At 42.6% G+C, this 144,179-nt stretch overlaps 4 protein-coding genes across 11 annotated transcripts in view; all 4 read right to left on the bottom strand.

Annotated features, from left to right (window-relative positions):
* The window catches only part of LOC110537210 (capping protein inhibiting regulator of actin dynamics), a 37,949-nt gene extending 6,832 nt beyond the window's left edge, over positions 1-31,117 (bottom strand). The window contains exons 1-6 of the mRNA XM_036937210.1: positions 30,553-31,117; positions 19,975-20,405; positions 19,400-19,855; positions 17,842-19,024; positions 3,703-5,100; positions 2,518-2,632 (exon numbers count right to left, since the gene is read on the bottom strand). Of these exons, the coding sequence (XP_036793105.1) occupies positions 2,518-2,632; positions 3,703-5,100; positions 17,842-19,024; positions 19,400-19,855; positions 19,975-20,405; positions 30,553-30,902 (3,933 nt within the window). The 5' untranslated portion in view covers positions 30,903-31,117. The remainder of the gene's footprint in view (positions 1-2,517; positions 2,633-3,702; positions 5,101-17,841; positions 19,025-19,399; positions 19,856-19,974; positions 20,406-30,552) is intronic.
* A 7,559-nt stretch (positions 31,118-38,676) lies between these two features.
* Positions 38,677-44,952, bottom strand: LOC110537209 (E3 ubiquitin-protein ligase NEURL3-like). The gene is made up of 4 exons (XM_021623076.2): positions 44,828-44,952; positions 40,251-40,754; positions 39,961-40,134; positions 38,677-39,718 (listed from the first exon to the last, which is right to left on the bottom strand). The coding sequence occupies exons 1-4, from the start codon at positions 44,847-44,849 to the stop codon at positions 39,567-39,569; spliced, it is 852 nt and encodes a 283-aa protein (XP_021478751.2). The 5' UTR covers positions 44,850-44,952; the 3' UTR covers positions 38,677-39,566.
* A 17,991-nt stretch (positions 44,953-62,943) lies between these two features.
* On the bottom strand, positions 62,944-73,836 carry LOC110537208 (glycerol-3-phosphate acyltransferase 4). The gene is made up of 13 exons (XM_021623075.2): positions 73,678-73,836; positions 72,342-72,898; positions 69,168-69,237; positions 68,759-69,053; positions 68,465-68,539; positions 68,267-68,356; positions 66,555-66,648; positions 66,237-66,352; positions 65,799-65,854; positions 65,553-65,638; positions 65,337-65,465; positions 65,067-65,146; positions 62,944-64,910 (listed from the first exon to the last, which is right to left on the bottom strand). Exons 2-13 carry the CDS (start codon positions 72,504-72,506, stop codon positions 64,640-64,642), a joined length of 1,527 nt encoding a protein of 508 aa, XP_021478750.1. The 5' UTR covers positions 72,507-72,898; positions 73,678-73,836; the 3' UTR covers positions 62,944-64,639.
* Positions 73,837-80,822: 6,986 nt separating this feature from the next.
* LOC110537207 (calcium-binding protein 1) lies at positions 80,823-124,586 on the bottom strand. Of its 8 annotated transcripts, none has more exons than XM_021623068.2 (9): positions 123,510-124,586; positions 96,127-96,291; positions 95,936-95,941; positions 95,174-95,204; positions 89,140-89,283; positions 88,497-88,606; positions 88,088-88,162; positions 87,883-87,955; positions 80,823-82,205 (listed from the first exon to the last, which is right to left on the bottom strand). In XM_021623068.2, the coding sequence occupies exons 1-9, from the start codon at positions 124,200-124,202 to the stop codon at positions 82,180-82,182; spliced, it is 1,323 nt and encodes a 440-aa protein (XP_021478743.2). In that variant the 5' UTR covers positions 124,203-124,586; the 3' UTR covers positions 80,823-82,179. The 8 variants fall into 8 exon arrangements, with proteins under 8 accessions (XP_021478743.2, XP_021478744.2, XP_021478746.2 ...); XM_021623071.2 differs by lacking the exon at positions 123,510-124,586 and adding an exon at positions 101,863-102,103 and having other exon boundaries at positions 80,824-82,205; XM_021623072.2 differs by having other exon boundaries at positions 80,825-82,205; positions 96,123-96,291; positions 123,510-123,626.
* Positions 124,587-144,179: the final 19,593 nt, after the last annotated feature.

Below are 144,179 nucleotides of genomic sequence, written 5' to 3'. Positions count from 1 at the left end.
GCTCTGCATCTGTCCTCGTGCTCCTAGACCTTAGTGCTGCTTTTGACACCATCGATCACCACATTCTTATGGAGAGATTGGAAACCCAAATTGGTCTACACAGACAACTTCTTGACTGTTTTAGATCGTATCTGTCGGAAAGATATCAGTTCATCTCTGTGGGTGGTTTGTTCTCTGACAAATCAACTAAGTTTTGGTGTTCCTCAAGGTTTCGTTTCAGGACCACTATTGTTTTCACTATATATTCAAACTCTTGGTGATGTCATTCGGAAACAAAATGTAAACTTTCACTGCTATGCGGACGACAGCTGTACACTTCGATAAAACATGGTGATACCCCAAAATTGCATACCCTGGAAGCCTGTGTTTCAGACATAAGGAAATGGATGGCTCCAGTGCTAGCCTCTACACTGGCTTCCTGTTAAGGCTAGGGCTGATTTCAAGGTTTTACCTACAAAGCATTACATGGGCTTGCTCCTATCCATCTCTCCGATTTAGTCCTTCCGTACATACCTACACATACGCTACGGTCTCAAGACGCAGGCCTCATTATTGTCCCTAGAATTTCTAAGCAAACAGTTGGAGGCAGGGCTTTGTCCTATAGAGATGCATTTTTATGGAATGGTCTGCCGATCCATGTGAGAGACACAGACTCGGTCACGACCTTTAAGTCTTTACTGAAGACCCAGTAGGTCCTACGATTGAGTGAAGTCTGGCCCAGGGGTGCGAAGGTGAATGGCAAGGCACTGGAGCGACCAACAGCCCTTGCTGTCTCTGCCTGGAAAACTCCCCTCTCTCCACTGGGATTATCCGCCTCTGACCCTGTTATGGGGTCTGAGTCACTGGCTTACTAGAACTCTTCCATGCCGTCCCTAGGAGGGTTGCGTCACAGGCTTGATCTTCCGGTCTGGTTTTGCGTCCCCCGGGCTCATGCAGTGGAGGAGATCTTTGTGGGCTATACTCAGCCTTGTCTCAGGGTAGTAAATTGGTGGTCTGTTGAGATCCTTCTAGTGGTGTGGGGGCAGTGCTTTGGAAAAGTGGGTGGGGTTATATCCTGCCTGGTTGGCTCTGTCCGGGGACATTGTCGGACGCGGCCACAGTGTCCCCCGACCCCCCGTCTCAGTCTCCAGTATCTATGCTCCAATAGTCTGTGTGCCGGGTGGCTAGCGTCAGTCTGTTATATCTGGTGTAATTCCCCTGTCTTATCTGGAGTCCTGTGCGAATTTAAGTATCCTCCCTCTAATCCTCTCTCCCTCCCCTCCCAGAGGAGCTGAACCCTAGGACCATGCCTCAGGACTACCTGGCCTTATGACTCCTGGCTGTCCCCAGTCCTGGTCGTGCTGCTGCTCCAGTTTCAACTGTTCTGCCAGCGGCTATGGAACTCTGACCTGTTCACCGGACGTGCTATCTTGTCCCAGACCTGCTGATTTTGACTCTCTCTACCGCACCTGCTGTCTCGACCTCTGAATGACCCTGCTGGTCATCTATGAACGTTTGAACATCTTGAAGAACAACCTGGCCTTAATGGCCATGTACTGTACTATCTCCACCCGGCACAGCCAGAAGAGGACTGTCCACCCCTCAGAGCTTGGTTCCTCTCTACGTTACTTCCTAGGGTCCTGCCTTTCTAGGGAGTTTTTCCTAGACACTGTGCTTCTACATCTGCATTGCTTAACGTTTGGGGTTTTAGGCTGGGTTTCTGTATGACTTTGCGAAATCTGCTGATGTAAAAAGGGCTTTATAAATACATTAAATTGATTGTGTCCATATCATCAATCAGAGACTCCGAGAGAAGTTTGTGAAGTGTGAGCTCTGACTGCTTTGTGAGAACTCATTCAGAGCTCTGATCTGTCAGATCCCAACACCATAGGCAAATGCCAGTGTTCACAGTGAGTTTAAGGTGAGTCACTGTCAAGATAAATATTGTTTGTGGGAATTGTTTACAGTGAGCATTTGGTGGGAGGGCTCATTGAGACTGTGTGTGTGTGTGTGTGTGTGTGTGTGTGTGTGTGTGTGTGTGTGTGTGTGTGTGTGTGTGTGTGTGTGTGTGTGTGTGTGTGTGTGTCGGCGTGCGCGCAGCAAGAATGGGAATGTTGCACTGAGGTTTTAATAAAAACCAACTGTGCATGCATCAAGGAACTGGTTGGATAAATTGAAACAGCAGCAGAGGGCATTTTCATGAGTTGCCTGGGGGAATGGTTTCAAAGATATCCTGGTACCTTAATTGCATAAGATTATTATGATAATATTATCAAGAAGAGCCCCTGCTGTGCATATTACAGGGCATAAGGCTAAGCATGTACTGTATGTGCATATTAACATGCACACACTTTCCCAAAATAGACTGTAGACACAATGAGGTCTGATTATTTAGTACACATACCTCCTGCCTAAAGCAGATCTACGTTGACAGGTGATTGGTGAGAGAACCTGTAGGTAGCTCTTTCATCTGCTGCTGGTGTTTATCAGTTCACTCAATACTGTTTCCATTGCCCTCATGGCATATTGCATTAGTACCTTTATCTTCTCTTGATGGACACCGAGGATTCCTGTAGATATGCCAGCCTGCCTCTCCTGGATGTTGGAGGCTGGCTGGTTTTCCAGGGAGCTCAAGGGCTTTACTGGATGGGGCCTGAATAGAGATAGACGGAGACAGAGACAGTCAAAATGAGAGCGGCTCAAACTTTGCTGAAGTGTTGTGTTATTTGAGGAGATGCAGCAGGTGGATATGGGGGATATGCGGATAATGACATTTTCTCAGAAAGCAAGTGTAATTGCTGCCATCAGCTTGAAATAATTTGTTCAAATCAGGTGGACCTTATCAGTTTATTAACAAAAATGTATTTAACTAGTCAAGTCAACTAAAAACAAATTCTTATTTACAATGATGGCCTGGCAAGAGGAGGCAAAAGGCCTCCTGTGAGGATGGGGGCTGGGATTTAAAAATAAATCAAATCAATGCAAAACAAAACAGACAGAGTTAGACATGACAAGCGAGCATGGGTTCTTCTTCCCTCTTGACTGATTCCCATCATACGTGACACAGTGGCAAGCGTATCTCTTCTTTCCCTCTCATATAAGGTTAGACTGCAGAGGAGCCACAGTGTACACACACTCTGAGCAATGGCATTTTACAGGCGCCACTGAGATTTGTCTGAGATTCTACAGGGAGAATAACTTGACAAAAAGCAATGAAAGCTGCAAAGGCTGGCATTTCTATAGCCATGATTCATACTGTGCCGAGGGGATTGTGTGAATGACATCGCAATTAAATAACTTGCAGAGCAAAATTAAATGTGCAGTAATTAGTAAGTGCTCTTTTGATGACTTAATATAGTGTTAATTTCTCTGGGGAGCTATGTTCATGTTGCTTTACGTTAAACTATGTTAATAATAACTACAGAATGATATAGTCATTATTAAAAAGTAGAACTAGCTATGATGTCCTGTACAACTTTTGAAAGTATTGCAAAAACAACTTGGTCAGAAGTTCCATTGATTCAATTCAGGAAAGTGAAATTAAACATTTTATAAGAGAGTAAAATTATTTTACAAGGGTCACATTCATGAAGTGTTCTCCAACAACGCATCCACCAAAGCGATTGGAAAGGTTTAGTGAATCTGACTACAGTACAGGAGAGGTTTCGTAGAGAGCACAAAGCTGCTACACACTACAGGAAAAGGCTGCAATCTCTCTCTCACCTGCGTGTGCTTGAGGTAGGCCTGTCCCCTCTCCCTCCCGCCTCCTCTCCACTGCAATGCTCTGCAACGGAGGACATAGCTCTAGCCTGAAGCAGGGTCCTCTGACCAGGGAGAGAGCTTGTCTGGGGAGGACAGTTACTCCTGCCCCCTGATCCCTTCAGGGGCTTGGGTTGGGGTAGGATGGCGGGGGCAGGTGAGGGTACACATGGGGGCTGGGCAATGGTAACACAAGTTAGTGCCATACCCACACCTCGATTCTGCAGTTTTTCTGAGATACTTGAGGAAAGCTTACTCAAAGAGGAAGCCCCTGGGGTTTGTAGTTTTACAGAACTCTGTTTACCAGTATCCTCCTCTCTAGAGATGGATGTTTTCTTCAATGGAAGCAAGGGAACACAGACCAGCTCTGCTAATGAGTTTTTGATGGGACGGAAGCCATCCTCAGCTAGCAGAACATCTGGCGTTGGAAGCTCCATTGAGTCCCTAACCACACTATTCTGCATTGAACCTGGATTTGCTTCTATAGAGGTACAACTCTGATGATTGGGAGAGTCTAGGCTCTCCTGATATTCACCAGTTAGTCTCTGTTCTTCACCATGTCCAGAGGACTTCTCCATTCTGCAGTCTTCTGCAAAGGGATTATTTGGATCAAACTCAACCAAAGAGTCATGTTCCTCAGTATTCAATTGCTTATCTATTACATCAACTTTTGGCATTGTCTTCCCTGGAGGGTACTGGGGCCTAGAAGGTGCTGGACCTTTATTGTGTTTAGCCACCCTCAACCCCCCAGTGGCAGATGGCATTTCTTGTTCTGGTTGGTTCCCATGGTGGGTAGAGCTCTGCCCTCCACTTGTGTGTTCTGTTGTAGCTGTGGAGGAAAATCTCAGTGGTGTGATAATCTGTACTACACGTTGAGAGACCTTGGACATGGAGGCACCTATGTCCTTATGTCCCAGGTTCACTCTAGTCATACTCTGGTCCCTCTGTGTCTGGCTTGGAGCCTGGCTTGGTCTATCTGGAGCAGGACCCTTGTCCATCCTGATACTGGAATGGTCCTGACCACTAACACTCTCCTGGTTATCCCCGCATCCCACCAGTGACATGGAAGATTGGCGTATTGGAGGAGGTGGCTGTTTTGTTGGCTTTGTTCGGGCGAGATTCACGGTGACAGATTGAGCGTTGCCCTTGCTAGGCCAGTTGTCCATACGAGCCCAGCGCTGGTTGAGGGGCAGAGGGGCAGGGTCTTTCTTCTCCATTAGTTCAGTAGACGGGTCCTGGGTGCCTCTGGTTTCCCCATCGCCTCTAGGGGAGTCCATAGAAATCTCAATTTCAGGAGACAAGAACGATAAGAAGGGATTGGAAGACACACTAGGCTGAGAAGGGTTCACACATGAAGAGGGTCTGGAAGAAGAGGGATAGGGAGGATGCAGTAAGAGAAAACAAATCTGCACTTTACAGCTGTATAAGATGGTTGGCTTCACACATTTGAACTTGATGACAATGTCTAACTACCACACATAAACAAATATATATACAGTACCAGTCCAAAGTTTGGACAGACCTACTCATTCAAGGGTTTTTCTATATTTTTTACTATTTTCTACATTGTAGAATAATAGTGAAGACATCAAAACTGTGAAATAACACATACGGAATCATCTATTAACCAAAAAAGTTGATGACAGCTTTGCACACTCTTGACATACTCTCAACCAGCTTCATGAATAAGTCACCTGGAATGCATTTCAATTAACAGGTGTGTCTTGTTAAAATACAAATGTTGGAATTTATTTCCTTCTTAATGCGTTTGAGCCAATCAGTTGTGTTGTGACAAGGTAGGGGTGGTATACAGAAGATAGCCCTGTTTGGTAAAAGACCAAGTTCATATTATGGCAAGAACAGCTCAAATAATCAAACGGAAATTACAGTCCATCATTACTTTAAGACATGAGGGTCAGTCAATGCGGAACATTTCAAGAACTTTTAAAGTTTCTTCAAGTGCAGTCGCAAAAACCATCAAGTGCCATAGGTGCATGTTCATTAATTGTTTATGGTTCATTGAACACGCATGGGAAACAGTAGAAATGTTGTCAAATAGCAGTTAAAAATTGAAATCGAACTGGATGGACATCAGAAATAGAGGAAGAACAGGACTAAATACAAACTAATTATAACTATTGTAAAATAGATTGTGCATGTAAAACGTCTATGGTATGTATAAACTGAAGATAGAAGCCTGGGTGTTATTGTTTATTAGTTTACTCAAATTGGGGGAGGGGTGGTAGGGTTTGCAGGGAATAATAAAGGTACATTCTAAAAATAAAAGTGTATGCATGTAAACTCAGCAAAAAAAGAAACGTCCATTCTTCTTTCAAAGAAAATTTGTAAAAATCCAAATAACTTCACAGATCTTCATTGTAAAGGGTTTACAGACCTATATACATATACATTTTACAGACCTCGTATGTTTTACATTTGTTTACTTGTTGTTACTAGTCCCACCCTTCAGCTCCATTCAACCCCTCCCATCTATCTCTTATCACCATTCAGTTTTGATTTCTATTTGTATTGAACCTTTCTACTCGCATAGCTTCTACAGATTGTAAATTAAAGATAAACATTTTTGCTAAAATAATTATATTATTGATCGATTGACTATGACTTATCAAATCACCCAGTATTGCTCTCTGCAGCTTTAGTTCTAGGTAAATGTTGCAATACTTCAGCCATTCCTGGGCCTGTGACCAAAAATTAGCTACATATGGACAGTACCAAAATAAATTATCTAATAACTCTGCCTCTTCACAGCAAAATCTGCAGAGCTGGGAAGATTGTATCCCCCATATTAATAATATTCTATTGGTTGCAAGAATTATGTAAATTTTAAAAAAATCACATCTTTGAATCCGGCGTCGTTTTGCGTGTCAATTCATAGACCATGGAATCGGTTCATCGAAAATCTCTTCCCAACTATTTTGCAATTTATATGGCACAGCTGTCAATTGCTTGGTCTGTAAATGAAACTGGCATATAGCAGTGTTATATATACACACACACACACACAGCTCAAAAAAATAAAGGCAACACTAAAATAACACATCCTAGATCTGAATGAATGAAATATTCTTATTAAATCCTTTTTTTTTTTTTTTTTTACATAGTTGAAAGTGCTGACAACAAAATCACACAAAAATTATCAATGGAAATCAAATTTATCAACCCATGGAGGTCTAGATTTGGAGTCACACTCAAAATTAAAAGTGGAAAACCACACTACAGGCTGATCCAACTTTGATGTAATGTCCTTAAAACAAGTCAAAATGAGGCTCAATAGTGTGTGTGGCCTCCACGTGCCTGTATGACCTCCCTACAACACCTGGGCATGCTCCTGATGAGGTGGCCAACTCCTGGACAGTCTGTGGTGCAATGTGGCGTTGGTGGATGGAATGAGACATGATGTCCCAGATGTGCTCAATTGGATTCAGGTCTGGGGAACGGGCGGGCCAGTCCATAGCATCAATGCCTTCCTCTTGCAGGAACTGCTGACACACTCCAGCCACATGAGGTCTAGCATTGTCTTGAATTAGGAGGAACCCAGTGCCAACCGCACCAGCATATGGTCTCACAAGGGGTCTGAGGAGCTCATCTCGGTACCTAATGGTAGTCAGGCTACCTCTGGCGAACACATGGAGGGCTGTGCGGCCCCCCAAAGAAATGCCACCCCACACCATGACTGACCCACAGCCAAACCGGTCATGCTGGAGGATGTTGCAGGCAGCAGAACGTTCTCCACGGCGTCTCCAGACTGTCACATGTGCTCAGTGTGAACCTGCTTTCATCTGTGAAGAGCACAGGGCGCCAGTGACGAATTTGCCTATCTTGGTGTTCTCTGGAAAATGCCAAACGTCCTGCACGGTGTTGGGCTGTAAGCACAACCCCCACCTGTGGATGTCGGGCCCTCATACCACCCTCATGGAGACTGTTTCTGACCGTTTGAGCAGACACATGCACATTTGTGGCCTGCTAGAGGTAATTTTGCAGGGATCTGGCAGTGCTCCTCCTGCTCCTCCTTGCACAAAGGCGGAGGTAGCGGTCCTGCTGCTGGGTTGTTGCCCTCCTACGGCCTCCTCCACGTCTTCTGATGTACTGGCCTGTCTCCTGGTAGCGCCTCCATGCTCTGGACACTACGCTGACAGACACAGCAAACCTTCTTGCCACAGCTCGCATTGATGTGTCATCCTGGATGAGCTGCACTACCTGAGCCACTTGTGTGGGTTGTAGACTCCGTCTCAAGCTACCACTAGAGTGAAAGCACCGCCAGCATTCAAAAGTGACCAAAACATCAGCCAGGAAGCATAGGAACTGAGAAGTGGTCTGTGGTCACCACCTGCAGAACCACTCCTTTATTGGGAGTGTCTTGCTAATTGCCTATAATTTCCACACGTTGTCTATTCCATTTGCACAACAGCATGTGAAATGTATTGTCAAATCAGTGTTGCTTCCTAAGTGGACAGTTTGATTTCACAGAAGTGTGATTGACTTGGAGTTACGTTGCGTTGTTTAAGTGTCCCCTTAATTTTTTTGAGCAGTGCATGCATACATACATGTTTATTTATCACAATTGTCTTTAACCATTTTTTGGTCTTTAATGCAGAGCCGCCAGACAAGTTCTTTACTTTTCCCGCCTTCCACATGCCTCTTCCATTTTTGTGGCAATGCTGCAATTAGTCTGTTGTAATTTTGGGTAGAGCAGACATTTCCATGTCTGTGTTAGGAGCATGTGTGATATAACTCCACCAGTCATATGTATGATATAATTTACAAAGATAACATTTTTTAAAATAAAGAAAGGTATTATCAAAACATTTTTTTTTTTTATCGATTAATATATTTGATTTTAACCACAATATTTGTTGTATTATTTGTTCTGTCTTTTCAGGTGGATTAAACAAACTGCAACCAACTTTTTAAAGCTTGTTTAAAAAATAACGATATTTTGGAGATTATTTCGTTTTCAAATAACCAAAAATTACCAGTTGTAATCTGAATAAAGGGAAAAGGGACTTTCTTGAACATGGGGTGAGACAGTCTTACTAATTTACTAGACAACCATTTCAGATGTAAGCATAACCTTTGTATGACTGATGCCTTTAATGAGAGGTTTAATGCTTTAATAATTTCTGCCCTCCGAATTCATATTCATTATATAAATAGGCCCTTTTAATTGTCTGGCTTGTCATTCCAAATAAAATGTAATATTTTGTGTTCATATAATTTAAAAAGCATGTCACTACGTGTAGGCAAAACCATAAGCAAATAGGTAAACTGTGATATGATTAAAGAGTTAAATAAGGGTGATTTTTCCACAAATAGACAGGTATTTTCCTTTCCACCATTCGATTTTATTAGTAAACTACGCGGTAATGTAAAAGTTGATTTTTTTAGTACGCGGTAATGTAAAAGATGATTTTTTTAGTGATCCGATACGTGATCCAACACTTATCATAATTTGGTTTTAATCCAAGTATCTACAACCTCTATGAGTCTGTGGAGGGATTCTAATTGTGGTTTTAAAAGAAAACATGAATCAGCGTACAAAGGCACCTTTTGATTTCAAGCCTTGGATTTCTAATCCTTTAATATTATTGTTGGATCTAATTTTAACAGCTAACATTTCGATGGCGATAATAAATAAATATGCCGATAGTGGACAACCTTGTTTTAACACTCATGACAGTTTAAACTTTGAGATGTAGCCATTATTTATTATTTTACACCTGGGGTTACTATCTATATAGATACAGTGCCTTGCGAAAGTATTCGGCCCCCTTGAACTTTGCGACCTTTTGCCACATTTCAGGCTTCAAACATAAAGATATAAAACTGTATTTTTTTGTGAAGAATCAACAACAAGTGGGACACAATCATGAAGTGGAACGACATTTATTGGATATTTCAAACTTTTTTAACAAATCAAAAACTGAAAAATTGGGCGTGCAAAATTATTCAGCCCCCTTAAGTTAATACTTTGTAGCGCCACCTTTTGCTGCGATTACAGCTGTAAGTCGCTTGGGGTATGTCTATCAGTTTTGCACATCGAGAGACTGACATTTTTTCCCATGCCTCCTTGCAAAACAGCTCGAGCTCAGTGAGGTTGGATGGAGAGCATTTGTGAACAGCAGTTTTCAGTTCTTTCCACAGATTCTCGATTGGATTCAGGTCTGGACCTTGACTTGGCCATTCTAACACCTGGATATGTTTATTTTTGAACCATTCCATTGTAGATTTTGCTTTATGTTTTGGATCATTGTCTTGTTGGAAGACAAATCTCCGTCCCAGTCTCAGGTCTTTTGCAGACTCCATCAGGTTTTCCATTCTTCCAGAATGGTCCTGTATTTGGCTCCATCCATCTTCCCATCAATTTTAACCATCTTCCCTGTCCCTGCTGAAGAAAAGCAGGCCCAAACCATGATGCTGCCACCACCATGTTTGACAGTGGGGATGGTGTGTTCAGGGTGTGAGCTGTGTTGCTTTTACGCCAAACATAACGTTTTGCATTGTTGCCAAAAAGTTCAATTTTGGTTTCATCTGACCAGAGCACCTTCTTCCACATGTTTGGTGTGTCTCCCAGGTGGCTTGTGGCAAACTTTAAACGACACTTTTTATGGATATCTTTAAGAAATGGCTTTCTTCTTGCCACTCTTCCATAAAGGCCAGATTTGTGCAATATACGACTGATTGTTGTCCTATGGACAGAGTCTCCCACCTCAGCTGTAGATCTCTGCAGTTCATCCAGAGTGATCATGGGCTTCTTGGCTGCATCTCTGATCAGTCTTCTCCTTGTATGAGCTGAAAGTTTAGAGGGACGGCCAGGTCTTGGTAGATTTGCAGTGGTCTGATACTCCTTCCATTTCAATATTATCGCTTGCACAGTGCTCCTTGGGATGTTTAAAGCTTGGGAAATCTTTTTGTATCCAAATCCGGCTTTAAACTTCTTCACAACAGTATCTCGGACCTGCCTGGTGTGTTCCTTGTTCTTCATGATGCTCTCTGCGCTTTTAACGGACCTCTGAGACTATCACAGTGCAGGTGCATTTATACGGAGACTTGATTACACACAGGTGGATTGTATTTATCATCATTAGTCATTTAGGTCAACATTGGATCATTCAGAGATCCTCACTGAACTTCTGGAGAGAGTTTGCAGCACTGAAAGTAAAGGGGCTGAATAATTTTGCACGCCCAATTTTTCAGTTTTTGATTTGTTAAAAAAAGTTTGAAATATCCAATAAATGTCGTTCCACTTCATGATTGTGTCCCACTTGTTGTTGATTCTTCACAAAAAAAATACAGTTTTATATCTTTATGTTTGAAGCCTGAAATGTGGCAAAAGGTCGGAAAGTTCAAGGGGGCCGAATACTTTCGCAAGGCACTGTATGTATCTATTTATCGAGAGAGAGAAAAGAGATTCTCCAAAATTGAAATATTCTAGGCATTTTATACAGTTGAAGTCGGAAGTTTACATACATTAAAACTCAGTTTTTCACAATTCCTGATATTTTATCCTAGTAATAAGTCTGGTTCATCCTTGGGAGCAATTTCCAAATGCCTGAAGGTACCACGTTCATCTGTACAAACAATAGTACGCAAGTATAAAAACCATGGGACCACGCAGCCATCATACATCTCAGGAAGGAGACGCGTTCTGTCTCCTAGAGATGAACGTACTTTGGTGCGAAAAGTGCAAATCAATCCCAGAACAACAGCAAAGGATCATCAGATGCTGGAGGAAACGATTACAAAAGTATCTATATCCACAGTAAGACAAGTCCTATATCGACATAACCTGAAAGGCCGCTCAGCAAGGAGGAAGCAACTGCTCCAAAACCACCATAAAAAAGCCAGATTACGGTTTGCAACTGCACATGTGGACAAAGATCATACTTTTTGGAGAAATGTCCTCGTCTGATGAAAAAAAATATAACTGTTTGGCCATAATGACCATCCTCGTTTGGAGGAAAAAGGGGAGACTCGCAAGCCGAAGAACACCATCCCAACCATGAAGCATGGGGGTGGCAGCATCATGTTGTGGGGGTGAATTGCTGCAGGAGGGACTAGTGCACTTCATCATGAGGTAGGAAAATTATGTGAATATATTGAAGCAACATCTCAAGACATCAGTCAGGAAGATAAAGCTTGATCGCAAATGGGTCTTCCAAAATGGACAATGACCCCAAGCATGCTTCCAAAGTTGTGGCAAAATGGCTTAAGGACAACAAAGTAAAGGTATTGAAGTTAGGTATTCAATCCTATAGAAAATGTGTGGGCAGAACTGAAAATGCATGTGCGAGCAAGGAGGCCTACAAACCTGACTCAGTTATGCCAGCTCTGTCAGGAGGAATGGACCAATATTCACCCAAATTATTGTGGGAAGCTTGTGGAAGGCTACCCAAAACGTTTGACCAAAGTTAAACAATTTAATGGCAATGCTACTAAATACTAATTAAGTGTATGCAAACTTCCAACTTCAACTGTATCTGTACTGTTAGTCCTTCAATTTCCTTTGTTAATATGTTAATATGTTTCCTTTCTCAACACTAACTTTTTGTGCCAGAGAGAATGACACCAAGTAATAAAGACAACTAGCTTGATTAAGCCTCCGCCATGTATATCTCACTAGGTCAGGGTATTTAAGCCTCCATACCTCCACGAATTTCAATATATCCATGACTACAGTTTGTAGTGCGATTTCGTTTACTGTCCATAGAGGCATGTAAAACCGTACTAAAATCTCCCACCATAATAATAGAGTCTAGTGTTACTTGTAGAGTGGAATTCTTGAGGTGGAGTACCTCTGAAGATCATTTTTGAACCAGGGGGTGAACCTGTTTTTAATTCTCATTTTCTTTATGGGGGCGTATTTTTTTACCAATATCACTGGAAATATCCAAAAAGAAGGTCCAAGCGTCTTCGACAGATCAAACTCATTCTGTACCAATTTACAGAGGCCAGGTCATGAAGAAAGGCTTGCTCATTAAAGTCTTTTAGCACTATTGAACATGACACTCAACGTGTTCATTACCTCGATATGTGGATTGAGAAATCAAAAATGGAACCCAGTTTACAACTCTGTATAGAAAAGACACGGACAAAAACACTCTATTACAGGGGGACAGCTTCCATCCTGAGCCATTAAAAAGAGGACTTCCAAGAAGCCAATTTTTCAGACTGTGCCGTGTAAACCACTCCACAGAGGATTATCTAGAAAAAGCAGCGGAGATGCGCTTTAGGTTTCTAAGAGGCTATTCGCCACAATGTGTGGATGAAGCTCTTAATTTGGCATTGGGAAAAACACGAGATGAACGGTTACAAAAAAGACCTGCTAAAGCTAAAGAACACTCCGTAAGGTTCACAACCACATATACTTTGAATTCACGAAAAGTGGGAGGTGTGCTCAAGAAACACTGGCATATTTTATCATCGGACCCAGCTCTGCCGGCTGAATTTAAAAATCCACCACTTATTGTGTATAGGAGAGGTCGCAATTTACGCAATAAATTGGTTCATGCCAACTGCCAGCCACAAAAGAAAATCAGCCAGGCTCTTTTACGCCCTCTAACAAATGGTAGCTATAAATGCAGATGCGCACAGTGCAACAATATGATGAAGTGTGAATATTTCTGCCACCCACACACAGGAAAACGGTTCCAAATAAATTACATTATTACGTGTTCCACCACCCATGTTATTTACATTATTAAATGTCCATGTGGGCTCTGCTATGTCGGTAAAACCTCCGCTCTCTCAAACAGAGAATTAGTGAACATAAAAGTTAAATCAGGAGAAACGACAGGGATTATCCAGTCGCAGTACATCTTAAAGCATGACATTTCTACCTTTAGATTTTGTGGCATAGAGAAAGTTAAGATACCAGACAGGGGAGGTGATATTGATGATACTCTGAATAAAAGAGAATGTTTTTGGATTTTCACCCTCCAGACATTATTTCCTAAGGGACTTAATGATGAAATGCCTATGTATGTTATGTTGTGAATTTGAACATTAATTATATGCCTATTTAAGATTATTCTGATGTTTTTCGCACCATGTACCCAATGACTAATGAAAACTTGCTATGTCCTCATTGTGGTTTTACAGACGTGTTTAATATGTCTTGTTTATACACTTTTGCAATATTTGTGAAACGCATATTGTTCTATTTGGTAGCACTTATTTGTTTTTCCTTTGCCTCCAACCCCCTTCGATGTGTGGAATGGATGTGGGTGGGGCTAGGTCTACATAAGGGTGCAAATTTCAAATTCACAAAAGCTCTGACGAAGGCCGTGAGGCCGATACGTAAGCTTATTAAATATCAGTGATACTATCAGGTGCAGTGTGCGGTTTCCTTTTTCCTTCAACAATATCACTGGAAATATCCAAAAAGAAGGTCCAAGAGTCTTCGACAAGCTCATTCTGTACCAATTTACAGAGGCCAGGTCATGAAGGAAGGCTTGCTCATTAAAGTTTTTTAGCAAGTGTCCATGACAAATCAGGACGAACACAGGCTGTAAAACAGTGATCAATTAGGTAATTACAGAAAACACCAGACTGATACCTATCAGGATTATTTCTGAGGATAACATCAAGGAGAGTAGCCTTTTCTGGGTGTTTGGAGTCATACTTTGTGGGACTGGTAATAATCTGAGAAAGATTTATTCCCATTGCTTTATGACTTGGTCAGGTGGTTTAAGCATGACCCAGTTTAGGTCACCTAGCAGGATAAATTCAGACTTTGTGTTAGGGGCCAGGAGAGAGCTTAGGGCAGGTAGGGTACAGTCCAGTGCTGATTGAGGACAATAAACACCCAGCAACAGTCAACAAAGAGCTATTTGAAAGTGTAATGCTTAAAACCAGCAAATAAAATTGTTTGGGGACAGACTTTGTGGAGACAACCGAGCACCGAAGGTGATCCTTGGTAAAGATTGCCACTCCCCACCTTTGGAAGATCGGTCTTGCCGAAAAAGGTTATAACCAGAAAGGTTAACATCAGTGTTCAAAACATTTCTTAACCACGTCTCAGTAATGACCAACACATCTGGATTGTAGCTGTGAACCCCACCTTCAATTGGTCCATTTTAGGTAATAAGCTTCTAGTGTTAACGTGCAGAAAAGTCAGACTTTTACGAGAGCAGAAATCAGTGAAACAGATATCAGAGCACAAGTCAGAATTGGGGCTAGCAACAGTAGATTGGCCAGGGTGTACATGCACATTTCCAGATATCATCAACAGTAATACAATCAAGGCATGTTAGAGGACATGGAGAGCTCTGCAGTGTTGATTTATGACATTTGAATGTGTATTAGATGGCAACAAGATCATATTATACAGCAATTTCATTAGGTAACATGAATACAAAGCCGGCAAGAGGTGGTTAGAATAGAATGGGATGCCAAAAGTCTGTGTAACCAATAGAGAGTCCCGAGTGTGGGAACAAACAGTCTACTTATCCTCTGCAGCAGAGCTTAGCATATGTGGGAACTCCTTCAAGATTGTTGGAAAAGCATTCCTCATGAAGCTTGTTGAGAGAATGTCAAGAGTGTGCAAAGCTGTCCTCAAGGCAAAGGGTGGCTATTTGAAGAATCTCAAATAGATTTGGATTTGTTTAATACTTTTTTGGTTACTACATGATTCCATATGTGTTCTTTCATAGTTTTGATGTCTTCACTATTGTTCTACAATGTAGAAAATAGTACAAATAAAAACCTTGAAAATGAGTAGGTGTCCAAACTTTTGACTGGTACTGTATAGAAGAAAAAAATGATTTATTTATAAAACTAAATAATGCAATGTCATGAAATAAACTAATGTTGAATTAAATTGAAAGTGTTATTTTTTACTTTTATCAAAAACAAAAGTCTTGTTGGAATCCACACACACAAACATTTAGCAGAGAGGTAGACAACACAAACTACAGAGGACGTGTTACATCATAACAAAGTTGTTACTAGGGTGGGACTAATTCACCAGACAAGACAATGGGAGAAAGGATGCCATTTCATTTTATTAGGTCTTTATGGAGGGACATGAAGGTTAGTTATAATGGTTAGGTTAGTTACACAAACACACTAGGGAACAGAAAGGTTATACATGTAGATTTTAAATAATAAAACAAATGTAAATGATCAATTTAAAAGGTAATGCTTGTAGCCTCTGAACCATTCCCTGTTCACATGACCAAACAGACTAGCCTTGACTATACTGAGTCATGTCATCCTATTGGATGGTTTCTTTGGTCCAGCCTCATCAGTATACTGATTCGCATGAGTCATTCAACATCAACGCCCTAGTTAAAAACTTGAGCAATCACCTAATGCTTTATGTCTCTCTGTAACACCTTTAATATGACACCTGTAGATTCTTTATAACAAGGTACAATTGATTCATGGGAAGCGCAGCCAATCTCAGTTTAGCCAAAGGTTTCCAATACGAAGACACAAGGGATGTGTTTACACAGCAGCCAAGTTTTGATATTTACTCCACTAATTTGTCTTTTGAAGAATCATATCAGATCTTTTCAGCTCAGAAAAATATCAGATGTGATCTGATTGGTCAAAAGATCAATTAGTGAAAAAAATATCAGAATTGGGCTGCCTGCGTAAACACAGCCACAGCACTGCAATTTTCATGAAGGTATTAGATTACTTGAGGGCAGGGATGGGCAACTGGTGGCCTGCGGCCCACCTTTTGAAGACCCTGGGATCAATTTCCCAATTATTAATTTTTTGGAACTTAGTCAGGGTCTCAACTTACTGTTGCGAGTTAGAATAGTAGACTACATAAGGTGCAATTTTTAAATTTGATTGTGGATCAGCAGTTTTACTGATAGTCAGTCAATTTTTTTAGATTGCTAAGTTAGTTTAGTAGCCGGCTATCTAAATATCATGGTCGAATTACTGGCTGGGGGGCCCCAATTGATTTTGTCACTTTCACTCAGATATAATTTTGAAAATTGAAAACATTTCTCTCCACCCTATGGAAAAATGTTTAGAATTGCAGGAAATGTAGCTGTAAAACAGCTTATTTTCCTCTCCGCCCCATGACAAAATGATATGTTTGTGGGTACGCAGAACCGCAAACAACTGCAGCACCTCATGATGAGTTTAGATTTTTTTGTGGCCCCCACCCCCATCAAAGTTGCCCATGTTTGCTTTAGGGGATTGTGCTTTAATGAGATGTGCATGTTGGAGTAGTGTCATGCGCCACACAGACAAACATACCATGACATCTAGCTTACACACTCCCTTCACACCAAATGCCTACGACACCAACACACTGAGATCTAACTCTTACCAAGCGTTTCAATTGACTTAATATATTAGACAGAACACTTTCCTGTACTAAAGTCTTTGATAAAGCGACAGGTTTTCTGCTCAAATCTGTATTTTGTGCCACAGCTGTACAGATCCAATAAAATCCTCCCAATTGCATCCTGCTGAGTTTCTACAAGCAGCTTTACTGACTGTCCCACATCCATAAATCAGGCTTGTTGCCTGGCCTGATTAACTGGTTGTATAAAAGTATTCTCAGACAAATTGGCAGGTTTTCCACTCTAATCAGACTTGTGCCACCCTTCACTGACAGCACAGGAAAAGAGAATGTTAGCATAATTTACACAGTTCTGTTGGAAGATGAAAGAGGATATCTGAATGAGAGTTCAGTGAGGATACGAGACAGGGACGTTAGTAGGTGTGTGTGGATGAGGAGACAGAGCAAGAGAAACTTGTGTGTTGCTTTTGGAGACCACCTACTGCTTTTGCAGGCTAAATAACTAGTGCATCCATAATTTATGACACCCAAGGGGTAACACAATTCTGGGGAACCGAGACAGTGATGGAGCGTGCATGTGTGAGAGTGTGAGAGTGCGTGTGTGTTCGTGTGTGTGTGTGTGTGTGTGTGTGTGCGCGTGCGTGTGTGTTCGTGTGTGTGTTCGTGTGTGTGTGTGTGTGTTCGTGTGTGTGTGTGTTCGTGTGTGTGTGTGTGTGTGTTCGTGTGTGTGTGTGTGTGTGTGTGTGTGTGTGTGTGTGTGTGTGTGTGTGTGTGTGTGTGTGTGTGTGTGTGTGTGGTTTGGGAGTGGGACTGACCTCTGCTTGACTGCTGATACTTTATTTGTTCGGCAGCTGATGGGACCAGTAGGAGAGGTTGTGGGGGTCTCCACAAACAGGATATTTGAAGAGTTGTCATCACATGAAGTGGTAGGAGAGACTTCCTCAAAAGGATTATTGCACACGATGGACTCTGCCTCTCTATTCTGCTTCATCGGTTGTTCAACTTTGTCCAACTTTACTCTCACCTCCTCATGCCTTCGCTTTTTCTCCATCTGTGCATTCCTCTTTTTCTCCTTCTCTGTCATCTCTTCTTCCTGTCCTCTCAAATCCTCTTTTTTCATATTTTCTACATCCACCCTAAACCTCTTTTTCGACTCCATCAGTTTTCCCTGCTCCTCATCTCTTCTTCTATCCTCTTCCCTTTCCTCTTCAAGCCTCGTTCTTTCTGCTTCTTCCTTTCTCAACATCTCCTGCTCTATTCTCCTTTCCTCCATCTTCCTCTGCTCTTCTTCATTTCTACGCATATCATCCTCCTCCTCCCTCCTTAGCCTTTCTTCCTTTTCCCTAATCTTCCTCAGCTCTTCCTCCTTTCTCAGCCTATCCTCCTCTTCTCTCTTAATTATTTTGTCCTCCTCCATCCTCTTTATCCCCATTTCCTCTCTCAGCCAATCTTCCTCTGCGGTCTTCCTCACTCTTTCTTCCTCCTCAATCCTCCTCCTCCTTTCTTCCTCCTCCTCCTTCCTCAGCCTATCCTCCTCTCTCTTCATTCTTTCTTCTTCAGCCTCTCTCTTCATTCTTCCTTCTTCCTCCTCAATCCTCCTCCTCCTTTCTTCCTCCTCCTCCTCCCTCCTCACTCTGTCCTCCTCTCTCTTCATTCTTCCTTCTTCCTCCTCAAACCTCCGCCTCCTTTCTTCCTCCTCCTCCTCCTTCCTTACTCTGTCCTCCTCTCTCTTCATTCTCTCTTCTTCCTCCTCCTCCTCAAACCTCCTCCTTTCTTCCTCCTCCTCCTCCTTCCTCACTCTGTCCTCCTCTCTCTTCATTCTTTCTTCTTCCGCCTCAATCCTCCTCTTTTCTTCTTCCTCCTCCTTCAGCCTATCATCCTCTCTCTTCATTCTTCCTTCTTCAGCCTCTCTCTTCATTCTTCCTTCTTCCTCCTCCTCAAACCTCCTCCTTTCTTCCTCCTCCTCCTTCACTCTGTTTTCCTCTCTCTTAATTTTTTCTTCAGCCTCTCTCTTTATTCTTTCTTCACCCCTCCTTTCCTCCTCCCTTATTTTTCTCAGTATATCCTCCTGTTCCCTCCTTAGTATTTCTTCCTCCTCCCTCATCTTCCTCTCCTCTTGCTCTCTTATTTGCATACACTCCTCCTGTTCTCCCCTAATCCTTTCATCTTTCTCCCTCTTTAATCTTTCCTCCACCTCCCTCATTTTCCTCTCGTCCTCCTTTCTCAGTATATCCTCCCTCCTCATTATTTCATGTTCTTCTCTCCTAATTCTTTCCTCTTCTTCCCACCTCTCTTGTTCCTCCATTTCTCTCCTTTTCTCCTCTAACCTCCACTTTTCCTTCCAAATGCTGTTCTCTCCCTCCACCTTCAGACTCCTCTCCTCCTGTTCCTCTTCTAGCCTCATTTCTTCCCCCTCCTCCTCCGTAATCCTGCTTTTCTCTTGTTCCTCCTTCCTTATCCTCTCTTCCTCGTCTAACTTCTTCCTCTCCTGCTCTTCCTTTTTCTTCCTCTCCTCATCCAACATAGCCCTCTCTTCTTCCTCTGCCCAGGTCGAAGGCTGCTTCAAGGCCCTGAAGGAGTCCATGGAGGTGCCGGAGCTCTTACGACCCTGGGCCTTGCGCAGGTCTTCCATGGAGCCATGGCCTGAGCTGGCCAGGCTAAAGTTGGAGCCGGTGCGGGTTTTCCGGGGCTGGGGCTCCTCTGTGTACATGTGAGGGCCGTTGATGCACAGGTTACTCTGCTCTGCAAGCGGGGCAGGAATCTTAGAGCGTCCTAGGGACAGAGAACTGCTTGAGCGCTTATGGGTCTGAAACTTGAATTTATTTTTACCTTTGGATGAGAAAGAAAGAAACAGGGAAAGGTTAGATCTGCAAAGACATACTGTATAACATAAACATGTTCTAATAGACAATGCTGCTATATTATCTACAGCCTATGATGATCCTCACCTTCAGAGGAGTCCACATTGAGGCCTGTGGAGCGGCTGCCACTCAATGAGGAGTTCTTCTCAGGCAGAGGGCCCAGGACAGACATAGACTGAGAAAGTCCGTGACGCTGCAGGTTAGACTTGGGAGAAAACAGAGACTTCAGCTTGTTTTTCTTCTTTTTCTCTCCTTTGTCTGTACCCCCCTCTCCCTCCCCCTCGCTGTCCGTCAGAACCTGGGTGAAGGACGGTACCACGGCAGACGCAGTGTCCGACAGACCCTCCTTTTTGCCTCGCACCTTGTCCTTGAACCTTCCCAGGCGGGAGTGCGGCTTTTCTGTAGCAGAGAGGTCAAACATGCTGGCTGTCATGTTATTCTTCATAAACTGGATGTCCACCTGCACCTCTCCCCGGTCTTTGTCTGGCTTGCCTGCCTTGTCCAGCAGTTTATGCCATCTGTCGAGAGAAAATCTGTATTATTTTTCAAAACACTTCAACCATATATAACTGGTATAAAACAAATGCTGTTCTTGTCCAAGAGATGTCACAAGAACTAAAGGTGTAAATGAATGTGAGACAGTGAAAAAAATAATCAACATCATATTTTATTTTTCAGATGCCTGCCGTCTCCTCCACGGGTTCATGGCCATTGAAAATAACTTGTAAGTGAGCTCAGAAATAACTTGACATATGTAGGCATTAACCACTTCTTTTCAGAAAACACACACTGTTCAGACTGATCTGTCTGAACAATCCCAGTCTGCATAAGCAGAGGAAGGCTGAGGATCCAATAACGTATATTCACTTGCCTCTGGGCCTCCCCTCCAGCTTTAAAAAAAGACAGTGTCTACATGGTGATAGCTTTTCACAAATAAAGAATGCTTTCACCCCTAGCATAGCTTTATTTAAGGATGCTATTTTATCCCCTTTTTGTTACAGGGTTCCAAGGGGGTTCCAAGCGTTTATCATAACCAAGTTAATAATTCCAGTAAGTAGGGGCTGATGCCATTTTTCCTTTTACTGTTTAGAGTTTCTCCATGGAAACGGTGATCAGTACAGTAAATAATAAATTGTTGTCACTACTCTGTTAAGACTGAATACCATGCCTTAAAACACTAATGTACCATAAAAGGCAACTTAAGGGGGAACCGGGTTCCAGGAGTGAAATAATTTTTCAATGTAAAATTTAATTGATAGATTACATTGGAGGGTTCTGAGAGTGATTTCTTTTCCACCCCATGTCCCCCCTGCTACAGGGTATGCATGCTAAATATTGTCGCTGTCAATTCCAATCAATTTAGGTTCATGTTTAAATAATGACTTTAGAAATCTCTAGGCACTTGTCTATTTATGAATGTAGTTCACAAAATATAAAATCAGAATACCAGAAATATAATTCCTCTATGCCTAAAATCTGTTTCATTTAGAGGTTAGAATTCTTCATGTTGACTGGTTCAATGACCCTCAACAAATCACTATTGTATAAAACATCAAACAAGAGGGGTTAGTTTGTCTGTTTGTATTCTACATGTCATTATTATGTTATTCTAGAAGGTACACACATCTGTCAAAACAATCACTGATTTATAGTTTGGAACTGAACAATTAAGAGCTGAGGCAGCAGTAAAAGTCTCTGTCAAGCAAAACCCATAAGGCCTGAGGTTGTCTGTTCCTCAAAAACTCTTTCCTGAAAAAACAACCCAGTTGAAGTCTGGAGGGAAATGAAAAAGGACAGGAAGAGACAGCTAGGGGCCTTAGATCTGCAAGGTTAGGATGTGTGTGTGTGTGTGTGTGTGTGTGTGTGTGTGTGTGTGTGTGTGTGTGTGTGTGTGTGTGTGTGTGAATGAGTACCCTCTTGGAGGTTACAAAAACAAAATGGACAATGAACATGCGATGGAGACTGTATGAGAGAAATGTGAAAGGTGTCACACACACACACACCTCCTCAGTCCTCACTTAAAGTGGGTGTCCATGAGTAAACAAGTCATTTGTTTATGTAACGCCTCTCCCATTGAGTCTAAAATACTGATCCAGCATGGAATATTAGGCAGCTTCACACACCCTCCTTTCATGTTACTTAGTGACTGAATTCCCCCCAAATACTCGTCCTGTCCTTCTACTCCTCCCTGCTAGTGTGCGGAATACTGAGCCAGAACGTCAGGGAAAGACATGCCTGCTCCTGGAATTTACTTAGGGGTCACATCGCTTACAGAAAAACAACATGACGTGGAAAATCACAACTTCACATTAAATTTAACATGAGAAATCATGTGAAAATGTGTTTTTGGAACACTTCACATGACAACATTTTTCACATGTAGTTTCATGATGTCACATGTTGCTTACATGTTGCCACATTAACTTCACATGTGATCATATGAAAACATGTGTTTTTGGAACACTTCACAAAAGGGATAGCAGTCAACTGTTCTATTGTAGTAGCTGAGTAGTTACAGTACCAGTCAAAAGTTTGGACACACCTACTCATTCAAGGGATTTTCTTTATTTTACTATTTTCTACATTGTAGAATAATAGTGAATATATCAAAAACTATGAAATAACACATATGGAATCATGTAGTAACCAAAAAAGTTAAAATATATTTTTTATTTATTTATGTTTGAGATTCTTCAAAGTAGCCACACAAAGCTGCCTTGATGACAGCTTTGCGCACTCTTGGCATTCTCTTAACTTCTTGCGACTAGCAATCCCGTATCCGGGAGCGTAATCATAGCCTCAAGTGCATTACCATAACGCAACTTTCCTATTCATGAAAATCGCAAATGAAATTAAATAAATATATTCAAACACAAGCTTAGCCTTTTGTTAACAACACTGTCATCTCAGATTTTCAAAATATGCATTACAGCCAACGCTAGACAAGCATTTGTGTAAGTTTATCATGGCATAATGCTATGCTAGGCTCTGCTGGCAGCAGGTAACATGTTCACGAAAATAAGAAAAGCAACCAAATTAAATCATTTACCTTTGAAGAACTTCCGATGCTTTCACTCAGGAGACTCCCAGTTAGATAGCAAATGTTCTTTTTTTCCAAAAATAATATTTTTGTAGGCGAAAAAGATCCCGTTTGTTCATCAGTTTTGGCTGAGAAATCGACCGAAAAATACTTAAACTATAACGCCAAACTTTTTTCTAATTTTTTTCCATAATATCGACAGAAACACGGCAAACGTTGTTTAGGATCCATCCTCAAGGTGTTTTTAACATATGTATTCGATAATATATCCGTCGAGGCAATTGGTTTCTCATAAGAAGCGATTGGAAAAATGGCTACCTCAGTATTTTACGCAAGATTTCTCCGGGAGACACCATGTGACCACTCGCTATATATGGTCCCTTACAGCCATTCTCCAATGGAAATGCCTAAAAAGACGTCACAATGCTGTAGACACCTTGGGGAATGCGTGGAAAACGTAAGCTCATTCGTAGCTCATTCACAGCCATATAAGGAGTCATTGGCATGAGGCGGTTTCAAAAAATGTTGCACTTCCTGATTGGATTTTTATCTGGGTTTCGCCTGTAACATCAGTTCTGTGGCACTCACAGACAATATCTTTGCAGTTTTGGAAACGTCAGTGTTTTCTTTCCAAAGCTGTCAATTATATGCATAGTCGAGCATCTATTCGTGACAAAATATCTTGTTTAAAACGGGAACGTTTTTCATCCAAAAATAAAAATAGCGCCCCCTATATCCAGCATCTTTAGGTAGTCACCTAGAATGCATTTCAATTAACAGGTGTGCCTTCTTAAAAGTTAATTTGCGTAATTTCTTTCCTTCTTAACTTCTCTAGGATAGGGGGCAGCATTTGGAATTTTGGATGAAAAGCATGCCCAAATTCAACTGCCTGCTACTCATCCCCGGAAGATAAGATATGCATATCATTAGTAGATTTGGATAGTAAACACTCTGAAGTTTCTAAAACTGTTTGAATCATGTCTGTGAGTATAACAGAACGTATGTACCAGGCGAAACCCCGAGGACAAACCATTCAGATATTATTATTTTTTTGGGGTCACCCTCTTTTCAATGGGTTTTCATTGGGAATACAGTTTTCTAAAGGACTTGCTTGCAGTTCCTACCGCTTCCACTGGATGTCACCAGTCTTTAGAAATTGGTTGAGGTTCTTCCTTTGTGTAATGAAGAAGTACGGCCATCTTGAACGAGGGTCACTTGATGTGTACCGTTTGATAGAGGCGCATGACCAGAAAGCATGCTTCAGTTTCTTTTCTTCCTGTATTGAACACAGATCATCCCGTCTTCAATTTTATTGATTATTTACTTTAAAAAATACCTAAAGTTGTATTACAAAATTAGTTTGAAATGTTTTGGCAAAGTTAACAGGTAACTTTTGAGATACTTTGTAGTCAAGTTGCGCAAGTTGGAACCGGTGTTTTTCTGGATCAAACGCGCCAAATAAATGGACATTTTGGATATATATGGACGGAATTAATCGAACAAAAAGGACCATTTGTGATGTTTATGGGACATATTGGAGTGCAAACAGAAGAAGCTCGTCAAAGGTAAGGCATGATTTATATTTTTATTTCTGCATTTTGTGTCGCGCCTGCAGGGTTGAAATGTTCTCTCTTGTTTATGGAGGTGCTATCCTCAGATAATAGCTTTCGCCGAAAAGCCTTTTTGAAATCTGACATGTTGGCTTGATTCACAACACGTGTGGCTTTAATTTGGTAACTTACATGTGTGATTTCATGAAAGTTAGATTTTTATAGGAATATATTTGAATTTGGCGCTCTGCATTTTCTCTGGCTTTTGGCCAAGTGGGAAGCTACCGTCCCACATATCCCAGAGAGGTTAATGTGTTTGAGCCAATCAGTTGTGTTGTGACAAGGTAGGGGTGGTATACAAAAGATGGTCTTTTACCAAATAGGGCTAAGTCCATATTATGGCAAGAACAGCTCAAGTAAGCAAAGAGAAATGACAGGCCATCATTACTTTAGGACATGAAGGTCAGTCAATGAGGAACTTTTTAAAAATACATTTAAAAAAAACCTTCAAATGCAATCGCAAAAACAATCAAGCGCTATGATGAAACTGGCTCTCATGAGTTACCTCTGCTGCAGATGATAAGTTCATTAGAGTTACCAGCCACAGAAATTGCATCCCAAATAAGTTCAAGTAATAGACATCTCAACATCAACTTTTCAGAGGAGCCTGCGTGAATCAGGCATTCATGGTCAAATTGCTGCAAAGAAACAACTCCTAAAGATGCCAATGAGAAGAGACTTGCTTGAGCCAAGAAACACAAGCAATGGACATGAGACCAGTGGGAACCTGTCCTTTGGTCTGATGAGTCCAAATTTGAGACCGGTGTGTCTTTGTGAGACGCAGAGTAGGTGATCGGATGATCTCCGCATGGGTGGTTCCCACCCTGAAGCATGGAGGAGGGGGTGTGATGGTGTGTGGGTGCTTTGCTGATGACACTGTCAGGGATTTATTTAGAATTCAAGGCACACTTAACCAGCATGGCTACAACAGCATTCTGCAGCGTTATGCCATCCCAACTGGTTTGTGCTTAGTGGGACTATAATTTGGTTTTCAACAGGACAATGACCCAACACACCTCCAGGCTGTGTAAGGGCTATTTCACCAAGAAAGAGAGTGTTGTAGTGCTGCATCTGAAGAACTGACCTCCACAGTCACCCAACCTCAACCCAATTGAGATGGTTTGGGATGAGTAAAACCACAGAGTGAAGGAAAAGCAGCCAACAAGTGCTCAGCATATTTGGAAACTCCTTCATGACTGTTGGTAAAGCATTCCAGATGAAGCTGGTTGAGAGAATATAGTGTGCAAAGCTGTCATCAAGGCAAAGGGTGGCTACTTTGAAGAATTGCAAATATATACACTTCCGTTCAAAAGTTTGGTGTCACTTAGAAATGTCCTAGTTTTTGTGTCCATTAAAATAACATCAAAATGATCAGAAATACAGTGCAGACATTGTTAATGTTGTAAATGACTATTGTAGCTGGAAACATATGATTTTTTATGGAATATCTACATAGGCGTGTTATCCCATCCAATTTGATCATTTTAATAAGGCTAACTGATCATTAGAAAATAATTTTGCAATTATGTTAGCACTGCTGAAAACTGTGGTTCTGATTAAAGAAGCAATAAAACAGGCCTTCTTTAGACTAGTTGAGTATCTGGAGCATCAGAATTTGTGGGTTCGATAACAGGCTCAAAATGGCCCGAAACAAAGACCTTTCTTCTGAAACTCGTCAGTCTATTCTTGTTCTGAAAAACAAAGGCTATTCCATGAGAGAAATTGCCAAGAAACTGAAGAGCTCGTACAATGCTGTGTACTACTCCCTTCACAGAACAGCGCAAACTGGCTCTAGCTAGAATATAAAGAGGAGTGGGAGGCCCCGGTACACAACTGAGCAAGAGGACAAGTACATTAGAGTGTCTGGTTTGAGAAGCAGACGCCTCACAAGTCCTCAACTGGCAGCTTCATTAAATAGTACCCGCAAAACACCAGTCTCAACGTCAACAGTGAAGAGGCGACTCCGGGATGCTGGCCTTCAGAGGCCGACATCTCCATGGTCCATGTTCCCCCTTTAGAAAATAGTTAAGGGAGGGCTTGCAGGTATACACAAACACAGTTCAGAGTTAGTAAGAAATTATTTCCAGCAGCTAGTGAGAATTGGCAGTGAGGCTGTTTAAACATTACCAGTTATCTGCTTTAAGTCAAACATAATACCGTCTGTGTGGGAGCTGGTAAAGCCACAGTCAAGTCCCTACCCCCTGAGAGGGAGGGAGAGCACAGAGGCAAAAATGTGTTTGTTTTTCACCAAAAAACACTCCAGAATGTGAGGCTAAGTCTGGATTTGGGCCCCGCAGAAATCAGGTACACCACAGTCAACAATGAGAAATCAGAGCAGAACAAACCATGAGAAAACTTCCTCAATATGGCTCAAAGTGTGTGTATATTGGTTTTATATAATATTTTATGAAGCACTCAAAACGATAATCCTGTGGGATGCTGCAAACGTTGATAGCCATTGTATACCATGGATAAGGTGTATGAACCAGGTTGTATGAGTTGGCATGGATATCCTTTGACCAGAAAAATAAAAACATTTTTGAGAGGCTTTGAGGAGTGCATATGAAAGTAGGTCTGGGAAGAATTCAGGTCTGAGAAAACATGTTCTGCTGAAGTTTGGCATTTGAGCTAAAGGGCAACGATAACAATAATGTCAGATGAACCTATCACTGTCACACAGCAAAAAGGACTATCAGCCGTGGAGATCCTCAGCCCTGTCTCCAGACTGACTCCTACTCAGATTGCATGAGACCAATTACTATCATGGAGAATGCACTTTCAAGTGGAACTGACAGCATTTTAGCACCAGGAAGAATATGACAAAATGTAAAAAGAATCTGACAAGCGAGCATTAGATATGGTCATTTTTAAGTTTTCATAAATTCTTAGAACGTTTGGGAATTACATATACTAAAATAATTTGTGGAAATTCTATAGCAAAATAGAGTGGGAAAGTGGCCATGCGTTTGGACAATTAATAGACACCACAGTAAATAAAACATCTGTCTCATCCAGGACTGGAGTATACGCAGACCGGTGCACCATAGCCAATCAGAACTACAGTAGGCCTTATGCAAACAAGCCATTTGCACACAGGCCTGCCATCATTCACTTTGAATTGGACTGTGTGTTTACAGACAGTTGCAACAGCGCGACATTAGATCATTAAGACTCATTCGCCAAAAGCCACAAAAATACACCTTGAATGGATTTCTGTAAATATGTCAATACCACTTACATTTGCAAACTTTACATTCCTATTGATCAAACAACCATGAAAAAAATAAGCTCTCTCTCCCTTAGTTATGCACATCAACAACAAAAATATCAACTAATGTTAGCCAGAGAAAGATGAGCTAACATCTAACAAAGGAACATTAGATAAACCCTCAAACATTTTCAGCTAGTTGGCCTTCAAAATTGCACTGATAACAATTGGGAATTGTAGCCTACTTGTCCTTCTGCAGCTTGCCTGCCAACAATGCATGCTTGTCTCAACCAAGCACCCAAAGCTAACTGGCTAAAGTTGGCTAGCTAGCTACTTCCAGACAAATGAGAGAACACCTCACTCTGACCATTTTACTCACCCTACCAGAGTTGGTTAGGCTGTTTACATGTTATCTAGAGCGTTTGTGCCTAACTATTACTTTCATTGCCTACATTTATTGACACCGGCCATAATCAGCGGATGTTGCGCATATGTAAATTCATCAGTTATTCTGTGCTCTGGCACACTCAGATGAGAGTGCTCTGAAATTGGAATAGATAGATAGCCAGAGTGAATTTGCGAATGCAAGAGATATGCTAACTGAATAACAGTTGTTCAAGTTCTTGCTAGCTATTCCAAATGACACCTGCATCTCTAGCTGTGTATAGCCATAGAAAAACAACGAGGGGCAAAATGTCAGTCACTCACCCCCTCCTCGAATGACATGACATCCTCCTAGCAGCTAGCTAACGTTAGGCTCCATGTTTTTAGCTTGCTATATCAATAGATGCGCTAACCTATTAGCCACATTATGACTGACTTGTGATCATTGCCCTTGCTTGTTTGATTGTCATTCCCAGTCTTAGTTACATTCGTCCATTTCTGTCAAAAAATATTGAGCCATAAAGGTAATCAGAAAGATGCAATAACCAAAGTAGACATACTCTAATACAGTCTAACCAAGAAGCGCTCTCCTTACACATACAAAAGACCCAGCAATATTCACTTTCAAGAGTGCCCCCTTCCCAGACATCAGTGTGTGGGCGTGCACATCACCTGCTGTTGTGTATAGCAGCTAAATAAGCTATTGACGTAGAGACAGCTTAGTGGGATGTATACTGAACAACAATATAAATGCAGCATGCAACAATTTTAATGATTTTACTGAGTTACAGTTCATATAAGGAAATCAGTCAATTGAAATAAATTAATTAGGCCTTAATCTATGAATTTCACATGACTGGGCAAGGGCCCTGTCATGGGTGGGCCTGGTAGGGCCTGGCTCCCCAACAGATTGAGTTTTTCCTCACAAAAGGGCTTCATTACAGACAGAAATATGCCTCAGCACCCCCTCAGACAATCTCGCAAGTAAAGAATCCGGATGTGGAGGTCCTGGGCTGACGTGGTTACACGTACACGTGGTCTGCAGTTGTGAGGCCGGTTGGACATACTGCCAAATTCTCTAAAGTGACGTTGGAGGCGGCTAATGATAGAGAAATTAACATTCAATTATCTGGCAACAGCTCCTGGACATTCCTGCAGTCAGCATGCCAATTCCACACTCCCTCAAAACTTGAGGCATCTGTTGTATTGTATTGTGTGACAAAGCTACATATTTTAGTGGCCTTTTATTGTCCACAGCACAAGGTGTACCTGTTTAATCAGCTTCTTGATATGCCACCCCTGTCAGGTGGCTTGATTATCTTGGCAAAGGAGAAATGCTCACTAACAGGTATGTAAACAAATTTGAGCTCAAAATGAGATAAATATATTTGTGTGTATGAAAAATGTCTGGGGTATTTTATTTCAGCTCATGAAAGATGTGGCCTACACATTACATGTTGCATTTATATTTTTGTTAGTTAGACTGTGTCAGCAATAAACTGTCCAGCAAATCCTTCCCAGTCATTCTACCATTGAGCAAGGAGCAATCATGAGGAAGGCCAGCCAGAGGCTTCAGTAATGCAAACCCATTGGTTAATTGGTTAGGAGAGGAGGCCTGTAATAAAATCAATGAGTTCCTTTACAGACATTCAGAAAGGGAGAAAACACTGATATGTACTAAAGACTCATAGGAGAGGCAATTAGTGAGGTATTGACTTTGGGGACTCCCTAAAAACACGCAACTTCGATACATCTACGTCCAGAAGTCACTTTTCATAGCAGGTTAGGAACATTTTTCTTAACCCTTTTCCTAACCTTAAACTAATTCTCATAACCTGCTACGACAAAGTCACTTCCAGTCATAGCTGTATCGAAGTGTATATTTGGTAATCTCCCTCATAATGGGATGTTGTGCTCATCACAAGCTCCACTGTTATGATTGGGCTAAATCAGTAGACTTGCCCAGGCTGCTAAAACAAACAGTGTCACCCAATGGGAGGTGAAGGCAAGAGGAGCGAAGTAAAAAGCAACGGGAGAAAGCACTTATTCCATAGGCTTGTTTCACTCTAACAACTGGTTGTTGCACCTCTGCTGGGTGAATTAACTGACAGTAAAACTGTAGGACAACATTTTTAGGCCTATGTCCTGCTCTTATAACTTACTACATTATAACATTTTGGTTACATGTTGAGTCAGATGATTATTACTCAATTGGAATATGGTGCAGTCCCTGTTCTTGTATAATTACAACCCCTATTGATGACAAATATTGGTGACATTGTGGCGCTCCATTATTGCCTTAGGCTATTTCAACAACTACAGTGATTCATTTTAAAGGGAATTGTGGAACTCAAAGCCCTTTCTGGAGCAATCTAGAAATAGTAAGGCTGTGACTATTACTGGACAGAGACGAGAACACTCACTCAGTCTTATTACGGGATTTAACCTCGCTGAGCTCCAACAGGTTGATGACTGCTTGGCCGAGCAACTTGTCAGGTCCCACGAGAGCCCGGTGCATTACGTGGACGTGCAACGTACACTTTTCTGTGTTACCGTTGTGGAAGAGCGGCAGCTCGAACGTGGCCTCTTCTTTCCACACCGGTGCCACGCTCTTCTCTGCCACCGATGTAGCGAATTTATCCTTGGCCACCTGCATGATGGCGTATGCGTCGTTGGTGCCATTTTTCCCCTTTATCCTCAGGCTTCTTGACTGAACCACAGTTACCTGTACAATGGTTGGATAACACTGTCGGCTCTGGTCTGATAGAGCCATGGCTGACAGTTACGGAGGTTTAGCCCGAGGAAAACCAATACCGTCTAGAAACGTTTCGGTGTGCTAAGTAGATACATTAGAGTACCTCGCCAGAGAAAAACCTTTTACTTATGGAAAGTTGCGGAAACAGCTGAGTGGGCGTGGTATGTTGTACAGGATGTACGGCAGACTTTTGCAAGACAGGTCATTTGCTGAGCCAAGGTACTCCCCCAGATTAACGGAGCTCGATTTTGGATCGAATGCCTGAGCTGAGAAATATACCTCCCATATTATGAGGAAACGTTATCCACTAGAAGAATATAGTATAAACGTCATATTAAAGTAGTAAGCTATTAATAAAAAGTTGGTTTTAATTTACATTTCCTGCTGAACACTGAAATTGGTTGAAATCATGGTACAGTAAAAAAAAAAAATAATAATAATAATAAAAAAGAGTGGTGGTATTCAAAATAGTGTTCGGAAAAAAATATATTATGAACGTCCCTTTTTCAGGACCATGTCTTTCAAAGAAATTTCGTAAAAATACAAACAACTTCACAGATCTTCACTGTAAATGGTTTAAACACTGTTTCCCATGCTTGTTCAATGAACCATTAACAATTCATGAACATGCCCTTAAAGAATTGTCGTAAAGACACTAACAGCTTAAGCAATTAAGATCACAGTTATGAAAACTTAGGACACTAAAGAGGCCTTTCTACTGACTCTGAAAAACACCAACAGAAAGATGCCCAGGGTCCCTGCTCATCTGCATGAATGTGCCTTAGGCATGCTGCACGGAGGCATGAGGCCTGCAGAAGTGGCCAGGGAAATAAATTGCAATGTCCGTACTGTGAGACGCCTAAGACCTAAGACATCGCTACAGGGAGACAGGACGGACAGCTGATCGTCCTCGCAGTGGCAGACCACGTGTAACAACACCTGCACAGGATCGGTAAATCCGAACATCACACCTGCGGGACAGGTACAGGATGGCAACAGCAACTGCCCGAGTTTCACTAGGAACGCACAATCCGTCCATCAGTGCTCAGACTGTCCGCAATAGGCTGAGAGAGGCTGGACTGTGGGCTTGTAGGCCTGTTGTAAGGCAGGTCCTCACCAGACATCACCGGCAACAACGTCGCCTATGGGCACAAACCCACTGTCGCTGGACCAGACAGGACTGGCAAAAAGTGCTCTTCACTGACGAGTTGCAGTATTGTCTCACCAGGGGTGATGGTCGGATTTGCGTTTATCGTCGAAGGAATGAGCATTACACCGAGGCCTGTACTCTGGAGCGGGATCGATTTGGAGGTGGAGGGTCCTTCATGGTCTCGGGCAGTGTGTCACAGCATCATTGGACTGAGCTTGTTGTCATTGCAGGAAATCTCAATGCTGTGCGCTACAGGGAAGTCATCCTCCTCAATCATGTGGTACCCTTCCTGTAGGCTCATCCTGCCATGACCCTCCAGCATGACAATGCCACCAGCCATACTGCTCGCTCTGTGCATGATTTCCTGCAAGACAGGAATGTCAGTGTTCTGCCATGGCCAGCGAAGAGCCCGGATCTCAATCCCATTGAGCAGGTCTGGGACCTGTTGGATCGGAGGGTGAGGGCTAGAGCCATTCCATTGGCTAGAGCCAATGTCCGGGATCTTGCAGGTGCCTTGGTGGAAGAGTGGGTTAACATCTCACAGCAAGAACTGGCAAATCTGGTGCAGTCCATGAGGAAGAGATGCACTGCAGTACTTAAAGCAGCTGGTGACCACACCAGATACTGACTGTTACTTTTGATTTGACTCCCCTTTGTTCAGGGACACATTATTCCATTTCTGTTAGTCACATGTCTGTGGAACTTGTTCAGTGTATGTCTCAGTTGTTGAATCTTGCTATGTTCATACAAAAAAATAAAATAAACGCAGTTGACAGTGAGAGGACATTTCTTTTTTTGCTGAGTTTACATGCACATATTTTATCAGACCCACTAATGAAAACACTATATAATCCAAGACAGGACAGTATATGTTTACACATGTGAGAATTAGTATCTCCTACCAACCTGTTCCTGATAGCTAACCTATGTACAGTTGAAGTTTGAAGTTTACATACACCTTAGCCAAATACATTTAAACTCAGTTTTTCACAATTCCTGACACTTAATCCTAGTAAAAAGGTAAGTTAGGATCACCACTTTATTTTAAGAATGTGAAATTTTGAGAATGTGAAATGTAAGAATAATAGTAGAGAGAATGATTTATTTCAGCTTTTATTTATTTTGTCACATTCCCAGTGGGTCAGAAGTTTACATACGCTCAATTAGGATTTGGTAGCATTGCCTTTAAATTGTTTAACTTGGGTCAAACGTCTCAGGTAGCCTTCCACAAGCTTCCCACAATAAGATGGGTGACTTTTGGTCCATTCCTCCTGACAGAGCTGGTGTAACTGAGTCAGGTTTGTAGGCCTCCTTGCTCACATACACTTTTTCAGTTCTGCCCACAGATTTTCTATAGGGTTGAGGTCAGGGCTTTGTGATGGCCACTCCAATACCTTGACTTTGTTGTCCTTAAGCCATTTTGCCACAACTTTGGAAGTATGCTTGGGGTCATTGTCCATTTTGGAAGACCCATTTGCGACCAAGCTTTAACTTCCTGACTGATGCCTTGAGATGTTGCTTCAATATATTCACATAATCTTCCAACCCCATGATGCCATCTATTTTGTGAAGTACACCAGTCCCTCCTGCATCAATGCACCCCCACAACATGATGCTGCCACCCCCATGCTTCACAGTTGGGATGGTGTTCTTTGGCTTGCAAGCCTCCCCCTTTCCCCTCTAAACATAATGATGGTCATTATGGCCAAACAGTTATATTTTTGTTTCATCAGACCAGAGGACATTTCTCCAAAAAGTATGATCTTTGTCCCCATGTGCAGTTGCAAACCGTAGTCTGGCTTTTTATGGCAGTTTTGGAGCAGTGGCTTCTTCCTTGCTTAGCAGCCTTTCAGATTATGTCGTTATAGGACTCGTTTTACTGTGGATATAGATACTTCTGTACCTGTTTCCTCCAGCATCTTCACAAGGTCCTTTGCTGTTGTTCTGGGATTGATTTACACTTTTCGCACCAAAGTACGTTCATCTCTAGGTGACAGAACGCGTCTCCTTCCTGTGCGGTATGAGGGCTGCGTGGTCCCATGGTGTTCATACTTGCGTACTATTGTTTGTAAATATGAACATGGTACCTTCAGGCATTTGTAAATTGCTCCCAAGGATGAACCAGACTTGTGGAGGTCTACAATTTTTTTCCTGATGTCTTGGCTAATTTCTTTAGGTTTTCCCATGTCAAGCAAAGAGGCACTGAGTTTGAAGGTAGGTCTTGAAATACATCCACAGGTACACCTCCAAATGACTCAAATGATGTCAATTAGCCTATCAGAAGCTTCTAAAGCCATGACATCATTTTCTGGAATTTTCCAAGCTATTTAAAGGCACAGTCAACTTAGTGTATGTTAACTTCTGACCCACTGGAATTGTGATTGAGTGAATTATAAGGGAAATAATCTGTCTGAAAGCAATTGTTGGAAAAATTACTTGTGTCATGCACAAAGTAGATGTCCTAACCGACTTGCCAAAACTATAGTTTGTTAACAAGAAATTTGTGGAGTGGTTAAAAACTAGTTTTAATGACTCCAACCTAAGTGTATGTAAACTTCCGACTTCATCTGTATGTCAGTCAAATCATCATGGCTGTAATGTCAAATCCAGCTTCACCAGGACAGGTCTAGTGAACCATGAGCCTGCAGGCAATATCTATCCAGTCACTCAAGGTCAATTATTTTTAGGGAGCATTGAGGAGATAAAATGTATCTCTGCACAGCCACCATAATGTGGCTCCAATGTACCTTACCCATCTCTATTTACATCAGAACAATTATTTTTCTAGTAGAAATTGACTCAAGACACTGCTGGACCAGTTTAAAAGTCTGTATCAGAGAAGGTTCATTTTGACTGTTGGAAGAGAACTGAATTGCCTCTTGGGGAAAAAACTAAACATCCAATCATGGTTTAAGTTCTAAAACTATCTCACAGTACAATAAATATCTTCTCAGTGTTATCCTGGAAACCCATTTGCCAGTTAAGATTGATTCTTGAGGCATTCTGTATTGAAAGAGGTGGTTTATAATCATTCTGGATTTCTGCCCCCTGCTGAATGTTGAATGTCCATCTTTCACATATACCTTCAGGGCTTTCTTATATATCTTATGCAAATGTCTCACTTTAATGTTGATTTACATAATAACATTCTATCTCAACTTATCACCACTTACGTAACAATGTGATATAACAGCCCAATATCTACAATAAATGCATAGTATGGTTACACATAATTAAATTATGTAGTTTGATCATAATAAGATCTTACATACACACTTTGAGTAAACTAACTCAGGCAGCACATGTGTAGAGGTTGCCCCCTACTGCACACAAATATAATACACCAATAAAGGCATTTGACAAGGTTGTCCCCTCTCAAGCACAAGTAAAGCACATCATGTGTCCTGGGTTTGGTCCGACAACAAGCAGCCTATGAGTTATCATTGTAAAAATGTGTCTATTCTCTGGAGAGATGGTGGTGGTAGTAGTATGTTAGATTTCTCTTAAGGTTAGAACCATGGTTGCTGTGTTGTAGTTCTGATAGAAAGATCTGGGTCTTGGTAAGGCTTATCCAGTCCTGTGATGCCCCTCTTTGATCTTGACGTCTTGAGTGTTACAGAGAAAGGAACTCCATTACCATCACAGTCAATGGCACAGAGGATCAAACATTTACCCAGCTGCATGGATCTCAGAATGATACAGTACAGCAATGTTACATTGACTTTGGACAGTTTGTACGTTGACTATTAACTCTGTGTGAAGGCATCCGCTGGAATAGCTCAACAAGTTGTTTAAAAAAAATAAGTGTGACACAATAATTGCTGACTATATCATGGCACACCCTGAGAAGAAAGTTAATATTTTACTTGAGACCAATAGCAGAGTCTTATTATTACAAAATGAGAGTTCCACAGCTTTGATATCTGTGGAACATCTGCACTCTCAACAGGAGGGGTTGCTGGGCGGCCGTGTCTATGGATTTTCTTGGGTATGCAGGGTCGCATCTGAACACACACACAGGCCACTGCCTGTTCCCCCCGCTATCACACACACATAGGCCACTGCCTGTTCCCCCCGCTATCATCCAGAGGCAAAGGCAGCACAGGTGCATCACAGCTGGAACAGAGAGACTGAAAAACAGCTTCTATCTCAAGGCCATCAGACTGTTAAACAACCATCACTAGCACATTAGAGGCTGCTGCCTGTAGGTATGGACTATAAATCACTGGCCACTTTATGGAATGGAACACTAGTCACTTTAATAATGTTTACATATCTGGCATTACTTATCTCATATGTATATACTGTTTTCTATACTGCTACGGTATCGTAGTCACTTAATAATGTTTACATATCTTGCATAACTCATCTCATATGTATATACTGTATTCTATACTATTCTACTGTATCTAAGTCTGTTCCGCTCTGGCATTGCTCATCCATATATCTGTTCTTAAAGATAACCTGGCTCTCAGTATGTCCAAAAGGGTAAAATAAGTTTTCTATAAATTGTAACATGGAAATACTCACTTCTACAGTCTTCCTCCAGCACCTCCTGTGGTTGTTTCTCTCCTGCCCTGGATTCTCTGGTAGACCTCAGAGTCCAGAAGAAGATGCCTCTGCCTGGGGACATCACAACTGTGACAAATATCTAAGAGCGGAGAATAATTATGCAATTATTACATTTGTCATACACTACATACGTAGTTAGTACAAATGCAACTGTAATTGGAAGAGTCACCTGTCCCTGCATGGGGCAGCATACAGAGTAGCCACATGGGGGCAGAAAACTACTTTAATCACAATATATTGGCTATGACCTTAAAATCAATTTACTCTCCTGAGTCAGTCACCTCATGTTGTTTTTGGGGATATGATCAGTCTTCCTTACCACAAGATTCATGGGAGACATGTCTAGGTATGGAAGTCAAGTTAGGCAGAATGTTCTGTACAGGCGCTGTACTGGAATATTGCTGTTTGCTGTAGTTCTCATTACTCTCTCAACTGGCTTTTAAACCTTGCGTTACAACAATCTAGAGACAATATTAAATAATTAAAAACTTCCTATAGCTGATTCATTCTGTATTGAGTATAGTCACATAGTCATATATTTATATAAATTAATATCAGAAATATATATCAATAGATCTCTATACAGTAAAGAGAAGACTAACTCCTGAAGAAGAGCTTCACCTCTGGTCAGTCCAAAGACTGATTTAGGTCTGGGATGGAGGGACAGGGAGAAACCATTTGAACAGAACCCAATTTGAAATAGTCATGTGAAGTGAATATAAAACTCTTCTCTATTAGTGTGGTAGCCTACCTCCCTGAGAGGCTCCAACCTACCTACCTGTGTATGAGCAGTTTTAGCTGTGGTCTGGAGCTCTTGATGTTGTTCTGAGCCTGCACATGCAGCATCCCTGCAGTAGTCTCTCTATTATGACATCACCCACTCACCAGTCAGGGTCACCACTGTCATCAGAGCCACAGGTCAGAGGTCACTGTGGCACCTGGAGAGATGAAGCTAAGTAAATCCAGTGACCTGACAAATGCAGATACAGCAAGAGAGGTGGTACGGCAGCTGAGCGCCCTTGCACTTGTGAGATAGGGAGCCTCCACCCAAGAACATCTGTACATGAAGAGATTGTATCTCTGTCAGTAAGTAGACTTACTGGTACACACTAGAGTAATATATAACATACTGTACAGTTAAAACCTTATGCCTGTAGTATTTTACAATAATGTAGACCTATGATATTACTTTTCCAATGTCTGTCTAATAAACTATTGTTATTATTGAACTGCTGCCCTCTCCCACATGATTTACAAATGCTTTTGCTTATTGTTTATAGCACAATACTCAAAAGGACAAAACTAATGTAGTCAAAACAACATTAGAGACATGTCAAAGGAATAGACAACAATTATTTATTTGCCAAATATGAATAGTGCATTTAAATTAAACCGAAAATTAAACTCACCTGCATTGCCATGCCCAGACAAAAAAAGCTTGCATACAGTTTAAGACAAATATAAAGAACCTCGACCTGTATCCGGGTCTAATCCCTTAGTTGGGAGACTGCCCTGAGGCAATTAGGAAATTGATGACGTGCGGGATCACTTACAAAGCGTGATTATGCCGTATTCATGTACCAGTCGGAATTGGGATACTTGGAAATGTCCTACTTGTTGATTCGTTAAACACGGCACGAGTATAACTACAGTCCGTTAGCAAGTTGGACATTTCCGAGTTTCCTAGTTCTGACTAGCACATGAACGTGACAGGCCGCTACTCCGTCCCATGCGCGTCTCCAGTTTAGGTCTAAAGCATCGGGATGTGTGAATGAATGAAGCTAAAACAATCCAAAGGGGAAAAGAAGATACCGTAATGGGAAAGGCCTATCTGTTAACATAAATGTTTGTATTTGTTTTGAAATGAGCGAGTTACTTTCGTCGTCACTAATTGGCCTGAGAGGGGAGAATCATTCGTGGTGGACGACATGTTTACTGTTGCTTTGTTACATTTTGACAAGATGAACTTGCTGCTTTTTCCAGACTATGAATATAATGTCCTTAGGCCCATTGAGTGACCTTGCTGATAGCTACTTTATTGAGGAAAAATGTACTTACTATGACTGTGATATGTTGTTTTCCCACCTAGCTATCTTAAAATGTAAATCACTTTGGACAAGAGCGACTGCTAAATAACTACAATGTAAAAATACAAACAAAAAGAACGGTGTACCTTTGAGGATAAATGCACTTTTATTTACATGTGGATTTATATCGTGAAACTATTAACACATCTGTACATTGACAAAGTCTAGGCCTACAGTACATCAAGTAGTAGGCTAAAGCCTATTCATCTAACACAGCATAGCCTGGGCCTGTTATTTAAGTGATAGTGCCCTTGAAGCTGGTGTTTGGAGGATATATTGGCACGGGTGTTGTTAGGCCCGAGAAGAAGTCAAGGGCCTGCAAATAGTGACAATATATCCTCCAAACACCGGCTTCGAGGGTATTATCACTTTTATACAAGGGGTTACCAACATATTCAAATTATTTACATATTTTCATTGAAAATGTTATTTTTATGAATTTATTCACACTATTTCATCCTTCCACAACATATTGCCCCGAAACATATAGTCCCGACACAAACCTAGGGTTGCTACCCAAGCCGGCAGGTCATTCTTTCTATCGGTTCGTTGCCAGAGACGTGACCCAGTCATTAAGTATTTTTGTTCAGTATCTATGGACGTGACCCAGTCGTTCTATCTAAATGTTCTACTGCCATACTGGCTGGCAACGTTCTTATCCCTTGCTTGCTAGCTAGCCAACTATGGCGAACTTAAGGTCACGTCAAACAGTGCAGCCAGAGTAATAACAAAGTAACTGCATTTGTCTAAGGTGTTTTCTAGTGACATTTATTTGGCACATCCATAACAATGAACTAATGATGTGCGATTTCACCTGGTATAGAAAATGTGCTTTCAATTTTTGTCAGTCAACTTTCTTTCCACCTGTCCTCGCTATCTGATTGACTGGCGACACAGCGGGCAGATTCCGAACTCCGCGGTGACGCGCACTGCGCAGCATTGGCACAGGCAGCGGTGCCCACAGGATAGGACCACAGAAGCTCTCAAGGATAGACACACAGCGCAATCTTCAACCAAGTCCCGCTCTACAGTGTGGGATAGATAAACAGCAACAACAACAAAAACATTATGATCACCAAGCCAAGACAGAAGTTGCAAAGAGAACTACATGGTAAATAGACAACAGTACCTTTAAAGAACACGATCAACAGCAATCCATATTATTCTAAACATTGAAATTAAACTGTTTTGTAACCATATCAATTTTATTGCTTTTACACTCCCCAGCCTGAATGACTAGACTTTAATAATGCAGTTGGTTACTAACCTGCAGAGGAGTCCATCTGTGTGGTAGTGATAGGGTCAGTGGGGAGGTGGTTGCCCCGAGGGGTGCATCTGGGATGACCCTTGTTCACATACATGCAGCTGTCCTCATAAGACACAGAGGGAGGAGGAGGGACAGGGCAGGACCTCCGCGTATTGCATCCTTTTTGTTTTGATCCTGAGGAATGGAAGAATAATATAAAGAACAGATCAGTTAAGTAGTATTTTGATATAATCTGGAACAAAATAGATTTTTACATTATGATTAAACAAGAAATTCACCAAATGCCTCACCCAATAAGAGCACAGCTCTGGTCTGCCCGTAGACATCTATAATAGCCCAGAGGGGGCTTCTCACATCCACCCCCTTCAGGAGCAGGTACCTCACACGATTTGGCCCCTCGTACACCAGCACCCCTTTAGGGGTCACCCAGAAGCGGAGCTCTGCCCCTGGCATGTTGAGGCTGGAGGGCACGGGGGATGCCCAGTACCGGTCGGTGGTGGTGAGGTCAGGGATGGCCATGGCAGGGGGGAAGAGTGGCCCACAGGAGGAGGGGGGTATGGAGGTGAATCCCAGCCGCAAAGCTCCATTCCAGTGCTGGTCACAAAGCTCCACCCGCAGATGTATCTTCTCCTGGACCCTGACTGGACGACTGCTGAAGGTCAGACCATTCCGGAAGGTCTCCCTGTTCCTCTCCACACGCCTACCTCCCAGACTCAAACACACCTGGGTCCCCAATACCCCTTTATGGAAGAACAGGGGCCCCAGACAGTGACGCCCATGTTTTGGACAAAATTCTAAAGAGAGGGAGGAAGATTATTTTTAATGGTGGTCTAATGGCAAGTCTACTTTCCTTCAGAAAACTTTAAGATAAGTGTAAACATTCTCGCAGTTTGCAGACAAGTCAAGACAAGTGTGAAGATGAAGTTTATGGGTTTCCTGTGCTTAATACCTTCGTCACATTTCATGTACCATAAAAAAATATTAGTGAACTTTGTTATTCATATTATGGTCTTGACTACACTTAAGCCTCAATGTCCTTGAGTTTATGGTTTTATAGCAAAGATCTCACTGATCCTTTAGTTTCATTATCTCTTGCTAAAGTCCAAATGACATATTAATTATTAACATATTTAGTAAAAGGGGTAAATTGGTCATCAAAAATGAAGGACCAAGGCAGACGCGTTTTGGCTGCATGGCCTTAGTCAGGGAGTACAAAGATACGATAATACGATGTCCTCTTTTTGACAGCATTTTCCAATCAACCCTGATTTGAAGGGGAGATTAGTTACAGAAATCAGAGAACAACACCTAGTAAGCAATGCTATACACATCAAAAAGTTAAATATACTGAACAAAACTATAAACACAAAATGTAAAGTGTTGGTCCCATGTTTCATGAGCTGAAATAAAAGATCCCAGAAATGTTCCATATGCATTAAAAGCTTGTTTCTCTAACAAATGTGTTTACATCCCTGTTAGTGAGCATTTCTCCTTTGCCAAGATAATCCTGACAGGTGATGCAAATCAAAAAGCTGATTAAACAGCATGATCAGTACACAGGTGCACGTTGTGCTGGGAACAATAAAAGGTCACTCTACAATGTGCAGTTTTGTCAACACACAATGCCACAGATGTCTCAAGTGTTGAGGAAGTGTGCAATTGGCATGTTGACTGCATGAATGTCCACCAGAGCTGTTTGAGAATTGAATGTTAATTTCTCTACTATAAGCCGCCTCCAACGCCATTTTAGAAAATTTGGAGGTACACCCTAATGGCCTCACAACCACAGAACATGTGTAAACACGCCAGCCCGGGACCTCCACATCCATCTTCTTCACCTGCGGGATCGTCTGAGGCCAGCCACCTGGACAGTTGATGAAACTGCACTTTTGTGGGGAAAAATTAATTCTGATTGGCTGGGCCTGGCTCCCCATTGGGTGCGCCTGGCTCCTAAGTCGGTGGACATATGCCCTCCAAAGCCTACCGATTGCTGTTCCGTTGCATGTTGCGTTTATATTTTTGTTCAGTATAGATACAGTATTTTATCAAAATGCAAATCAAAGCTAGAAGCATCAGAATCCTTAGAAAATTAGTTCTAACCTTGAATGACTGGGAAAAATCTATTTTACAGTACACTAGATCACAGCAAACATGGAGGCAGGAGACTAAACACAGCAGAGGGCAAAAAAAACAATAGGTCTACTACTAGATGACAGCAAAGGGACTTCTTAAGACTCTACAGGAAAGGTGAGAAATCCATATCTTCATTTAAACCAGGGTACTTAGTGGCCTGTAGTTTGTAAATCCAAAAACGTTCCCTTTGGTTTAACTGTTTAAGATGATTTCCTTTTCTATGTCAGGCCGGAACACGATCAACACCCATAGCTTGTAGGGAGGCAGGGTTGCCATGGTGTAGGGACTTGTAGTGCCTTGCCATGGTGTAAGGACTTGTAGTGCCTTGCCATGGTGTAAGGACTTGTAGTGCCTTGCCTAGTCTTCATTGCCTACCTCTGACATACTTGTGTTCCGCTAAGCGGTCTTGAAGGCATCTCTTTGTGATTATTGACATTGTTGTATGCAAACCATTTCTAGGAAACATCCTCCTGGTACCCTGCTGCACATGATTAAGAAGATCCCGTGGGAAGAAAGTTTTCTATAGGCCTACAGAAATGGATGTTAAACTCCTATAATTAGTGTACGGCATTTTATGACTCCACAAACATTCCAATGTCTGTGCTTGTATGGTATTACCTGGGTGCATTTCACATGGGCTTTCATTAAATAATTTGTTAGATACTTGCTGATAATTGGTCTCTTTATATATTTGCAGATTTAGAATTGGATGTTCATTTTCTTACCTGCACCAACTATATACAAACAACAATGGAAATCTATGTCTTGTTATCAGGGTTGGGTAGGTTACTTTTTACATGTAATCCATTACAGTTACTAGTTACCTGTCCAGAATTGTAATCAGTAACGTAACTTTTGGATTAGCCAAACTCAGTAATGTAACCTGATTACATTCCGTTACTTTTAGATTACTTTCCCCATTAGAAGAAGACAAAAATGTATGTTACCAATTGAATGACAGCTATTGCAGGATAAATTAATGTTAAAGTTGGCCATATATAATTGTAAAATGTTACTTTATGGGTTGGTTATGTAGGCTTCTTCTAACCCATCGCTTTCTACTACATATAATAATATGATTAAAATATACATTTACATTAGAAACCAAAGTCTATCAGAATTCCAGTCATTCCAATACATGTTATACCCCTTGATCTTCAATAATAGGACTTGGAAATATAGATTAGCCAAATTGTTTTACCTGAGCATGACCCCAAAACTAAGGACTTAATAGCCAGCCCTAATCTGTTGTTTATGATTTTGTTGTCATGGAGGACTGATTGGGCTCATTGATTCCAGTTGAAAAATAAATGCTGCGCTCATAGAATGGCAAGCTTTGAGCACTACTGAAAAGTGCTATTTACATGTTAAAAATGATGCCATATGCTGCATTTGCTATAGGCCAATTGTTTACCTTTTTGTTGGTGACACTTTGATATCTTGATAATATGCAGCTGTTTAAAGGGCAAATCCATTGATGAAACAATAACAAAACAGCCGCCCAGCCTCTGTTTTGGTAAAAAGCTGAGGAATGGCCCTGGAACAATTTAACCACTCTCAGATTAATAGACAGAGCTATGGATGCAAAGACTGACCAGAATCAATGGATACATATATGTATATATGTATATAATTTATAAATCCAGAAATGGATGTAGCAACTACAGATGGCCTCTTTTTAAGTCTATCAAAAGTGTGCAAGTTTGCGCATGTGTCCATTAGGCCTATGGATTAAAAAAATATATATCAGCATGAATTAGACTGAACAATAAAAAAAAACACTTATTCCATAGGCTTGGATCCGCACTATGCAGCTGTTACAAGAGCGCATTTTTCACAGGCTGTCCACTGGTTTCAAAAATAATGATTGATTGGCAGTTTTAAACTTCTTGAGTTCAACCATTATTGGGTTCAAATACACATTTAGATTTGTGAACAGACATCCATAACAACCACAATCCGTAAACCGAAAATAGCTAAATGAGAGAGCAACATTGTGCTTCACATCAATGCGCGGTGTAGATTTAAAAAATAAATATCGTATCGCCGTAGACTACACCACTGCTGTCATCCTTACCTCCAAGCGTTTATTCAAATTGTATAATCTTTGGATACCGACAGCAGTCGCACATTTGGAAGACATAGCTTGGACTGTAGCCTACGAAAGCCTATTCCTGCTCTTTTCCCGCGATCCAGTTGTAAACGCCTTTTTTCAATGCTGAATTGAATGTCATTGAAAAAAACAGAGAAGTGTAAAAAAAAAAAAAACGCAAACATGAATTTAAAAGTAATCCTCGAAGTAATCGCTAGTTTTTCAAAAGTATCTGTAATCTGATAACAATAGTTTTGCTGGTAACGGATTACAGTTTTTTTATCCCTTCATGTAATCCGTTACTCCCCAACCTTGCTTGTTATTAATAGATTACCATTTCATTTTAGAATAGCAATTTTTGCTATGTTTTTACCAATAATGTGTATGCCCCCTAGATGACAGACAGGGGGCTTTTGAAGCCACCGAGCAATTTAGCAAGCCATTGTAAAAAAAAATTGGGAAGCTATAAAAATGGATTTAATAATGTGTTCACACGTTTTTCACAAGTATATTCTATTACAGACACCTTAATGCTTATGTTTAAATTATATTATATTTAATTTATGTACATGTGTTATATCTGTCTACACATCTGTTGTTGAACACATCAGAATGTGAATAATATTAATATTGTATTCTTACCAATGCTCTTACTGTTCCCCATTCTCTTCAGGTTTGCCTGTCTTGAAGTGTGGTTATTATCTATGGAGTCTACAGACTGGACTGATACAGTAGCAGGGCAGCAGTGACATTGGCTTGTGTTAGTGTGACAGGTGTCTAGTTTTGTTTTGAGACAGAACAACCTCTTCAGTTTAAGGTTGGGGGAGTGGTATGAAAACAAAGCCTCACCTACCCACTCTTCTCTGCTCAGCAAAATTACTTTGCAAAATGTATGCTGTTAATTTGTTTATTATTTATTCAGTAAAGAAGAGGAGTTGTATCATGGATTAATGTTTATGAATACCACAATAATTGTTTTGTTTTTTAAACAATTTTTTACATAATTTTTTCATTCACTAGTTTTATTTTAATGCATACATTATTTAGATAAAATGGGGCGATACATAATGTAAATGGAGCTGTGAATGGCCATTATGATGTGTTTACTGTGTTCTGTTCTCTAACCTGAGACAGAAGCAATACAGACAGAAAAGTTCAACACACCAGACCAACCTTCAGTGGCTATCAAATCTTGAACCCTGAGACAACCGTTCAACAGAATAAGTACCTGTCTTCAGATGAAAGAGCCAAGCTTGCCCCCTCACTGAACATGACACAAAGCCAGGTGAAGGTATTGTACTGTAGATGGCATCAACACTTACAGAGTCATTAATGAATGATAATCAAACATCCCACTGGGCACAGAAGTAATTTCAATGTCTAGTTTTGATTTACATTTAACGTGAATTCAAAGTGAAAAAAAGTATAGTTTCACCATGTCATTGGAATTAAAAGTTGGGTAAAAAAAATGTTGATGACTTTTTGCAAATCCAATCAGTTTCCACGTTTATTCAACAATCCTTACATATATTTTTAGGTTGAAATGACCTTGATACAACGTTGATTCAACCTTTCATTTTCATTTTCGAATTCACTCAGCATGACGAAAGCAACAGTGCCAATAGATAGATCCATAAAACATCAGTTGGCTTTAGTGATATAAAAGCCTAAGTACTTCAGTTCAAGTAAATCTGTTTGCTGCATGGCCTAACATCATTTAGTCTTGTCACACTTACAATCATTTTATCCCCAGAAATAGGTTCAGAGCCTATGGAACAGGTTTGTTGCATGGCCCCTTGAGAAACTGTAGAAAAAAAACAAAAATAAGAGGAGGGAAGGAAACAGTGTCGGGGTGAGAGCTACTAGCTATACTGGCTGGGTGTTGGGACGTGCAGGCAGCTCGTGCTGGCTGAGTGGTCTGGCCAATCTACTGGTCACTCTGTATACAAAACAAAGGATCTTCGTTGCGGGTGGATGGGTTGGGCAACTCAGATGGCTCAGGCCAGCCATTTTTTTCCAGTGTCATATGGATGCATTGGGATATGCGTCCACATGGACATGTGTCTAGGTGTTCTACCTCATGTTCAGATCCTCAGAGCTCCCATCCTCATCAGACTGTGAGGCTGTCCGAGACTTCGGCCCATTCATCATCCAAGATGGATACTACAGCTGTCTCGGGTCCATCGGCCCCACTCCCTTAAGCCCTCAAGGTGTTTGCGAAACCACTCAAGGTGTAAGAACGGTAAGGACCTCCTCAGCCATTGCACCAGCTGTCGTCATCGGCAGTTCTATGTTAAGAAACATCAGGGTTCCCGGTGCAAAAAAAACATTTGCTTTTCTAGAGCACGAGTACAGGACATTACAAGGCTGCTTCCGACCATTCTATGACAGCTGCCAGGAACTGACGCTGTCGTAGTCCATGTGGGGTCAAATGACATTAGGAGGGCTAGCTGGGAACTTCTGAAAATGTATTTTAAAGAACTGATTCTAGCATTGAAAGATTCCAAAAAGCTGCCAATTATTTCAGGTCCAGTACCATCGTTCGGCCCCGGGTGTGAAAGATTCAGCAGGTTACTGGCATTACAAACCTAGCTAAAAGATTACTGTAGCTCTGATGGAATCACTTTTATAGATAACCTTGTCACCTTCTGGAAACAGAAGATGCTCTACAGGAATGACAGAGTCCATCCAAATCATCTTGGCCTCTGGACTCTGTCCACACATTTCAAGGCTGCATTGAGACAATGACTTATCAATGACCCAAGCCCAGCTGCAAATGTACATTGTCCCAGGGGTGTTAGCAGACACAATGTAAGTAACTTAATTTATGTCCCTCTAACTGCCCTGAATGCCTCTATTGATCCTACAGCTATTGTATGCAGTAATCATGTGCCTATGAACCAGAGTTATACGGTTAGCACTGAGGCGGTGTGCCCTAGTAGGAAGTCCACTGTGTGCAGCTAACCCTGCACTATCAGCTCAAACATAAATAACATGAGCATGTCTACGTCTGCTAAGCTTCCCAATAAAGCAATGAAAACAATCAAGCATCCCAGAAAAGTCCTAAAAAGGGCCCACATTAACATATGTAGCTTAAATAACAAGGTTAATGAAATCAATAACTTGCTAGTAACAGATGACATTCACATTCTGACAATCTCTGAAACTCACTTAGATAATACCTTTGATGATACAGTGGCAGCAATACATGGTTATAACATCTACAGAAAAGACAGAAATGCTAACAGTGCTTTGCTGTTTATGTTCAGAACCACATTCCTGTAAAGATTGCTGAATATTGTTGAAGTAATATGGCTACAGATTAATATGCCTCACCTAAAGTCCATTCTTCTGGGAAGCTGCTATAGACCACCAAGTGCTAACAGTCATTATCTGAATAATATGTGTGAAATGCTTGGTAATGTATGTGATACCAACAGAGAGGTATATTTTTCTGGGTGATTTCAATATTGACTGGCTTTCATTAAGCTGCCCACTCAAGAAAAAGCTTCAAACTGTAACCAGTGCCTGCAACCAGGTTATCAGTCAACCTACCATGGTAGTTAGAAACAGCACAGGAATGAAATCATCAACATGCACTGATCACATCTTTACTAATGCTGCTGGTTTTTGATTAAAAGCCGTATCCAAATCCATCGGATGTAGTGATCACAATGACAGTAGCCATGTGTAGGAAAACCAAATTCCAAAGGTGGTCCTAATATAGTGTATAAGAGGTAATACAATAAGTTTTGTAGTGATTTCCATGTTGATTATGAAAATACTATGTGCTAGTCTGTGGTGTGTAATGAGGAGAAACCAGACACTGCACTTGACATATTTATGAAATTGCTTATTCCAGTTACAAATAAGCATGCACCCATTAAGAAAATGACTGTACTTTTTAAAAATCCCCTTAGATTGATGAGAAATTTAAAAAAATGGCTGGTTGAGAGGGATCAGGCAAAAGGAAATAAGTCTGGCTGCACAACTGGTTGGAAAACATACTGCAAATTGAGAAATCATGTGACTAAGCTGAATAAAAAGAAGTAGAATCTATAGTATGACACAAATATAAATTATATAAAGAATGATAGCACCTTTAAATTAAATTTTGGGCAAAAAGGCAAACTCAGCTCCATCATTCATTGAATCAGATGGCTCATTCATCACAAAACACATTGATAATTCTTCCTACTAATGATTTTTTCATTGGCAAGATTAGCAAACTTAGGCATGACATGCCAGCAACAAATGCAGACACTACACATACAAGTTTATCTCACTAAATTATGAATTCTGTAAAGTATATGTGGAAGAGGTGAAAAAATTGTTGTCTATCATCAATGACAAGCCACTGGGGTCTAACAACTTGGAAGGAAAATTACTGAGTATAATAGCAGATGATATTGCCACTCCTATTTGCCATATCTTCAATTGAAGCCTACTAAAACCTGTGTGCCCTCAGGCCTGGAGTGAAGCAAAAGTTTTCCCCCTACCTAAGAATAGTAAAGCCCCCTTTATTGGCTTAATAGCCAACCAATCTGGCTGTTACCAAGCCATAGTATACTTTTGGAAAACTTGTGCTTGACCAGATACAATGCCATTTTACAGTAAACAAATTGACAACAAACTTTCAGCACGCTTATAGGGAAGGACATTCAACAAGCACAGCACTTCGAAAATGATTGATTGGCTGAGAGAAATTGATGATAAAAAGATTGTGGGGGCTGTTTTATTAGACTTCGGTATGGCTTTTGACATTATAGTTCATAGTCTGTTGCTGGAAAAACATTTGTCATGGCTTTACACCCCCTGCTATATTGTGGATACATAGTTTCCTGTCTAACAGAACACAGAGGGTGTTCTTTAATGGAAGCCTCTCCAACAAAGTCCAGGTAGAATCAGGAATTCCTCAGGGCAACTGTCTAGGCCCCTTACTTTTTTCAATCTTTACTAACGACATGCCACTGGCTTTGAGTAAAGCCAGTGTGTCCATATATGCCCATGTATGCAGATGACTCAACACTAACATACAAACTAACATACACATCAGCTTCCACAGCAACTGAAATGACAACAACACTTAACAAAGAGCTGCTGTTCTTTCTGAATGGGTGGCAAGGAACATGTTAGTCCTAAATATTTCAAAAACTAAAAGCATTGATTTTGGACAAATCCTTCACTAAACCCTAAACTTCAACTAAATATTGTAATGAATAATGTGGAAATTGAGCAAGTTGAGGAGACTACATATGGTCATGGTCAAAACATATTGATACAACAGTAGCTAGGATGGGGAGAAATCTGTATATAATAAAGCGCTCCTCTGCATTCTTAACAGCAGTATAAACCAGGCAGGTCCTACAGGCCCTACTTTTGTCCCACCTGAACTAGTGTTCAGTCGTGTGGTCAGGTGCCACAAAGAGGGACTTGGGAAAATTGCAATTGGCTCAGAACAGGGCAGTAAGGCTGGCCCTTGGGTGTACACAGAGAGCTAACATTAATGCTATGCATGTCAATCTCTCCTGGCTCAAAGTGGAGGACACACATGCATACCCCACAAGACATGCCACCAGAGGTCTCTTCACAGTCCCGAAATCCAAAATAAACTCTGGGAGACAGTACTAGATAGAGCCATGACTACATGGAACTTTATTCCACATCAAGTAACTCATGCCAGCAGAAAAAAAGTATTTAAAAAAAACAGATAAAAATACACCTTATGGAATTGAGGGGACTGTGAAGCAACACAAACATTGGCACAGGCATATGCATTCACACACACGCACGATAACATATGCACTGTACATACACATGGATCCAATACTGTATATATGTGGTAGTGATGGAGTAGGGTCCTGAGGGAACACAGTGTGTTTCGAAATATGTGAATGTATTGTAATGTTTTTAAAATTGTATATACTGCCTTAATTTTGCTGGACCCGAGGAAGAGTACCTGCTGCCTTGGCAGCTAATGGGGATCCATAATAAATACAAATAATAAGAAGAGACTTGCTTGGGCCAAGAAACACGACTATAGTTTGTTTTTCAACAGGACAATGACCCAACACACCTCCAGGCTGTGAAGCAACACAAACATAGACACATGCATACAAACACATGATAACATACGCACTATACACACATGTACACATGGATTTTGTATTATAGATACGCTTTAGTAAAGTAGAGGCCTGAGGGCACACACTTAATATGTTGTGAAATCTGTTATGAATGTATTGTATTTTATTGTAAAATGTATAAATGTATTGGAAAATGTGTAACTTCCTTAATTTTGCAGGACCCCGGGAAGAGTATCTGCTGCCTTGGCAGGAGCTAATGGGGATCAATAACGAATACAAATACGAATGCAAAAGTATTTATTCAAGATTAAAATGGGTAACACATCCATGGTCACATGTTTAGGTTAGCCTACTGTAACTATTAATGTATTACTATGTAATCATAGAAAGTGTGCATGTTCAAGATATCATGAAAATGTTGCAGGTCTGTGAAGATGTTCACAATTGCTGTAATAATCTGCACAGAATATTGAACAGCATTGATCATTTGGACTTCGTACTTTTAATGTAATCTCAACTGCAATCCAGGTAATTTGGTTGTGCTATTAGATGAAGCACAGGGAAAACACATTCAATTGTTGTATAAATACAAAATGTCTGCCAGTGTATTCCCATTTGAACTTTGTTGTGCTTATAAATGGTTGAAAGCGCAGTGATAACACATTTAGATGACAATTAAACCAAAAATCATTGTTTTTCCATTGGAATTTGGTTGTGTATTTAGAAGTTTGAAAGCATAGTGATAACACATTTGGAATTCAACAAACTTCTTTCTGTCTTTTTGAGTGGGTGAATAAAAGTTGAAATCTCAACCACGTCTCAACCAAATATTACCCAAATTTCCACATTGAAATGAAATGGTGTACGTGTGCCCAGTGGGCAGTAGATCGGCCGGACTGCTCAGTCCGCCCGAGCCGCCTGCACGTCCAGACCCCCAGCCAGTATAGCCAGTAACTACCAGAATGTGCAACAAGAGGGGGAAAAAACTTTAGACCACATTTACTCCACACATGTAGACGCATACAAAGCTCTCCCTCGCCCTTCATTTGACAAATATGACCATAAATATATCCTCCTGATTCCTGTTGACAAGAAAAAACTAAAGCAGGAAGTACCAGTGACTCACTCAATACAGAAGTGGTCAGATGACGTGGATGCTACGCTACTGTTTTGCTTGCACAGACTGGATATATATTCAGGGATTCATCCAATGGTATTGAGGAGTATATTGAGGAGTATACTACCTCAGTCACCAGCTTCATCAATAAGTGCATCGACAACGTCATCCCAACAGTGACCATACGTACATATCCCAACCAGAAGCAATGGATTACAGGCAACATCCGCCCCGAGCTAAAGGCTAGAGCTGCCGCTTTCAAGGAGCTGGACACTAATCCGGACCCTGACAAGAAATCCCGCTTTGCCCTCAGACGAACCATCAAATAAGCAAAGCGACAGGACTAAATTTTAATCCTACTACAACAGCTCTGATGCTAATCAGTTGTGGGGCGGCAGGTAGCCTAGTGGTTAGAGCGGTGGACTAGTAACTGAAAGGTTGGAAGATCAAATCCCCGAGCTGACAAGGTAAAAATCTGTCATTCTGCCCCTGAACAAGGCAGTTAACCCACTGTTCTGAGGCTGTCATTGAAAATAAGAATTTGTTCTTTAACTGACTTGCCTAGTTAAATAAAGGTTAAAAAAAATGTGTCAGGGCTTGCAAACTATTACGGACTACAAAGGGAAACCCAACTGCGAGCTGCCCAGTGATGCACGCCAACCAGACGGACTGAATGCCTTTAATGCTTGCTTCGAGGCAAGCAACACTGAAGCATGCATGAGAGCACCAGCTGTTCCAGACGACTGTGTGATCACGCTCTCTGTAGCCGATGTGAGCAAGACCTTTAAGCAGGTCAACATTCACAATGCCGCGGGGCCAGATGGATTAACAGGACGTGTGGTCAACTGGCAAGTGTCTTCACTGACATTTTCAACCTCTCCCTGATTGAGTCTGTAATACCTACATGTTTCAAGCAGACCACCATAGTCCCTGTGCCCAAGAAAGCAAAGGTAATCTGCCTAAATGACTATCGCCCCGTAGCACTCACGTCGGTAGCCATGAAGTGATTTGAAAGGCTGGTCATGGCTCACATCAACACCATCATCACGGAAACCCCAGACCCACTCCAATTCGCATACCTCCCCAAAAGATCCACGGATGACGCCATCTCAATCGCACTCCACACGGCCCTTTCCCACCTGTGTGAATCATGTTCATTGCGTACTATTGTTTGATCAGATGAACGTGGTACCTTCAGGCATTTGTAAATTGCTTCCAAGGATGAACCAGACTTGTGGAGGTCTACAGTTATTTTTCTAACATCTTGGCTGATTTCTTTTGATTTTCCCATAATGTCAAGCAAAGAGGTACTGAGTTTTGCCAAAACTATAGTTTGTTAACAAGACATTTGTGGAGTGGTTGAAAAGCTAGTTTTAATGACTCTAACCTTAGTGTATGTAAACTTCCGACTTCAACTGTATGTGGAAAATACATTGGATTTGAAGAAAGTCATCAACTGTTGTTTTGAGGGTGACATTTCAATGTAACGGCTTTCTTCTGTGGACGAAGGATCAGACCAAAATGCAGCGTGGTTAGTGTTAAACATCTTTAATATAGACGATAACCCGAGAACACTACAAAAATACAAAACAATAAATGTGAAAGCCGAAACAGTCCTGTGTGGTGAAACAAACACAGACACGGAAACAATCCCCCAACAAACAAACAGTGAAACCCAGGCTACCTAAGTATGATTCTCAATCAGAGACAACTAACGACACCTGCCTCTGATTGAGAACCATACTAGGCCGAACGCAGAAAAACAACCTAGACACACAAAACATAGAATGCCCACCCAACTCACGTCCTGACCAACTAAAACAAACAATTAACACAATAACTAGGGTCAGAACGTGACATTCAATCCCTGGATTACATCAATATAGTAACCAATTTTCAACATAGACAAACCATGTAAAAAAATATGATGCATTTGTACCTTTAAAAAAATGTCAGATCTTCAACGTTATATCCACTAAATGTATATATTTTTTAAATAATCTATACGCTGAGCAGCACCTCCTAATAGAGAGTTGATCTATCTACCGCTATTCCGCTGGCCTCCCATCCAGGGTTTTAACCAAGCTCAGCTCTTTTTTTAGCTTTTATATTTGTCACTGATTGCTACCAATGTGCTATCATGAGAGTGATTGTTGAGAGACCTCTTCATAACTTAATATATTCACTGTTGCTATCAAAGTCATTCCAAAGTGTATGTTTAACAGAGCTAATTAAATGTACACACACTTTATAAGTCATACATCCTCAATGATACTATTTAGATCTGTATAGCATTTGCAAAGTCATCAACGTCTATTATTTTAATTAAACCCAGGATTCAACTAAAAATAGACAATACAAATGTATCAAATGTATCAAATGTAATCTTCAAGTTAATATTTAATATGTTGTATTCACATCTCCATCTCAACCAAAAATCTAAGTTAAAAAACAAGACTGAATCGAATAAAATGTTATTTGAAGTGCCTTTAAAGTTTTATTTGATTCAGTCCTATAAAAGTCATCTGATGTTTTATGGATCTAACTGTTGGCACTGTTGTTGTTTGTGTCAGATGGTGATGCTGAGTAAAGGTGAAACCAAAAGGGATGTTTGACTATCATTCATTAACAACTTTGTTAATGTGTTGATGCCTTCTACAGTACAGTACCTTCAAATCAAACTTTATTTCAAGTACATTTAAAGTTTAATTCGAAAAAAGATTTTTGGTTGAAATAGAGACATGAATCCAACACATAAATTGATCATTTGTAGACAAAAAGTGTTACATAATTTAGTCCTGTTCTTAACTTAGATATTTGGTTGAGATAGAGTATCTAATAGTTGAGTATCTAAGTTAAGAATAAGACTAAACCACATAAAAGTTGATAACATTTGAAATGCACTTTAGATCAAGTGATTGATTGGATTTAGTCCTATTCTTTAAATGTGATTCTTGGTTGAGATGGAGAAGTGAATCCAACATATCAATTACTAATCCAAACACAATTCAATATCACTTTTGCAATACAGTAAATTGCCTATTATCTTGTAGACAAGTTCACAAATTATATATTGGAGTCACATCTCCACCTAAACCAAAAATACAAGTTAAAGAATAGCATTAAGCCAGTGTCTCAGAGGAAAATATACAAGTATTAGATATCCTTTTAATGTTGATATTTGGTTTCATTGTCAACCAAACACAATTCAATACTCAAAATTAAGGCTATCTTACAAACTAATGCAAAAATATTTATTCAACCTTAAAATGAGTAACACATCCATGGTCACATTCTGAAGTTAGCCTACAGTAACTATCAATGTCTTCTTACGTAATCATAAAATGCGTGCATGTTTAATATAGCATGCAAAGGTCACAGGTCTGTGGAGATCTTCGCAATTGCTGTAATAATCTGCGCAGAATCTTGAACAGCATTGATCACTTGCACTATGTACTTTTAATGAAATCTTAACTGCAATCCAGGTCATTTGGATGTGCTATAAGATGAAGCACAGGGATAACACATGAAGTTGGTCTAAAAATACAAAATATCTGATCTGAACCTTGTTGTGCTTTTAAATGTTTGTAAGCACAGTGATAACACATTTAGATGACAACTAAACCAAAACTCTGACATTGTTTTTCCATTGGAATTTGGTTGTGCTTGTAGATGGTTGAAGGCATAGTGACAACACATTTGGAATCTAACACATTTCTGGCTGCCTTTTTGAGTGGGTGAATAAAGGTTGAAATCTGAACCAGGTCTCAACCAAATATTACCCAAATTTCCACATTGAAATGATGTGGTGTGCGTGTGCACAGTAAATCTGCTAGACTGCTCAGCCAGCCCGAGCCGCCAGCATGTCCTGACCCCCAGCCAGTATAGCCAGCAACTCTCACCCCAACGCTCTATTCCTTCCCACCTTTTTTTTGTTTTAATAAATGAAATGTTTAGAGTTTTTGTGTGACAGACTACATTATGTTGGGCCATTCAGCAAACAGACAGTTTTCTTATCACTAAAGTCAGCTAATGTTTTATGGGTCTATCTATAATCATAACAGACACATTCTTCAGTTAAAAGGTCCCCTAACAACCCTCTGAAATGCCCTAGAGGCACAAATCCCTCCAATTCTAAAGCGTATTGCAGATAATTTGTAGATCATCATAAGGTGCAAGGATATTAAAGGCTTATCTACCTAACTCTTTAGACACCTTAGGTGTCTCCATAGTTGACCAGCACTGATAAGGGGTTTGATAACATAATGTTAGTGTAACGACTCTCGTGGGTTGAAGAAGGAGACCAAGGTGCAGAGTGGTAGGCGTTCATGATTTTTAATAAAAACTGAACACCGCAACAAAATAACAAAGTAGAAAAAACTAAAGAGCACAGTTCTGTCAGGCAACAAAACAGCTAAACAGAAAATAACTCCCCACAAAACCCAAAGGGAAAATACCAACTTATATATGATCCCCAATCAGAGACAACGATAGACAGCTGCCTCTGGTTGGGAACCACACATGGCAAAAACAACAAAGAAATAGACAACATAGAAACAGAAAATCTAGAATGCCAACCCTAATCACACCCTGACCTAACCAAAAACAGAGAAATAAAAGGCTCTCTAAGGTCAGGGCGTGACAGTTAGATACTTCGGAGTGCAATGATGTGATCTATATGACTTCAAAGAGGTCCAGCCAACCTTTTGGTAAAAAATACAGTGATAGGTAATAAAACTTCTGTGATAAAACGAAGGGTGCTATAAAAATAAAGCCATGATATGATTTTTGTACTGATCATAAAATCATTGAAGAGCTAATTAAATGACATTACCAGTACAAGTAATTACCGGGTTAGTTTCACCTCATATTCCATAACAAATATATCCCATATTGGAGACTAAATAAAAGTTTAACATACTGTTTCAAATACTGTGTATACAGTGCCTTGCGAAAGTATTCGGCCCCCTTGAACTTTGCGACCTTTTGCCACATTTCAGGCTTCAAACATAAAGATATAAAACTGTATTTTTTGTGAAGAATCAACAACAAGTGGGACACAATCATGAAGTGGAACGACATTTATTGGATATTTCAAACTTTTTTAACAAATCAAAAACTGAAAAATTGGGTGTGCAAAATTATTCAGCCCCTTTACTTTCAGTGCAGCAAACTCTCTCCAGAAGTTCAGTGAGGATCTCTGAATGATCCAATGTTGACCTAAATGACTAATGATGATAAATACAATCCACCTGTGTGTAATCAAGTCTCCGTATAAATGCACCTGCACTGTGATAGTCTCAGAGGTCTGTTAAAAGTGCAGAGAGCATCATGAAGAACAAGGAACACACCAGGCAGGTCCGAGATACTGTTGTGAAGAAGTTTAAAGCCGGATTTGGATACAAAAAATTTCCCAAGCTTTAAACATCCCAAGGAGCACTGTGCAAGCGATAATATTGAAATGGAAGGAGTATCAGACCACTGCAAATCTACCAAGACCTGGCCGTCCCTCTAAACTTTCAGCTCATACAAGGAGAAGACTGATCAGAGATGCAGCCAAGAGGCCCATGATCACTCTGGATGAACTGCAGAGATCTACAGCTGAGGTGGGAGACTCTGTCCATAGGACAACAATCAGTCGTATATTGCACAAATCTGGCCTTTATGGAAGAGTGGCAAGAAGAAAGCCATTTCTTAAAGATATCCATAAAAAGTGTTGTTTAAAGTTTGCCACAAGCCACCTGGGAGACACACCAAACATGTGGAAGAAGGTGCTCTGGTCAGATGAAACCAAAATTGAACTTTTTGGCAACAATGCAAAACGTTATGTTTGGCGTAAAAGCAACACAGCTCATCACCCTGAACACACCATCCCCACTGTCAAACATGGTGGTGGCAGCATCATGGTTTGGGCCTGCTTTTCTTCAGCAGGGACAGGGAAGATGGTTAAAATTGATGGGAAGATGGATGGAGCCAAATACAGGACCATTCTGGAAGAAAACCTGATGGAGTCTGCAAAAGACCTGAGACTGGGACGGAGATTTGTCTTCCAACAAGACAATGATCCAAAACATAAAGCAAAATCTACAATGGAATGGTTCAAAAATAAACATATCCAGGTGTTAGAATGGCCAAGTCAAAGTCCAGACCTGAATCCAATCGAGAATCTGTGGAAAGAACTGAAAACTGCTGTTCACAAATGCTCTCCATCCAACCTCACTGAGTTCGAGCTGTTTTGCAAGGAGGAATGGGAAAACATTTCAGTCTCTCGATGTGCAAAACTGATAGAGACATACCCCAAGCGACTTACAGCTGTAATCGCAGCAAAAGGTGGCGCTACAAAGTATTAACTTAAGGGGGCTGAATAATTTTGCAGTTGTTGATTTGTTAAAAAGTTTGAAATATCCAATAAATGTCGTTCTACTTCATGATTGTGTCCCACTTGTTGTTGATTCTTCACAAAAAAATACAGTTTTATATCTTTATGTTTGAAGCCTGAAATGTGGCAAAAGGTCGCAAAGTTCAAGGGGGCCGAATACTTTCGCAAGGCACTGTATATACACTACCGTTCAAAAGTTTGGGGTCACTTGGAAATGTCCTTGGTTTTGAAAGAAAAGCAAATTATTTTGTCCATTAAAATAACATCAAATTGATCCGAAATACAGTGTAGACATTGTTAATGTTGTAAATGACTATTGTAGCTGGAAACGGAAGCTTTTTTATGGAATATCTACATAGGCATACAGAGGCTCATTATCAGCAACCATCACTCCTGTGTTCCAATGGCACATAGTGTTAGCTAATCCAAGTATATCATTTTAAAAGGCTAATTGATCATTAGAAAACCCTTTAGCAATTGTGTTAGCACAGCTGAAAACTGTTGTGCTAATTAAAGAAGCAATAAAACTGTCCTTCTTTAGACAAGTTGGGTATCTGGAGCATCAGCATTTGTGGCTTCGATGACAGGTTCAAAATGGCCAGAAACATAACTTTCTCGTCAGTCTATTCTTGTTCTGAGAAATGAAGGCTATTCCATGCAAGAAATTGCCAAGAAATTGAAGATCTCGTACAGCGCAGTGTACTGCTCCCATCACAGAACAGCGCAAACTGGACCTAACCAGAATAGAAAGAGGAGTGGGAGGCCCCGGTGCACAACTGAGCAAGACGACAAGTACATTAAAGTGTCTAGTATGAGAAACAGATGCCTCCCAAGTCCTCAACTGGCAGCTTCATTAAATAGTATCCGCAAAACACTAGTCTCAACATCAACAGTGAAGAGGCAACTCCGGGATGCTGACCTTCTAGGCAGAGTTGTCCAGTGTCTGTTTTCTTTTGCTCATCTTAATCCTTAATCCTTTCCTTTTTATTGTCTGAGATATGACTTTTTCTTTGCAACTCTGCCTAGAAGGCCAGCATCCCGGAGTCGCCGCTTCACTGTTGACGTTGAGACTGGTGTTTTGTGGGCACTATTTAATGAAGCTGCCAGTTGAAGACTTGTGAGGCCAAATAATTAAGAATACAAAAATAGTTGTTTACTTTAGAAGGTGCCCAATTCAGCTTTATGGGACACCATATCATCTGATATGTCTGAATTATAAATGTGTCTGAGGTATAATTCTGTATACGGATGGGTTTATTAAGACTTCCTGCCCAAGATGCAGTAAACTCAATTTTGTTTTTCTTTTTTCTAGGAATGATGGAATGTCCGCTACCAAGTTTTTTTTCTTCCTGTTTATCAATGATTCTGTATCTCTCCCTTAGAAAGGCTTCTTGAGGCAGGTGCCTTGGGAGAGCAGTTAAAAGTTCCCGGATCCAGCTGTTAACTTCTTTGGGGTGGGGGACACTATTTTTACATCCGGATGAAAAGCGTGCCCGGAGTAAACTGCCTACTACTCAGGCCCAGAGGCTGGGATATGAATATTATACTATATTTGGATAGAAAACACTCTGCAGTTTCCAAAACTGTTTGAATGATGTCTGTGAGTATAACAGAACTCATATGGCAGGCAAAAACCTGAGAAAAATCCAACCAGGAAGTGGGAAATCTGAGGTTTGTAGTGATTTTCAAGTGATTGCCTATCCAATATACAGTGTAAATGGGGTCAGATTGCACTTCCTAAGGCTTCCACTAGATGTCAACAGTCTTTAGAATGTTGTTTCAGGCTTCTATTGTGAAAGGGGGGCGAAAAAGAGCTGTTTCAACCAGGGGTCTGGCTGAAAGCCTTGATTTGTTGAGGGAGCTCCGTTCCCTTTAATTTCTAATGACAAAGGAATTGTCCGGTTGGAATGTTATTGAAGATTTATGATAAAAACATACTAAAGATTGATTCTATACATCGTTTGACATGTTTCTACGAAGTATAATGGAACTTTTTTGACTTTTCGTCTGGACTTAGTGCCCGCGCCTTCTGCATTTGGATTACTGGACTAAACGCGCAAACAAAAAGGAGGTATTTGGACATAAAGATGAACTTTATCGAACAAAACAAACATTTATTGTCTAACATGGAGACCTGGGAGTGCCATCAGATGAAGATCATCAAAGGTAAGTGATTCATTTTAACGCTATTTCTGACTATTGTGACAGAAAATGGCTGTATGGTTGGAAAATGGCTGTATGGTTTTCTGTGGCTAGGCGCTGACCTAACGCATGGTGTGCTTTTGCCGTAAAGCCTTTTTGAAATCTGACACAGTGGTTGCATTAAGGAGAAGTTTATCTTTAATCGTATGTATAACACTTGTGTCTTAGATCAATGTTTATGATGAGTATTTTTGATGTGGCTCTCTGCACTTTCACAGGATGTTTGTTTGAGACAATGCATTTCTGAACATAACTCACCAATTTCAAATGAGGTTTTTGGACATAAAGATTAACTTTATCGAACAAAATACACATTTATTTTCTAACATGTAGTCCTGGGAGTGCCACCTGGTGAAGATCATCAAAGGTTAGTGATTCATTATAACGCTATTTCTGTCTTTTGTGACACCTCTCCTTCTTTGGGAAATGGCTGTATGGTTTTCTGTGGCTAGGCGTTGACCTAACATAATCACATGGTGTGCTTTTGCCGTAAAGCCTTTTTGAAATCAGACACTGGCTGGATTAACAAGAAGTTTATCTTTAAAATGGTTTATAATACTTGTATGTTTGAGGAATTTGAATTATGAGATTTCTGTTGTTTGAATTTGGCGCCCTGCACTTTCACTGGATGTTGGTCAGGTGGGACGGTAGCTTCCCACCTACCCTAGAGAAGTTAAGGGGCCTCCCAAATTAAGGCCATTTTGTTTGTGTTTACCCTACGATTTTGGTCACACTCACGCCAGCACTAACACACAATCCACCTGTTAATTAATATTTGTTAGTGGTTAATACTCTGTTTGATTTAGAAGTGTGGGGTCTTTTTATTTGGTTTTAGTGGGGTTTTCACAGGTCAGAAAGGATGCTGTACACAAATGAGTGTTTCTATTGTCAGAGTTTTGGTTGCACACAAGTACATTCTCTTGAGAAGAAGTGTATTGAAAAACCCATTGTAAACCTGATACACAAAATGTTTGAAATATCTTTAAATAATGTCTGAGGTAAAGGAAAACACTCACTTAATAGGGATGACAGTTACTTCAAATGGATTGATGTTTTCCCCACATCTTGTTTTATATGAAGACGTGTATTGCTGTTGTTTTCTTTTCTTTGTTTTTGTCTTGCTTCAATAACAAATCTCACCAGATTGGGTCTGCTGGATGGTCGGGATTTCTCCCTAAGGATTAGCCCTCTGACTCCCTGCCCTTACCTCTTCATTGAGATCGCCAAGATGATAGGGGAGTATAAGCCAATTGGGTGGGGAAATGGTTTCAACTGTGTGTTGTTATTCTCTTTGACATTTGTCTTAGAAGTCTGGATTTCCTGAAACAGAAATGCCTTAAACTAAACAGTTGTTCTGGTCTGTCCTCTCTCGTGGTTATGGCGAAGGTGACCACAGATGGTATCTAGATGCATGAAGGGATAATTCGGCCAAAAAACAGTGTCAACCTCAACACCCTGCCTAATCGGCTGAAGTAATGGCGACAATGGCGTTCATTATGGTCCTTCACCACTTCTACCATGAGACCTGAGTCCGAGCCAGCAACCTGTACACAGCATCCAGTCGACACTATCAACTACCTTTTCTCTCATGTGACATGGGTCCATGTGGAGTGAGCATGGAGAGAGATCCAGTCCTAACTTCTCTCATGCTGCTGGTGTACTGGTAGGAAAATGAACAGAGACATAATGGACTGTAAAGGACGGTGGCGGCTCAGGTGAGAGACATTATCAAGGGCCATCCACTTTGAACATGTTCCGTTAAAAAGGACGAACTGAAACACTATCTGAAGAAGAACTTGAAGAAACGCCAGGAAGGATAAACATTTCCATAACGTGTTTTTTGTTAAATGACTGCTCAGTCCACATGACCACACACACTATATATGTAATGTACAGTCTGCAAAAATGTTTTACTTGGTTCTTCCATGCTAGACAGAACAGATAAGGTTAACATTGATTCTATATGTGCACAGGCTCCACTGTGGGGAAAAAAAGCATATGGTTCTCAAAAAGATTTTCAGCAGATGTGGTTTTCTTGCAAGAGTTACATTTAAAAAAGAAAAAATGTAACATTTAAAGAGGAGCTGGGTTGGAGAGGCATATGCAGTCACATACTGCAGTAACAGCAGAGGTATAGGCATCCTGATAAATAAGAATACAAAATGTTCCCTTATATCCCAGCACATTGACCAAGAAGGCTGTTTTCTAATGCTGAATTGTACCTTACATGGTGAAAAATACACATTGATTTCATTGTATATCCCACCAGGGGCAAATCTGGTGTTTTTAGATAGAATTCAAGCTATTGAACAAAATATAAATGCAACAATTTCAATGATTTTACAGTTCATATAAGGAAATCAATCAATTGAAATTAATTCATTACACCCTAATCTATGGATTTCACATGACTGAATAGGGGTGCCCATGTGTGGACCTGGGAGGGCATAGGCCTACACACTGGGGAGCCAGGCCCAACCAATCAGAAATATTTTTTTCTCCACAAAAGGGCTTTATTACAGACAGAAATACTCCTGTTTCATTAGCTGTCCGGGTGGCTGGTCTCAGACGATCCCACAGGTGAAGAAGCTTGATGTGAAGGTCCTGGGCTGGCATGGTTACAAGTGGTCTGCGGTTGTGCGGCCGGTTGGATGTACTGACAATTTCTATAAAATGACATTGGAGGCGGCTTATGGTAGAGAAATTAATATTAAATTAACAGTTCTGGTTGACATTCCTGCTGTCAGCATGCCAATTGTACGCTCCCTCAAAACTTTAGACATCTGCGGCATTGTGTTGTGTGACAAAACTGCATATTTTAGAGTGGACATTTATTGTCCCCAGCACAAGGTGTAATAATCATGCTGTTTAATCAGCTTCTTGATAATCCATCCACCTGACAGGTGTGGCATATCTTGACAAATGAGAACTGCTCACTAACAGAGATGTAAACAAATGCGTGCACAACATTTTTGAGAAATAAGCTTTTTGTGCATATGGACATTTTCTGTGATCTTTTATTTCAGCTCATGAAACATAGGACCAACACTTTAAGTGTTGCATTTATATTTTTGTTCAGTGTATTTTGATACAATTATCAGTGGGGCTTATATTTAGCCTAATTTCACACACACTGAATTTATGACAGTATTGTTAACTTTTAGAAATGCAATACATTTTACCATTAATTGTACAACAAAGCTTATTTAGATAACATGGTAACAGTCTTCCGTGTCATGTTCTCTATTGTCTAGGACTGTGACACATATTGACCCATTATCTGCATATTTGGTCTGCTGTGGCTTTGTAACCTTTCCTCCTGTTTTCACAATATGCATAAATGGATCGTTCCACGAATAGAGTGCCTTTTGCCTCCCTTTGATATTTGAAGTTGTAATTGTGCACCAATACTAAAAAGCCTGTTATATTAAAGTGCCATTTAACGTTAACAGATTTTTATTTGACTAAAGACTTGCTAAAGTGCCAAAAATCAGCATTTTGACATATCCCTCGTGTTTTCCAGACTTCTAGTAGGATTTTAACCCACTTAACCCAAACATTTCTCCATCATTGTAAAGCCCTAGTTATTTTATTGCTTTGACAAAGTCATTTCTGAAGATTATTATTTACTTCACGCGATAAGTGAATAACTTACATTTGTCCCTCATTTTAGGGGCCACCCTGTTACATTAATGGAACTCTAATTTAAACTATTCCTTTTATAAAATATTTTCTCTATAGAAACTATGACATCAAATCATAATGTAAAAGCTTTTTGGTCATTTTCTGGTGTTGTGTGGTGGATAACTGAATGTTTCCCCATAGATAGAGAGGGTAGAAATGTACAAATAAAATAAAATAATAATTGTGATGAAGCATGCATTCAATTGCCCATCCCTATTGCACACATGTTATGGCTAATTTAAGATGAAAACTTCAATCCTGTTAAGTCAACCCTGTTACTTTAAAAGTTCCAATGCAGCCATTTTATCTCAATATCAAATAATTTCTGGGTAAAAAGTTTAATTGAAATTTTACTTGAAAACTAACAAGAATAGCTTCTTAGCAAAGGGCAATTTCTCAAGCAAGAATTTTGCTAGGATTGTCTGGGAGTAGTCTGAGTGGGGAGGGGAAAAGTACAAATGTGCTGTTATTGGCAGGAGATTTGGCACCCTCTTTCTTATTGGTCTATTAATTTACCTGTATGGTGATGTCACCATGGAAGGCCAAAACAGGCTGAAATTAATTTTATTAAGTTTAACATGTCCTCTGTATGATACATTGTTTTAATCAAGTTTTGGGGGACCTAATTGCACTACCCAAAATTACCCAAATATAGTGGTCAAAATGGCATAAATACAAAGAAAATATTAAAGATAAACATTTAAATACAGTATTAAAACAGTTAACATTCATAAAATGACTGTGCATAGTGCAGCACAAACTCAAAAGTATGTGGCTTACAGCCTGTAGAAAATGATACTGTTTCAGTTGCACTACATGGTCTCTGAGTAGTTAATTGCTATTGAAATGGTCTCTGAGTAGTTCATTGTTATTGAAATTACTTTAAGGCTTCCAATCCAATAAATCCTCTGGTCTAGTGCCTCACCAAGACAGTGAGTGGGGCTCCGCTGACACTTAATAACCTGGTAGGAATGGAACCCCCACCCTCATTGGTCCTTCATTGGTGTCTCTGAGCCTCTCTCCTCCTCTTCTTCTTGTAGTCTCAGAGAGCAGTCTTCCAGTGGTCTGGGTGTGTAATCTTCAAGTGGTCTGTCTTCATTTTGGTCCCCCTCTTCTAATTCTTCTTCTTCTTCTTCATCTTCCTGTGGTCTGTCTTCACCTTGGTCCTCCTGGTCTCCAACCAGCACCTTGCTGTACAGCTTCTGCTGCTCCTCTTTGAACGTATTTTTCACCTTCCCTCGTTTCAGCCCTCCATCCCTTAGAGCAAACAGATAAACACAGGGAAGAGCAGTTGTGTACAACCCTCAACACATGTACACTTGCAAGAATGTACACACCATGATAAACACACTGCTAGGAATCGTGCTAGACAGAATGTGTGTGCGTGTGAGATGCGTATTCACTGAAACTCACCACAGCAGGTCCACCAGTCCTCCCTGCGTGGCGATGGCTGCTTTTACTCTGTTGGCAAACTGCACCGCATCCTCTCCCTCCTACGCAGACAACAACAGAGATGGCTCAGTCAGACAGTTAACATTGAGTCTCCATACCAGGATGGAGTTTTTGACTTATCACTGTTAGGATTATTTAGGTCTAGACCTTAGGGGATTCCCTGGTTTATAACTGCATTATACAAATCAATAATAACAACGTTACTGGGCTAAACCAAAACAAAGGCCACACCTCTCTGCTCATAGGTGGAAGGTACCAGACACTGCAGACGATGGCCCAACTGCTCATCATCCTCAGCAGGTAGTTGACCATCCCAAACTTACTGCTGTTCCAGAACGCGTCGCCAAACCTAGGGTCATACTGTCACAGGGAGGTCAAAGGGAGAGGGTTAGGTGGTTGAGAGAGAATAATAGATAAAACGGCAGTAGAGAGAGAGGGAGAGACTACCTTAATGGCCACAGGGTAGACAGTACAGCCTATCTCAAAGCTGCCCTTTTTGAACATCATCACTGAGGTATTGTTGATGCATGTGCCTGAGTGAGAAACACATTGTCACGCCACATCATTACACACTCACACAGATCCGACATAGGGTGAATTTTCATCATCACTACAGCCTTCATTAGTTGCCATATCTCATTTCTATTTGAGCAGCACTCGATCCATCAGAAAAGGGTCCGTTTTCATACTAACCCTCTGGGAAGATGAGGATGGGGTGTTTAGTTTTGTCTGCTACATGATTGCTAAGCCTGGAAAATGAAAATACAGAACAGTGTAAATAACATGTTTATAACTAGGGATGGGAAAATTACCATATTACCGTATAACCGACGGTTATGGATGAAGACCGTCACGAAAATAAAATAACCGTCGAACGAAGAGCTGACTGAATGATCACAATTAAGAAGCATATTTCTATAGCAACACATGCAGTCCGGAGTGAAGGAGAGGAGAAAATGTGCAACAAAAACCATCATCCAAACTTCCATGACCGTCACAGCGCTACTAATAATAGAACTGTTTTCACCACATTATAAGAATGCATTCGTTGCTTTTTAATGCCTTCGCCAAGTCTGACAATGAGAAATGGAAGGAAAGTATGGTTTCCGCAACATGCAGCTGCAACATTACCTTTCGGCCACAAGGTGGCGGTCTTTGACTTCAGATCTCTCAAACCAGATGTGGGGACTGGATTTCACCATGGCTCTCTGGACTACCCCGATCAAACCACCATGGATCTGGCCAACCTGAGAGAGGAAGTGATGACTGAGTGGGAATCTTGAACTAAACATCTTGGCAAAGAATGGGTTATACATCTGTCTCCCAAGCGCCCCACATATTCCGTACTAACACACACACACACACACACACACACACACACACACACACACACACACACACACACACACACAATGCTTACTGTTACACACTAGGATCTACATACAGTACCATAGAATAGCAGCCATCATTGGCCAGGATGATGACGTCAATGGGAGTTGTGTGATTCGCCACACAGATGCCTCCATTCTTTGGTTTGTTCTCACTGTCGGCAGAGCAAAGAAACGACTGAATGAGACACATTAACAAAACCGCCTAGCTCATAAAACTACCAACAACCAGTGTGTGCCACCCTAATTGACATACACATTTTGTATTACAGCCTGAATTCCAACTGGATGATTTTTTTTTTTAAATCACACCCATCTATCTACACACAATACAATAATGACAAAGTGAAAACATGAAAACAGAAATTTTTGCTAATTTATTGAAAATGAAATTCATTTTCACAACCCTTTGCTTTGACACTCCAAATGTAGCTCAGGTGCAGACAATTTCCTTTGATCATCCTTGAGATGTCCCTACAACTTGATTTGGGGCAGCAGATAGCCTAGTGGTTAGAGCGTTGGGCCAGTAACCAAACGGTTTCCGGATCGAATCCCCGAGCTAACAAGGTAAAAATCTGTCGTTCTGCCCATGAACAAGGCAGTTAACCCACTGTTCCCCGGTAGATCGTCATTGTAAATAAGAATTTGTTCTTACCTGACTTGCCTAGTTAAATAAATGTTAAATAAAAAATATATATAAAAAACATAGGAGTCCAGCTGTGGCCAATTCAATTGTTTGGACATGATTTAGAAAGAAACACACCTGTCTATATAAAGGTCCCACAGTTGACAGTGCATGTCAGAGCAGAAACTATACCATGAAGTCTTAGGAAATGTCTGTAGACATGTCTGATGAGGCATATATCTGGGGAAGGGTATAAAGCAATTTCTAGAATGTTGAATGTTTCCAAGAAATTCCAGGAAATTAAAAAACATATGGAATTACCCAGACTGCCAAGAGCTGGCCGCCCGACCAAACCAAGCAACCGGGCAAGAAGGACCTAGGTCAGGGAAGTGAACAATCTGTCGTTGCTAATGTTAGCAATCAACCTGCTTCAGAGTGAAAAAGACCTTAGACTGGGGTGAAGATTTACTTTCTAACAAGACAATGACCCCAAGCATACAGCCAAGGTAACACTGGGATGGCTTTAGAACAAGAATATGAAAGTCCTTGAGTGACCCAGCTAAAGCCCAGACCTGAATCACATTGAAAATCTATGGAAAGATTTGAAGATTGCTGTTCACTGCCACTCCCCATCTAACTTAACAGAGCTTGAGAAAATCTGCAAGGAAGAATGGGAGAAAATCCCCAAATCCAGATGTGCAAAGCTGATACAGACAACTCAAGACAACTCAAGACAACTCAAAGCTGATACAGACATACCCAAGACAACTCAAAGCTGATACAGACATACCCAAGACAACTCAACGCTGTAATCGCCACCAAAGGTGCTCTGGGGTGTGAATACTTATGTCAATTATTATTTATTTATTTAATGTTCAATAAATGTGCTAACATTTCTAAAAACATGTTTTCACAAAATCTATTTAAACCATTTTGAATTCAGGCTGTAACACAAAATATGGAATAAGTCAAAGGATATGAATACTTTATGAAGGCACTGTAAGACTGGCTTTGAGCTCAGTACAAGATAGGGTGGTGAGTCACTAAATGGGCAGAAAGCTGTGACAAAATACAGTAGGTTTGTGTCTCTGTTGTCTGACCTGATGTTGTGAATACTAGCCAGTGAGCATTTGGTTGGTCTACAGTACCTGTTGTGATAGGTGATGATGGCAGTGAGGGATCGGACACAGATGCGATAAGACATCAGATGAATCTTCTCACTGAGGTACGTCCTTAACCTGAGGAGATCAACACACTGACAATAAGGCTTTCACCAACACAGAATCTTCTTGTAGATAAGGTACTGTAAGTTTGTGGTAATTCTGAGGGTGTTGGTGGAAACGTACCAGCCGCTTGGTATGAAGCCCACTATGGTAGTCAAGACCACAAGCAGACCAATACCAGAGGCTGCCAGAGTAACCCTGTAGAACACAAAACAGTCCACCACATATCAATTTTGTTTACAACAAAAGGTTGTGATGTGCAAAACCCACAAAAAAATTGTATTTCATGCTAAATAAACACAATTCTCATAAATCTCATTTGTAGACATCTTGATGTCCACAACAGCTCCTTGTTGGCCAATAACTAGCAAAGACGTTTCCTGCCTTAGATGCTGACCCTGACTCTTGACCTCTGACCTGAGTGGCAGCAGGAAGCCATAGCGGATGAAGAGACCCAGTCCCCAGAGCACGCTGAGTCGCAGGCTGATGTGGCGGGCGTTGAAGTTGCTGCGGGTCAGCAGGTTCCAGGACTCCAGCTCCTGAGCAGAAAAGCGCTTGGTCACCTCGTCATCCACGATGCTCTCCACCCCCCGCCGGCAGAAATACATGATGTCGGCCATCTCAAACTCAGGCTCAGAGCTCAGAGTGGTGCCGCTGGCACGGAGCTCCTGGATCTCCTGCTCCAGAGAGGACAGTTCTTTAGCTATGATACCTGAGACAGAGAGGGAGTGAGGGAGGGAGAGGGATGGAAAGAGAGACAGAGTTAACGCAACAACAGAGACATTGCCATTCCCATAAGTGAGAGATGTACATTAAAAGGTCGTACCATTACTATAGGGTTTATAAAGATGTTGATTCTTCTCCTTTGCGCCTCTCTCCATCCGCACAGTAGCCCACTAAAAAAAGAGGGGGGTATCATACATTAGTTGTACATTAACTTTAAACCATGAATTCTATCCCAAAGGTATTTACAAGCCATATTCTATAGTTTATGACATTTATATTCATAATTCTTATCATTTGATGAGAAGCAATCATTTTTCTGTACCAAGATATCGTCATTCATAAGCCTGAAGGTGCATCACAGATAGTCTTGGGGACCAGACTGTATCTCCTAAATGATTATGTTAGCCTGGCCTAGCAAGACTACATCACATGGTACAACTGACAAGGAGTCAAGAGCTGAGTAGGCAGATCCACAGAGAATAAGAACACAACAGCTATCTTAAACAGGCCCATAAGCATGAAACAGGCAGTCTGGAGTATTTGGGGGGCATGAGGTTTCCATTGAGGGACAGACTGAAAACAGCCCACATCACTGTATGACCGCAAAATATGTTCACTGTGTCTTTTATGGGTCAGCAATTAGCAATCAATATAATTACAGTAGCTATGCTTCAAATTGGCCAACTCAACTATTTGTGGCTCCCATAATGTAAACAGTGCCACCTGCAAAGACCACGTCACTGCATGTTATACACATAACCACAGAACACATATTACAGAGCAGTGTATCTCTCCATGTTATTGTATATTAGGAGGTATGGACCCGGAAGGACTCGAACCATCCCAATCATTTTTTAAAATATTTTACATTTAACTAGGCAAGTCAGTTAAGAACAAATTCTTATTTACAATGACAGCCTAGAAACAGTGGGTTAACTGCCTTGTTCAGGGACAGAATGACAGATTTTTATCTTGTCAGCTCTGGGATGTGATCTAGCAACTTTTCGGCCCAACACTCTAACCACTAGGCTACCTGCCACCCCATAAAAAAGGAGGATCCGAACGGACCCGAGGACAATCAGACCCGAACCAGAAGTGGTCAGGTCTATTCGGGTCTATCAGCTGTGGTTACATAGAATTTGGACCTGCTCAGGTCCCGGGCCAGGTATTCAGGTTCGGGTAGACCAGTGAAGACTACTGTATATCCCTTCCTAAACCATTTCCTCCACATTTCCTGTGGCTGCCCCACACCTAGGCCTAATTCACTCATGATTTCCTTGAAAATAACCTCAATCCTGTGTTTGAATGTGTAGGAGATTATAATCATATTGATATGAAATCCCTAGTAATTTGAAAGTGCAATGCTGCTAGGCTAATTCAGCACTTACAGCCAAAGGCACTGTGACATGCTCCTGACAGAGGCAACAGGTTGATGTCAAATGTCATGTGTTAGGGGAGAACCAAAGACCACACACACACTGCCACCAGAGGACAAATTTGACAAATCCACTGAGGGTAGTGGTCTCTCGTGCTCACTTTAGTGAATGAAAAATAAAATTATATGAATTGCTCCACAGAACGATGTCTATAATGCCATTTATTGTCAGTGAAGTTGACTGACCACATTAGGGGGAAAAAGAGCCAAGCTGAGGTGACTAGTCTCTCCACAAAGCCGATCAGACACAACCTGGGGTGTAATAAGGGCAGCTATTCTAAATTGAGCCTGGCCTTAGATGAACGCCCCTTACTGCTAAGCGAATTCAAAATATATGCATAGTTCAAGTTCATACATTAAAACTGGAATACAATTACTTTGTATAGGATTGTATGAAAGTCGCCTATCAAAGTTTTTCAAAAATATCTCGAAGCAGGCATTCACTAAGGGCCCAATTCTGAGTTAGGAATTGACGCCTTCTCTATGCACTTCTCAGGTGTTGGTATTCAGACTTATCTTATTCAGTCGCGTAACACTCTCTTGCGCGCTCTGAATAAATTTCATTAAACTATTGAAAACCCTCCCATTTGCTGGCCAACAGATTTTCTCGTGTAGTTTTTATTCAATAGGGTTTTTAGGACTTTTACCTTAAGCCATCCTTTTAGTAGAATTTTGTCTACATACACACAAGAATATATCGACAGAACGGGTTCTGAATATTAGGGATCAATTAAAGAAATCCATCTAAATATATGCATATTCGTCTACGTTTCAGCACCAATTGGTAGATTTAAAAATACAAAGATTTTGTAGATTATTTAGGTTTAGGAAAGTATTTATGAATCATTTAAAAAACAGGTTTGGAGAGCCTTTACAAACAAAAGAAGGAAAACGGTGGTTTGATTCATTCAGAAAAATTCCACATTCATTTCTTCAACCTATGGTAATGTTGGAAGATTAGTGTAGATATAATTATAATAGAACAGTCTACAACAGTATATATACCCTGTTACCCTTGTCTACTGCCTGCACTAAACATGGCTGTGTCATCACGCGGTTACAAGTGTTGCGCAATGCGTCGGGTTCAGACTGTTACGGCTTGGTCTGCGCACCACTCCATTACGATTTAATTAGCCTGCAATAACAACATGACCTTACCGGAGTTCACAGAGGAAACAAACGAAGGTAAACGAAACAATGTAATTAAATATAATGATAATGTAACCTATATCAACTGAAGGGAACTAACAGTAAATTGGCAGTTGAATATGTGTGGTTATTAGGCCTACTGAAGGTCGATACTGATAGTGGCTAATATTTAACGTGATAGAAATAGGAAAAAGAGAAAGTCGGGGGTAGCCTGTAACTAAGACATTTGAGTGACCATCCCTGCAAGTTAAAAGGCTGTACAATTTAAATTGTGCATAATGTCACAGCATTTCATCAACTTTACTGTGGGGAAGTTGATCTGTTGCTATGCTTCAGTCTGCTTCCATATGACTGGTTTCACATGTCTCCAGCGATTATAAGGTCAAATAGACCTAAAACAAGTGTTATTTTTATTTATAATTCCCATATCCAAACTGATTACTCATTTAACTAGCTCTTATCAAGTTGTAAATTACAGTGCATGGAGAATGGTGGTATTTCTAACAGAAAAAATAAAGATGCTTTTTCCACTTGGACATGGTAGTTTCACTAGATCTTAAGCATGAGAAAAGGTGTGTAAGTTCAAGGTCAGAATACGCATATAGAGAAAAGTGCATAAAAACATTCCATTTACGCACGCTTAAGTAGAGTCGGAATCGGACCCATTGTGACAGTGTGAAGCAAACTCACCTCAAAGACCTTGAGAAGACTCTTCATGTACAGTCTGCGGATCCCAATGGACACTCCAAGGACGGCCGGCACGACTATGACTAGCAGCGAGCTGAATCCCACAGTGAAGGATATACCAAGGACTATACACAGCAGGTTATCAAATGGGAGGAGGAACCAGCCCATGTTGGCCACAGGTGAAGCCGGGGCTGTGGTGCAGTGGAGTGGTGAGGGGATATGGCAGGGAACAGGGAGGACTGATAAAGGACTAAAGAGAAGTCCAGGAACCAAGACTAAGGCTGCAGATTAGTCCTCTTGTCCCTTTATAGCCTCAGCTTCTGAAGCCTGCACTGAAACAAGGGCTTCATGGGCACATCGGGCCTGGGGAAGCTCAAGTCAATGTCTAGGAGAGCAGACTGATCTCATCATGAAGACTATAATAAAGGATCCAGTAATGTCAGAGCATCCAAACCTTCAGTCCTCAACTTGATCCATTCTTCAAAAGAAAAAGGGTAAACCTCCAGTCTGTTTGTATAGGTTGTTTTTTATGGTTCCTTTGCAAAAGGGATGAGACTGCCCTGGAAAAATACAGATATTGGTGTAGCTATCCTGTATAGTGAAGGCTGGTTAAATAGTTAGATGTGGGACACAACTGATGTTCAATTGCCATGTTAACTGAACAATTAGCTAGCTCAGTGTTATAATGCTCTTACACTGAGTTATTAAACGTCAGTAGATACAGTACATAACTAGTAGAGGTCCCATATGGTGCTGTTATAAACAACACAGCAACAGCTGGTTAGCAGCTTACTAAATTGCTAGCTAAGTAGTGTTACCTAGCAACCATCACTGATCTTTCCCATTTGGACAATAGATGCAGAACACACAGAACTAGTTCGAACTCAGAAAATCTATTGTTACAAAGCAGATTTACTTGTTAACATTTAGATAGCTATTTTTAGATATATTTAGCTATCTAGCTAGCTAACATAACAATATTGAAGCTAGCTAGCGAGCAAGTTAGCTAACTAAGCTGCTTACTAGCTCTCGAAAACCCTTCTCCGTATGTAGCTAACGTTAGGGTTTTCAGCCATTCTCCTCTGTCAGAGCGTCTAGTGTGTGTGCTCGGGAAGCGCACTGAATTTACAAACAATCTGACAACGCTCTACATTTACGACTGAGAACACACTGGCACACAGGAGGCAATTTATGAACGCAACCTCAGACGAGCGTGCTATAATAATAATAATAAATCATTGCAAAATGTGTCGTTTAGCAAACAGTAATGATGTCCAACCCCTATTGCGATTATACTCACAAAATATACAAATTACTTCTTCAGAGTGTGTTTACTCACTTCTTTTTAACTTGGCGGGCTCCAACAAGGAAAACGTATATGAGAAACTCATCATCAATCATTAGCATGACTCCCTGTCTGCAACCATCGACCTCATACTGCGAGCTAATCCTCTCTGTTTAAACCTGAGTCTGGTCTGCAGTGCCCCGAGAGGGGAGGGGGGGGCTCAATCTGGTTTTAATGTCTATGCTCAATGCAGAAGTTCCAGGAGTGGCCCTGCTCTTCATTCCATCCTCTCTGGTTCCATATATTTTTGTTACATTGTACCCTCTGTCACTAGTAGCATAGGCCAGAGATTTGCAAGGGGTCCACGATTTTTTTGTGGTTAATTTGTGGAAAAATATTGTTGGTGATTTGTATATGTGATAAATTATATTTTTTTATTAGTACCGCTATGTACAACAGAATAACATTGTGGATACCATTTTATGTCTGTGCTTCCAGTATAAGGGAAGTTCTAGGTAGGTTTGCGAGCCAATCCTAACTAGTGTTAGCCAATTTATTTATTTATTTTTATTTCACCTTTATTTAACCAGGTAGGCAAGTTGAGAACAAGTTCTCATTTACAATTGCAACCTGGCCATGATAAAGCAAAGCAGTTCGACACATACAACAGCACAGAGTTACACATGGAGTAGAACAAACATACAGTCAATAATACAGTACAATAATAAGTCTATATACAATGTGAGCAAGTGAGGTGAGATAAGGGAGGTAAAGGTAAAAAAAAAAAAAAAGGCCATGGTGGCGAATTAAATACAAGTAAAACACTGGAATGGTTGATTTGCAGTGGAAGAATGTGCAAAGTAGAGATAGAAATAATGGTGCAAAGGAGCTAAATAAATACAGTAGGGAAATTTATTTTCGATACTGTCGCAGAGCTAACTAAAAAGCAGCATTCCCCAAGTGAGGATGGCTTTCACTTCAGCAGTAATAAATTCATGAACTTCTTTGAGGAAGAGATCCTGATTATTAGAAAGCAAATTATGGACTCCTCTTTAAATCTGCGTATTCCTTAAAAGCTCAGTTGTCCTGAGTCTGCACAACTCTGCCAGGACCTAGGATCAAGAGAGACACTCAAGTGATTTAGTACTATATCTCTTGACACAATGATGAAAATAATCATGGCCTCTAAACCTTCAAGCTGCATACTGGACCCTATTCCAACTAAACTACTGAAAGAGCTGCTTCCTGTGCTTGGCCCTCCTATGTTGAACATACTAAACGGCTCTCTATCCACCGGATGTGTACCAAACTCACTAAAAGTGGCAGTAATAAAGCCCCTCTTGAAAAAGCCAAACCTTGACCTAGAAAATATTTTAAAAACGATTGGCCTATATCGAATCTTCCATTCCTCTCAAAACTTTTACAAAAGGCTGTTGCGCAGCAACTCACTGCCTTCCTGAAGACAAACAATGTATACGAAATGCTTCAGTCTGGTTTTAGATCCCATCATAGCTCTGACACTGCACATGTGAAGGTGGTAAATTACCTTTTAATGGCATCAGACCGAGGCTCTGCATCTGTCCTCGTGCTCCTAGACCTTAGAGCTGCTTTGATACCATCGATCACCACATTCTTTTGGAGAGATTGGAAACCCAAATTGGTCTACAAGGACAAGTTCTGGCCTGGTTTAGATCTTATCTGTCGGAAAGATATCAGTTTGTCTCTGTGAACGGTTTGTCCTCTGACAAATCAACTGTAAATTTTGGTGTTCCTCAAAGTTCCGTTTTAGGACCACTATATGTTTTCATTATATATATATGTCATTTGAAAACATAATGTTAACTTTCACTGCTATGCGGATGACACACAACTGTACATTTCGATGAAACATGGTGAAGCCCCAAAATTGCCCTCGCTAGAAACCTGTATTTCAGACATAAGGAAGTGGATGGCTGCAAACTTTATAATTTTAAACTCAGACAAAACAGAGATGCTTGTTCTAGGTCCCAAGAAACAAAGAGATCTTCTGTTGAATCTGACAATGAATCTTAATGGTTGTACAGTCGTCTCAAATAAAACTGTGAAGGACCTCGCGTTACTCTGGACCCTGGTCTCTCTTTTGACGAACATATCAAGACTGTTTCAAGGACAGCTTTTTTCCATCATTGCAAAAATCCGAAACTTTCTGTCCAGAAATGATGCAGAAAAATTAATCCATGCTTTTGTTACTTCTAGGTTAGACTACTGCAATACTCTACTTTCCGGCTACCCGGATAAAGCACTAAATAAACTTCAGTTAGTGCTAAATACGGCTGCTAGAATCCTGACTAGAACCAACAAATTTGATCATATTACTCCAGTGCTAGCTTCCCTACACTGGCATCCTGTCAAGGCAAGGGCTGGTTTTAAGGTTTTACTGCTAACCTACAAAGCATTACATGGGCTTGCTCCTACCTATCTCTCTGATTTGGTCCTGCCGTACATACCTACACGTACTCTATGGTCACAAGACGCAGGCCTCCTAATTGTCCCTAGAATTTCTAAGCAAACAGCTGGAGGCAGGGCTTTCTCCTATAGAGCTCCATTTTTATGGAATGGTCTGCCTACCCATGTGAGAGACGCAAACTAGGTCTCAACCTTTAAGTCTTTACTGAAGACTCATCTCTTCAGTGGGTCATATGATTGAGTGTAGTCTGGTCCAGGAGTGTGAAGGTGAACGGAAAGGCTCTGGAGCAATGAACCGCCCTTGCTGTCTCTGCCTGGCCGGTTCCCCTCTTTCCACTGGGATTCTCTGCCTCTAACCCTATTACAGGAGCTGAGTCACTGGCTTACTGGTGCTCTTTCATGCCGTCCCTAGGAGGGGTGCGTCACTTGAGTGGGTTGAGTCACTGATGTGATCTTCCTGTCTGGGTTGGCGCCCCCCTTGGGTTGTGCAGTGGCGGAGATCTTTGTGGGCTATACTCGGCCTTGTCTCAGGATGGTAAGTTGGTGGTTGAAGATATCCCTCTAGTGGTGTGGGGTCTGTGCTTTGGCAAAGTGGGTGGGGTTATATCCTTCCTGTTTGGCCCTGTCCGGGGGTATCATCGGATGGGGCCACAGTGTCTCCTGACACCTCCTGTCTCAGCCTCCAGTATTTATGCTGCAGTAGTTTATGTGTCGGGGGGCTAGGGTCAGTTTGTTATATCTGGAGTACTTCACCTGTCTTATCTGGTGTCCTGTGTGAATTTAAGTATGCTCTCTCTAATTCTCTCTTTCTCTCTTTCTTTCTCTCTCTCGGAGGACCTGAGCCCTAGGACCATGCCTCAAGACTACCTGGCATGATGACTCCTTGCTGTCCCCAGTCCACCTGACCGTGCTGCTGCTCCAGTTTCAACTGTTCTGCCTGCGGCTATGAAATCCTGACCTGTTCACCGGACGTGCTACCTGTCCCAGAACAATTATTTTACCATGCTGGTCATTTATGAACATTTGAACATCTTGGCCATGTTCTGTTATAATCTCCACCCGGCACAGCCAGAAGATGACTGGCCCTTATAGCCTGGTTCCTCTCTAGGTGTCTTCCTAGGTTTTGGCCTTTCTAGGGAGTTTTTCCTAGCCAACGTGCTTCAACACCTGCATTGCATGCTGTTTGGGGTTTTAGGCTGGGTTTCTGTACAGCACTTTGAGATATCAGCTGATGTACGAAGGGCTATGTAAATACATTTGATTTGATTTGAGTAGGGAAAGAGGTAGTTGTTTGGGCTAAATTATAGATGGACTATGTACAGGTGCAGTAATCTGTGAGCTGCTCTGACAGTTGGTGCTTAAAGCTAGTGAGGGAGATACGTGTTTCTAGTTTCAGAGATTTTGTAGTTCGTTCCAGTCATTGGCAGCAGAGAACTGGAAGGAGAGGCGGCCAAAGGAAGAATTGGTTTTGGGGGTGACCAGAGAGATATACCTGCTGGAGTGTGTGCTACAGGTGGGTGCTGCTATGGTGACCAGCGAGCTGAGATAAGGGGGGATTTTACCTAGCAGGGTCTTGTAAATGACCTGGAGCCAGTGGGTTTGGCGACGAGTATGAAGCGAGGGCCAGCCAACGAGAGGTCGCAGTGGTGGGTAGTATATGGGGCTTTGGTGACAAAACGTATGGCACTGTGATAGGCTGCATCCAATTTATTGAGTAGGGTATTGGAGGCTATTTTGTAAATGACATCGCCAAAGTCGAGGATTGGTAGGATGGTCAGTTTTACAAGGGTATGTTTGGCAGCATGAGTGAAGGATGCTTTGTAGCGAAATAGGAAGCCAATTCTAGATTTAACTTTGGATTGGAGATGTTTGATGTCAGTCTGGAAGGAGAGTTTACAGTCTAACCAGACACCCAGGTATTTGTAGTTGTCCACATATTCTAAGTCAGAGCCGTCCAGAGTAGTGATGTTGGACAGGCAGGCAGGTGCAGGCAGCGATTGGTTGAAGAGCATGCATTTAGTTTTACTTGTATTTAAGAGCAATTGGAGGCCATGGAAGGAGAGTTGTATGGGATTGAAGCTCGTCTGGAGGGTTGTTAACTCAGTGTCCAAAGAAGGGCCAGAAGTATACAGAATGGTGTCGTCTGCTTAGAGGTGGATCAGAGACTCACCAGCAGCAAGAGCAACATCATTGATGTATATAGAGAAGAGAGTCGGTTCAAGAATTGAACCCTGTGGCACCCCCATAGAGACTGCCAGAGGCCCGGACAACAGACCCTCTGATTTGACACACTGAACTCTATCAGAGAATTAGTTGGTGAACCAGGCGAGGCAACCATTTGAGAAACCAAGGCTGTCGAGTCTTCCGATGAAGATGTGGTGATTGACAGAGTCGAAAGCCTTGGCCAGGTCAATGAATACGGCTGCACAATATTGTTTCTTATCGATGGCGGTTAAGATATCATTTAGGACCTTGAGTGTGGCTGAGGTGCACCCATGACCAGCTTTGAAACCAGATTGCATAGCGGAGAAGGTATGGTGGGATTCGAAATGGTCGGTAATCTGTTTGTTGACTTGGCTTTCGAAGACCTTAGAAAGGCAGGGTAGGATAGATATAGGTCTGTGGCAGTTTGGGTCAAGAGTGTGACCGCAGCTGCTTTCCAATCTTTGGGAATCTCAGACGACACGAAAGAGAGGTTGAACAGGCTAGTAATAGGGGTGGCAACAATTTAGGCAGATCATTTTAGAAAGAAAGGGTCCAGATTTTGCAGCTCTTTCAGAACATCAGCTGACTGGATTTGGGAGAAGGAGAAATGGCGAAGGCTTGGGCGAGTTGCTGTGGGGGGTGCAGTGCTGTTGACCGGAGTAGGGGTAGCCAGGTGGAAAGCATGGCCAGCCGTAGAAAAATGCTTATTGAAATTCTCAATTATACTGGATTTATCGGTGGTGACAGTGTTTCCTATCTTCAGTGCAGTGGGCATCTGGGAGGAGGTGTTCTTATTCTCCATGGACTTTACAGGGTCCCAGAACTGTTTTGAGTGTTTGTTGCAGGAAGCAAATTGCTGCTTGAAGAAGCTAGCCTTGGCTTTTCTAACTGCCTGTGTGTTTTGGTTTCTAGCTTGCCTGAAAAGTTGCATATCACGGAGGCTGTTCGATGCTAATGCAGAACTCCATAGGATGTTTTTGTGTTGGTTAAGGGCAGTCAGGTCTGGAGAGAACCAAGGGCTATATCTGTTCCTGGTTCTACATTTCTTGAATGGGGCATGCTGTCACGTTCTGACCTTAGTTCTTTTAGTTGTGGGTGATTGTTTCTGTCTCTGTGTCTTTACCAGACAGAACTGTTTCGTTTTCGTTCGTGCTCCTTGTTATTTTGTTTTTGGTGTTCAATGTTAATAAATTATCAACATGGACACGTACCACGCTGCATATTGGTCCGATCCTTCATACTCCTCGTCAGAGGAAGACTAATATCGTTACACATGCTTATTTAAGATGGTGAGGAAGGCATTTAAATAAATAAAAACAGGCATCCTCTACTGACGGGATGAGATCAATATCCTTCCAGGATACCCCGGCCAGGTCGATTAGAAAGGCCTGCTCGCTGAAGTGTTTCAGGGAGCGTTTGACAGTGATGTGTGGAGGTTGTTTGACCGCTAACCCATTACGGATGCAGGCAATGAGGCAGTGATCGCTGAGATCTTGGTTGAAAACAGCAGAGGTGTATTTAGAGGGCAAGTTGGTTAGGATGATATCTATGACTGGAAGTCTACAGGAACTTTACTTCCCCGACTCTGGGGAAGTAGATATATGCTTTTATTGATAAAATCTCGAACTATTCCTTTAATATGGGGCAAATTACAGTTTTTTTTCTGTATTGAAAATGATTAGGCAGGTCTCTTAGTGTTCGTTTTCAGGATGAAAAAGCAGTTTCAGTGTCAATTTAAACAACCAAAACCAGATAGAAAGCATGCAGAAAAGAAATGGAACTATACATATTTTTTAATAATACCATATTTGACAACTAACAATCAAATAAAAGTTAGACAGTCTGGGAGAATCAAAAACCGGGCATTCAGGGCACATGCCCATTGGTTTTGTTCTAATGTTTGACCAGAGGAACATAGCATTAGCTATGGAAAAATGAATAGAATTGCAAGAATTAAAACTGTAAAATTGTCTCTCAGCTCCATGCCAAACTGTGTAGAATGGCTGAAATTTGCTTAAAATCTGCAAACTGTTTTCTCCACCAACAAAAAAATAAATTTACCTTTCTAGCTAGTAGCAAAGAAGAGGTGACGTGAGAGAGTTTTTTTCGCCCTAAATCTGCCCAAGTTAAGCAGATCATAAATTATTAAGCAAGTGAGGGAGTTTTTTATGGGGGGGGGTGGCAATGAGTTAGTTAGTTAAGATAAAAGGAATTGCTATTTTGATATGTGAGGCTTATTTGATCTAATATAAGTTTAGTAATGCTTAGGTTATTACGAGTGCATAAGTGTGATGCACGTGACATCCCAGCAACGTTGAGAAAAAACACTTTATTGGAGTTGTCCCTGTTGAAATTCGAGTCGGTCTATGCATATTCATATTCTCAAAATATTTTATAATCAAGGATATTATTTCTGATCTCACAGGTTTTTGCAACCTATAGGCTAATGGGTGTATATCCAGCTAGTTCAGGTTCTGTCTGACTGTTTTCTGCTCTGAATGCAGATAGAGGTCTCACACACACACACACACGCACACACACAAAGACATACACACACACAGTGTTTTTGCAACAAAAATCTTTATTCTCATCTACTATGCTACAAATTGTTTTACTATTTGGCATGCATAGAATCACACAAGTAAGACACATGCAAAGTCACAAATAAGACTGCCTAAGGGAGACTCGCACAAAAAAATACACAAGCACTCATACATACACACTCTCATCAGTACACACACACACACACACACACACACACACACACACACACACACACACACACACACACACACACACACACACACACACACACACACACACACACACACACACACACACACACACACACACACACACACACAGGTTTCAGTGTTATGTTGATCACCACAATAATATACTGTGTGTATGTTTGCTTGTGGTGCACATTGTTTATTTGCATGGGGAGTGACAGTGTGTCTGGTTAAATCATAAGTGGAGCATGCATTCTTAGTATTCATGCAAAACAATGTGCAAAACTGTGTATTGGGTTGGCCCGAAGAAACCAATTAATTATGATTGCTACCGCATTTCCCAGAGTATTCGGTTCTCAAGAAACAGATCTTCCATTTATCAAAGCAGGTACCCATCTATGTTCAAAAATCGTATAATGTAACTCGATATGTGTTGATAATGATAAAATCTAAAAAAGTGCATCCGTGGTAATACATGGCATGTAATTCAAGATAGAGCCAGCATATGCCATGGGTTTGACACTAACTGTACAGTAGCTTAAGACATATGAAATCTTACAGTAAAGGATAATTGAGGTGCACAAACACACATGAACGCACACACAACACAAACAATACATATTTTGAGAGTTGGTACACTGATATAATAATATTGCCACTAAAAAGTTTATTTTAGGAGTCCAAAGCCCCAGAGGGGAATATGCTGCTTTAGACTAGTTATAGGAGACGTTGGCATAAGTAAGAAAGTGTTGAAAATGTAAATGTGTCTCCTTTACTTTGCTACAGCATTAACCAACCATTGCTATGAGTGTAAGTAGCTCAAACATCACATTGCTCTTTAGACCCTGTAAACACCTAGATATGTTTTCTCTAATATCTGAAATGTACAATGTAAAACTGTGGGAGGCTGGCTGTTGTTCTGTTTTGCTCTTAGAGACAGCAGTAACAGCATCATCATGATCACGGATGTTGTTCCTTCAGCTTCTGTGCATGTCTTCAGATGTGGCAGTAGCAGAGCGGGGTTGATATGTCGTTTTCTCCTTCTGTAGTTCAGAAGTCTGAGGTAAGAGGTCTGTCGGTAAGGGCGCTGCCATCTCTGCCTCTCCTTCACTTCTTCTTCTCCTTCTCATCCTCTCTTACCAGGAAAGGAACCAGTCGGTATCATGACCTACACTCAGCGAGACATCATGCGCACAAACTCTGAGGGAGATTCGTAAAAGAGATTAATACAACTGAGAGACATTAATACAACAACAGGGAAAGAGTGTGAACATGATTCACATAAAGTTTAGGGGCTGATCCCCAACTGGTGAATTTGGCCCACAGGTGATTTTATTTGCCCCCCCAGATTCTCGATTGGATTCAGGTCTGGACTTTGACTTGGCCATTCTAACACCTGGATATGTTTATTTTTGAACCATTCCATTGTAGATTTTGCTTTATGTTTTGGATCATTGTCTTGTTGGAAGACAAATCTCCGCCCCAGTCTCAGGTCTTTTGCAGTCTCCATCAGGTTTTCATCCAGAATGGTACTGTATTTGGCTCCATCCATCTTCCCATCAATTTTAACCATCTTCCCTGTCCCTGCTGAAGAAAAGCAGGCCCAAACCATGATGCTGCCACCACCATGTTTGACAGTGGGGATGGTGTGTTCAGCTGTGTTGCTTTTACGCCAAACATAACGTTTTGCATTGTTGCCAAAAAGTTCAATTTTGGTTTCATCTGACCAGAGCACCTTCTTCCACATGTTTGGTGTGTCTCCCAGGTGGCTTGTGGCAAACTTTAAACAACACTTTTTATGGATATCTTTAAGAAATGGCTTTCTTCTTGCCACTATTCCATAAAGGCCAGATTTGTGCAATATACGACTGATTGTTGTCCTATGGACAGAGTCTCCCACCTCAGCTGTAGATCTCTGCAGTTCATCCAGAGTGATCATGGGCCTCTTGGCTGCATCTCTGATCAGTCTTCTCCTTGTATGAGCTGAAAGTTAAGAGGGACGGCCAGGTCTTGGTAGATTTGCAGTGGTCTGATACTCCTTCCATTTCAATATTATCACTTGCACAGTGCTCTTTGGGATGTTTAAAGCTTGGGAAATCTTTTTGTATCCAAATCTGGCTTTAAACGTCTTCACAACAGTATCTCGGACCTAACTGGTGTGTTCCTTGTTCTTCATCTGCGCTTTTAACGGACCTCTGAGACTATCACAGTGCAGGTGCATTTATACGGAGACTTGATTACACACAGGTGGATTGTATTTATCATCATTAGTCATTTAGGTCAACATTGGATCATTCAGAGATCCTCACTGAACTTCTGGAGAGAGTTTTCTGCACTGAAAGTAAAGGGGCTGAATAATTTTGCACGCCCAATTTTTCAGTTTTTGATTTGTTAAAAAAGTTTGAAATATCCAATAAATGTCGTTCCACTTCATGATTGTGTCCCACTTGTTGTTGATTCTTCACAAAACAATACAGTTTTATATCTTTATGTTTGAAGCCTTAAATGTGGCAAAAGGTCGCAAAGTTCAAGGGGGCCGAATACTTTCGCAAGGCACTGTATCTGTTTGGGCTTCTTGCGGTCAATTTGCAGTCTACAAATGATTTGTAATTATGTCCTAACGTGTAGGGAATGTATGGTACTGAAGGTCACAGTGCTTTTAAGCACTGTATGTGCTGCTATCAGCCAATAAAAATAAATACATTTTCATAGCAACGATTCTATTTCTAAATGAGCACTGTGGATTATAAATATGAATGTATTTAGAGCGTAAAACGTGTGGGCGAAACTAACGTTTGGAGAACGCAGAGCATGGATGACTCTAGTAAGAATACCAGCACATTGCTATTTTTGTCCCACTGGCAGTATGCTTCCCTTGTTCTCCTGGTAATCTGTGAGGTGACATAATCCTTTGGTGTGAAGATAATCTGACAGACAGCCTGACTCCCTTCATCCTCCCACCTCGCTCTTAGCATGATGCTAGAGTATCAGCCTGCCTCAAACTGTATCTGTGGGGATTGGCACTGAGAGGGTGTGTATATGCATGTGCTTGGGTATGTGTGTGTGTGACGGGATTATTGTGATGGGATTATTGGCATAGCCATAAGACGGTGCTGCAGCACCCCCTGAAAAATTTGAGAAAAAAAATAAATATATATATATATATATACAAAAATATTTGTTTGATGTGTTTCCTACCATTCCCTTTTATCCATTCTAGCCATTACAATGAGCCTGTCCTATCGTTCCTCCAACAGCCTCCTCTGGACTGGATATATGAATGGACAAAACCATCAATCATGTGACACCATTAATTCCTATTTGAACACTCAATAGCGCATTGAAGCCAAATGAAGGTTTAGATGGCATATCATGAAGACATAACATGTGCAGTTTGAGCTATTCTAGGTAGTGACGTTGTAGGCTTGATCAGTGCTGCTGATTCTCATTGAGGAACTCAATTTGAAGGCTGACCGGGTACTGCAGGCTGCCATTAGCAACTCAATTATTCTTATAACTCCTTCTGTGTGCAATTTTCAAATAATTGGTTCAAGGACCTACATCTGGTGTATTAGAAGCAATTATTGGTATCATGATCGTCTTCAATTTTTTTTGTTATTTACACAAAGTTTGACCAAGAAGATTGCCATTTTTTCCACATACTACAGTATAGTGTGGCATCCTGTTTTCTGCTAACTGCAATACCGCAGTGGCCATTGAACTTCTATGGCTTCAATGAGAGGGGGCTGTCGTTCTCCCCTGATATGAACAGTGGACCATGACAGGGATTTGTCAAGCGCTGCAATATCATACAACGAAATAATAATGAACATAAAGTGAATTCGGAAAGTATTCAGACCCCTTGACTTTTTCCACATTTTGTTACATTACAGCCTTATTCCAAAATTTATTAAATTACATTTTTCCCTCATCAATCTACACATAATACCGCATAATGACAATGCAAAACATAGATTTTTAGAAATGCTTTTAAAAGTATATAAAAAAGAAAAACATAAATACCTTATTTGCAAAATTATTCAAACCCTTTACTATGAGACTCGAAATAGAGCTCAGCTGCATACTGTTTCCATTGATCATCCTTGAGATGTTTTTACAACTTGATTGGAGTCCGCCTGTGGTAAATTCCATTAATTGGACATGATTTGGAAAGGCACACACCTGTCTATATAAGGTCCCACAGTTGACAGTGCATGTCAGAGAAAAAATAGAAAAAACTAAGCCATGAGGTCGAAGGAATTGTCTGTAGAGCTCCGAGAAAGGATTGTGTCGAAGCACAGATCTGGGGAAGGGTACCAAAACATTGAAGGTCCCCAAGAACACAGTGGCCTCCATCATTCTTAAATGGAAGAAGTTTGGAACCACCAAGACTCTTCTTAGAGCTGGTCACCCGGACAAACTGAGCAATTGGGGGAAAAGGGTCTTGGTTAGGGAGGTGACCAAGAACCCGATGGTCACTCTGACAGAGCTCCAGATTTCCTCTGTGGAGATGGGACAACCATCTCTGCAGCACTCCACCAATCAGGATTTTATGGTAGAGTGGCCAGACGGAAGCCACTCTGCAGTAAAAGGCACATGACAGCCCGCTTGGAGTTTGCCAAAAGGTACCTAAAGAATGTCAGACCATGAGAAACAAGATTATCTGGTCTGATGAAACCAAGATTGAACTCTTTGGCCTGAATGCCAAGCATCACGTCTGGAGGAACCCTGGCACCATCCCTACGCTGAAACCTGGCACCATCCCTACGCTGAGGCCTGGTGGTGGCAGCATCATGCTGTGGTGATATTATTCAGCAGCAGGGACTGTAAGACTAGACAAGATTGAGGGAAAGATGAACGGAGCAAAGTACAGAGAGATCCTTGAGGAAAACCTGCTCCAGAGTGCTCAGGACCTCAGAGTGGTGTGAAGGTTCACCTTCCAACAGGACAACAACACGAAGCACACAGCCAAGACAACGAAGGAGTGGCTTCAAGACAAGTCTCTGAAAGTCCTTGAGTGGCCCAGTCAGAGCCCGGACTTGAACCCGATTGAACATCTCTGGAAACCTGAAAATAGCTGTGCAACGACACCTGACAGAGCTGTCATGACGATGGCCTGTGGATGAGGTTTATGACACCATCATAAATACCTTTCTCCCTTTCCTCTCTCTTGACTAAACAAAGGACCCTTGAAAAGCCTTTGTTACAAATAGAGTCTGGGAACATCAAAAGGTGGGGGGAAAGGAACCATATTTTGGTAATCCAACCAGCTATAAATATGTGTTAGTACTAAATGAATATGATGCCAGATCAGTTGGCGTCTGAGACATTATTACTGATGATAGGACGACATAAACTGTATCTTTGAAAGTCTACAAATTTTTGTTATCAGATTCACATGGAATTGTTGTGCAATTTAAATGTTTAAATATGAAACTATTTGTGAAAAGATTAAATGTAATTTAGCTTCTTAATGAGAGAACGGTTTGTCATAGGGTAAATGCTCAACTCAGTGGCCCTGCCCATGTGAACAGACATTGGTTATAAACTATGAAACACGCCCTTCTCTCCCCTCCTATATAAAGCCCTTGACGAAAATGTAACTTTCTGTTCCGAGAACGTTAGGGCGACAGTCCTACGTTAAAAGGGCTCAGATAATAAGCTGTTCCAAAGATGTGTGGACTTGAGTTCCCCATGTTGAAAGGACAAAGACCACCTACAGAACTAAGCCAATCTTAGAGAACCTAACAAAATTAGCATCGAATTTCATTGTGAAGGTGATGACCTACGGAAGGATGAATTTCGACTATACCAGCCAGAATATAGCATGAGCTTAAAAGTATGGCACCTTGGTATGAACTTTGAACTCTTATTCACTCCAGAAGTGATACCTCCTAGCCGTTGAATTAGCAGCAGTCGCTAAAAGTGGGCTAGGAGAGGATGGACAGAGTATCCATTCTACCACGCTCCAGCTCACCACTAGCATACCTTCTGCCTTTGTTATTCAGTCTTCCCGCTCTTTCACTCAAACCCAACCCCCTCTCTTTGTGTAACCAGCTGTCGTATCTGTTCCGTCCAACAGGGACGTTTTCTTTATGACATCATTTGTAATCATTGTATGATCCATTATATGTGATTATTTAGGTATTTAGTAAATAAATAATTAAACCAAATTTTGTATTGCTGATTCAACTTGTTAGCCACGGTTCGTGAAGATAACCAATAATTTACAACTTTCAGATGAGACTGAATAAAGTGACGATTAAATATTGACGCAAAAGATTACTAGGTCTTTATTCAGAAGATAACAGCTCTATAAACATTATTTCTAGTTAATTACATTCACCTGATTATTTATTTTAGCTTTATTTAACTAGGCAAGTCAGTTAAGAACAAATTCTTATTTTTAATGACGGCCTAGGAACAGTGGGTGTTCAGGAGCAGAACGACAGATTTGTACCTTGTCAGCTCGGGGGTTTGAACTTGCAACCTTGCGGTTACTAGTCCAACGCTCTAACCACTAGGCTACCCTGCCGCCACTTAATCAGGTAATTACAGACAACTGATTTTAAAGAATAGCATGTCATATCACTTAATCCAGCATAGCCAAAGACACGACAGCTTTGTATTTTTTATACATTTGCAAAAATGTATAAAAACCTGTTTTTGCTTTGTCATTATGGGGTATTGTTTGTAGATTGATGAGGGGAAAAAAACTATTTAATCCATTTTAGGCTGTAATGTAACAAAGGCTGTAACGTAAAAAATATTTGGAAAAAGTCAAGGGGTCTGAATACTTTCCGAATGCACTGTAATACCTGTCAAATAACATCCTACAGAGAGGTGTCTTAGAACCCACTGAGATACTGTAGCTCACCTTCAAAGTCGACATGGCCGTCTCCATTCAGGTCAATGTCCCGTAGGATGTCCTCAAGGTCTCTATGACCAACCTAGTAGAATAGGGAAAGAACCGAGAAAAAGCACTACTCAAATGTAGGCTACAGTGAGACATGATCAGAGAGATGCGTGGACAGGTTGAGTGAAAGACGGAAAAACTCAAACAGAAGGAGCACTTTTCTTACCTGTTGACCTAAAAGTTTCTTCATTGCTTCTCTGAGTTCAGATGTGCTGATCTGGCCATCACCATTTGTGTCAAACTGAGAGAGAAGGAGAGAATAGAATAATGAATAATTAACTAGTTAATCATGCAGTATTGTATTCTGCTCTTTCCCCAATACAGTCGTCTTTCCTATATTACTAATGAGTTCCCCATACACATGAATGCTTCTCCTCACTTAATCAAATTTATATTAGCTTAAATCTTTCTAGCTTTCTTTCATCCCCTTTGGATTTTGTTCTTTCATTCTCTATTATATAATTTATATGTAAAAAAAATAAAAAATAAAAATAAAAAAAAAATCTCACTCTATTCCTATCTCTCTATTTTTCCATTCCATACCACCCTTCTCTCTCTCAATCTCTTATCCTCACCTCTTTGAAAGCATCCCTTAGCTCCTTGACCCCGATCATATCGGCTGTTTCTGCCAGGAGTTTGGGCCCCATCAACTCCACAAAGTCCTCAAAGTCCACATGTCCTCCCACTGTGTGATGAAGAGTAAACGTAGATTGAAGGATGTCAGATATAAATTCACAAAACATGTCACAAGAATACATCTACAGGGACTTTTGTACAATGTCAGAAATATGCAGCTTTGAAAGAGGAGAGAGAAAGAGAAAAGACTGGCAAAATTTAAGCTACTATCATGTCTAACATGTCTATCATATTCAGTCATCAATTTTCTCCAAGCCCAGATAGTATTTATAGAAGCGAATGTTATCTTCTTTTCAAGGTTAATTGTTAAAGGGATCAACATCAGAGGTATTGGACCTTGAATGTTCAGAGCCTCTGTGTGTAATGGTGTGTGCAAGTGTCTTTTAGTGTGTGTTAGTGGAAGGGGACGGGGGGGACAGGGGTACATAGAGCATTAATTAGAGATAGAGAGAAAGAAGGAAGAAAGGACATAACATGATAGTGTAACAAAAGAGAAAAGGATAGAGGAAAATGCAAGAGCATAGAAAAAAGGAACGCAGGACCTCCCATATTGCTCTCTTTTATAGACACACAGTTACTCACAGTTCATGTTGATCTGCTGGCTCAGTTCTATCAGCTCCATCTCAGTAGGCATGTAGCCCATGGTTCTCATGCAGTTGCCTAGGTCTTTACAGCCAATGAAGCCATCTTTGTCTTTGTCAAACTCTTTAAAAGCCTCGCGCAACTCTGAGAAAGGAAAGCATAGATGGAGAAATATCAATTGTGCTTTTTAATCACATTATAAAAACCATCAGTTGGCTTATTGTTTTACTACACTACAATGAGTGTGGTGTTATAATACACATGACAGGGAGAGTGAGAGGTAAGCTTGAAACAGTCCGCAGGCTGAAAATATTCCAAATGTACTCAACACGAGAATGAGATTTTACCAAGGTCAGGCAGATCCTTTGTTTGTATGGATCTAAACCAGTAAGGACTGCTCAATGACTGTATATATGAATGTACAAAGCCATTGATCACATGACACCATTCATTCCTATGTGAAGACTCAATAGCGCATTGAAGCCAAATGAAGTCGGTTAAGATAGCGTCTCATGGAGACACAAAATGAGAAGTTTGAGCTACACTAGGAAGTGACGTTGCAGTGTTACGGTGCGTGAATGAGGACCCAAAAGCGAATTAACGTAAACAGAGCTTCTTTAATGACAAAACATAGGTAGGCTCAGATGGACCGGCAGATTCCGACAGGACAGGACAAGGTTGCAGCAAACATGACGATAGTCTGGTTCAGGCATGAATAACACAAACAAGAATCCGACAAAGACAGGAACAAAAACAGAGAGAGATATAGAGGACTAATCAGAGGGAAAAAGGGAACAGGTGTTGTTGTTTTTGAAAGAAAAACATTAAAATAGCATCGAATTGATCATAAATGCAGTGTACTACGTGTCTACGTGTCTACTACGAGGTAGTTAGGAGGAGACAAGGGACAGCTGGGGGAAAGAGGGGGAGAAAAGGTAACCTAATAACGACCAGCAGAGGGAGACAGGGTGAAGGGAAAGGACAGAAACAAGACACAACATGACAATACATGACAGTACCCCCCCACTCACCGAGCGCCTCCTGGCGCACTCGAGGAGGAAACCTGGCGGCAACGGAGGAAATCCTCGATCAGCGCACGGTCCAGCACGTCCCGAGAGGGAACCCAACTCCTCTCCTCAGGACCGTACCCTTCCCAATCTACTAGGTACTGATGACCACGGCCCCGAGGATGCATGTCCAAAATCCTACGGACCCTGTAGATGGGTGCGCCCTCGACAAGGATGGGGGGGGGGGGGGGGGGGGGGGGGAGACGAGCGGGGGCGCGAAGAACGGGCTTGATACAGGAGACATGGAAGACCGGGTGGACGCGACGAAGATATCGCGGAAGAAGAAGTCGAACTGCGACAGGATTAATGATCTGAGAAATACGGAACGGACCAATGAACCGCGGGGTCAACTTGCGAGAAGCGGTCTTAAGGGGAAGGTTCTGAGTGGAGAGCCAAACTCTCTGACCGCGACAATATCTAGGACTCTTAGTTCTACGCTTATTAGCAGCTCTCACAGTCTGCGCCCTATAACGGCAAAGTGCAGACCTGACCCTCTTCCAGGTGCGCTCGCAACGTTGGACAAAAGCCTGAGCGGAGGGGACGCTGGACTCGGCGAACTGAGATGAGAACAGCGGAGGCTGGTACCCGAGGCTACTCTGAAAAGGAGATAGCCCGGTCGCAGACGAAGGAAGCGAGTTGTGGGCGTATTCTGCCCAGGGGAGCTGTTCTGACCAAGACGCAGGGTTGCGAAAAGAAAGACTGCGTAAGATGCGACCAATAGTCTGATTGGCCCGTTCTGCTTGACCGTTAGACTGGGGGTGAAAGCCGGAAGAGAGACTGACGGAAGCCCCAATCAAACGGCAAAACTCCCTCCAAAATTGAGACGTGAATTGCGGACCTCTGTCCGAAACGACGTCTGACGGAAGGCCATGAATTCTGAAAACATTCTCGATGATGATCTGTGCCGTCTCTTTAGCAGAAGGAAGCTTAGCAAGGGGAATAAAATGAGCCGCCTTAGAGAACCTGTCGACAACCGTAAGAATAACAGTCTTCCCCGCTGACGAAGGCAGTCCGGTGACAAAATCTAAGGCGATGTGAGACCACGGTCGAGAGGGAATGGGAAGTGGCCTGAGACGGCCGGCAGGAGGGGAGTTACCGGACTTAGTCTGCGCGCAGACCGAACAAGCAGCCACGAAGCGACGCGTGTCATGCTCCCGGGTGGGCCACCAAAAACGCTGGCGAATGGAAGCAAGCGTACCCCGAACGCCAGGGTGGCCGGCTAACTTGGCAGAGTGAGCCCACTGAAGAACGGCCAGACGAGTAGGAACGGGAACGAAAAGAAGGTTCCTGGGACAAGCGCGCGGCGACGGAGTTTGAGTGAGTGAGTGCTTTACCTGCCTCTCAATTCCCCAGACAGTCAACCCGACAACACGCCCCTCAGGGAGAATCCCCTCGGGGTCAGTGGAGGCTACTGAAGAACTGAAGAGACGAGATAAAGCATCAGGCTTGGTGTTCTTAGAGCCCGGACGATAAGAAATCACGAACTCGAAACGAGCGAAAAACAGCGCCCAGCGCGCCTGACGCGCATTAAGTCGTTTGGCAGAACGGATGTACTCAAGGTTCCTATGGTCAGTCCAAACGACAAAAGGAACGGTCGCCCCCTCCAACCACTGTCGCCATTCGCCTAGGGCTAAGCGGATGGCGAGCAGTTCGCGGTTTCCCACATCATAGTTACGTTCCGACGGCGACAGGCGATGAGAAAAATACGCGCAAGGGTGGACCTTGTCGTCAGAGAGGGAGCGCTGAGAAAGAATGGCTCCCACGCCCACCTCTGACGCGTCAACCTCGACAACGAACTGTCTAGTGACGTCAGGTGTAACAAGGATAGGTGCGGATGTAAAACGATTCTTGAGGAGATCAAAAGCTCCCTGGGCGGAAACGGACCACTTAAAGCACGTCTTGACAGAAGTAAGGGCTGTGAGAGGAGCTGCCACCTGACCGAAATTACGGATGAAACGACGATAGAAGTTCGCGAAGCCGAGAAAGCGCTGCAGCTCGACGCGTGACTTAGGGACGGGCCAATCAATGACAGCTTGGACCTTAGCGGGATCCATCTTAATGCCTTCAGCGGAAATAACAGAACCGAGAAATGTGACGGAGGAGGCATGAAAAGAGCACTTCTCAGCCTTCACAAAAAGACAATTCTCTAAAAGGCGCTGGAGGACACGTCGAACGTGCTGAACATGAATCTGGAGTGACGGTGAAAAAATCAGGATATCGTCAAGGTAAACGAAAACAAAGATGTTCAGCATGTCTCTCAGGACATCATTGACTAATGCCTGAAAGACAGCTGGAGCGTTAGCGAGGCCGAAAGGAAGAACCCGGTATTCAAAGTGCCCTAACGGAGTGTTAAACGCCGTCTTCCACTCGTCCCCCTCCCTGATGCGCACGAGATGGTAAGCGTTACGAAGGTCCAACTTAGTGAAAAACCTGGCTCCCTGCAGGATCTCGAAGGCTGAAGACATAAGAGGAAGCGGATAACGATTCTTCACTGTTATGTCATTCAGCCCTCGATAATCTATGCAGGGGCGCAGGGACCCGTCCTTCTTCTTAACAAAAAAAAACCCCGCTCCGGCGGGAGAGGAGGAGGGGACTATGGTACCGGCGGCAAGAGCTACAGACAAATAATCTTCGAGAGCCTTACGTTCGGGAGCCGACAGAGAGTATAGTCTACCCCGTGGGGGAGTGGTTCCCGGAAGGAGATCAATACTACAATCATACGACCGGTGTGGAGGAAGAGAGGTGGCCCTGGACCGACTGAACACCGTGCGCAGATCGTGATATTCCTCCGGCACCCCTGTCAAATCACCAGGCTCCTCCTGTGAAGAAGAGACAGATGAAACAGGAGGGATAGCAGACATTAAACATTTCACATGACAAGAGACGTTCCAGGAGAGGATAGAATTACTAGACCAATTAATGGAAGGATTATGACAAACTAGCCAGGGATGGCCCAAAACAACAGGTGTAAAAGGTGAACGAAAAATTAAAAAAGAAATGGTTTCGCTATGATTACCAGAAACAGTGAGGGTTAAAGGTAGCGTCTCACGCTGAATCCTGGGGAGAGGACTACCATCCAGGGCGAACAAGGCCGTGGACTCCCTTAACTGTCTGAGAGGAATGTCATGTTCCCGAGCCCAGGTCTCGTCCATAAAACAGCCCTCCGCCTCAGAGTCTATTAAGGCACTGCAGGAAGCTGACGAACCGGTCCAGCGTAGATGGACCGACAAGGTAGTGCAGGATCTTGAAGGAGAGACAGGAGTAGTAGCGCTCACCAGTAGCCCTCCGCTTACTGATGAGCTCTGGCTTTTACTGGACATGAAGTGACAAAATGACCAGCAGAACCGCAATAGAGACAGAGGCGGTTGGTGATTCTCCGTTCCCTCTCCTTAGTCGAGATGCGGATACCTCCCAGCTGCATAGGCTCAGCACCCGAGCCGGCAGAGGAAGATGGTAGTGATGCGGAGAGGGGGGCAACGGAGAACGCGAGCTCCTTTCCACGAGCTCGGTGACGAAGATCAACCCGTCGCTCAATGCGAATAGCGAGTTCAATCAAGGAATCCACGCTGGAAGGAACCTCCCGGGAGAGAATCTCATCCTTTACCTCTGCGCGGAGACCCTCCAGAAAACGAGCGAGCAAAGCCGGCTCGTTCCAGCCACTGGAGGCAGCAAGAGTGCGAAACTCAATAGAGTAGTCTGTTATGGATCGATTACCTTGACATAGGGAAGACAGGGCCCTGGAAGCCTCCTCCCCAAAAACAGATCGATCAAAAACCCGTATCATCTCCTCCTTAAAGTCCTGATACTGGTTAGTACACTCAGCCCTTGCCTCCCAGATTGCCGTGCCCCACTCACGAGCCCGTCCAGTAAGGAGAGATATGACGTAGGCGACACGAGCAGTGCTCCTGGAGTAAGTGTTGGGCTGGAGAGAAAACACAATATCACACTGGGTGAGGAACGAGCGGCATTCAGTGGGCTCCCCAGAGTAACACGGCGGGTTATTGATTCTGGGCTCCGGAGATTCGAAAGCCCTGGAAGTGGCCGGTGGATCGAGGCGGAGATGGTGAACCTGTTCTGTGAGGTTGGAGACTTGGGTGGCCAGGGTCTCAACGGCATGTCGAGCAGCAGACAATTCCTGCTCGTGTCTGCCTAGCATCGCTCCCTGGATCTCGACGGCTGAGTGGAGAGGATCCAAAGTCGCTGGGTCCATTCTTGGTCGGATTCTTCTGTTACGGTGCGTGAATGAGGACCCAAAAGTGAATTAACGTAAACAGAGCTTCTTTAATGACAAAACATAGGTAGGCTCAGATGGACCGGCAGATTCCGACAGGACAGGACAAGGTTGCAGCAAACATGACGATAGTCTGGTTCAGGCATGAATAACACAAACAAGAATCCGACAAAGACAGGAACAAAAACAGAGAGAGATATAGAGGACTAATCAGAGGGAAAAAGGGAACAGGTGGGAAAAGGGGTGACGAGGTAGTTAGGAGGAGACAAGGGACAGCTGGGGGAAAGAGGGGGAGAAACGGTAACCTAATAACGACCAGCAGAGGGAGACAGGGTGAAGGGAAAGGACAGAAACAAGACACAACATGACAATACATGACATGCAGGTTCTCAGTGCTGCTCCCTCTCATTGAGTAACGCAGTTGAAGGCCGACTGGGTTACTGCAGGCTGCCATTAGCAACTAAATTATCCTTATCACTTCTGTGTGCGATTTTAAAATATTTGATTCAAGGACCTACATCTGGTGTATTACACAAAGCTTGACCACGAAGATTGCCATTTTTCCATTCACTATAATGAGGGATCTAACCTTGCCTACAGTACCGTGGTCAGCCTTGGACTTTGGTGGCTTCAATGAGAGGGGGCAGTTGTTCTCCCCTGGGAATGCTACAGACCAATATGCAATATGAAAGATCATTGTAATTCATACTGTTTGCTCCTGTATAATGAAACTTACCATCCATCTCCTCCGGCCTCAGCTCTCTATCCTGTAAAGAATCACAAGTCAGGGTTAGGATCCAGCAAGTGGCATTCCACAATTGATGGCTCATGACAGTACAAAACTCTTGTGTGAGATATCATCAACTTAACAATCGTTCGTTATACATCGTAGAGTACTTTTGTTACATGTGCAATCACAGTTTTTTTTGTGTTAAATCATGTAATGATGAACCCAAATGCAACTTAGTTTAGAGCATTTGTTTGATGCTTGAGTAGCCCATCTACTTAGCTGAGAGGTGCATGCCAACTTTGAGGGTTGGTGGTGAGTCCTGGGGGAACATAGGATGAAGGAGTTCCATTTGTTCTCTCTTAAGATTAACATCTAGCCTTTGAATTAGCTCGACCCCACCCCTGCATCCCCTAATAGCATCACAGAACAGAACACATCATCATGACAGGCTATGAACGGTGCCAGTCTACCAAGGAGAGGTCAGTGCACATCTTCCCTTAATGACAATGCCTTGCTACTGAGTCTACTGATCACAGTGAGACTGATACAGACGAAGACAGATGACCCTGTTGCTGCTCCACAGACTTTAGTAATCAGTCTAACATTCCGTCAAGGCAATACTACATGGAACACAACGACTTACATTCTATCAGAGTGGCACAAATGGCAGTGAGTGCCATCACTCACACACAGACGCACGCGCTCATTTTCACACCAACTGACAAGCATTCTATATGTAGGTTACTGTGGATATTTTGAGTCCATTACCTTCTTCTTTGAGTCCATAAGGAGTGTATTGGTCAACGTGGGTGAAAAAGAAGCAGACAAAGACAAAATGTCTGTATGATTGTGTGTAAGTTTGTATGAAAATATTTATTTTCTTACATGTAGCTACAAACTGTAAATGTGTCTCTGCATGCATTATGGGCATGTGTCTGTTTGTGTCTGGACTTACGTACAGCCTGCCGGCTCTCAGCGAAGCCCTTGCGTAGAAAGATGCAGGCAGGCCCCAGTACGTTGTGCATGTTGCCTCCATTCTGAGCCATAGCAACTAGTGGCTCAAGATAGCCCCCCCCAGTCCCCTCCTCACAGGACTGCACTGCTCTGTAGTTCTTCTTCTGGTCCTGGGGTCACAGATATCCAGGGTGTGGGGCCAGGAGATAGAGGCGCAGGGGCAGAGACAGGGATACAGACTGTGACTCAGCTTGTGGATGGACAACATGGAGTCAGTCAACAACAAGGGGCTAGCTGGTATGAGGGTTGGTGGATGGAAGTGGAGGTGGTGGTGGAGAGGCTGAGAACATGTCTGTTAGTCCCTGTGAGTGAGGTCAGAGGTCAGGATAGTAATGGGGCTAGTCAGTCAGTCATGTGGAAGGAACCCAGTCAGTGAAAGGGGCAATTAATGCCACCCATCCATCCCAAAGATGTCTCCGTACTGCTGAGGACACTGATTTGACTCAGCACACTGCTAGGGTTAGATAATCAAAGAGACACAACAGCTAACTAAGACAATCAGCACAATCCAAGAGAGGGCACGCAGGGAGACCCAAACATATATCTGCAAGCCATTCTGCTTTTGACATATGCACAGTGTAATAGTGGCACAATGATCCCCGTGTAAGGTACCCAGACAATGATCACACTCATTATTGGTTAAAAATATAGGGTTCTCAATACATAATTTTGTCTAAATACCATTTAAATACAGGGTTTTATTCATGACAGGAAAGCCACACGCATATAAAAGAGACGGATGGCTTTGTGCTCATTCCAATTAACCATTGTCCCAATCATGGAAAGAATGAAATACATCCAGCCATTACATTATAATGACTAATTTGTCTGTGGACCAGGGGGCAGTGACAGGCCATACAATCCACAGACCTAATTACAGACAGAGCCACAGGTTAATTAAATAGGAAGGGTGTCACGCCCTGATCTTAGAGAGCCTGTTTATTTCTCTATTTGGTTAGGTCAGGGTGTAATTTGGGTGGGCATTCTAGTTTTCTCTTTCTTTGTTGGCCGGGTATGGTTCCCAATCAGAGGCAGCTGTCTATCGTTGTCTCTGGTTGCAAATCATACTTAGGCAGCCTGTTTTCCACCTGAGTTTGTGGGATCTTGATTTTGTATGGGTGCTGTGTAGCCTGCAGAACTTTAGGTTCGGGTTAGCTTTTTTTGGGGGGGGGGGTTCATAAAATTAAAGAAAGATGTACACTTTCCACTCTGCGCTTTGGTCTCATTCCAACGACGGACGTAACAAAGGGAACATCGGCCACCATAAGAAACCTTTAAAAGTAAAAAAATAAGGGCCAACCTTTCGGCAGTGTAATGGCAGACAAAGAGAAAAGTGGCATCAGTGGACAGAGAGGAGCTGTGGTAAGAGACTAGAATGCTGACTGGCTTATGACAGAAAGTGTCACTATACATGGAACACTGAGCAGTTAACTTAAAGTGGAACTGACAGCATTGTTGGCAGAATAGATGGATTCAGTTTAATGTATGTTTCATATAATTCACCAATACATTTCTTGGTAGTCTGAACAATATTGCTATCAGGTTGGTACATTGTTTGCTGCCTCCATTCGGGATGCACTGTTTCAGTTTCAATGTCTCAATATTTTGGTAAAAACGAACAAATGTAACGAAGGCTGGGAATGTAATTTGGTTAGCTAGCAAGAATTTGAACAAATGTTATCCAGTTAGCATATCTCTTGCGTTCGCAAATTCCCTCTGGCTATCTACTCCAATATCAGAGCACTCCCATCTGAGTGCCAGAGCCCAGAATAACTGATGAATTTACGTACGCGCAACATCTGAATATGATCGGTGTCAGTAAACGTAGGCAAAAAAAGTAATAGTAAACGCTATAGATAACATATAACGAGCCCAACCAACTCTGCTAGGGTGAGTAAAATGGTCAGTGAGGTGAGGTGTTCTCTCATTTGTGTCTGTAAGTAGCTAGCTAGCAAGATAACCATCTTTAGCCAGTAAGCTTGGGTGCTTGGTTGGGACAAGCATGCATTGGCAGAAAAGCTGCAGAAGGCTACAATTCCCCATCGTTTATCAGTGCAATTTTGAAGGCCAACTAGCTGAAAAGGTTTGATAGGGTTTATAAAATGTTCCTTAGTTAGATTTTCTCTCATCTTGCTCTGGCTAGCATTAGTTGTTAATCTTGTTGGTGCATAACTGAGGGAGAGAGAGCCTACCTTTTCATGTTGTTTGATCAAAAGAACTGTGAAGTTCCCAAATTTAAGACGACTATTTAGATATATGCAGAAATCCATTCAGGTGTATCTTGTGGCATTTGGCGAATGTGTTCTAATGGTCTAAAGTCATGCTGTTGCAACTTCCTGTAAACACACTGTCCAGTTAAAAGTGAATGATGACCCCCTTCCTGGGGGTGTATATGAACAGATTTTAATAAGATGTAATGTTGCTAAAATGCTGTCAGTTGATCTTTGAGGACAAATGTGAAAAGAGATGCATGCCAAGAGTGTGCAAAACTGTCATCAAGGCAATGGGTGGTTACTTTGAATAATAATGTGTTTAACCATTTTTTGGTTACTACATGATTCCATATGTATTATTTCATAGTTTTGATGTCTGACAATTATTTTACAATGTAGAACATAGAACAAATAAAGAAAAACCCTTGAATGAGTAGGTGTGTTCAAACTTTTGACTGGTAAATTACTGTATATCTATCTATATGACATGCCTCTAATATGAACTGATTCAGGAACCTAGGCATATGAATTTGTTCTAACCGACTTGCCTAGTTAAAAATTGGTTCAATTAACGCTTTTGTCTATTTCAGCTGGTCAGTCTGTGTTGGTAATCCTGTTGTACGCGGCTTTTTTAAAACATTTTATGTAGCTGCATAAGTGTTGCTCTCCACTTTCTGGAGGATTCGAGTTTTGAAATCAGTGGAAAGAGAGTACGATAGCTAAAGAGATGGGAAAACACATGTTTCCAGATTACGTCTTCAAAGTAAGGACATTTGTGGCATGGATCGGTGACAGGGAGACGCGTCCATCATGCATGATGATGTATACGGGTAAGATTAGCTAGCTACATTTTCAGATATTACACGTTTCTAATTTTGACAAAGTGGTTTCATTTCAAGCTAAAGTGTACTGTTAGCTAGCGTTAGCGGCCTGGCTCCCTAGCTAACGTTAGGTGGCTGGCTCATAAGCTAACGTGATTGTGTGTGTGATCTTACACGTTGTTTACCTAACCAGGTTCCTTGTTTACTTAGGTACCTAGCTACATGTCTTAAGCTAAAGTGTACAATACCCGTTGACTATGGCCAGTGTCAGTAAACATCGGCAAAAAAACAATGAAATTGTTGTAAGCAGAGCTGGTTAGGCTGTTTTCATGTTATCCAGAGGTAAACAAATCATCGGCCAGAGCCTCAAGCGTGCGCTCTGAATGCAACAAGATGGGTGGGGCTAAAGCTTAAGAGGGTGTGAACGATGCTGAATAGGTGTAGACGAAGACGAGCTCTCTCACCGAAACACTAAAATGCCATTTTCTCAAATGTGAGTTTACAAGTTTATCAACTTTCAAAGCAGAATTATTTTCCCATTGTTCCTCAAATGCAGTGTATGATATACCATTTTGTATCTCTGAGTCTCTACTTTTATCCAATGTAAAAAAAAAAACAGAAATTCAAATTTTGCTTCAAAAGACCGAATCCAGGTGGTGAGTCACCTCTCCTTCCATTGTTCCCCCCCCCCCTAGAGAGCTCTTTATGGGAGAATCCTAATTGCATACTCCTCGTGTCCTCTCACCTCGCCTCCTTCTCAAAACCCATTAGAAGAGAAAGTAAGAGGGGAGAAACCTCTGGCTTTCTCATCCAATGGGTTTTGAGAATAAGGAGAGGACACAAGGAGTATGAATATGAGACTCTCCCTCTCTATCCCTGCCCATTTTCCAGACCCCACCACTGCATTTGCCCTCCAATGTACATGACCTTCACACTCCATCTGTTACAGTGGCATTTCCAGCGCCAGCTCCTGCCCTGCTACACAGGGCACATCAGCAAGTGATACACGAAGCAGTGCTGATTGTCTGATGGTCCATTGTGTCACCAATCTCTACTAATGTTTTTTTTTTAAATATTACATTGAATTAGACAGCTAAAACAATATTCTAATGTGAGAAGCAGTAACTTCCCTCGCTACAAGATGGCTTCAACAGTTGCTTGTCATATTGCACTGTACACGCTCAAGGATGTACAGCTGCTGAAGGGGATGAATCTCACTGATGTGTGGTGAAGCAATGCTCCCACTGAACATGAAATCCTGTCTTTACTGTGCAGTTACTAGATGGCTAAAGAGCTATGGCTGTCATTGTTGATCCTTCTGTTAAATCACTGAATTATTGTTGTACATGGACTAATCATATACTACTGGCAGATAATGTAAAAATCCCTTCATGATAAGTCCAATATATCCATTCTATAGTCCATTTATAGTACAATGAACATTAACTGGTTGGAAACCCAACCTGCGTTGTGCAGGGTGTCTGTTAAGATCAGGCTAAAATCCATCATGCTCCTGCAGGCATGGTTCAAGACTATAGCGCCACCTGTTGGTATGTCTGCGCCACATAATCCCCTCTGACGATGTGAAGTGTTGATGCTTGAAACATGTGGTTGATCATGACAGGAGCCTGCTCAGTGACACCACTCATCCCAGCTATCGGATTCAAGAACAACACAAGACACTGTCTACTACACTAAGGACTCCCACACAGTCACTCCAGCACAACTGTTATATTCACATCTATGACAAATAAATATGTAAAAACAGTCACAATGTAGTCCTAATGCGTGGTAGAGTTCATATAGTCCATGTACAACTATACTGTCGTCTTCCTGTCCACAAAATATTTCAAGCTTCACAGTCAGTATTCTACGCTGGTCAGCTGACTATTTTGGTCTTTGAGGTTCAGTGGGGTTGATGAGAACATAGCATGAGACACTAGGTTGTCCTGTCTCCTCTAATATTCACAACTAGTCTGTAACAGCGAGAGCACAGCTCCTCAGACCAGAAGACTGGAAGAGATGCCCCACAGTCAATACAAAAAAAAAACATGTCCAGTGTGGTCCAATAGCCTCCAGTCAAGTTAAGGACAGAGTGAGACAGACATGCACCACAGACAGTCAGGGGTTCAGGTGGTCCACAGCCAGAACACAGTACACAAAACCTTACCTTCTTGGAGAAGTGAGATTTGACTGAGTTCCCCATGGTAAAGTCCCTCTCGTTGTGTGTCTAACCGTGTCTGTGTTAGTATGTCTGTGTGGTGTGTGTGTATGCGTTTGTGTTTGCATGTGCATGTGTTTCTATGCATGCATGGGATAAAGAGAAAGGAGGTTCAGTGGGTCACAAACTAAGACAAAAGGGAATTTAGGGGGAGAGAGAGACACACAGAGAGAAAGAAAGAGCGGGAAAGTGAGGTTGCACAAGATCCACAGAAGACCTAGAGGGAAGGACACTGGGAGTCATGGTGAGAGAGGTAGAGAGGGAAGAGGGGAGGTAAACTGAAATGGAGGAAAGCAAAGAAATGCAACAAAGAATGAAAGATCAGAGAGACAAAGACATGAGAGGGAGAGGAGGCAGGCATGCGTGTCTTAGCGAGATGCAAGAGCTCAAAGTAGAAAATGCAAGATTGCTTATTCATTAGCTCACCATCCTCTCTCTCTCCCTCAGCCTCTCTTTTTCTCCCTCCCCCTCTCGTCTCTTCCTCACTCTGTTGCACAGTTTCAAACCATCTCTACAAAGCAAGAGAGTGACAAAGAAGCTTGTTCGGACAAGAATATTACCTTCCCCCGAGCATGATACTGGAGACAGTAATCCAAACACACACGCGCGCATACACTCGATTAAACACACTCACGGATGTGGGGCTGTGGAGCTAAAAATATAACGCACCCTCTCTCTCTCTTCCCCCTCTCTTTTTCCCTCCCTCTTTCCCCTATTTCCCCTCTCCCCCTTCTCTCTCCCTCCCCTCCTCCCTCTCTCTCCGCTCCTCTCCCCTCCTCTCTCTCCCGCTTTCTCTTACACACGTATGCACATACACAGAAGAGTACGTTCCTCACAAAGTAATTTTAAGCTAGAAGGGACAGTATTGAGATCAAAGCTCTACAAAATACACAATAATTTAACATAAAAGGCATGTGGATGATGGACCACACACACACACATGCATACATGTACAACACACACCACAAATCACTGCACACTTGTTATATATCTACAGGGTTCTGAGCATTTAGGCAATAAGCACCACATGTATGCTGATAGCAATCTCTGCAATCACCTGCAGTGGCTGCCACTGGTCAATCGTTTCCCATAGTTACACACACCAAGGTCCTTTCTCTCGTCTATCCTCTACCTCTTTTATTCATTTATTCTTTGTCTGCCTCTCTGTTCTACTCCTGATGATTCATCCAGCCTCTCACCGGAGGCTCATTGTGAACATCAGAACACATCAGAAATCAGACACAGGAGCCGTTGGCTCTCATAATGTCAGCCCAGTGTGTGCACAGGCATAACACACACACACACACACACCTGTTTATGTGCCAATTCACATAAACAATAACGCTCACTGTGTTCACCTCCTGATATACACTCATCCATACAACATCCCTCTCTATATGTTCCTTTCATAACAAGGCACAGTCAGCACACAAAGGAAAGCATGCATTAGTATTTCCATACCCACATTCACACACATGCAGACACATACAGTTTGCCACCGGAGAGACATGCCACTAATTCTAAGAGGAAATTTGATGTTAATAATTGCTTTTGCAGTTTAATGAAGATTTGAGGTCAAAGTTAATCCCATTTGATCCAGTGCCATCTAGTGAGCTAAATGGCTTGGGAGAGGAGGGAGAGGAGACTGGACTGGTAGGGCTGGTAGCATCATCTCTCATGATTCTGCCATGGCATGTCTTTTTTCTCATTCCATGTATGTACTATACTACAGTACTGTATGTGAGTGTGGGTTCATTCTGTAACCTCCATATGATGAATATATCTGCCTTTACAGTCCATTTTTAGTTCCTCATCCAATTGCCTATAATTATTACCATATTATAATGCTACCTTAATATTCACATCAATATTCACAAGTCAGATACAGATGTTCTTCAGAGATATTACATTAATAATGTACTTTATACCTTATATATGTTAGTTTCATCTGGGGTAGATATTGAAGAATGGATAACCCATATGTCTGGCTCCTTATGGAGGAGAGAAGAGCCTGAGAAACAAGTTGATTTGGGATGATGACCTTATAGCATCTGTATGTGAAAATCACCCGAGGAGGATTCAGTCAGTGACCTGTAAACAGCCCAAGTAGGGAGAGATTATGGTGACGACACACCATATCAACCCCTGAGTTGAAATAACAGCCTTTTTAATTAAAAGTCTGAAAAATGTATTAGGTTAAATAGGTTGTTATTTTTATGGCAATGAAAGTATCATCTTTCATTTGAAACTCATTTATTCCATGCTAGGAATAGTTAAGTGAGAAGCTCATGAAAAGATTTCTCCTTTTTCTAAAGGAGAATGGATGGGGAGTAGTTTGCCGTCAACATTTCAAATAGCATAGCACATGGTATCATGCATGATACAACCTTAGCCAATATTACTATTATCTTCTTCTGCCTCTTGCCTCTGTGTCCCCTTTCACTCTCTCCTTTCCCTGTTTCCCTGTCTCCCTGATTTCCTCTTCCAGTGGCTACGGACAGCCTCAGGTTCCCATGAATATTCATCATTAGCACTCACACACATAAACACACACATGCGCACAGACACACACGTCTTTACACAGTCTCTTGAATTTCACAGTCTAATCCTTCACATTTCAATGGGGATTTAACTGAATAGTGAAAATGTCTACCTCCTTCACAACCATCCATTAATGGACTGTATAAATAGCCATCTGTGGCTATAAATAGTCTATGGGCTATAAACATATTGAAGACAGAAATTACAGTTGATACGACAATACTTATACATGTATCATGGCAGCTTGTCCACACCTCCTTTTCCCTTGCCTTTACCACCCAGTCCTTTCATTTTTCTCTCTCTTTCCCGTCATCCATGCTCTCTCTCTTTCCCGTCATCCATGCTCTCTCTCTTTCCCGTCATCCATGCTCTCTCTCTTTCCCGTCATCCATGCTCTCTCTCTTTCCCGTCATCCATGCTCTCTCTCTTTCCCGTCATCCATGCTCTCTCTCCATTTTCTCTGCCCCCTCTTTCCCTTTCAGACCTCATCAAGGTCAGTATGACCTGGCAGGAGAGAGGGAGGGAGAGATGGAGAGGAAGACAGGGAATGATGGAGCGAGGGTCAGAGAACTAATAAAAAAGGGAAAGGAATGAGACTTACAAAGGAGAGAGAGGGAAAGCGAGAGAGAGAGATGACATTTGAAATGTCTATTCCTTTAGAACTTTGGGAGTGTAATGTTTACTGTTCTTTTTTTTTGAGAGAGAGAGAGAGAGAGTGTGGGGGGGGGGGGGGGGGGGGGGGTCCATAGAGTGAAATAGGAAATTATTCAGTGGAATAGTGACAAGGGAAGGTAGGGAGGAGGGAGCATAACACCAGCAGGAAAATTAGGCTTTAGCTGTGCTTTTACCGGAGAGGTTTCCTTGCTGTCACGCTCGTTGAAATGATTGGACCAAGGCGCAGTGTGCGTAGAGTTCCACATATTTTAATCAATCGAAACTCACCAAAATAAACAATAAAGCACAAACGAAACGTGACGCTAACCGTGCTACTAGGCAACTATACATAGACAAGATCCCACAAATCGCAATGGGGAAAATGGCTACCTAAATATGATCCCCAATCAGAGACCACAATAAACAGCTATCTCTGATTGGGAACCATACCAGGCCAACATAAACCATTAATCACCTAGATGACCCACCCTAGTCACTATCATGCCCCAACCAACAGAGAATAAACAGCTCTCTATGGTCAGGGCGTGACACATGCATTATCTCCAGAGCTGTCAAATGCTCCGTGACCAAGGAGCTGAAGGGGAAAAATAAAGTTCTGTATTTTCCTTACATAACCTAGGTCTGTTAGCATGACTGCCTTCCCACATAGCTCAGAATCTTCCTCCTATTTATCCAATTCCTTCACTCTTTAAATTCCTGTCACCCCTGTGGCTGCTCGTATGACACACAGAGGTTGGGTTTGCGAACTGTGAATTTGCTAATGTGGGATTGGCAGGATCATTACCCTAATACACACACACACATCATTATCACACAATCACACACAGTTTATTAATGAGTGTAACTTATCTCAAGCTGGGTAAACTGGATAAGAACCGACACAGCCTGTTATCAAATACTGTTGTACACATAAATTAAGAGTTTATATCCAAAATAATATAGCCACCTACTTTTCACTTGTTTTTTCATCAGAAATGATTGCTTATGGGTACCTTCATGTGTGTGTAAAAATATTACTGTTCTTAAGAGTTTTTATTCATAGATTTGAGATGTTTATGAACATTTATTTTTTTGCAAAACCCTATACTGTATTTACATTTGTTTCGCTGGAATGGAATGTTCGAATCCTGTATATTTGACTGTAATATGTGGTTGTCTCACCTAGCTATCTTAAGATGAATGCACTGACTGTAAGTTGCCCTGGATAAGAGCATCTGCTAAATGACACAAATATCAAATGTAACTGTTTTACATACAGATCTCATATTCCTGTATTTAATTATTATTTTTAAACATATTTGAAATATTGATTTCACAAATGATAAGTTTGTATAGTTCTTTATTGAAAGTGTAGTTATTTGTTACAATTGACTGTGTAAAACCTAGGAGTACTACTTATTTCTCTGAGAGTGAGGCTGTCACACCCTGGTCAAAGTATTTTGTGTTTATCTTTATTTATTTGGTCAGGCCAGGGTGTGGCATGGGTTTGTGTATGTGGTGTGTATGTATGGGGATTGTAGCTAGTGGGGTGTTCTAGCTAAGTCTATGGCTGTCTGAAGTGGTTCTCAATCAGAGGCAGGTGTTTATCGTTGTCTCTGATTGGGAACCATATTTAGGCAGCCATATTCTTTGAGTTTGTCGTGGGTGACTGTCCTTAGTGTCATTGTTCTGTGTTAGGTTACACAAGTATAGGCTGTTTCGGTTTTCGCTAAGTTTATTGTTTTGATAGTGTTTGTGTTTAGTGTGATACTTCATTAAACATGGATTGCAATAGACACGCCGCATTTTGGACCGACTCTCCTTCTCACCAAGAAAACTGTAACAGAATCACCCACCACAAAGGGACCAAGCAGCGTGTCAACAGGCAGGAACAGCCCAAAGTGGAGTACAGTATGGACTATACTTCTTGGGAGGAGATAGACAGGTGGGCGGTCGACCCAGGGAGAGTGCCGGAGCCCGCCTGGGATTCGATGGAGCAGTGCGCGGAAGGATATAGGAGAATGGAGTTTGCGAAGCAAGCAAGGTGGCGTGGACGGAGGCCCCATAGTCAGCCCCAAAAATTTCTTGGGGGGGGGCTCAGGGAGAGTGTGGCAGAGTCAGGAGCCAGACCTGAGCCAACTCTCCCTGTTTATCGTGAGGAGCCAAGGAGGAGACCAGAACCAGAGCCGGTGTTGGAGGTGAGCGAAACAGAGACTGTGAAGGAGTTAATGGGGAAATTGGAGGAGAGAGAAATGAGGGAGTTGCTGTGTTGGTGTTTTAAACATGGAATTCGCCCGACGGAGCGTGTCGGGGATTTGATGGCACCTGGGTCAGCGCTCCATACTCGTCCTGAGGTGCGTGTTAGTCGGCTGGTGAAGATGGTGCCAGTCTCACGTACCAGGCCTCCTGTGCACCTCCCTAGCCTTGCACGTCCTGTGCCAGCACCGCTCTCAAGATCTCCAGTACGCCTTCACGGTCTAACCCATCCTGTGCCACCTCCACACCCCAGCCCTCCGGTAGCAGCTCCCCGCACCAGGCTTCCTGTGCGTGTCCTCGGCCCAGTACCACCAGTGCCAGCACCACGCATCAGGCCTACAGTGCGCATCGCCTGTCCAGCGCTGTCGGAGCCCTCCTCCTCTCCAGCGCTGTCGGAGTCTCCCGCCTGTTTAGCGCTGTTAGAGCCTTCCTTCTCTACAGCGCTGCCGGAGTCTCCCGCCTGTTCAGAACTGCCAGTTAGCATAGAGCTGCCAGTTAGCATAGAGCTGCCAGTTAGCATAGAGCTGCCAGTTAGCATAGAGCTGCCAGTCTGCATGGAGCTGCCAGTCTGCATAGAGCTGCCAGTCTGCATAGAGCTGCCAGTCTGCAAGGAGCCGCCAAAGCTGCCTGTCTGCAGGATGCCGCCAAAGCTGCCAGTCTGCAAGGAGCCGCCAGAGCTGCCAGTCTGCAAGGAGCCGCCAGAGCTGCCAGTCTGCAAGGAGCCGCCAGAGCTGCCAGTCAGCATGGAGCAGCCAGGGCCGCCAGTCAGCATGGAGCAGCCAGGGCCGCCAGTCAGCATGGAGCAGCCAGGGCCGCCAGTCAGCATGGAGCAGCCAGTCAGCATGGAGCAGCCAGTCAGCATGGAGCAGCCAGAGCAGCCAGTCAGCATGGAGCAGCCAGAGCTGCCAGTCAGCATGGAGCAGCCAGTCAGCATGGAGCAGCCAGTCAGCATGGAGCAGCCAGAGCTGCCAGTCAGCATGGAGCAGCCAGTCAGCATGGAGCAGCCAGAGCTGCCAGTCAGCATGGAGCAGCCAGTCAGCATGGAGCAGCCAGAGCTGCCAGTCATCATGGAGCAGCCAGTCAGCATGGAGCAGCCAGAGCTGCCAGTCGACCAGACTCTTCCAGATCTGCCAGTCGACCAGACTCTTCCAGATCTGCCAGTCTACCAGACTCTTCCAGATCTGCCAGTCGACCAGACTCTTCCAGATCTGCCAGTCGACCAGACTCTTCCAGATCTGCCAGTCGACCAGACTCTTCCAGATCTGGTAGATTCATCAACCTGCCTGAGCTTCCTCTCACTCCTGAGCTTCCTCTCACTTCTGAGCTTCCTCTCACTTCTGAGCTTCCTCTCACTTCTGAGCTTCCTCTCACTTCTGAGCTTCCTCTCACTTCTGAGCTTCCTCTCACTCCTGAGCTTCCCCTCAGTCCCGAGCTGCCTCAGTCCCGAGCTGCCCCTCAGTCCCGATCTGCTCCTCAGTCCAGTGGGGTTCTGGGTGAGGACTACTAGGCCATGGTCGGCGGCGAGGGTGGACTATCCAGGGACGCGAGGAGAAGGGACTAAGACATTGATTGAGTGGGGTCCACGTCCCGCGCCGGAGCCGCCACCATGGACAGACGCCCACCCGGACCCTCCCTATTGTTTTGAGGTGCGTTCGGGAGTCCGCACCTTAGGGGGGGGGGTTCTGTCACACCCTGGTCAAAGTATTTTGTGTTTATCTTTATTTATTTGGTCAGGCCAGGGTGTGGCATGGGTTTGTGTATGTGGTGTGTATGTATGGGGATTGTAGCTAGTGGGGTGTTCTAGCTAAGTCTATGGCTGTCTGAAGTGGTTCTCAATCAGAGGCAGGTGTTTATCGTTGTCTCTGATTGGGAACCATATTTAGGCAGCCATATTCTTTGAGTTTGTCGTGGGTGACTGTCCTTAGTGTCATTGTTCTGTGTTAGGTTACACAAGTATAGGCTGTTTCGGTTTTCGCTAAGTTTATTGTTTTGATAGTGTTTGTTTAGTGTGATACTTCATTAAACATGGATTGCAATAGACACGCCGCATTTTGGACCGACTCTCCTTCTCATCAAGAAAACCGTAACAGAGGCAGATAAATAGCATCAAGTGATAGATTTTAAACAAATGCACTGCATGACCAAAAGTATGTGGACACCTGGACATCTCATTCCAAAAGCATGGGCATTAATTGTCACCCCCCTTTGCTGCTATAACAGCCTCCACTCTTCTGGGAAGGCTTTCAACTAGATGTTGGAACATTGCTGCGAGGACTTGCTTCCATTCAGCCACAAGAGCATTAGTGAAGTCGGGCACTGTTGTTTGACGTTTAGGTCTAGCTTGCATTTGGTGTTCCAATTCATCCCAAAGGTGTTTAATGGGGTTATGGCCAGGGCTCTGTGCAGGCCAGTCAAGTTCTTCCACACCAATCTCAACAAACAATTTCTGTATCAACCTAGCTTTGTGCATGGGGGCATTGTCATGCTGAAACAGGAAAGGGCCTTCCCCAATATGTTGCCACAAAGTTGGAAGCACAAAATTGTCTAGAATGTCATTGTATGCTTTAGCGTTAAGATTCACTGGAACTAAGAGGCCTAGCCCGAACGATGAAAAACAGCCTCAGACCATTATTCCTCCTTCACCAAACTTTACAGTTGGCAGTATGCATACGGGCAGGTAGCGTTCTCCTGGCATCCGCCAAACCCATATTCGTCTGTCAGACTGCCAGATGGAGAAGCATGAAGCATCACTACAAAGAACACGTTTCCACTGTGCCAGAGTCCAATGGCGGCGAGCTTTACACTACTCCAGCCGACGCTTGGCATTGCACATGGTGAGGCTTGTGTGTGGCTGCTCGGCCATGGAAACCCATTTCATGAAGCTCCCGACGAACAGTTCTTGTGCTGGACGTTGCTTCCAACGGATGTGACTAAAATAGCCGAATCCACTCATTTGAACGGGTGTCCATATACGTTTGTATATATAGTGGACATGTCTGTCATTGAAGAACGCCATGCCATGATTAGACAGTGTGTGTTTTTTACCAACATTTCTCTTTTATTTAATTTTACCATGCACCTGCAACAAAGATAGCTCAGATGTGCCAATGCCTTTTGAATTTTGTACCCAAATTTCTGAAAATGGATGTATAGCGTTTTGGAATGAAACTCTTTAAAAAGACCACTTTTAATACATTGAATAAGCTGTGTGTTTTAGGGTTTCTAGTTATAGTTTATAGTAATACAAATGCTTAACACACATTGAATCTTACAAACAGACACACACTCTCTGACTTACAGTACATATTGTGAGCAGCCACCATCATCTGGTGGCGTCATCTGGTGATTAGGCATTGGTGAAAAACAATCATCCATTTACTTCTCTGCCCAGACTTCCTGCCCAGACTTCCAAATAATATTTTTCTTTCCTCAGAAGTGGTAGCTTAAGGTAAAAAAAAAAAGTCAGGGTCGCAACTTTGGTTTTCGAAATGGGGAGGCCATAATATATATGTACATATTTTTTAAACACTCCAAACAGCGTACCTGACCGCTTGGAGATGTCCACCTGGTCCTAAAGCACACCGTTGCTTTGTTTTGTATCACATTCCAATGATAAAACTGGGGGGGACAAAAATGCAATTTCAGAATTTGGAGGGGACATGTCCCCCACGTCCCCAGTGAAGGTCGCGCCCCTGAATAAAGTACCCAATACAACAGTGAAAGCTGTGAATAGACTGCTGTAACCTGGATTGGTCTATAAATGGAAAGAGTTGGAAATTGTAGCCTACATACAATAATTAAAGTATGACTACAATGACAATGCGCAGACTGCTATGTATGACACAGATTAATAGAAAATATGAAAGCAGTTATGTTTGTGATAATTATGATCCATGTGAATTGAGTGTATGACCCACTGGGCACAGACGTCAATTCAATGTCTATTCCACGTTGGTTCATTGAAATGACGTGGAAACAACGTTGATTCAACCAGTGTGTGCCCAGTGGGTAGTGTAATGACGAGTATGGAGAGTATAGTGTAATGATGTTATCATTCATAACTGATGAATTTGTAGCTATGCATGAATTCATACGTCTAGACAGGGATATTGTATTTATATCAGGATTTTCCTTTATTGATAGGAATCATTCATCATTAAACACTCATTATTTTCATGTCCAATTCTCACAATGCCCCCTCCTCATCACTTTCCTCATAACGCCCGACCCCTCCTCATCACATTCCTCATAATGTCCCCCTCCTCATCCCTTTACTCATAATGCCCCCCTCCTCATCCCTTTCCTCACAACGCCCCCCTCCTCACCCCTTTACTCATAATGCCCCCTCATACTTTTCCTCATAATGCCCCCCTCCTCATCCCCTTTACTCATAATGCCCCCCTCCTCATCCCCTTTACTCATAACGCCCCCCTCCTCATCCCCTTTACTCATAACGCCCCCCTCCATCCCTTTCCTCATAATGCCTCCTCCTCATCCCTTTCCTCACAATGCCCCCCTCCTCATCCCTTTACTCACAATGCCCACCTCCTCATCCCCTTTACTCACAATGCCCACCTCCTCATCCCCTTTACTCACAATGCCCCCCTCCTCATCCCCTTTACTCACAATGCCCCCCTCCTCATCCCCTTTACTCACAATGCCCCCCTCCTCATCCCCTTTACTCACAATTCCCCCCTCCTCATCCCCTTTCCTCATAACGCCCCCCTCCTCATCACTTTCATCAGTTAAGAACAAATTCTTATTTAAATGACAGCCTACCCCAGCCAAACCCGAACGATGCTGGGCCAATTGTGTGCCTCCCTATGGGACTCCCAATCATGGCCGGTTGTGATACAGCCTGGAACGTGCCCCTCATCCCTTTCCTCACAACGCCCTCCTCCTCATCACTTTCTTCATAATGCCCCCCTCATCACTTTCCTCATAACGCCCCCCTCCTCGTCCCTTTACTCATAATGCCCCCTCCTCATCCCTTTACTCATAATGGCCCCCTCCTCATCACTTTCTTCATAATGCCCCCCTCCTCATCACTTTACTCATTATGTCCACTCCTCAACCCTTTACTCATAATGCCCCCTCATCCTATTCCTCATAATGCCCCCCTCCTCATTCCTTTCCTCAAAACGCCCCCTCCTCATCACTTTCATGCATGAAGGGCACATTTTGGCATTTGCTGTATGGTTGATGAGAAACTCCATATTGCAAATGTACCTTACTAGAAGTCTGCAAATTTTTCTAAAATTCGCCGACGGTGGTGGGCCGTGCACCGGGGCCAGATCTTCCGGGAAGTCATCGAACGAAGTCTCTCGGACATTCGGTTTCCGTTTTATAAAACTTTCAAATTTGTCATTTTTCCGCGGTCCAGGTAAATTCCAGCAGATGGCAAATGGAATCTTATTGCAAATGTACAAAACATCACCAATCGCGACGTGGCCATTTCTCCTAAACGGAAAAAACTTTGAAGACGAAACTTGGTGAGCATAGGTTTGGCATAATGGGCAGTTAGCCCTGAACAAGATGGCATTGAAGGCCTCAACTCTTTTTGAGCTATGGCCATTTTTCTGGGATTAAAGGTCAAAAACGAAAATAGAGCGCTAATTTGAACCCTTCACGTCAAAGTACATGAACCTACGGTGTCAGGAAAAAAAGAACCAGACATTTATCTATCGTAATTTAAGAGAAATCGTACAATGTACAGTTGGTGATGCTCAAAATTTATTTATTTTTTCTTCAAAAAAGTTACAGATCCAGTTGCAGCATGTTCAGACAAATCCGTTAAGGTGGGTTTCGGCGCTCTGCGAGATTTCTGTGATTTTCTGAAATAACACACTCATTCAACCCTGTGTAAATAAGTCAGTTCTTAACGTAAAGACTTAAAACTCATTATTCTATAAGAGCCTACCCCAAGAAGGATATGTGTTCACTTTCAGCTTCCTGTGTCAACTGGAAGTGCCTTAAAATGGTGTAATAGGGGCTGTTTCGAAGGGTTAAAAAGGTCAGATCTTTTCAAAACGTCATATGTGTGATTAGGCAACAGATGTCAAAGAAATTTAGCACTATGTTAAGCCATGAATCAAACTAGATGGTCTATCTTTTTTAAACGATTTTTAAAAAAACCGTCCAAAATGACCAGGGGCGCCCCCTATTGGATGGGCAAGGGTGCTCCCTACCAAACCGTAGACCCCTTGCACCCCCCACCCGTGCCCATCCAATAGGGGGCGCCCCTAGTCATTTTTGACTTTTTTCAAAAAATCGTTAAAAAATAGACCATCTAGGTTGATTCATGGCTTAACATAGTGCTATATATCATCTGGGCAGTATAAATGCCATTTGGACATGGTTCACTGACTTTTGGGTCTGTAAACCGATTCCCTATGATCGTACATGGCAAATGGACATATCATCCTGATTTGGCACTTTCAATACTTTCACATTGCATTTGGGCATTTCTTACTGCATTTGGCAATGGTTCACTTACTTTTGACTCTGACTTTTGACCTATGAAATCATATTGCAAATGGACAAAATGTATGCCTTATGGACAATAAAAAAAATTATGACAAAATATGACAAACATATGTTCATACAGTTCTTATACATGTGTAATTGACAAAAAAATCAAAAGAATTTCAAAAAACAGTCCAGAAAGCAGTTTCAAATGTTCCAAATTTTACTCTTGGGTCTTGATTTGTGTTACATTTGCAATAAGAAAATTTACAGTGGAGCGTGCTCGCCATCTATTGGATTTTTGCTGTGTGACACTTGGCATTTGCCATATGGCATTTGCAATCAGTTTTGAATGAAACAACGTCCATTTGAATGGTATTGTACATTGTGTATATGTTTCGTACGGTGCCAATAAGATCCCATTCATTTTTGTCCATTTCAGGATTTCAGGGGGGTGTTCCCGTACTTCATAATTCCCCCCTCATCACTTTCTTCATAATGCCCCCCTCCTCATCCCTTTCCTCATAATGCCCCCCTCATCCCTTTCCTCATAATGCCCCCCTCCTCATCCCTTTACTCATAACGTCCTTTTACGCTTTTTTTATTTTTATTATATGTTTTATTTAACTAGGAAAGTCAGTTAAGAACAAATTGTTATTTAAATGACGGCCTACCCCGGCCAAACCCGGATTATGCTGGGCCAATTGTGCACCTTCCTATTTGACTCCCAATCATGGCCGGTTGTGAAACAGCCTGGAACGCCTCCCTCCTCTACTTACAGTGCCTTGCGAAAGTATTCGGCTCCCTTGAACTTTGCGACCTTTTGCCACATTTCAGGCTTCAAACATAAAGATATAAATGTATTTTTTTGTGAAGAATCAACAACAAGTGGGACACAATCATGAAGTGGAACGACATTTATTGGATATTTTAAACTTTTTTAACAAATCAAAAATTGGGCGTGCAAAATTATTCAGCCCCTTTACTTTTAGTGCAGCAAACTCTCTCCAGAAGTTCAGTGAGGATCTCTGAATGATCCAATGTTGACCTAAATGACTAATGATGATAAATACAATCCACCTGTGTGTAATCAAGTCTCCGTATAAATGCACCTGCACTGTGATAGTCTCAGAGGTCCGTTAAAAGCGCAGAGAGCATCATGAAGAACAAGGAACACACCAGGCAGGTCCGAGATACTGTTGTGAAGAAGTTTAAAGCCAGATTTGGATACAAAAATATTTCCCAAGCTTTAAACATCCCAAGGAGCACTGTGCAAGCGATAATATTGAAATGGAAGGAGTATCAGACCACTGCAAATCTACCAAGACCTGGCCGTCCCTCTAAACTTTCAGCTCATACAAGGAGAAGACTGATCAGAGATGCAGCCAAGAAGCCCATGATCACTCTGGATGAACTGCAGAGATCTACAGCTGAGGTGGGAGACTCTGTCCATAGGACAACAATCAGTCGTATATTGCACAAATCTGGCCTTTATGGAAGAGTGGCAAGAAGAAAGCCATTTCTTAAAGATATCCATAAAAAGTGTCATTTAAAGTTTGCCACAAGCCACCTGGGAGACACACCAAACATGTGGAAGAAGGTGCTCTGGTCAGATGAAACCAAAATGGAACTTTTTGGCAACAATGCAAAACGTTATGTTTGGCGTAAAAGCAAGACCCTGAACACACCATCCCCACTGTCAAACATGTGGTGGTTTGGGCCTGATTTTCTTCAGCAGGGACAGGGAAGATGGTTAAAATTGATGGGAAGATGGATGGAGCCAAATACAGGACCATTCTGGAAGAAAAGCTGATGGAGTCTGCAAAAGACCTGAGACTGGGACGGAGATTTGTCTTCCAACAAGACAATGATCCAAAACATAAAGCAAAATCTACAATGGAATGATTCAAAAATAAACATATCCAGGTGTTAGAATGGCCAAGTCAAGGTCCAGACCTGAATCCAATCGAGAATCTGTGGAAAGAACTGAAAACTGCTGTTCACAAATGCTCTCCATCCAACCTCACTGAGCTCGAGCTGTTTTGCAAGGAGGAATGGGAAAAAAATTCAGTCTCTCGATGTGCAAAACTGATAGAGACATACCCCAAGCGACTTACAGCTGTAATCGCAGCAAAAGGTGGCGCTACAAAGTATTAACTTAAGGGGGCTGAATAATTTTGCACGCCCAATTTTTCAGTTTTTGATTGTTAAAAAAGCTTGAAATATCCAATAAATGTCGTTCCACTTCATGATTGTGTCCCACTTGTTGTTGATTCTTCACAAAAAAATACAGTTTTATATCTTTATGTTTGAAGCCTGAAATGTGGCAAAAGGTCGCAAAGTTCAAGGGGGCCGAATACTTTCGCAAGGCACTGTATATTTTCCCCCCTCCTGATCCCTTTCCTCATAATGCCCCTCTCATCCCTTTCCTCAAAACGCTCCCTCATCACTTTCTTCATAATGCCCCCCTACTCATCCCTTTCTTCATAACGCCCCCCCTCATCACTTTCCTCATAATTCCCCCCCCCCTCATCCCTTTCCTCATAATGCCCCCCTCCTCATCACTTTCCTCATAATTCCCCCCCCCCTCATCCCTTTCCTCATAATGCCCCCCTCCTCATCACTTTCCTCATAATACCCCTCTCCTCATCCTCCTCTTTTTTTTATTTAATTTGTAATTTTTTGATTTAACTAGGCAAGTCAGTTAAGTACAAATTGTTATTTAAATGGCGGCCTACCCCGGCCAAACCCGGATTATGCTGGGCCAATTGTGCACCTTCCTATTTGACTCCCAATCATGGCCGGTTTTGATACAGACTGGAACGCCTCCCTCCTCATCCCTTTACTCACAACGCCCTCCTCCTCATCATTTTCTCATGACCCCCCCCCCCCTCATCACTTTCCTCATAATGCCCCCATCATCCCTTTCCTCATAATGCCCCCTCCTCATAACGTCCTCCCCCTCATCCCTTTACTCATAGCCCTTCTATTTCAGCAATTCCTTCTGATGAAAATGAAAGTGAAAGTGTAGGCTCTGCCCTAATTGATGTGCTCTCTATCATCATAGCATGACAAATGGCCCAAGACGATGCCCAAGGACCAGTCAGCCCTTCCTCCATCAAGGGGCCAACATCTTTCTCTACAGTATCCAGAGGACTGACTATTAAATGTGTGATAGAATAATACTATAGTGTCTATGTTTAGTATATATCAATAGAACTCTGAAGCTAGCTACAGTATATGTATGGATATATGATCTCTGTGGTTCCTTTTAGTTGTTCAGAGTAAACTCTGACGACACTGTATGCAATTGTCCTACTCTGCCCACCCCCACAGGTCATCAGATATAGATGTGACCCCCTTCCTAGAGGCTTCCTTGACAGGTCTGATCTGATTGGATATCTTAGTTTTACTACCTTTTCGTTTGGTCTCTGGATTGGACAACAGTTTATTTTGAATACAAACAAGTCATATCTGGTATAAATGGAATGAATGTCTGTTGTTCTCTCATCTTGATATTTTCTAATTTCCTAGGCTTCTATGCCTCTGGCCTAGTAGGCATATCTTTGTTCATGCTTTATCTTGTAACTTAACCTTAGGACCTATATGCCTAGAATTATGTTTTGTTAATAATGTCATTATTGCCTTGTAACTTAAGCTTTATGCCTTGTATGTGAATCCATTCAATTTAGAAAGTTATTAAATAATACTTGCATTTTGCCATCACTTCTCATGACCATTCCTTGATCTTACTCAGCTAAACGCCTAATGCTTGCTTGCATATTTTCCTCACGTGTGCTCCCTCTACAGCCTGTAGGTCACCAGGCTGCTCGTTAGGGTGCACACCTGTCACCAGCGTTAGGCGCATAATGACACTCACCTAGACTCCATCACCTCCTCGATTACCTGCTCTATATATGTCACTCCCTTTAGTTTCTTCTTGTTCCTTTTCCTGTTCCATGTCGGTGCACTGTTCGTGTTTCTTGTTTTGTTCTTTTATTTATTAAATGTAGTCACTCCCTGAACTTGCTTCCCGACTTTCAGAGCACATCGTTACAATTTTAAATGTCTTTATGGAGTCAGATATAGTTTTAATAGACTTTGTCCATTAATTGAATAGTCTTATTACAGGTTGCATGTAAGGTACATACAGTGCCTTGCGAAAGTATTCGGCCCCCTTGAACTTTGCGACCTTTTGCCACATTTCAGGCTTCAAACATAAAGATATAAAACTGTATTTTTTTGTGAAGAATCAACAACAAGTGGGACACAATCATGAAGTGGAACGACATTTATTGGATATTTCAAACTTTTTTAACAAATCAAAAACTGAAAAATTGGGCGTGCAAAATTATTCAGCCCCTTTACTTTCAGTGCAGCAAACTCTCTCCAGAAGTTCAGTGAGGATCTCTGAATGATCCAATGTTGACCTAAATGACTAATGATGATAAATACAATCCACCTGTGTGTAATCAAGTCTCCGTATAAATGCACCTGCACTGTGATAGTCTCAGAGGTCCGTTAAAAGTGCAGAGAGCATCATGAAGAACAAGGAACACACCAGGCAGGTCCGAGATACTGTTGTGAAGACGTTTAAAGCCGGATTTGGATACAAAAAGATTTCCCAAGCTTTAAACATCCCAAGGAGCACTGTGCAAGCGATAATATTGAAATGGAAGGAGTATCAGACCACTGCAAATCTACCAAGACATGGCCGTCCCTCTAAACTTTCAGCTCATACAAGGAGAAGACTGATCAGAGATGCAGCCAAGAGGCCCATGATCACTCTGGATGAACTGCAGAGATCTACAGCTGAGGTGGGAGACTCTGTCCATAGGACAACAATCAGTCGTATATTGCACAAATCTGGCCTTTATGGAAGAGTGGCAAAAAGAAAGCCACTTCTTAAAGATATCCATAAAAAGTGTCGTTTAAAGTTTGCCACAAGCCACCTGGGAGACACACCAAACATGTGGAAGAAGGTGCTCTGGTCAGATGAAACCAAAATTGAACTTTTTGGCAACAATGCAAAACGTTATGTTTGGCGTAAAAGCAACACAGCTGAACACACCATCCCCACTGTCAAACATGGTGGTGGCAGCATCATGGTTTGGGCCTGCTTTTCTTCAGCAGGGACAGGGAAGATGGTTAAAATTGATGGGAAGATGGATGGAGCCAAATACAGGACCATTCTGGAAGAACACCTGATGGAGTCTGCAAAAGACCTGAGACTGGGACGGAGATTTGTCTTCCAACAAGACAATGATCCAAAACATAAAGCAAAATCTACATTGGAATGGTTCAAAAATATCCAGGTGTTAGAATGGCCAAGTCAAAGTCCAGACCTGAATCCAATCGAGAATCTGTGGAAAGAACTGAAAACTGCTGTTCACAAATGCTCTCCATCCAACCTCACTGAGCTCGAGCTGTTTTGCAAGGAGGAATGGGAAAAAATGTCAGTCTCTCGATGTGCAAAACTGATAGAGACATACCCCAAGCGACTTACAGCTGTAATCACAGCAAAAGGTGGCGCTACAAAGTATTAACTTAAGGGGGCTGAATAATTTTGCACGCCCAATTTTTCAGTTTTTGATTTGTTAAAAAAGTTTTAAATATCCAATAAATGTCGTTCCACTTCATAATTGTGTCCCACTAGTTGTTGATTCTTCACAAAAAAACACAGTTTTATATCTTTATGTTTGAAGCCTGAAATGTGGCAAAAGGTCGCAAAGTTCAAGGGGGCCGAATACTTTCGCAAGGCACTGTATACACATATCAAATATTACCCTGCTACAAAAGCATGCTATTTATATGGATGCTTGAGATAATATGTTTTCTTATGCAGGAATCCCTGCTTTAGTCACCAATTTGCTAACTGGCTTTGTCAGGTAGCGCGTTAGCCAAAGGATTTGAATATTTTTACTATCACACGAATGGCTGTTCTCCTCCACTCTCTCATAATCAGGTCTTGGGAGTGTTATATTTAGCTTCCACTGGCAGAGAATGAGTTCTGTAGGGAGACCTTGATGTTACATAAGAAAAATATGAAATATAGAATGTCAGTGGGTACATTCTCACGCCATATCAAAAGATTTATTCAAAGTATACTTGTGCCAACAAAAATATATGATAAGATGGATATGATAAGCTAGATATGATATGACATGTAAATGTCACCTAATAGATTATCACAACCAAAGATCCAAACACACGCATGTGCACACACAGACAAGTGTACACACACACATCTTTGTATCAGACAAACAGAACATCTTGCAATATCTAGACACCACCACACAACTCTCAGTTGACTTGAAACTTTGCTATTATGTAATTGGACACAAACGCTGCATATCCAGTTATAGATCTGATCCTACTGAAATAGTCAGAGCTTTCTGACAAGTCTCGGACTTACAGTAACTAGCATCAAGTGACACAGTCCCCTTGCATACTTTTTCTGCTCAAAAACTCCTCCAGGTGAGCAATTTCACAGCCAAGTGAGTGAGAAATAGACAGATATTGTCATTAAAGGTCCTTCAATATTCCCATTTCAAAGCACAATGACTGGATAGAGTGATAGAGGGCTACTGCATCGTGTCTCACTGTGGAGCAGATTGAGATTTTGTAGGCACTATAGAGCACAGCAGTGCTGCATAGATTGGGGTTTGCTGCCTAGAACTCCTGTGACTGATTGAAGCTCTGGCCTGGTTTGAGTGAAGTTATTTCTGGCACACATTAACACATGGGAAACGTGTTGTCTCCATCCAAATGAGAATAAGAACACCTCCTCCCAGCTGCCCACTGCACTGAAGATAGGAAACACTGTCACCACTGATAAATCCACCATAATTGAAAATTTCAATAAGCATTTTTCTACTGCTGGCTTTCCACCTGGCTACTCCTACCCCTGTCAACAGCACTGCACCCCCAACAGCAACTCGCCCAAGCCTTCCCCATTTCTCCTTCTCCCAAATCCATTCAGCTGATGTTCTGAAAGAGCTGCAAAATCTGGACCCCTACAAATCAGCCGGGCTAGACAATCTGGACCCTTTCTTTCTAAAATTATCTGCCGAAATTGTTGCCACCCCTATTACTAGCCTGTTCAACCTCTCTTTCGTGTCGTCTGAGATTCCCAAAGATTGGAAAGCAGCTGTGGTCATCCCCCTCTTCAAAGGGGGGGGACACTCTTGACCCAAACTGCTACAGACCTATATCTATCCTACCATGCCTTTCTAAGGTCTTCGAAAGCCAAGTCAACAAACAGATTACCGACCATTTTGAATCTCACCATACCTTCTCTGCTATGCAATCTGGTTTCAGAGCTGGTCATGGGTGCACCTAAGCCACGCTCAAGGTCCTAAACGATATCTTAACCGCCATCGATAAGAAACATTACTGTGCAGCCGTATTCATTGATCTGGCCAAGGCTTTCGACTCTGTCAATCACCACATCCTCATCGGAAGACTCAACAGCCTTGGTTTCTCAAATGATTGCCTCGCCTGGTTCACCAACTACTTCTCTGATAGAGTTCAGTGTGTCAAATCGGAGGGTCTGTTGTCCGGACCTCTGGCAGTCTCTATGGGGGTGCCACAGGGTTCAATTCTTGGACCGACTCTCTTCTCTGTATACATCAATGAGGTCGCTCTTGCTGCTGGTGAGTCTCTGATCCACCTCTACGCAGACGACACCATTCTGTATACTTCCGGCCCTTCGTTGGACACTGTGTTAACAACCCTCTAGGCAAGCTTCAATGCCATACAACTCTCCTTCCGTGGCCTCCAATTGCTCTTAAATACAAGTAAAACTAAATGCATGCTCTTCAACCGATCGCTACCTGCACCTACCCGCCTGTCCAACATCACTACTCTGGACGGCTCTGACTTAGAATACGTGGACAACTACAAATACTTAGGTGTCTGGTTAGACTGTAAACTCTCCTTCCAGACCCATATCAAACATCTCCAATCCAAAGTTAAATCTAGAATTGGCTTCCTATTTCGCAACAAAGCATCCTTCACTCATGCTGCCAAACATACCCTTGTAAAACTGACCATCCTACCAATCCTCGACTTTGGCGATGTAATTTACAAAATAGCCTCCAATACCCTACTCAACAAATTGGATGCAGTCTATCACAGTGCAATCCGTTTTGTCACCAAAGCCCCATATACTACCCACCATTGCGACCTGTACGCTCTCGTTGGCTGGCCCTCGCTTCATACTCGTCGCCAAACCCACTGGCTCCAAGTCATCTACAAGACCCTGCTAGGTAAAGTCCCCCTTATCTCAGCTCGCTGGTCACCATAGCATCTCCCACCTGTAGCACACGCTCCAGCAGGTATATCTCTCTAGTCACCCCCAAAACCAATTCTTTCTTTGGCCGCCTCTCTTTCCAGTTCTCTGCTGCCAATGACTGGAACGAACTACAAAAATCTCTGAAACTGGAAACACTTATCTCCCTCACTAGCTTTAAGCACCAACTGTCAGAGCAGCTCACAGATTACTGCACCTGTACATAGTCCACCTATAATTTAGCCCTATCAACTACCTCTTTCCCAACTGTATTTAATTTATTTATTTATTTTGCTCCTTTGCACCCCATTATTTTTATTTCTACTTTGCACATTCTTCCATTGCAAAACTACCATTCCAGTGTTTTACTTGCTATATTGTATTTACCTTGCCACCAAGGCCTTTTTTGCCTTTACCTCCCTTCTCACCTCATTTGCTCACATTGTATATAGACTTGTTTATACTTTATTATTGACTGTATGTTTGTTTTACTCCATGTGTAACTCTGTGTTGTTGTATCTGTCGAACTGCTTTGCTTTATCTTGGCCAGGTCGCAATTGTAAATGAGAACTTGTTCTCAACTTGCCTACCTGGTTAAATAAAGGTAAAATAAAAAAAAAATTAAAAAAATCTGAGCATTCTATCTCCCTTAGCACTGAAACTAATATCTCAGCGCCACGGAAAGAAAACAATGGATAGCCTATGGAGAGCAACAGAGGCACTATAGGAACGGGGTTATTTGATGAGGACTTTGAGGAGGACCTTTGTATTAGTAGAGGGTAGAGGAGATGGGATGCAGGAATGAAGATGGAGAGGCACACTTCTTTTGCCATCCACAATCACCTGTCTATCTTCCGGTGTATGGCCCCAAAGTCTGGCAAAGATTATACATTTTCCATACCTAAATGATTACAGTGTGATAACTATTCAATCTCACATTTTTTAAACCTTGATGTGAGTGTGACTTACCACAAATAGCTGTGTGTGTGTGTGTGTGTGTGTGTTCAGCACAATACAATTTCCACAGGATTGGAAAGTTGATCCACCTGCCATTGCTCAGGTGACAGACATGATGAGAGTATCCTTCATATCAACACACATGACAGTCTGCCACCCCCTCCATCCAACTAATTACCAGATACACAGATAAGTGAAATTTGGACTCAAAACATATCTACATTTTTGATATGGTCAGCTGGGGTGAATGGGTGTCAGGTCACATTTGGCTTGGGTTCCTGCTCTACCTGTCCCTCACGTTTGACCCTATCCTACCAACCTGACACTGTGAAGCATTATACTTTTTTCATGCTTGAGCTGTCTAAACTATTTAATCTGACCTATAGGCTACTACTCATATCTATCCAACGGTCTTGTTTCAAATACATTGGAATATTTTAGAAAAAATCTTTGGGAAATGTTATAGTGCACTGTGCAGTTGGAAAAATCCATAATCCCAACCTTCTGTTGTCACGCATCCTATAGCTATTGCAACTATCTGCTCTGAACGAAAGGTTCATCCTTCATTTCTGTGTTATGAATTACTGTTTAATGGTGTTACACAACAAAACACCTACGTGTTTATCCGTGCATAATAGAGCCTTAATGGCGAAATGCATGAAATGGTTAATTGTGTAAATTAAGTTGAATATTTTTGCATTTAGAAATTATAATTCAAATTAACCCTTGAGATAAAAGTGAGTTTAGGTCGCGCCGTTTTTTGGCAAATGCACATAAATGAATTGCCAATTGTGACTAATAATCCCCCGTCTACTTGTTCAATCCTTGAGTTGATTTTGAATGTTTGTTCGAGAGTAGGCAGGCTAATCAATGTGTTGTAGTGCTGTCTAGACACGGATTTACCTACCTGCCCGAAGACTGATTTCACTATCGGATGCAGATTGGAGTCATGTTCAGGTGGAGCTGTGCTGAGTCTTTTGGCGGTCCGGCTGGTAGGGGGACCGGGCACTGGCGTGGACGATACCGGTTGGTCAGAGTTTAAACTCGTGGACGACCCAGCAATTATTCTGTCCTTTGATTCAAAAAAGTACGCAGTGTCGTCGGATTGTTTTGTATAGGATGGAGTTGGCGAGGACCTCCGGTCCGGACGTGCGTTCCCGTGGTGATGCGCAGGCGGCAGGTCACATTTGGAGGTGTTGTGATGGTGGTGGTGTGGGTGGAGGTGTCTGGACGACTTACTGCGGTCTTTCCCACTGCGATCCATCCGCTCTCTAATTTCTTCCTGTCTGTAGCCGTCATCGTAGTGGTCGCTGTGTTGTTGGAAGTGGTGGGAATGTCCCCGTTTATCACCTCCATTCCTGTCTGTCCTGCCACCGGCATGCCTCGGTTGACAAAGCGGTCTGCGCGCGCTTGCCTCGCACTCATCGCTCCAACACGGCTCGTCAGGTACACCGCTACCCCCTTCGGGTTGATGATGGTGACTGCGGTGGCTGCGCGACCCATGATGCTCGGAATGATGTGCGGATCTGCGACTCACCGGTACCGCTGAGGATCTCAACAGAGAGGTCGTAGATTCGCTCTTGGGGAGAGAGGAGCTCATTGCCGTGTGCCGTTCTTTTTACCTTAATGTATTACTTTGTGCAGATACCAGCACAAGACTGAAGGTCGTGTGAAGACAGTTGCAGGTACTGGGCATTTAGCCGGTATACTGTGTAGTCAGGGCAGTCTATTGGATCCCCTCTCAGTAACCTATTCGCGCGTCTCTACAGCCTAGGCTACAGTGCAAACTAGGAACACCCACCCACTGCGAAATGATAAAGTTCTGAATGCCACCTGCTCGCTCTATTGTATAGATGCGAGGCTACGTGTCATACGAAGTGACGAATCAGTCGCTTCTATACACGCGAAGAACGCATCAGTGAATTTGGGTGGCTTTGGAAATGGATTTTATAGTTGCCTGCTATGCGGCGTGCCGTACACTGTCCTCGCGCAAAATTCGTTAGGTCCCTCGTCACCACAGATTATAATGAATCGTAAAAGAGCCGAATATCATTATAATTAGTCACTGCTTTACTCATTCATCCCGACCCCGGGGGGCCATGAGGTTGAGCATCACATGATGCGAAACAAGATAATAGGTGAGAGGGGTACGACATTGTTTTTACTTCACTGCCTTGCCAGAACAATTGTCAATCAAAGGTTTTTTGTTCAGTTATTGATTAAAATACCTAACTAGAACTGCATCTCTTGGACAAATATTCCTATATTCATGTCAAAGTTAAGTACATTAGTATCAGCATGATATTCTCAATTTCATCAATTAATCATATTGCAGGGAATTAACGGTTTTCCTCTTTTCCTCTCATCTTCTGTCTAGTAACTCTATGAGGACCATTAGGAATTGCCATTCTACCAGAGTAAAAAGCAACAGCCTGCATGGAATTCCGACCGGAATTCCGACCAAACTCCCCATCCCCAGACCTATCTAACCATCTTCCAACTTTCCATCCATCCTATAGTCTACTCTAAACATTTTCAAAATATCTATCCGGTGAAACCCTATTGCTCAATGCCATCAAAACAAAAAAATCTATATATATTTATTTTCCTCCACAATGTCTAAATAGGCTATTACCACTCCTGTTGGCAGTTGGCTCTTTCTCAAGTGGCCTCTGTCTTTCTCTGGCCTCTCTCTCTCCCCCAGTGTTCTCCCTCCATCCATCCTCCCTAACCCTAACTCTCTCTCTCTCTCTAGGGTAAACAGATGCTCTCAAGCTGAAAGTGGAGCTTATGTAACATTGTACCTTCACCTTCCAACCACATCTCCATACATTTGTAATGGTCAAATCACATGTACAATTACTTAGCACTTCACCTTTTATAAAGGTTTTGTAAGGGATGTATCATTGGTTGTAATTGTGTGATTGTTTGTGCTTGCTAAATAATTGAGTTATATGTCTGTTATAATTCAATCAATTAGTTATTACTGTTTAATACCAATAACAAAAATGCTCTAGAAACAAACTGTTTTTACAACTTTTGCAAAGCCTTTTTAAAGGGCACTTAAATGTGAAGGGTATTTCGAACAGCACCATTTACTCATATGAGTGTGTCAAATGTATTTGTCTCAATGGAAATTGTAAAAAATAAAAATAAAAAATAAACGTTTTTTAAAGAATAATAAATAATGAAATTCACTATACATTCTTGACCATACATATTTGGGTTGTTCCACCAATTTGGTCAAAGAAAACGTTTGATTTCACTTCATTTTTACATTCTGTCATACACTGTAAACCCCAAGGCATGTTTAACTCAAATACTTCTAGTAATTTGTACTCAAAGTCAATGAAAAGTCATTATTACATCAAATGTTTACGTGGTAACTTTTTTCCCAGCATGCTCTACTGCAGGTTGATTTAAAAAAAAAAAAAGTTTTTAATATCTGTTTTTGCATGTACATTGAGTGATTGATTTATTAAATGCTATGATACACAAAGATACATAAAACAATTCTAACTAATCCAATTATTGAATTTGTGCACCCATTACTGAAATGGTTGTTCCAGTTTTGCTGGGTTAGGTCATTTCCTCCTACCATTTTTATCCCTGGCAGCCATTATGAATGCAGGTTGTGGATGAATACAAATTGCAACTATTGGATAACCTAACGCTGGCTGGATTCCAATAGGAATTACATATCACTTTGCAAGACAGTATAATGCGATTATCAGTACATTTCAGGTACATTTTCCATGTTGCCCATAAATACTGGTTGGAAGATTACTGTGAACATTTTTTGGGAAGTTTGTAGAATTTTGCAACCCTACTTGCAGGCCTGATGTGGCCTGTAAATTATGTGTTTCAGGCCGCTGTATAAGGCCTTATGATATATGTAATGGTTCAATTATAATGATAATATTCACATAGGAACTCACTTGGTGAAGGCCACAGGACTGAAAATGAATGAATTCAACAACCATGTCTCTGTCACTAACAAATACAGTCATGGGGTGGTTTACTCTACAATTCCGTTGAAAAGGCAAGGTACACTCGCAAGTTATTGGAAGTGTGGCTTAGTGGGGGCGTTACATTTAAGTATACCTTACTCAAAAAAACCTGCATTTGTATTACTCATATGAAGGTAATCAGTTTCCTCAAAATGTTTGAGTAGCCAGAACGTATCCGGTTTTACAGTGTAAAAAGTACACGTTCAACTTAATTAACAAAAAACATATTTTCCCATCTCAAGAGGTAAAAAAAAACGATATTATTAAGTAAGTACCAAACAAAGTAGGGTTGGCGTGACGGGGTTGACGATTTCATCTTGTGACAGGGGGAATGGAAGCTTTTTGTGTGCGACAGAAGGACAAGCTTAATTTTTAAAATGTCATTATCAATACATTTCTAGCCTATCTATGGGTAACAGGAGACGTGTTATTCTCGACCCGCTGTCACGACTTCTGCCGAAGTCGGTTCCTCTCCTTGTTCGGGCGGTGTTCGGCGGTCGACGTCACCGGTCTTCTAGCCATTGCTGATCTTTTTTTTTTTCCATTTGTTTTGTCTTGTTTTCCCACACACCTGGTTTTCATTCCCTCATTACGTGTTGTGTATTTAACCCTCTGTTCCCCCCATGTCTTTGTGTGGTGTTGTTTGTTGTAAGTGCTTGTGCACATGTTGACTAGTGCGCGTCGGGTTTTGTACCCAAGTTGTTATTTTCTTGATGCCGTTGGTTTTGGAATTAAACTGCTCCGGCTGTTACCTAGTTCTGCTCTGCTGCGTCTGACTTCCCTGCCACCAGTTACGCACCCCTTACACCCGCTCAGTTTTCCAATGTGTCTATTGAAAAAAATATATTTAAAAATGAATAGTTTCACCATATTAAAACGAGAGTTCAGTTCACCTAACAGGCTTCACTTTAAACAGATGTAAATGGAAAGATGTAAATTAATCACTAATAACATTACATAAATAAATAATAATCTTCAGAAATGATTTTAGCAAAGAAACAAAATAACTAGGGCTTTACAATGATGGTGAAAACTTGGAGAAATGTTGGGGTTAAGTTGGTTAAAATCTTCCTAGAGGTCTGAGACGGTACATAGATGGACATGTCAAAATGCAGAATTTTGGCACTTTAGCAAGTCTTAATTCAATAAATCTCCTTTTCAATATGAATAATCTATATTATCTATATTAAAGGGCTCTTCATTTAATATAACAGGCTTTCAAAATTAAATATTGGTCCACAAATTCTACTTAAAATAGCAAAGGGATGCAAAAGGAACTCATTTCATGGAACGACCCATTAAATGATAGACCAGAAGATCTAACAGGTGGGGGACAGTAGATGATAACATAATAACCAATTTCTGTTATGATTATGTAGCACATGGGGATGTGTGAAACTTACTCCTCAGCCTGAAGTGTCCCCACTTGCACCATGAAATAGCTAGCTTTCCACGTGGCGTGACTGGTAACGCGTTGGCAGGGCGGTCACGTGTGCTAGCAAAGCAGTGCTGGGTTTGAGCCTCGGTGTGAGTCAAATCAGGTGTAAGTGGTACTTGCTAAGCAAGAGCGTGAAGTCATTTACAATTGCATCATTAATGAAAGAAGAACTAAGTGAGTGCTGAAAGTGTAATCAGATAGCTGAAGTAAAATGTGACAGTATCTGTATGCCCATGGTCTTTACTCACACAACAGATGTCCAGGGATCCAGGCACATGTCAAATTCTGTTAATATATAGACAAAATTAGACACACAACCCCTCCTAACTGTGCTTCAGTGTGCAAAGCTGAGAAGTGAGCCTCCTCTCCCCTGTCTCTTGGGAGTTTGTGTTTTCTGACATCTGTGTCTCTGTATCCCCTGCTCCAGGGATAGTCGGCAGAATATCTTGCTTCTCTTTTCATTTCTTTCCCATCCATTCCCTGATTTCATCGCCTTCTTCTCCTGCTCTTGTTCCAGCTATTTCTAATTTTGTCATCCTCTCCCCTTCCCTGTCTTTCCTGTTTCTTCTCTGTCCTGCTTTTTTGGTGAGAAATGTCACCAAATGTTGACATGTCACTCTTATGTATGTAGGCCTGATATTTATGGGGAGGAGGAGTTATAGATATTAAAACTTAACATAATAACATATTTATACCAGTGACGGTTAAGATTAGGAAGAACAATTTTTATTAATGAGCATGATTTTATTTCTATTTCAGCCTATTGGATGACTGTCATTCATATTCCATTCACCTAGCTTAATGTAACATTGATAGGTTTAGGCTACAGTACGACATGATACTCAAATTTGCCCTATACCCATCATTAGGTTGCTGGAACCTAGCCTTAAAATGAACATTTATAAAGTAAGTGCACAGGTCAAGGGACAAATTGGAGTAATCAAGGTGACAGCATAGCCGCGTGAAGTAGAGGTGTTAAGGGGGCTGCAGCACCAAAATTCACTAAAATAGTGCACTAGGCCTTTATTACTCCTGTATGAGCAAAGCAAAATATTCGACAGAAGAGCGGGCAGAAATCTCTCTCTCTCTCGCTCTCTCTTTGCTGCTTCTCCTTAATTTTTGAAGAAATGAATTTGTTCAAAACTGTTCAACTATTTTATTTTTCTCTCGTTCAGTTAACTACTCACCACATTTTATGCACTGCAGTGCTAGCTAGCTGAATCTTATGCTTTCAGTACTAGTTTCATTCTCTGATTCTTTGACTGGATTGACAAAATGTCAGTTGATGCTGCAAGAGCTCTGATAGGTTGGAGGACGTCCTCCTGAAGTCATCATAATTACTGTGTAAGTCTTTGGAAGGGGGTGAGATCCAAGAGCCACCTAGGTTTTGTATTGAAGTCAATGTAGCCAGAGGAGGACAGAAAATAGCTGTCCTCTGACTACACCACGGTGCTACCCTACAGAATGCTGTTGAGGCTACTAGAGACCTTCATTGCACTGTGTGTTTTAATCAGTTATTTGGTAACGTGAATATATTTAGTATAGTTTTATCTACAAAGGATAACTTTTAAAAAAAATTCACTATTTTTATTTTTTATGAAATTCACTGAGTAGGATGGTCCTCCCCTTTCTCCTATGAGGAGCCCCCACTGATTATATCAAAGCTGCTCCCCTCTCTCTCCCTCTCTCTTAGCCCCCCCCCCCTTCTCTCTTTCTATCTCTTTAGAAAACGTTGGGCTCCAGCAGCAGGGGACATGAGCCTCAGGCTTCAATATGGCCTATTTACAGTCCACACACACGGAAACTAAACAATGTGAAACCATTTCCAGCTCAGTAAACAACCAAAAAAGCACATCTACATCAATGTGTGTGTTAATTAAGTAATATTAGTAATTTGACAACAATATCTTCTGGTAATATACAATTGTTGGTCTAAATACACCAACTCAACATGACGTGTGAAATTTGAGACAAAGTACCTCTAGTAAGCCATGTAACAGTTACTGTAACACTTGAAGTCACCTTTCTCTCACCCTCACGATCAGTTTACACCAATGGCATGGTTCAATTAAGTCTCAAGGGTCTCGCTCTCTCTCTTTGTGCACAGTCTCCTATTTCATACTTAGTGGACATTTCTTTCTCAGAGTTTACATGCAAAATAAAACATAAAAAGGGAGATATGTGTGTTCCTGGACATGTCCCCCTATAGGGAGATATGTGTGTTCCTGGACATGTCCCCCTATAGGGAGATATGTGTGTTCCTGGACATGTCCCCCTATAGGGAGATATGTGTGTTCCTGGACATGTCCCCCTATAGGGAGATATGTGTGTTCCTGGACATGTCCCCCTATAGGGAGATATGTGTGTTCCTGGACATGTCCCCCTATAGGGAGATATGTGTGTTCCTGGACATGTCCCCCTATAGGGAGATATGTGTGTTCCTGGACATGTCCCCCTATAGGGAGATATGTGTGTTCCTGGACATGTCCCCCTATAGGGAGATATGTGTGTTCCTGGACATGTCCCCCTATAGGGAGATATGTGTGTTCCTGGACATGTCACCCTATAGGGAGATATGTGTGTTCCTGGACATGTCACCCTATAGCGAGATATGTGTGTTCTTGAATGGTGTGTTGTTGTCCATGCAGCCCTCTCCCTGCTGTTGGTCTCTTATCTCTGACCACATCTTGCACCCCCATTAACCCGGTCCCCTGGCACAGTTTGGTAACCCTGAAAAATGTATTGATTGCTTTAATAATTAACCACACAGCAGCTTGTGGCATACAGGTTTTTAGTTGCTATTGTAGAATATCATGATTTATATCTTAATGAACCATTCACTTTTACTTTTTTTGTTCTCCAATAGTTTGGTGTTGTGCTCACACTGTTTTGTGTACTGTGTTTTTCCACTACCCCATGTTCTAATCTTGCCCCCTCGCTCTCTTTCTTTCCAGGAGTGACTCAGTTGGACGAATATTATTCTGGAACTATATTTCCGCCTCAATGGAATAAAGGCAGATTTTTGCTCATTCATCTGTCTGGCTGTCTATCAGCTTCCAAGTATACTATACAGTAATGGTTGTTGCCATCTCGTTACAAAAATAACCAAAATGCACCGAAAAACAAAAGGGTAAAGAACATTTTTAAGTGTTGAAGAGAGGATAAAGTAGTATATTATTTGGGTTTAATGATTTCTGGAAGAAAAGAAAGGAAACAGAAATTGCAAAAATGACTTGATGAGTAGCTTTATAGCCCCAAAAACTAAAGGATAGGATGCAGGGGAGGTGGGTGTGGAAGAGGGGATTTGGTGGGGGGTTGGTATGGCGCAAAAGATTGCAGAATGATAACTAGCTAATTCTATTTATAGAATTATAAAGACCTTTGTCTCTCTGCTTCAACACATACGCCTACCCCGTCTCTGGGTGTTCTCCTTTTCAATTACACAATTTGTATAACAACAGTCATTATATCATCAACATACAATTATACCATAGTTAGTGATTCAGGTTATGATAATGATAAGACGACTATACTAAGCTGCACAATAGGATATATAAAATCCCATTCAAATGAGGTGCTTTCTTTCAGGCACCTATTGTATTTGGATGAATTGATCCTTGCTTTCAAACATAATTCATTATTAGAATAGAAACCTTTACAGTATGCCAACAATTCAGGTCATATGACTGCAGGGTGTGAAATATAGCACATGACCCTACATTAATTACTTGATAAGTATGTTTGTGCATATTTCTAACCCAGTGTTTTACCTGAAGCAAGACGCCATATGAAAAGGGTACCAGGACTTCCTGAATGGCTCTAAACAGCTAATTAACATGAGAACGGGATCTTCTACAGACTGGACATACAAATACTTCTATCCTATCATATTTTGTTGATGAGATGCTGTGTATACATAGTCTGTGATGGTGTGGAATGGGGCTTGCAGATGTAGCTGGTGCTAGTGATACTGGGTTAACACTGGGGCAATGAAAGGATGGTGCACTTTGTAATTTCAATGCATTCAGGAAAGTATTCAGAGCCCATGACTTTTTCCACATTTTGTTATGTTACAGCCTTACTCTAAAATGTATTAAATAAATAAAATCCTCATCAATCTACACACAATACCCCATAACGACAAAGTGAAAACAGAAATGCCTTATTTACACAAGTGTTCATAACCTTTGCTATGAGACTCGAAATTGAGCTCAGGTGCATTCTGTTTCCATTGATCATCCTTGAGATGTTTCTACAACTTGATTGGAGTCCACCTGTGGTAAATTCAATTGATTGGACATGTTTTGGAAAGACACACACAGTACCTTTATATATAAGGTCCTACAGTTGACAGTGCATCTCAGAGCAAGAGGTCGAAGGTATTGTCCATAGAGCTCAGAGACAGGATTGTGTCGAGGCACAGATCTGGGGAAGGGTACCAAAACATTTCTGCAGCATTGAAGGTCCCAAAGAACACAGTGGCCTCCATCATTCTTAAATGGAAGCAGTTTGGAACCACCAAGGAGCTTCCTTCAGCTGGCTGCCTGGCCAAACTGAGCAATTGAGGGAGAAGAATCAAGATTCTCTGGTCTGAGGAAACTAAGATTGAACTCTTTGGCCTGTAGGCCAAGCATCACGTCTGGAGGACACCTGGCACCCTACGCTGAACGATGTTGGTGGCAGCATCATGCTGTGGGGATGTTTTTCAGCGGCGAGGACTGGCAGGCTAGTCAGGATCAAGGGAAAGATGAACGGAGCAAAGTACAGAGAGATCCTTGATGAAAACCTGCTCCAGAGCACTCAAGACCTCAGACTGTGGTGAAGGTTCACCTTCTAACACAACAACGACGCAATAGTGGCTTCGGGACTCTGAATGTCCTTGAGTGGCCCAGCCAGAGCCCGAACTTGAACCCAATCAAACCTCTCTGGAGAGACCTGAAAATAGCTGTGCAGCGACACTCCCCATCCAACCTGACAAAGCTTGAGAGGATCTTCAGAGAAGAATGGGAGAAACTCCCCAAATACAGGTGTGCCAAGCTTGTAGCGTCATACCCATGAAGACACAAGGCTGTAATCGCTGCCAAAGTTGCTTCAACTAACTACTGAGTAAAAGGTCTGAATAGTTATGTAAATGTTATATTTCTGTTTTGATTTTTTATAAATGTGCAAATATTTATAAAAACCTATTTTTGCTTTGTCATTATTGGTTATTGTTTGTAGATTTAATCCATTTTAGAATAAGGCTGTAATGTAACAAAATGTGGAAAATGTCAAGTGGTCTGAATACTTTCCAAATGCACTGTATACTATTAAATGGGGATTAATTCAACTATTTTGTCACGTCCTGACCTTAGTTCCTTTTTGATGTCTCTATTTTAGTTTGGTCAGGGTGTGAGTTGGGGTGGGCATTCTATGTTTTCTGTCTTTGTATTAGTTACCAGACGGAACTGTTTCGGTTGTTCTTTTTGTTTACTTTATATTGTAGTTTTCAGTTCAGTTGAATAAAATGACGAACACTAACCACGCTGCATATTGGTCCGATCCTTCCTACTCTTCATCAGAAGAGGAGGACAACCGTTACAGAACTACCCATCACCACCACAACCGGACCAAGCAGCGTGGTAACCAGGAGCAGAGGGTTCTGGACTCCTGGACATGGGAGGAGATTTTGGACGGTAAGGGACCCTGGGCACAGGCTGTGGAATATCGCCGTCCCCGGGAAGAGCTGGAGGCAGCCAAAGCCGAGCAGCAGCATTATGAGGAGTTAGCACGGCAGCGCAACAGGGACGAGAGGCAGCCCCAAAAATGTATTGGAGGGGTGGGGGCACACGGGGAGTGTGGCTAAGTCAGGTAGGAGACCTGAGCCAACTCCTCGTGCTTACCGTGGTGAGAGGTGGACCGGGCAGGTACCGTGTTATGCCGTGAGGCGCACGGCGTCTCCAGTGCGCAGGCATAGCCCGGTGCGCTACATCGCAGCTCCTCGTATCGGCATCTGGTCTCCAGTGCGTCTCCTCGGCCCGGGGTATATGGCACCAGCCCTACGCACGGTGTCCCCAGTTTGCCAGCACCGCCCAGTGCGGTCTGTTCCACCCCGCTGCACTTGCCGGGCTACGGGGAGTATCCAGCCAGGACAGGTTGTGCAGGCTCGGTGCTCGAGACCTCCAGTGCGCCTCCACGGTCCGGTCCATCCGGTGCCTCCTCCACGCACCAGGCCTCCTGTGGCAGCCCCACGCACCAGGCTGTCTCTCCGTCTCCTCCCTCCAGGTGCTCCCTCCCGTCCAGCGCTTCCAGAGTCTCCCGCCTATCCAGCGCTTCCAGAGTCTTCCTCCTATCCAGCTCTTCCAGTGTCTTCCTCCTGTCCAGTACTTCCAGAGTCTTCCTCCTGTCCAGGGCTTCCAGAATCTCCCTCCTGTCCAGCGCTTCCAGAGTCTCCCTCCTGTCCGGCGCTGCCAGAGCCGCCCGCCAGGAGCTGCCAGATTCGCCCGCAGCTGCCAGAGCCGCCACAGCTGCCAGAGCCGCCCGCCATTCAGGAGCTGCCAGAGCCGCCCACCACTCAGGAGCTGCCAGAGCCGCCCGTCAGTCAGGAGCTGCCAGAGCCGCCCTTAAGTCAGGAGCTGCCAGAGCCGCCCGTCAGTCAGGAGCTGCCAGAGCCGCCCTTAAGTCAGGAGCTGCCAGAGCCGCCCGTCAGTCAGGAGCTGCCAGAGCCGCCCGTCAGTCAGGAGCTGCCAGAGCCGCCCGTCAGTCAGCAGCTGCCAGAGCCGCCCTTCATTCCGGCGCTTAGCCAGAGCCGCCCTTCACTCCGGCGCTGCCAGAGCCGCCATTCATTCCGGCGCTGCCAGAGCCGCCCTTCACTCCGGCGCTGCTAGAGCCGCCCTTCACTCCGGCGCTGCCAGAGTCTCCCTTCACTCCGGCGCTGCCGGAGTCTCCCGTCTATTCGGGGCCTGCTGCAAGGGGCCGGCGGCGAGGGTCGCCGCTCCAAAGGCACCACTTAATTGGGCCAAGACTATGGTGGAGTGGGGTCCACGTCCCGCGCCAGAGCCGCCACCGCGGACAGATGCCCACCCAGACCCTCCCCTATGGGGTTAGGTTTTGCATCCGGAGTCCGCACCTTTGGGGGAGGGTACTGTCACGTCCTGACCTTAGTTCCTTTTGTATGTCTCTATTTTAGGTTGATCAGGGCGTGAGTTGGGGTGGGCATTCTATGTTTTGTTCTTGTGTTTATATTTCTAGGTGTTTGGCCTGGTATGGTTCCCAATCAGAGGCAGTTGTCAATTGTTGTCTCTGATTGAGAACCATACTTAGGTAGCCTGTTTTCTCACTCTTGTTTGTGGGTGGTTATTTTCCGTTTCAGTGTTTTTCACCATACGGGACTGTTTCGGTTTTTCTTTATTTGCTTGTTTGTTTGTTCTCTGTGTGCAGTGTAATAAATATGAAGAACACTTACCACACTGCATATTGGTCCGATATTTCCTACTCCTCCTCAGAAGAGAAAAACGACAACCGTTACATATTTAGTTCAATTGAGGGATGTTTGTTTAATTGAATCTCACAATCACTCTGTAAAATGTTCAGCCTTAAATTGTGAGGTGTAGTTCAAGTTCACCCAAATGAAAAATGTACACAATTTTACAGAAATCTAGAACGAAGCTAATGGACGCTGATTTAGGTTAGCTATTTAAAGCATGCTAACAGGGGTCTGCGCTGTTAAATTTGGGGACTTCCGGATTCCTTCGGAGGTGAGCAGGCAGCAGCGGATGGACAAATGTTCGTGAGACCCGACCTCCTCTCACTCCGGTGTTCTCGTAGACGCCCATCAATCCTAACCATGAGGGCGATGAGGGAATCGAGGTCCAATGATAACTCCCACTCGGTGAGCTAGTCTTTTATTTCCTCCGACAGCCCGTGAAGGAAGGAATCGAATAGAGCCTCCGGATTCCAGGCACTCTCGGCAGCCAAGGTGCGAAACTCTACTGCGTATTCTGCCACAGTACGGGAGTTCTGATGTCCCTTCAGTAGTTTTCTGGACGCCTCTCTCCCGGGCACAAGAGAATCGAACCTTCCTCAACTCCGCCATGAAATCTTCCAGGTTATGGCAAACAGCGGATTTAGATACGCTATCTTTGATCGATCCGAAGGGAACGTGGAAGGCTGTCGCTCAAAAATGAGGGTACACTGGGAAAGAAACGCCCGGCAGGTTCCCGAATCGCCAGCATATCGCTCCGGAGGAGGTAAGCGGGGTTCTCGGGGAGCCGGATGTGGCAGCTGCTTGCGAGCTAATTCACGGAATTGCTCCATCAACGCCATGAACCCCAGGTCGTGGCGTTCCGTCAGATATCAGAACCCCTCCATCAGGTTCTAAAGTAGCTCCTTCTGTCTCTTAATGGTAACTCGCTGCTGGGAGACTGTGTGACGGAGCTGGTCCAAGTCTGCTGCACCTGCCAGTTCGTACTATCACGACACAAGGCGAGACACAGATGCAGACACAGGAGGCAGATGGTTAGAGCTCTGGTATTATTACAATCCAAGGGATAGACAAAAGGCAGGTCGGGGACAGGCAAGCATTCATAGCCAGGGCAGAGTCCAAACGGTACAGGGCTCGAGGTCAGGGGCAGGCAAGGGTCAAAGCAAGGAGAACGAGAAAAGAGAGATTGGGAAAAACAGGAGTTGAGAGAAAAAAACGCTGGTTGACTTGGCAAACAAGACAAACTGGCACGGACAGAAAACACAGGTATAAATACCCAGAGAATTTTTTTTAAATTTTTTTTTTATTTTACCTTTATTTAACCAGGCAAGTCAGTTAAGAACAAATTCTTATTTTCAATGACGGCCTGGGAACAGTGGGTTAACTGCCTGTTCAGGGGCAGAACGACAGATTTGTACCTTGTCAGCTCGGGGGTTTGAACTCGCAACCTTCCGGTTACTAGTCCAACGCTCTAACCACTAGGCTACCCTGCCGCCCCAATAAGTGGGGAGGATAGGCGACACCTGGAGGGGGATGGAGACAAGCACAAGGACAGGTGAAACAGATCAGGGTGTGACAAGTTCTCAAAAGAAAAGAGGGAGAAAGAGGCAGAATGGTTCAAGTATGGCTCCCCAATTTACACATATTGTTATTGTGGCTTTTGTGAGAGGCACCAAATTTCACGCACAACTAAGACATGCCTAAACAAGTATTTCTGGCTATCGTGCCATAGCAGATTTTGTCCATTAGCCCCTGGCAGCCAGTTTGGACAGCAGTCATATCAGAGGCGTCATGCCCATAAGGGGCACAGGGACACGTGCCCCCTCAGATTTGTCTGATTTTAAAAAATCATAATAATAAACATATATTATATATATATTAATACTACTAGCCACTTAGCAATTTTATGAAGTTGTCTTTAGCTAGCCCAGATAGGTTCTCAATCTCCCAATCTCATAACTAGCTACCAAGAAGCCATTTCAGGCTATCAATCAAGTTAGAGTAGCTAGCTTGTCTAATATCTTAGCTGGCATGCCTGCTGGAAAGGTTGGTAGACTTTAGAAAAGCAAGCAATTACTAAATGTACTGAATAAGACTCACATTATTTTAAATATTTTACCCAGATTTTAGCAGAGATGCAGATAAGCATATTTTGTTTCGTTACATACAGATATGCCGAAATATTAAAATACATTTTTTTTTACATAGAATTAAGCATAATGATTATGGCTCTAGAAAAGGCAAATTCAGTTTTAGTTTTTTTCAGAAATCTCCAACTTCCACATGTGGGGGGCCTAGTCCCCCTCCAGACCACCCCCCAGTGTGCTAAATTATTATTATTATTATTTTTAAATCATGTCTAGTTCCAATATGAACTGAGCTGATTACACCTTCCTAACGCTTGTCAATTTCAAAACTGATCAAGTGGAGCATGACAATGAGTCATGATGAAAACCATTTTGTCATAATATTTGGGGGTCTGCATAGTCACAGGATGTAGGGGTGCTGAGCGTGCTGTAGCACCCCCTGATAAATCAGAATGTTTGGGGGTCTGCATAGTAATACGCTGTAGGGGTGCTGAGCGTGCTGTAGCACCCCCTGATAAATCAGAATATTTAATTTTTTTGCTCTGGCACTGGACAAAATAGTCCTCAGCAGTAAGAGGTTGCTGGTTTCGAATCCCTGAGCAAACTAGGTAAAAAAATATGATGATGTGCCCCTTGAACAAGACACTTATCCCTAATTGCTCCTGTAAGTCGCTCTGGATAACAGTGTCTGCTAAATTACTAAAATGTAAATGGATACATAGGTCATGCTACAGTACATGTTGAGGATGCACTGAAACAGGAGTAGTTAAAGTGTGCTGATCAGGACTGTCAACACAGATGTGGTTGTCTCAAAATAACCGTCTCAATTACCCTGATCTTTGGGTTACGTATGGGACAGGAAGGAACTTTTGCCACGTTGCTGCACTTAACATTGACAGAAAGCTGGGGACAGAACAGAGTGCTGCTTTTTATACATAGTATACTGCTGATAGAACAAAATAGCCAACAGAGGGGCAATGTTCTGAGAAGCATCTGGATATCCTCAACATAAAGACTCCTCTGTGTCATTGACATCCAGTTTACATACTAAAACTGTACTCTGTCGAGGATAATAGTAACTGTTGTTTATGCATACTGTGCATTTGACATTACTGTAACAAATGACAGGATAAGGGTATCAAGGGTCAGCACAAGAGTAACATGAAAGTGATTAAAGTGACAGATTAAAGTGACAGGAGTGGTACTATGTGTGTACACATTACACACACGGACACAATATTCACTATTTCCTGTAGTTGAAAACAAAAAAAAGTGTATTCGCTGATTAGAAATAGTGGACCTAAGCATAATACACATGTAGCCAGCAAATGGAGAGCACAATGAATAAGTTGAAAAAGATTTGTTCTTTATTTTATTTTTTTAATTCTAAAACGATTTCAAGTAGGCCCAGTTCAACATCTTTAAAAAATGGTTGATGATAAGCCTATTACATGTATAATATGCATAGACTGTTTGTATGAAGATAATATGCCACATTCCCTGCCAATGTCATCTAATATACACAGAACAAAAATATAAACGCAACATGCAACAATTTCAATGATTTTACAGTTAATATAAGGAAATCAGTCAATTGAAATAAATTCATTACACCCTAATCTATGTATTTCACATGAGGCCGAGACAATAAGAAGACACAGTGGCAGAATAAATTCAACCACACCTTTGTTTCATCACAAAACCGGAGAGCAACCTCTGTCGGCTGAAGTCCACAAAGCATATTATTGCATGTAACAAACAGTTACATGACCTACAGCATGGTCAAGCAAGTTAATGTTTCTGACATTATCAGGCTACAAAACAACTATTGATTTAGAACCATGGAGAGTTACCGCAAGTCGCAAAGAAAACAGGAGCCACCATTCCAGCACTATTTCGACTTCAACATTTCAACATCATCAAATCACATATGCTTTCTTAGTCTAATACAGTGAGAACTAAACAATTCAGTCCAATCAACGTAATTTAAATATGATGTGGTTGTCCATGGTTCTGATTTCTGTGTGTGTGTGTGTGTGTGTGTGTGTGCGTTCTTGCAAATAGATAAAGCATGTTGACTCACCCTGTCACGCCCTGACCATAGTTTACTTTGTATTTTCTATGTTTTGATTGGTCAGGGTGTGATCTGAGTGGGTATTCTATGTTTCATGTCTTGTTTGTCTATTTCTATGTTCAGCCTGATATGGTTCTCAGTCAGAGGCAGGTGTTCGTCATTGTCTCTGATTGGGAACCATATTTAGGTAGCCTGGGTTTCACTGTGTGTTTGTGGGTGATTGTTCCTGTCTATGTGTTTTCACCAGATAGGCTGTTTAGGTTTTCGTTACGTTTATTGTTTTGTACTGATTCGTGTTTAACGTTTGTTCATTAAAACATGGATCGAAATCTACACGCTGCATTTTGGTCCGACTCTCCTTCTCATACGGAAAACCGTTACAGAATCACCCACCACAAAAGGACCAAGCAGCGTGTCAACAGGCAGGAGCAGCGCGAGGAGATGCGCAATAAGGATTTCTGGACATGGGAGGAAATCCTCGACGGGAGAGGACCCTGGGCTAAACCAGGGGAGTGTAGCCGCCCAAAGGTGCAGCGGGAGAAGAAACAACAGGAGCAGCCCAAAGAGGAGTGCAGTATGGAGTATACGACTTGGGAGGAGATCGACAGGTGGGCGGCCGACCCAGGGAGAGTGCCGGAGCCCGCCTGGGATTCGATGGAGCAGTGCGCGGAAGGATATAGGAGAATGGAGTTTGCGAAGCAAGCAAGGCGGCGCGGACGGAGGCCCCATAGTCAGCCCAAAAAATTTCTTGGGGGGGGGCTCAGGGAGAGTGTGGCAGAGTCAGGAGCCAGACCTGAGCCAACTCTCCCTGTTTATCGTGAGGAGCCAAGGAGAGCAGAACCAGAGCCGGTGTTGGAGGTGAGTGAAACAGAGACTGTGAAGGAGTTAATGGGGAAATTGGAGGAGAGAGAAATGAGGGAGTTGCTGTGTTGGTGCATTTTGCATAGAATTCGCCTGACGGAACGTGTCAGGGATTTGATGGCACCTGGGTTAGCGCTCCATACTCGTCCTGAGGTCCGTTTTAGTCGGCTGGTGAAGTTGGTTCCAGTCTCACGCATCAGGCCTCCTGTGCCCATCCCTAGCCTTGCACGTCCTGTGCCAGCACTATGCATCAGGCCTACAGTGCGCCTCGCCTGTTCAGCGCAGCCAGAGCCTCTCATCTCATGCGCTATCGGAGTCTTCCGCCTGTTCAGCGCAGCTAGAGCCTCTCTCCTCTCCTGCGCTGCCGGAGTCTCCCGCCTGTTCAGCGCAGCCAGAGCCTCTCTTCTCTACTGCGCTATCGGAGTCTCCCGACTGTTCAGCGCAGCCAGAGCCTTTCTACTCTCCTGCGCTGCCGGAGTCTCCCGCCTGTTCAGCGCAGCCAGAGCCTTTCTGCTCTCCTGCGCTGCCGGAATCTCCCGCCTGTTCAGCGCAGCCGGAGCCTCTCTCCTCTCCTGCGCTGTCGGAGTCTCCCGCCTGTTCAGCGCAGCCAGAACTGCCAGTCTGCATGAAGCAGCCCGAGCTGCCAGTCTGCAATGAGCTGCCAGTCTGCAAGGAGCTGTCAGTCTGCATGGAGCAGCCTGAGCTGTCAGTCTGCATGGAGCAGTCTGAGCTGTCCGTCTGCATGGAGCAGCCTGAGCTGTCAGTTTGCAAGGAGCAGCCAGAACTGTCAGTCTACATGAAGCAGCCAGAGCTGCCAGCCTGCAAGGAGCTGCCAGCCTGCAAGGAGCTGCCAGTCTGCAAGGAGCCGCCAGAGCTGCCTGTCTGCAGGATGCCGCTAAAGCTGCCAGCCTGCAAGGAGCTGCCAGCCTACAAGGAGCTGCCAGCCTGCAAGGAGCTGCCAGCCTGCAAGGAGCTGCCAGCCTGCAAGGAGCTGCCAGCCTGCAAGGAGCTGTCAGTCTGCAAGGAGCTGCCAGCCTGCAAGGAGCTGTCAGTCTGCATGGAGCAGCCTGAGCTGTCAGTCTGCATGGAGCAGCCTGAGCTGTCAGTCTGCATGAAGCAGCCCGAGCTGTCAGTTTGCAAGGAGCAGCCAGAGCTGTCAGTCTACATGAAGCAGCCAGAGCTGCCAGTCTGCAAGGAGCTGCCAGTCTGCAAGGAGCTGCCAGTCTGCAAGGAGCTGCCAGTCTGCAAAGAGCTGCCAGTCTGCAAGGAGCTGCCAGCCTGCAAGGAGCTGTCAGTCTGCATGGAGCTGCCAGTCTCCAAGGAGCCGCCAGAGCTGCCTGTCTGCAGGATGCCGCAAAAGCTGCCAGTCTGCAAGGAGCCGCCAGAGCTGCCAGTCTGCAAGGAGCCGCCAGAGCTGCCAGTCTGCAAGGAGCCGCCAGAGCTGGCAGTTAGCATGGAGCAGCCAGGGCCGCCAGTCAGCATTGAGCAGCCAGTCAGCATGGAGCAGCTGGAGCTGTCAGTCGGCATGGAGCTGCCAGTCAGTATGGAGCAGCCAGTCAGCATGGAGCAGCCAGAGCTGCCAGTCGGCATGGAACTGCCAGTCAGCATGGAGCAGCCAGAGCTGCCAGTCAGTATTGAGCAGCCAGTCAGCATGGAGCAGCCAGATCTGCCGGTCGACCAGACTCTCCCAGATCTGCCGGTCGACCAGACTCTCCCAGATCTGCCGGTCGACCAGACTCTCCCAGATCTGCCGGTCGACCAGACTCTCCCAGATCTGCCGGTCGACCAGACTCTCCCAGAGCTGCCAGTCGACCAGACTCTTCCAGATCTGCCCGTCGTCCAGACTCTTCCAGATCTGCCAGTCGTCCAGACTCTTCCAGATCTGCCAGTCGTCCAGACTCTTCCAGATCTGCCAGTCGTCCAGACTCTTCCAGATCTGCCAGTCGTCCAGACTCTTCCAGATCTGCCAGTCGACCAGACTCTTCCAGATCTGCCAGTCGACCAGACTCTTCCAGATCTGCCCGTCGTCCAGACTCTTCCAGATCTGCCCGTCGTCCAGACTCTTCCAGATCTGCCCGTCGTCCAGACTCTTCCAGATCTGCCCGTCGTCCAGACTCTTCCAGATCTGACAGTCGTCCAGACTCTTCCAGATCTGACAGTCGTCCAGACTCTTCCAGATCTGACAGTCGTCCAGACTCTTCCAGATCTGACAGTCGACCAGACTCTTCCAGATCTGACAGTCGACCAGACTTTTCCAGATCTGCCAGTCGACCAGACTCTTCCAGATCTGCCAGTCGACCAGACTCTTCCAGATCCGCCAGTCGTCCAGACTCTCTCAGATCCGCCAGTCGTCCAGACTCTCCCAGATCCGCCAGTCGACCAGATTCTCCCAGATCCGCCAGTCGACCAGATTCTCCCAGATCCGCCAGTCGACCAGATTCTCCCAGATCCGCCAGTCGACCAGATTCTCCCAGATCCGCCAGTCGACCAGATTCTCCCAGATCCGCCAGTCGACCAGATTCTCCCAGATCCGCCAGTCGACCAGATTCTCCCAGATCCGCCAGTCGACCAGATTCTCCCAGATCCGCCAGTCGACCAGATTCTCCCAGATCCGCCAGTCGACCAGATTCTCCCAGATCCGCCAGTCGACCAGATTCTCCCAGATCCGCCAGTCGACCAGATTCTCCCAGATCCGCCAGTCGACCAGATTCTTCCAGATCTGCTAGTCGACCAGGATCTGCTGAAACCGCCAGCCAGCCAGGTTCTGGTAGTTTCTACTACCTGCCTGGGCTTCTTCTCAGTGCTGAGCTTCTTCTCAGTGCTGAGCTTCCTCTCAGTGCTGAGCTACCCATCTGTCCCGAGTTACCTCTGTCCCGAGCTGTCCCTCTGTCTCATGTTATCATTGTGGTGGGTAACCTATTTAGGGACGTTTAGGAGGGGGATTAAAACTGTCATGGAGTGGGGTCCACGTCCAGTGCCAGAGCCGCCACCGCGGACAGATGCCCACCCAGACCCTCCCCTATAGGTTCAGGTTTTGCGGCCGGAGTCCGCACCTTGGGGGGGGGGTACTGTCACGCCCTGACCATAGTTTACTTTGTATTTTCTATGTTTTGATTGGTCAGGGTGTGATCTGAGTGGGTATTCTATGTTTCATGTCTTGTTTGTCTATTTCTATGTTCAGCCTGATATGGTTCTCAGTCAGAGGCAGGTGTTCGTCATTGTCTCTGATTGGGAACCATATTTAGGTAGCCTGGGTTTCACTGTGTGTTTGTGGGTGATTGTTCCTGTCTATGTGTTTTCACCAGATAGGCTGTTTAGGTTTTCGTTACGTTTATTGTTTTGTACTGATTCGTGTTTAACGTTTGTTCATTAAAACATGGATCGAAATCTACACGCTGCATTTTGGTCCGACTCTCCTTCTCATACGGAAAACCGTTACACACCCTACATGTAGGGAAACGCCAATACCATCTTCCTCTCTTTCATGTTGACAAAACAGTCTTTAACTCTGTCATACAGTACAGGTTTTATATTTTGTTATCCTAGGCTACCTGGCTAAAATGCTTGTTCGCTAGCCCAACTTCCTTTCATGGGCAATGTTAGCTACACTACCATTTTGACCCCAAAAGTTTGGTAAACTTGGGA

This window comes from Oncorhynchus mykiss, chromosome 12 (genome assembly GCF_013265735.2).
Source record: "Oncorhynchus mykiss isolate Arlee chromosome 12, USDA_OmykA_1.1, whole genome shotgun sequence".
NCBI classification, from domain to species: domain Eukaryota; kingdom Metazoa; phylum Chordata; class Actinopteri; order Salmoniformes; family Salmonidae; genus Oncorhynchus; species Oncorhynchus mykiss.
This window is presented reverse-complemented; position numbering and strand designations above follow the sequence as displayed.

Bases quoted from the DNA above. Each gene is read 5' to 3' on its own strand.
- LOC110537209 (XM_021623076.2), bottom strand. From the start codon at position 44,849: ATGGGGAACAGTAAGAGCATTG. The intron at 40,755-44,827 runs GTAAGAATACAA...CCCTCTCTTTAG, and splicing joins GGGGAACAGTAAGAGCATTG to AATTTTGTCCAAAACATGGG. The intron at 39,719-39,960 runs GTTAGTAACCAA...CCCACACTGTAG, and splicing joins ACAGATGGACTCCTCTGCAG to AGCGGGACTTGGTTGAAGAT.
- LOC110537208 (XM_021623075.2), bottom strand. From the start codon at position 72,506: ATGGGCTGGTTCCTCCTCCCATTTGATAACCTGCTGTGTATAGTCCTT. The intron at 68,357-68,464 runs GTACGTTTCCAC...TGATCTCCTCAG, and splicing joins GGCTTCATACCAAGCGGCTG to GTTAAGGACGTACCTCAGTG. The intron at 65,639-65,798 runs GTTAGTATGAAA...TTTCTCACTCAG, and splicing joins CATCCTCATCTTCCCAGAGG to GCACATGCATCAACAATACC.
- LOC110537207 (XM_021623068.2), bottom strand. From the start codon at position 124,202: ATGAGCTCCTCTCTCCCCAAGAGCGAATCTACGACCTCTCTGTTGAGA. The intron at 96,292-123,509 runs GTAGGTAAATCC...CTGTGACCCCAG, and splicing joins TGAAATCAGTCTTCGGGCAG to GACCAGAAGAAGAACTACAG. The intron at 89,284-95,173 runs GTAAGTTTCATT...TTCCTTTCTCAG, and splicing joins GAGGCCGGAGGAGATGGATG to AGTTGCGCGAGGCTTTTAAA.